At 36.0% G+C, this 138,959-nt stretch overlaps 1 protein-coding gene and 3 pseudogenes across 1 annotated transcript; 3 read left to right on the forward strand and 1 right to left on the reverse strand.

Annotated features, from left to right (window-relative positions):
- Nucleotides 1–13,347: 13,347 nt before the first annotated feature.
- LOC148939589 (small subunit ribosomal RNA) lies at nucleotides 13,348–15,155 on the forward strand (annotated as a pseudogene).
- A 1,113-nt stretch (nucleotides 15,156–16,268) lies between these two features.
- LOC148939590 (5.8S ribosomal RNA) lies at nucleotides 16,269–16,423 on the forward strand (annotated as a pseudogene).
- A 581-nt stretch (nucleotides 16,424–17,004) lies between these two features.
- LOC148939591 (large subunit ribosomal RNA) lies at nucleotides 17,005–24,998 on the forward strand (annotated as a pseudogene).
- Nucleotides 24,999–46,128: 21,130 nt separating this feature from the next.
- Nucleotides 46,129–118,901, reverse strand: LOC148939592 (uncharacterized). The gene is made up of 14 exons (XM_089107134.1): nucleotides 118,789–118,901; nucleotides 102,010–102,191; nucleotides 96,686–96,841; nucleotides 91,582–91,719; nucleotides 87,363–87,485; nucleotides 83,771–83,944; nucleotides 79,430–79,650; nucleotides 71,404–73,919; nucleotides 63,636–63,911; nucleotides 57,250–59,780; nucleotides 53,752–54,061; nucleotides 53,084–53,139; nucleotides 47,075–47,203; nucleotides 46,129–46,392 (listed from the first exon to the last, which is right to left on the reverse strand). Exons 1-14 carry the CDS (start codon nucleotides 118,847–118,849, stop codon nucleotides 46,285–46,287), a joined length of 6,981 nt encoding a protein of 2,326 aa, XP_088963260.1. The 5' UTR covers nucleotides 118,850–118,901; the 3' UTR covers nucleotides 46,129–46,284.
- Nucleotides 118,902–138,959: the final 20,058 nt, after the last annotated feature.

Below are 138,959 nucleotides of genomic sequence, written 5' to 3' on the forward strand. Positions count from 1 at the left end.
TTCTTTATCTACATCCGTTGTTGGATATGTCATTATGAAAAAATTGTAAATAAGAAAGTAAGCAAGTAACAAACTCTTTCTTGAATTCACCTCTCGGATACACAATACAGAGATTTAATTCAGGAAATTATGAAAAAAATGAATAAATTCCTTATTAACATTCATTATCGATTGAAGTCGCTTCCTTGACAGACAATACAGCAATTTCACAAAATCTAAGTATAAGAGTGATTAAATTCTATATCAACATCCATTTCTCGGATACATAGGAAAAGGTTGACAAAATCTACCCGTAATCTTACCCGTGCCCCAGCCATTTAAACATTTGCCTCTCAATTACTTGGACTATCTGACTTGGCTTTTCTTTGTCTACAATTACCCAGCCCAGTCTTGATGCAACCTATTGCCCAAAATACTTGATAACTTCAATTCAAAATCAACGGACTCGGTCGAGGCCTTCGGCCTCGACCGAATCCAAAAAAAATTATTTTATTGTCCCTTCTACCCCCTTTAAGCTGCCGTATAAGATTTTTCCGACGGGCAATTTTAGCAGATTTTGGATATGTTGTTCAGCAATTTTTTTCTGAATATTTTAGTGAAAAAAAAAAGCTTCCTAAATGTCAAAAAATGGAAAAACCTATTTTTCTGCTCCCTTCCACCCTCTTTAAGCAGCCCCAGAAGGTTTTCTCGGCGGGCCATTTTAGCGGATTTTGGATATGTTGTTCAGCGATTTTTTCAGAACACTTTGGTGTTCCTTAGATTATGCTGATGATTTAAATATCCTAGATGAAAGTTTGAGGAAATGAATGAATTTTTTGAGGTTTTTAGAGTTCAGAGTCCTAGAATGGGTTTGAAATTTAATGTTAAGAACAGTAAGTCACAAAAGCTAGGACTTAGTGAAGATTAAAAGCAGACATTGGGTAATGAAAAGATTGATCAGGTAGGCAGCTTCACTTACCCTGGTAGTATTATTAGTGAAGATGATGGGAGCAGTGAAGATGTTAAAAGTAGAGTAGCCAAGGCTCAGGGTGTTTTTTCACAGTTAAAAAAAGTTTGGACGAATAGGAAGATAAGTCTGACAACCAGGATTAGAATATTAGAAGCTTCAGATACCCGTTTTTTTTATAAAAAAAACGGATACCCAGTATTCACATTCTAAGCTTGATTATCATATCTAGAAGGGAAAAATATTTTTTTAAAGTTAGATTCTTTCTCACCAAGTATTTTTTAAAACAATAAAAACCTTTCGTGTAAAGAGCGAGACGTTGAGGAGGGGACAGCCCCTTTCATATATAGAATTTATGTCCGTTTGAAGTTTTAATGTCATTCCTTACTTTCAGTTAGAAAAAACTTTTTTATTGTTTTTTTATTTTATCAGTGTCAAAATCTAAATGAACTTGTGTAGTGTTCAACTTAAAAATAAAATTCTTGACTATGAATGGTGTTGGGAAACTGCATTCGAAATTCTTTAATCTCAATTCATAAAGACGATACTTGTGTCAAAATATGAAGAACCGTGCATTTTGCAATTGTATTGTGTGTGTTGTGGTTTTTATCCAAAGTAACGCAAGAGACGAAATTTAACAAACAACAGAGTAGTGAAGAATTATGGTGTGCAAAGTAATATTTGGTAGGGATAGTCACTAAAGATAAATCAGTAGGGGTAGCACACCGTGAATAGGTGATTTTCGGAGATTCAGGGAAACAGAGCTTTTTTCGGGGTGAAACCAAGATTTCGGGGAAATCCCCGAAAATTGGGAGACAGTGCAAGCCCTGCTTGATTTCCAATCAGGAATATCGAAACACTTAACCACACGAGAAAAGAAAAGCTCCAGCTTTGCGGGTGACGCAAAAAAATTTGCCGCAAAATTAATTCAAAGTCAGCCGAAAACCGTCTCCTCTGCCAGCGGTGGCGTTATTTGATCCAAGTGATCCAAGTGGGCAGTCCCCAAGCTTAACCCCCCCCCTTCACCACCACCCAAAGATCCTGGGGAAGATGCCCCGATTGCCCCCCCCCTTTGAACGGCCCAGGACCTATCCCCCATACTATCCCATGTTTCAGGAATCAAAAGATACCTTGTTTGTTCAGTTTCACAGTTCCGTCCGCCAGGTGCAACAAGTGCAATGATATCAACCACGCTCTCGTCCGTTTCCTCATAAACTATTCCATGAATGACATCTGCGCCTATTTGGGTTGCCACCAACACTCTTCATATCGAGAAAATTCTTCTTGTATCACATAGGAAGGAAATGCTGAAGAAAGGTTATCCTGCCTAATATCACCTGTCTGTTGATTTGAGTGCGTTAATCTGTACTCCGCTCCTGAAATTAAATAAGAATATTACTCAACCAAAATATTTTGTATACTTAAGACTCCAGGAGCACCAAATCATGTAAATGTAAAAGGGAGAGCATGGACTTTTTTAAGGATTAAAAAAGTTTTTTTCAAAATCAAGGTTGGACCATTTTGCTCTGTTCAATTTTTCAATTTAATTGAATACAAGAAGTTTTTTTTTTCCAAATCTGCCCCCACTCTTGCCACCCCGGTACCTCTGTTAAACAAAATTAATTAAATAGTATGGATTTAGCATTGAAAAAGGAAAATTTTTGATGCCAAAAGTTTATCAAATATTCATCAGTTTCATTAAAAAAAAAATCTTTAGATCAAAAATAAAACAAATCTCTGTTAGGCATTAAATGACCGCTTATATTTAAAAGAGTAAAATATTTACTTCAAAATATATCAGGATGGAATTTATCCATAAAAATTTCAAGGAAAAAAATAATTTAATAATAAAATTATATCAAAAAATTATTTTAATTCAGGTGTCTTACCTATTTGAACCCCCCCCCCTCCCTCAACGAGGACAGCTATGTTACCTATAATTTAGATTTTTGAACTAGCTGAGAATGATAGCTATGCTCTATTAATTAATTTAGAAAAAAAGGTTAGTGCCGCGGACTTCAAAATAAAATATTTTTGCCCTTTGGACCTATCTTTGGTCTTCTTCATACCTGAAAAATATGATTCTAAAATTCGTTTTTGGGTTGTTTCAAAAATTATGAAGTTTTTAAAGCACTGCCACAAATTCGTCAATGACACCATGTTATCAAACGTATACAACGTGTCTCAAAGCGTGTATATAGACGTAAAATCATATTAAATAAGTTTGAACAAGAGTCATATCAAACAGATAAAAAGGGTAGTTCCCTATCCTATATGTGGGCTTGATTTTACAAATTAATCGGTAGCCACTTAGATTTATTTTATACTCAAATATTTTTGACACTAAAACACAAAAAGAAGGGCATTTTTGCATTGCTGAAGTATAACACATTTCATTATGTGTGTAATATAGAAAATTATAACACAAAATACTAACAGAAAATTTAGAAAACACTCAACAAATCTAGCTCCTCAAACGTAAACTTTTAGACAACCTTTTGCACATTTTTGACAAAAAACCTATGATTCTTTATGTGATGCCCCCATCTCCTTGCCTCAGGTACATGAGCATATATTAATTTCGGGTAAAAGGACAATCAAAGGATAAAAATTTAAATAAACAAATCTTGAATGTCCTTGAGACTGTATTTTAAAGTTTCGTATGACAAAGTATGTGTGTTTTCTTGGAGAACCATGAAATAATTTTATTTCAGTACACGGTAGATTTTTTTGACAAATGTAGTATATTCTATCTAATTTGACGTGTTCTAAAAGATTGGTGTCTAAAAGGAGTGTGCTTTTGAGTCCTATCATTATCAGAAAGTGCAAAATATAAAAAAAAACATACTCAAATATCAATTTCAACCAGTTGGCAAGTTTAGTCTTCCAAAAGAGAACAGAAAACACAAAGAAAATGTCCAAAAAGAGCTGAAAGAGCCAGCCTGTTTGGAAGACGCATGGCCATTCCACGACAAATACGGATCACACTACCCTGCCCCTGACAGTATGTTTCATTATGTGGGAGAGGAAATAACTCACAATTCGTTCAGTAAAACTAAAGTGATGCATCATAAAATGAAACAAAAGATAAGGAGACTTCGTTCACCACAGAACTCGTCAACAAAATTTGTTTACTAGTCCTTTAAAAGGAAAATACATGTAAAAAAAAAGAAAAAACTGACAAAAAAGAAATTGAAGACTTAATCTCCAAAAACAAAGAAGTTGGTCAATATGACTGGATGGACTATCCCTCAGTAAATGCCATTTTGAAAATGGTAAGAAAAAATCCAGGCTAATAAAAAATTATTTTGCGAGGAGAAAAAACTGTCCAAGTTTGGAAATTGATAAATGAAGAATTTTCGACCGAGGATATCGATGAATCGTTGAAGAGAATAGAAAAGGGGGCCTCGGCTTTTTCATGACATTCCATCGAAAACCCCCCATAAACAAACTTTATTTCTTGTTACAAAAGGACAAGCCTCGAAAGTTTATTTAAATTCTGTGGGGTAAAAGAAATTCTAAAAATGTCCAAATTTTGTTTAATAATTAATTAAAAATTTGCATCCTGAACCCCTGCCGATAATCCAAAGACCTTATATGAGGGGCTGACTATATGAGAGGTTCAGTAATGAATCAGCTATCAGCCGAGTAACATCGTTTGGCTAGTGCTTTTAACCTAGGTTGATGTGAGATAAAATGAATTGAATTAGCAAAGTGGGCGGAGTTTTGTTCTGTGAATGCGAACAAGTTCTTTTTACGTAAGGAGTCTGCTAATTAATGATTACGCATAAATAGAAGTCAATTTATTAGCTGAGGGTTCCAATGCGAAAATTTGAGGATTTCCTGTTTGGCAATTTATGTGTTAGCCGTGCATTAACGGCTTAGCGAACTGCACGACGGTACTTACGTGGATAAATAAGAAGTACTTTTTCCGGTAAGAATATTCTAATTTTTTATTTACTGGTTTGTGATGACGAGGAATAAGCGTAAACGTAAATCAGAGGACCAATTTGGATCGGTTTGCATGACGAATCTGGGCATTCATCTTCAACGCATAAGTCAATAAATCGTGCTTCGATCCAGTCATTAGCGGACGATTTCTCAAAAATTCTTGAAATTGTAACGGAGTCTCAAAGTACATTAAAATCAATTGACACGAGATTGGCTAATCTAGAAAATCGAGTAATTTCTGTGGAAAATGCTCAAGCTATCTTACAATCCAATGTTGCTCAAGTTGGTAAAAATTGAGATGCAGTAAATGAAGAAGTAATTTCACTAAAAACGCAAATGAATATTGTATCCACTGAAGCAAAATATTACCGTGAAATTGCATCTTCGTTGTCGGCACGATTAATGGCAGTAGAACATTTATCTACAGAAAATAACATTATTGTGTGGAATACGGTTTGTGATGATGTAGCCACTGCTAAAAGTTTATTTCAAGAAATATGTACCAATGGTTTAGAATTAACAAAGGTTCCAGAATTTACAATTGTGACGAATAAAAAAGAGCAAAAGTTTTTCAAAGTTAATGTTAAATCACGCGAGGCGAAGTTAATGATTTTACGTAATGGGAAAAAACTTAAGAATAAGACTTTCGGTTCAAATACAGCTATGAATAATGTTTACGTCAGCGATGATGCTCCATTGTGTGTTCGTGAAGCGCGGAAGAGACTTTACGAGACTAAATCTAAATTGAGTAGAAAGAGTATTCCAGCCTGGGTATCTAATACTGTTCCTCCCTTCATTCAGATTGAGAGAGAAGGCGTTGGAAAAGTGAAATATATGTATAATGAGCCAATACCAGAGCTACTTGATTGTTGATTCTAGCATTTCATTTTGTTTTGTTTTGATGTTTAGAGTCATTTTTTGCTATTATAAGATGAATTTGTATTCGTGGTTAGCGGCACTAGCACAAGTGTGTGCCTGATGAAGAAAACCAAATATATATTTTCTCGATTACATTATCCTGTATTTTTTAATATGAGTGAGATTTTTCCCTTTTTATTTTCCATGATTTTTTTTTGTGTTATATTGTGTGGGCAGTGGGTGCAGCGGCGGGGATTTTCTTTTGTACGAGACGGTGGAGCGTGTTCTACTGTCTTGTATGGACGGTTCCATGTTGTTTTACTTATTGTTTATGATGAAATGGCAGGGTGGTTTTCGTCGCTATTTATGTTATGTTGTATCTTTTTATTTTGTATTTTATTTATGATAAATTTTATTTTTAATTTATTTTCTCTTTTTTTTCAGTTTTTTTTCTTTTGTTATTGGTTGCGGCCCTCCTGGATACTGGAGATCACTTGTGGTTGCTGTAAGTAGAGTTAATTTTTCTATGAGTTTCCTCGTTTGCCTCCTAAGCTTGTGTCTTGAAAAAATGAGTTGGATTATGACAATAATAGATTGAAAAAACTTCAGAGAAATTCATTGAGTTGGGATGTTCTGGGGAATAGGGTCTTAAATCAGGATTATGATGAGGGAACGAAGGAGGATTTTCCAGTGGTTAAATATAAATTTCCAGTTGATATTAGAAATAAATCTACTATGGGTCAGCAAAGTTTGAGCATTTTCCATTTGAATTGTCAAGGTCTTTCTAGTTCATTTAATTTTTTAACCGAACTATGTAAGTTTTCTGAGTTGGATGTGCTTGCATTGAATGAAACGTGGCTTCGTAATCATACAATTAGTCTACCTGAAATTGATAGTTATGACTGTGTGACGCAGAATAGGGAATCACGATTACATGGTGGATTGGCTTTATATTGCAGAAAGAATATTACAATGAAAATACGGAATGATCTACGTGTAAATAAATAGATGGTTTTTGAATCAATGGCGGTTGAACTTTTTAAGTCAGGAAAATTTTTCTTGGTGGTGGTTGTTTATTAAACTCCATCTGGAAATGTGCAGCAATTTGGTGATTTGCTGTAGCGGCAAATGGATACGTTGTCAGGTTTAAATCGCCCATGCTTTGTTTGTGGAGACTTTAATCTTGATCTATTTTCAGTAAATGTAAACCCGAGAGTTCGTGATTTTTTAAATGTTATGTTGGGTTACGGTTTAAGACCGACAGTTAATATATGTAGTCGAGTGACTTTGCGCTCAGAATCACTTTTGGATAATATATTTGTTAATGTGAAGTATGATTTTGCTGATGTTATTTTGAAGGATGTTTCTGATCATTTTGGTGTTCTCGTTGTTATTAGAGAGTTTGGTGTCCCTACAGCTATGAATATACCTCCACAAATTTCTGCATTGAAAATGGATGCTGAGTCTCTTAACATATTCAGAAAAAAATTAAAGAACACTCAATTTGACTTTTCAGAAAGTACTGATCTACAAGTGAATGAAAAGTTTTCAGTCTGGCATTCAGAATTAACTAAATTACTAAAAAAAAGTTGTACAATTATTAAAAAACAAACGTTTCTTGTTACCCCTAGAAAACCCTGGGTTACTAGAGGACCGATGACGGCCGTATCAACTTGAAGACTCCTATATAAATATTCTGTAGTGTCTCCTGAGGCGAAAGTGAGATACAAGAAATATAATTGTGAAATCAATAACCTATTACGAGAAGAGAGAATTAATTATTATCGAAATGAGATTAAAAAAAGTGCAGGTAATCCCAGACGAACGTGGAGAGTAATTCACTCTGTTCTCAGCCCTTCCAAAAGTTCAATTTTACCTGAAAATTTCAACACTGATGCTTCGATTGTAGATAATATGTGTTACCATTTTTCTATTGTTGGTAAACGGATAGCGAACTCCACGAGAAAATTTTCTGAGGATGGAACATACCACCAGTTTTTACCTGGGGAAAGTGATGTATCTGCATATCTGAAACCAGTAACTGCTAGTGAATTACGTACCACATTGTGGAACATGAGAAATAATGCTTCGGGTGCTGACTGCCTTTCATTGCGTGTACTTAAGTATGTTTTCTCGGAAATATGCGACCAGGTTTGTTTTCTATTTAATATGTGCCTAAAAGTTGGTGTTTTTCCCGATTTCATGAAAATTGCTAGAGTGGTTCCGCTTTTTAAGGGCGGGGAAAAAAATTTGCCGAATGATTATAGGCCTATTTCATTGCTGCCAGTTTTATCGAGAGTTTTTGAAAAATTGATTAGTGGCAGGATGGTTGATTTTCTTGAGAATAAAAAGTATTTTAGTAAAACTCAGTTTGGATTCCGTAAAGCAATGTCGACAGATCAAGCTCTTATTTTTCTCACGACTTTTGTGAACGATGCTCTGGATCAAGGGTGGAAAGTTGCATCTGTTTTTTTTGGACATTGTGAAAGCCTTCGATGCAGTGGACCATGGAATTCTTCTGGTGAAGCTGAGGAATTGTGGTTTTTAAGGTATGTTTTATCGTCTATTGGAATCTTTTCTCCAGGATAGAAAGCAGTTTGTCAGTGCTAGTGAAATTCAATCGCAAGTTAAAAGTGTTGAATTCGGTGTCCCTCAAGGGTCTGTTTTGGGGCCACTACTGTTTCTTATATATATTGATGACCTGCGAAATGCTATCAATGGACTTACTTTTGATTTAAAATGTCGTGATACTGGAGCATCAAAATCTATTTTGACTTATTTCGCTGATGACACGCATCTAACTGTTGCTGCAAAAACCGGGGAAATGCTTATACAGAATCTTCAGACTGGCATGTTAAACATTCAGAAATGGATGAGGGTTAACAGACTTCAGCTATACCATGCAAAATCCCATTTTGTAATGTATGGGAGAAGTAGCAATTACTACCCTTGGATTGAAAAAATACAGTTAGGTGAAAATATTCTGCCTCGGGAAGTTTCGACAAAGTATCTAGGGGTGATTGTTCATGAGTGCCTTAACTTCAAAGAGCACATTTCATGTGTTAGTGGCAAAGTCGCCAGAAATGTTGGGATGAGGAGGAAACTGAAGCACTTTTTTCCGAAAGACATTATGAGATTACTTTATTTTTCTTTTGTTCACCCATACCTTCTATATGGTTGTCTTGTGTGGTCAAGCACGTTTTTAATTCACCTTCGTCCCCTTAGAAGTTTACAAAATAATGCCCTACGTGTTTTAACTGGAGATAATCATAATATGTCTGTTAGACCTAGATATAATCAAGTAAATACATTACCGATGGCTGGATTATTCCGTTTTTACAATGCTCTTTTTATGTTTAAATATACTCACGCCTTATTACCTGAGTGTTTTAGGGAAATGTTTACAAGTGGTGTTAATTTTCATAATTACTCGACTAGAACATCAACACTAGTTCGGCGACCTCAGGTTATTACAAAGCGATCTGTTTTTTCCGTAAGACATGTTGGCCCTAGGGTATGGGAACCATTAACGCAGGTAATTTCAACAATTGATGAGCTAAATGAATTTCGCAGTAAATTAAAAGGACAGTGTTTGTCTACATATGAGTTTTAATCCTTGCTGGGCGAATTTTCTCTCAAGTGATTGTGACACTTTTTTTTGGGAGGGCGACGAGGAGGTAGAATAGAATGAATGATTTTTAGTTTTGTGTCTTCGGTCTCCAATTAGGTCGTGAAATTATTAGAAATTAATTTATTTCGTTTATTTTTATTTATTTATTTTCTTCTTATTATTTTTTGTCCCTTTTTTTTGGGGGGGGGGGTCTAAGGCTGGCGGGTAGTAATTGTGTATTGAGGGTTTTGTAAAAGGTGATGTGTACCCATACAAGTTTAATAAACTTCGGGTTTTGTTGTTAATGTGTTGTATTTTTTTTAATAAAACCTTTTTCTCTCAAAAAAAAAAAACTATGAAAAGAAAAATTAAGCGTGATTGATGGAAGCGGTGGACATGGGCTAGGCGAGATCCATGTCAAAATGAATCTATTTTTGGTATTAGTGTAGCAGGTGTTACCTGCATTTACCTGCAACAAAGAATTTAGAATTGATATAGGACCATAAATTTGCCTGAAATAACAGGCAAACAATCGTTTAAATTCATCTGTATCTTTCAAATAGTACCTATTCGTTGCCTAAGCTTAGGCCCATATTCTGAAAAAAAATTGAATTTTTCACACATTTTTGAAATTTTTGGGTCACTTGCCCGAGACTCTGGGCGGGTGGGCGCCCCCAAATATTGTCCCAAATTCCTCTCTCAATTTAGCACTTGTTCACGGATGCCCAGCGTCTCCAATCACTTTCCCAATAGTATCTCAGCTCAGTTCAGAATTCTGAGCCAATTTCCACTATTTCAAGTTTAGGGTCACTTGCCTGAGACTCTGGGCAGGTGAGGTGGGCACCTCCGAAAATTGTCCTAACTTCCACTCTCGCCTTAGAACTTATTCACGGATACCTAAAACCGTCAACGGTTAGACTGTTTCCCTAGCGGTAGCCATGCATGCGCTACACACATACCAACAATATTTTATTTTTTTTCACATGGGGTCCCAATCTAGCCCATGTCCATCGCTTAGCATTCAGCTTACACACATAACAACAATATTTTTTCCCATTTTCACATGGGGTCCCAATCTAGCGAATGTCCATCGCTTAGCATTCAGGCTTTGACAAATAAAGCCTAGATAGTCAGACCCCAACGCTCCAATCTGAACACTGAACGCAACAAAAAAAAATGTCCAAATTTTGTCTAATAATTAATTAAAAATTTGCATTCAGAACCCCTGCCGATAATCCACAGACCTTATATGAGGGGGTCACTATACATTGAAAATAGTGAAAAATTAAATTTGCTCAGAATGCTGGACTGAGATGAGGCAATGAATAGATACTATTTGGAAAGTGATTGGAGACGACGGGCACTCCCTCCCCGCCTATCTTGAAGAGAGAAGCTTGAATGTCAAGCGAGCGACATGGGCTATATTGGGATTCCATGTGAAAATGAAAAAATATTGTTGGTATGTGCTTACCGGATGTTTACCGCCTGAGCAACGGTCTAACCATTCACGGCATTAGACATCCGTGAACAAGTGCTAGAGTGAGAGAGAAATTTGGGACAAGGGATCCCCAACTCGCCCAGAGGCCCAGGCAAATGACCCAAAATTTGAAAAACTTAAATTTTCTCAGATTGCGGGGCTGAGCTGTGCCAATGAATAGGTACTATTTGGAAGATGATTGAAGAGAGACTAGGTTGAGAGAAGCATAGTATAAGGGTACAATTATAGAAACCAAGAAATTGGGCTTGTATGATGGAAGCGGTGGACATGGGAAAAATTGGGACCCCATGTGAAAATGAATATATTGTTGCTATGTGTGTTGCGAATGGTTAGCGCTTGAGCAACGGTCTAGTCATTCACTACCTAAAGCTTCCGTTAACCACTGCTAAGGTGAGAGAAGAATTTGGGACAATGTTTGGGGGCACCCAACCGGCCCAGAGTCTCGGACTCGGACAATTTGCTCAGATTGCGGGGCCGATCTTAGGCAATGCATAGGTACTATTTGGAAAATGATTGGAGAGAGACTAGGTGGAGAGAAGCATAGTATAAGGGTACAATTATAGAACACCCACAACAATGGGCTTGTATGATGGAAGCAGCGGACATGGGCGAGATTGGGACCCCATATTAAAATATTTTTTTTTGATATGTGTATAGTTGATATATCTCTCCGCTGGGTTTATGATATAATATGAGAGGGCTAGTGTATTTAGTCTCCTTTGCCTGTTGGTCTGTAATCAACATTATTACCAATTGTAATTCAACATGATAGTCTGCTTGACTGAGATCCTAATTCTGAGCAAAGTGGATTTCAACCATTCAGACTTTTGGGCTAAGACCCCAATTATGAGCAAGTGGATTTCAACCTTCCTGACTGGTGGACTGTCATCCCAATTATGAGCTAGTGGATTACAAAATTTTTTGATGGTGGACTGAGATCCCAATGCTGAAAATGTTTAAACTCCACTGTACAATTAATTAAAATTTACATCCTGAGTCTCTGCCAATAATCGACAGACCTTATATAAGGGGGTCACTAGATAAAAGAAAAATTGAACGGGATTGATGGAAGCGGTGGACATGGGCTATGCGAGATTCATGTCAAAATGAATCCATTGTTGGTATTGGTGTAGCCCATGGTAGCATAGCTTGAGCAACGGTCTTACTATTCACGGCCTCAAGCAACCGTCCACCTATGATAGCTCTACCCAGTTGATGTGTGTGGAATTTGATAACATTTAAAATAGGAAGTCGACTAGCATGCCAGTGAAGACCCAAGCAGAGAGAGAGAGAGAGAGAGAGAGAGAGAGAGAGAGAGAGAGAGAGAGAGAGAGAGAGAGCCAGTGTGCCTTTCATTTCTACTAGGGCTTGTAGGGTATGTTTTGGTCTATTTGTTGTTACGGCAAGGCTCGCATTAGTTCGACCAATTTGTCAGTCAGACTTTGACAGATCAAATCTGTCGCTTCTATCTTGTATTTAGAAGTCAAGTGAAAGTTTGACTCCAATATATGTCTTAAATTGGCCTCGAATCCACATGAAGATGAGATGGCTTGTTGGTTTCAACCATTCAGGCTGCTTGAGTGTGACCCCAATTCTGAAAATGTCCAAATTTTGTTTAATAATTAATTAAAAATTTGCATCCTGAACCCCTGCAAATAATCCACGAACATTATATGAGGGGGTCACTATAGAAAAGAAAACTTGAGCGTGATTGATGGAAGCGGTGGACATGGGCTAGGCGAGATCCATGTCAAAATGAATCTATTGTTGGTATTGGTGTAGTACATGGTAGCTTCGCTTGAGCAACGGTCTTACCATTCACGGCCATAAGCATCTGGGCACCTTTGTAGCTTTATCTTGATGATTGATATTTAATTGTAATAGATAGGACTGTGTACTTTGATAGTATGCCAGGAGAGAACCCAAAGACAGAGAGCCAATGTGCCCATCATTTCCTGTTGGGCTTGTATGGTATATCTAGCTCAATTGTTGTCACGGCAAGGCTTGATCAGTTGCACCAAAAGGTGACTTGAATCACACGCCCAATAAAGGAAAATTCTCTTGTGGAAGTGTGTAAAGAACGAGCCTGTTTGAAATTGGCGAATGTTAGTTGGACCATCCAACTGCTACCCGCGAGAGGCCTTTTGCCAATTGTTAGTACAAGCATAGTGGTTTCGAATGCGCTAGGATTGCAAGAGGAATACTTCCCAATGGGTTAGCGTTTCAAAAACACTATAAACTGATGGTGGTTCAGAGTGATTTGGTTTTGAACCACAGGGAATCACTAAGATCCTAACATCTGTTGAGCTAGACGAATCTTGGATATTGTCAAATCCTTGATTCGGTAATGATTTTGGTATCGTTAGAGCATTTGACTGTGGGATTCAGGGATCTTGAAAGGACGATGGCAAGGTGGCCGTACTCCTACAGACACCTGAATGGTTCACTGTGTTTCTAATGTGCCTGATGGTAACGTGAATGTGTTACCTGGTTGATCCTGCCAGTCGCATATGCTTGTCTCAAAGATTAAGGAATGCATGTCTAAGTACAAGCCCCCAGTGGGCGAAACCGCGAATGGCTAAAGAACTGATTGATTTGTAAAGCGATATTCACCGACAATATGTGGTTATATGTTTAACTAAGATATACAAAACAGTAAAAATATAAACCAAGAAAATGAAGTTGCTTTGATCGATGAAAAATACACCTCTTGATGCGTATATTCTCTTGGTGAATCTGACTAACTAGATCAGCTCGCACGGTCTCGCACCGGCGACGTGTCTTTCAAATGTCTGCCTTATCAACTTTCGATGGTAGCCTATGCGCCTACCATGGTTGCAACGGTTCACGGGTCATCGGGGTTCGATTACGGAGAGGGAGCCTGAGAAACTGCTACCACATCCAAGGAAGACAGCAGGCGCGCATATTATCCACTCCAAGCACGGGGAGGTAGTGACGAAAAATAAAGATGCTGGACTCATCCCAGGCCCTGTGATTGGAATGAGTACACTTTAAATCCTTTAACGACGATCCATTGGAGGGCAAGTCTGGTGCCAGCAGCCACGGTAACTCCAGCTCCAACAGCGTATATTAAAGTTGCTGCGGTTAAAAAGCTCGTAGTTGGATATGGGTCTCGGTCGAGTGGTTCCACCTCACGGTGGCCACAGTCTCGATCGGACAATTCATTGGATCGTTCGGGGTGCTCTTAACCGAGTGTCCTGGGTGGCCGATACGTTTACTTTGAACATATTAGAGTGCTTAAAGCAGGTGCACCGCCCCTGAATATCACAGCATGGAATTATGGAATAGGATCTCAGTCTTATTATGCTGGTTTTCTGGACTTGAGGTAATGGTTAACAGAGACAGACGGGGGCATTCGTACTACGACGCTAGAGTTGAAATTCTTGGACCGTCACAAGACGAACAACTGCGATAGCATTTGCCAAGAATGTTTTCATTAATCAAGAATGAAAGTTAGAGGTTCGAAGGCGATCACATACCACCCTAGTTCTAACCATAAACGATGCCAACCAGCGATCCACGGACGTTACTTGAGTGACTCCGTGGGCAGCTTCCGGGAAACCAAAGTGTTTGGGTACCGGGGGAAGTATGGTTGCAAAGCTTAAACTTAAAGGAATTGACGGAAAGGCACCACCAGGAGTGGAGCCTGCGGCTTAATTTGACTCAAAACGGGAAACCTCACCAGGCCCGGACACTGGAAGGATTGACAGATTTAAAGCTCTTTCTTGATTCAGTGGGTGGTGGTGCATGACCGTTCTTAGATGGTGGAGCGATTTGTCTATTTAATTCCGATAACGAACGAGACTCTAGCCTGCTAAAAAGACGATGGATCCTAGTGGTGGATCGCTCTTCTTGGAGGGACAAGTGGCGTCTAGACATATGAGTGACTAATAACAGGTCTGTGATGCCCTTAGATGTCCTGGGCCGCTCGCTCTAGACCCGGTATGACGCATCTTTTAACCCCGGTCAGAGTTGACCTTTTAAGATCTGCCACACTTAATGTTTTTTTATGTTTTAATGAAAGTATAAACATTAACCCGGACTCAAGCAGCTTCACACGGCCGTCTCGAGATTCAAGTACTTACCTGCCCGGTGTACCAACCGCCCGTCGATACTACCGATTGAATGATTTAGTGAGAACTTCGGACGACTCGCCAGGGCAGCCTCCGGGCCGCTCGTGTTGGGGTTGAAAGTTGTTCAAACTTGATCCTTTCGAGGAAGTAAAAAGTCGTAACAAGGTTTCCTTAGGTGAACCTGCGGAAGGATCATTAGCGTTTGATAAGCGATAAGGAGACTCTTGGCCCCTGTGGTCAGTGGTTTTTCTAATGGTTGTTATTGATACACGTCCCCATGTTTGGTGTTTGAGGTGCACAAGTAGGTTTTCCGCGTGTGAGGAGTACCCTTGTAAAGCATAATTCATAAGGGCCATTCGTTGAACAAAAAAGTGCTCAACGGAATCTTGAGGAATGGGGGCTTAGAGGCAGTTATTGTGGGGATGATCGCCTCAATGTTTGGTTCGTTACTAATGGAGAAATGGTGAGACCATTGACTGTGAGGACTACCTAAACTGGCTCTATAGTGGGGGATCTCAGAAAAGTTGAGCATGCAAAGCTTGTTAAGATAGTAAGTTGATGGAAGATAGTAGGATAGATAGTGTTAAGATAGATAGTGAGATGGAATCACTATGACGTCATGTTGAGATGAACCAACACTGAGGTGATTGTTCCTGCCCCAGCAGCATATTTGTGTGGGGGGGCCACGAGATGACGACTAGGTATTGTCTCGAGGTCTTGGTATCTGTATCAATTAAAAGGATGAGTGGTTTGCTTTTGGCAGCAACAAGAGATTGGATCTTGCTCTTTAGTGGGGGCTCTCTGAGGAAATCAGCATGCAAAGCTTGTGTTGAATCTCGAGTTGTGTGTGGGCCAAATTCATGCCTCTTTGAAATAGTGGACATCAGATTACTAACACTGTGATAGTTGCTGCCCCAGCAACATTCTGGTGGGGCCCGGGATGCACTCTTTACCCTTCTTGAGGGCCCAAGTGGTGCGAGACGAAGGGATTGGCTTGGTTAAAAGAGAGGCGCGTGAGTCCTCAGGTGAACCAAAGTCTTGCACTGTGATTGCACTAATGTAGCATCGGTTTTGCAAGCAATAAGCCAACATGCTCTTGAACTCTCGATGTATATTTTCTACGTGTGAATTCGTAGTGAACAATAGTCATTTGGGGACTAGAGTGGCTCTGTGATTCCAGGATCATGGAAACCACTCCGCGAGATTAAAGGGAGTGAAGGTGAGCATGCCCAATATAGCTTGGCTTGAGGTGTGCAAGGGTGCAATTGCATTGGCCATGTTTGAGGGAGAATTTGAAACATTCATTAGAATGACCATGGAGGATGGATCACTTGGCTCACATTATGAAGACGAACGCAGTTAGACGCGTGATTCCATGCGAACTGCAGGACACATGAAACGACTATATTTTGAACGCAAATTGCAAGTCCAGCCTTTGAGCTTGGACTACGTCTGGCTGAGAGACGGATGTTATTATCCTACGGTATTGTTTACCATCACTTCGAGGCTCCTTGCTATTATTTTTTGTTGATTACAACCAATAGAGAATGTAAGCGATCTCGTCAAGTGTTGTGTCAACTGTTGATGTTGAGAGGATTTGATGAGAGGTATTGGTCTGGTTATACTGGTCTCATTTGCCTCTTTTGGCCGTGGGTTAGGAATTCATGGTACAAGGCGTGCAAGTGATCTCATCAAGTATACAAGGCCCAGGGCTATGCATCTTGTGGATCACCCTTTTACTTGTCACCCAACTGGGTAATGGTAACTGAGCTCCTTATAGGCGGAACGAGAGGAGTGTTATCATTATGGGTTGTGCACAGTAGAAGACACAATGAAAATGAATCCAAATTCTTCTCAACTAAAACACTTTGACTGACAGCCTTCAACACAGGAATAAACTATGACTTTGGTAGTAGGAAATTGGTTTATTTGATGTTGAACTGTTGACTCCAAGGGGCATGCTGGCACTACAAGGTTAATGGTGACCAGATGACTTTGGATGATTGGTTTGAACACAAATGACCTTGTCAGTTTATATAAAACCTCCCGGCTTCAGCTCAGGCGAAACGACCCGCTTGACTTAAGCATATGAGTCAGCGGAGGAAAAGAAACTAACAAGGATTCCGCTAGTAGCGGCGAGCGAAGGGGAATAAGCCCAGCACTAAGAGTCAATTGAATCCTTCGGGAGGCAATTTCGACCGATGCAGTGTTTGGGAGCCTCGTAAGACTGTCGTTTGTCCAGTCTAAAGTCCTCATGAATGTGGCCCGATATCCCGGAGAGGGTGTCAGGCCCGTGAGACGGATAAACGCTCGGCATTCCGAGGTCTCTCTAGAGTCGTGTTGCTTGAGAATGCAGCTCTAATCATGTGGTAAACTCCATCTAAAGCTAAATACGAGTGTGAGACCAATGCAAGACAAGTACCGCAAGGGAAAGTTGAAAAGAACTCTGAAGAGAGTTAAACATTTCGGGAAATCCACCAGGGGTTTAATACGGAAGGACTTTCGAAGTTCGAGCCATCTTCGGGATCATCGATGCGGGTAGCGAGTGCTGATGTGATCGCTTAGGGCAGCCTCGGCTGTTCTCTGGTCATGTTGGTCATCTAAGTTGCTCACGGCGTGCATTCCAGAGTGGATTCGTAATCCGCACGCGGCTGGAACGGTGTCAAAGGACCCAGTGCTTTTGTCGCTTCGGCTTCAAGACGCTGGATTCCCGGCAACGATTCGGCCCAGTTTCTGTTGCTGGGAGCCTCTTTGTGGGTCTCCTGGGTGAGCGGAGAGCCGGCAAGTTCCTTCCGACCGGTCTTGAAAAACGGACCAAGGAGTCTAACTTGTGCGCGAGTCGTAGGTCGATGAGAAGGCTGATGGCGGAATGAAAGTTAAGGCATTGCTTGCGATGCTGATGGGAGATCCTTCTCCTCTGGAGAGAACGCATCCCAGGGGCGTCGTAATCCCGTTGCGGATGCGACGCACCTAGAACACACATGATGGGACCCGAAAGATGGTCACCTATGTCTAGCCAGGTCGGAGTCAGGGGAAACCCTGATGAAGGACCGAAGCGATTCTGACGTGCAAATCGATCGTCGGAGCTTGGTATAGGGGCGAAAGACTAATCGAACCATCTAGTCGCTTGGTCCTCCCGACTTGTCCCTCAGCAGCGCTGGCGCTCAATCAAAGGAGACGGGAGTCTAATCCGGTAAAGCGACTGAGTAGAGGCCTTGGGGCCTTAACGGCCTCAACCTCGTCTCTAACTTTCACTGGGTGAGATGCCTTGCCGACCGTGGTGTTGTTGGCGGCAAGGATTTGGGATCCGAGTTCCCAGTGGGCCACTTTTGGTAAGCAGGACTGGCGCTGTGGGATGAACCAACTGTCTGGTTAAAGTGCCCAAACAAATGCATATTCCCGATCCCACGGAAAGGAGTTGGTTGCTCCAGACAGCAGGACGCTGGCCATGGAGGTCGGAAAAGGCTTAGGAGTGTGTAACAATTAACCTGCCGAAGAAACTAGCCCTTAAAATGGGAGTCGCTTTAGCATTGTGCTGACACCGGACCGCCAGTCGCAGAGCTCGTCGATCCTTGGTGATCGTCGCTGACGCGCCGGTGAGTAGGGAGGTCGCACTGGTTGCGTTGAAGGGTTTGGGCGTGAGCCTGCCTGGAACGGCCAGTGGTGCAGATCTTGGTTGTAGTAGCAAATACTCGAGAGAGATCCTTGAGGCCTGACGTGGGGGAGGGTTCCATGTGAACAGTGGTTGGACATGGGTCAGTCGGTCCTAAGCCCAACCTGAGCATTGTACTTGAGCAACGTCCGTCCATTCCTGTCGGTCCTTGAAAACCATGGTGAGGGCCACGTCTACTCCTCCCACCAGACCATTCCGATAACCGCTTCAGGTCCCCAGAGTGAACAGCCTCTGGGCGATAGATGAATGTAGGTAAGGGAAATTGGCAAATTGGATCCTTAACTTCGGGATACGGATTGGCTCTGAAGGTTGAGGGTGTCGGGCTTGGAGCAAGATGCGACTGGCTACCGAGTTAGGCTTGGGTGCTCGCAAGGGTGCTCGATCCCTTCTCAAGCTGTTCGTGGACGGCCCAAGCAGTGCTTTTAGTGCCTTGCTTCGGCTTGGTGCGGAGCCTCGGCGCCCAATGAACGACCAACTCAGAACTGGCACGATCCAGGGGAATCCGACTGTCTAATTAAAACAAAGCATTGCGAAGGCGCCATCGCGTGTTGACACAATCTGATTTCTGCCCAGTGCTCTGAATGTCGAAGTGAAGAAATTCAACGAAGCGCGGGTATACGGCGGGAGTAACTATGACTCTCTTAAGGGGGGCAAGTGGTCTCTCCAGACAACCGGATACTGTTACAATACGCAGTTCGGACCTTCACGATGATCTTCGCGGGAGTCCCTAACTCTCACCGATATATGTGAGGGAGTATGGCAGTCCTTTAGGTAGGAAGGGAACGGCCGCATATATCAGAGGGAGGGCTTAGCGTTGTCAGTCAAAGGCAACAACTACTAAAGGTGTTCTGTTGGTACGATGGCAGCTAGGGTCCAGTGGTACCTCTCTCGTAGGAAACCACCCAGGTGTACCAGGTAAGGGAGGTGCACCCGTTATATATCACCTGACAGAAATGGAAAGCACTAATAAAGATCAAATCACTGTCCGTATAGCCTCGGAGACAGACAGACGGGGTGAGAGCAATGTAGGTGAGCATGTTCGTCGGCCACATCGCGAAAACCAGGCTCCTTGTTCTTCAATATCCGGTGACGTATCCGGATCCGGAATCCTGGACTACGAAAGCATGACTTGTCGTTTATGTGGATACAAGTCCCGAGCGCATAAGCTCTTGGCGGAGCATATGACTCAGAAACACCAAGTGAGAAGTGTGACTTGCCGGTGCCCGAAGCGTTCACAAACCTACGACAAGTTGTCGTCGGTGAGTGAGCACTTCCTGCACTGCAAAGGTTCTGGCCCGCGAGGTGTAGCTGAGTCATCCATGGCTCAAACATCATTTGTGAGGTTTTGGTAGAAGATAGGAGTGTTTTAGCCTGTTTAGATGGTGGCAGGCGAAGTGATGTTGTTAGAAGTGATGTTGTTATGGGTAGTTTCGATGAGGTAGGCATCGAAGATGTTGTGAGTGTTTTAGAAGACCAGGGAGACGTTGGTATCGTTGGGACGCTGGGTTCTTCGGAACCCACTACCCAAGCCAACGTCAGTGTGGCTGAGGGCCCCATGTTAAAGTGCATTGTTGCTGGCTGTGGCAGGGGTTTTATGTCTGTGTCGGCTTTGGGACAGCATATGCGACACCACCACCGAGTCAAACACAATGAGCGTTTTGCGGGAATTAAAAGGGCTAGGTGGTGTCACAACGAACTGAATCAGGTCGCAGACATCGAATATAAACACGGAAAACTAATAAACATCAATCAGTTTATTGCTTCAGAGTTGCCTGGCAGGACAGTGAAGACGATACAGAAGGCCCGTAAGCGACCCGAGTCCCTTGGGATATTTGAATACCTTGTACGTCGGCGTGCTGACCGCAAGGCCAGACTGATATCCCCACAGAAGAAAAGGTACAAAATCAGGGAGTCAACCACCGAACCCAGCGACGAAACAGAGCTCTATGGAGAGCTAGATGCGGGTGTGATAGAAGAGGATCTTGTTGTTGGAGAGGTGGCAACGGCGGACGGCCCCCCCCTCGAGGTCTTCATTCCAGTGTTTGAAGGGATGACCCTCGGAGCAAGAAGCTTTAGGGATACAGGCCTTCTTGTGCTGGAAGAAAAGTTATCTGCTGATAAACTCTTTAGGAAGATCTCGGACAGATACCTCAAAAGCGCTGGGATGGAGAAACGGATGACGGGAGGGAGTAGAAGAGGTGGGAGACGGTCTGGCAGTATGTTAGGCCTCAACAGACAAAAACCTGCCCAGGACACTACTTCTAAACGAAGAGTTTGAAAGGATAGACCCCAGGGAAGGAAGTTTCGAATTTGTCAGGAGCTATTCAGACGCCGTGAGAAGGACTGCTTAGACGCAGTCCTAAGTGTGAATGGGATTGAAGGAGAGGAAAAAATACTCACCTCTAGGGAGCAGGCTGCGCTTCTCGCAGAGAAGCTTCTCAGAGATGAGGAAGGATTCGTACCCTCAGTAGCAAAGCTGGGGGACGAGATGACATCTCAAACTTCCCCTGAAGAAGTGAGTAGAACCCTCAACTCCTTCAATGACAAGTCAGCCCCCGGGGCTGATTTGCTCAAGTGTCCAGTCCTGAAAAAGGTGGACCCCCATGTCTTGGCTATTCTGTTAAATGTCTTTTGTGTGGGAGCCAAAGAGGTTTTGTATGTAGATCTGGTTGTTTCAAGAATATATGTACTGTCAGAACTGTGATCAAGGAGGCGCGCCCTCAGGGAAGAACCATCTGCCTCGTTACAGTTGATCTGTCCAAAGCGTTTGATACGGTGCAGCACTCAAGTGTGCTCCGGGCATGGAATTGTTTCTCTGCGAGCGACAAACTGTGGCCTGAGTGATTAACGGAATATATTCAGATGTGTCTAAACAGCTGAAGATGGGGAGGGAAAAACTAGGTCACGTTCAGATGAGAGTTGGAGTTGAACAAGGGGACCCTCTGAGTCCGACGCTGTTTAAAATGGTTATAAACGAGTTCCTTGCCGCCGTGAATCGAAGTGCAACCGTTGCTAATGCACCAGGATTCCGCTATGGTGGAGTGAAAGTTGCAACGATTAGGTACGCTGATGATATATTGCAAATTTCGGAGTCCCGCCATGGGGCTCAAACGTTAATGGAGGGATTATACGATTTTTGCAGGCGCCAGAACCTGCGGATCAAACCCGGTAAGTGTCAATCGTTGTGCCTAGAATGGCAGATTAAAGCTAAGAGCCACAAGGTCTTGGGAGATGTCATTCTTTTCAAGCGTACAAAGGAGGAGGCTCTTGTTGAGGAAGGCCCCGTAGGTATGCCGGCCATTAGCGTGACTGGGTCTCTAAGTTATCTTGGAGTCCAGATACGGACAGATGGAAGTTGTTTAACCAATGATGCCGACGTCACGTCCTAGCTAGCAAAGCTAGAAAGGGCCCCCCTTAAGGGGGCGCAGAAGATTAAATTGGCGAAACTTCTGGTTGATCGTCATTTCTATACAATCTCTTCGGCTGACCCCACCATCTGTCGCCTAGGGCGGTGCGATAGAACACTACGTTCTTTTGCCAAGAGGGTGTTACACCTTCCTAAGTCGACCGCTACCAGCTTCCTATATACCAAGACCAGGGACAGAGGTCTTGACCTCTCCTGGATTCTCGAAAAGGTGATGACGTTTCTGGGGGGTCAGTTGCGTAAGCTTCGGACCTCCTCAGACTTTTGGATCATTTCACTCAGTAGTACCCAGTTGGTACAACGATTGCAAAGCCGTTGCGATAAGTTTAAAGTTCGAAATTGGCAATATGATTTCTCCCAGACCTGGCAGGTTCATGGGGCAAACTTACTCAAGGCATACCAAATCACCAACTTCTGGCTTCCAGGCCAGACCCCCTTCTTTAAGAGGCGACTCTATAACCATGCGATTCAGTTGCAGAATCAGTTATACCCAACCACAAGGACCCAGTACAACTCCTACCCTTTGACGAATATGTGCAGGCACGGATGTCCTTCGCAGGAAACTATTCAACATGTCCTACAATCCTGTGTGTGCGTCCACGGGGCCCAGGTCAAGTGGCATGACTCCGTGGTCAATTCTCTGATAGAGCATGTTAAAGGAAGCAACTTTAGGTATATACACGAAAAATATTTGACTTATGGCACAAAAAGGCTCAAACCTGATCTCGTAATTGTTAAGCTAGGTGTGGCCTACATTGCAGATGTTACGGTGGCTTACGATCACCCGATGGTATTTAATAGAGAAGCTGAAGAAAAGATACGAAAGTATGGCGTACTCACCCCCGGGGGTATGCCCTCTGACTTAGGCGAAATTTCCAAGCTTGAGGTTGTCCCAGTTGTGCTTGGGGCTCGGGGAGGTTGGAGAAGTGCCAACTCGAAAATTAACATCATCAGGGTAATTAAAGCAAGCTTATTGATGTTGAGGCTACATGGTAGCTTTCAGAGCTCACGAAACGGCAACGGTAACAATGCATTAACCCTCAAAGGTAGAACTACTTAACGTCGTAGGAACAGTATAGTATCTCCTCGGAGGTCATGGAAGGATGCCTATGGCAGATAAGGGACTGCTCTGTCGGGGACAGATCGTTTTTTTTTAGAAGAGGTGGGGGGCGGTCTGGGAGTAGGTTCGGCCTCCTTAGACTTACCCAGGACACTGTTGAGAGACGAGATGGACCACAGGCAGGGTACCTATGGCCAAGCCCGATACTAGGACGGGTCTGTAGGTGGATGACGGGTGATGGAAGGTTATAGCTGGAACCTGGCTTCCGGAGAGTGGAGTTACCAGGGCAGGTCTAATTTTCAGGCCTCGTCAGTGGCATCTCACCTAACCGGCGGCTTTGTAAGGCTTCTTCTCAATAGACTTTTGAATTTTCCTTTCTTATCTCTGTTCTTTTCTAATTTAAACGTTAGTATGTTACAGTCTACTCCCCTTATGGGATTGGGCTGATCAGGACCGTTTGGGGCCTCTAGGTTGACAAAGGGCCATGAAATCCCGTTGTCAACCCAGATCTGCCGGTATTTTAACCCTCAGAGGGCTCAGTTGAGAACCTGCGCAGGTGAGCTCACTCCTTAGTTAGAAGGAGTGAGTCTAGAGATTGGAGCCTTCGGGCTGTATTGATGAGTATCAGGTGCGCGGGTACTCTCTCCTCCTAGTTGTAGTCTTGGGTTCTAGGACCAAGGTGGCGGCCAGGAGACAAATGTTCAAGCAAAAAAAGCCAAATGCCTCGTCATCTAATTAGTGACCAGCACGAATGGATTAACAAGATTTCCACTGCCCCTATCTTCTGTCTAGCGAACCCACTGCCAGAGGAAGGGGCCTGGTAACGTATGCGGGGAAAGAAGAACCTGTTGAGCTTGACTCTAGTTTGGCATTGTGGAGTGACATGAGAGGTGTAGCATAAGTGGGAGATGGTAACATCGGCAATAAAATACCACTACTTTCTTGGTCGCTTCACTTACTCAGTGAAGCGGAAGCATGGCCCTTTGGGGACTTGTTTGGGGTGTCAAGGGAGTCCACCTGCGGGTGGCGCTTTCGATCTGTGCTGAGGACAGTGCCGGATGGGGAGTTTGACTGGGACGGTACATCTGTCAAATGACAACGCAGGTGTCCTAAGGTCAGCTCAGGGAGGACAGAAACCTCCCGTAGAGCAAAAGGGCAAATGCTGGCTTGATCCCGACTTTCAGTACGAGTACAGAATGCGAAAGCACGGCCTATCGATCCTTTTGGCGTTAAGAGTTTTAAGCAAGAAGTGTCAGAAAAGTTTCCACGGGGATAAGTGGCTTGTGACGGCCAAGCGTTCATATCGATGTCGCTTTTTGATCCTTCGATGTCGGCTCTTCCTATCATTGCGAAGCAGTATTCGCCAAGAGTAGGATTGTTCACCCGCCTACAGGGAGCGTGAGCTGGGTTTAGACCGTCGTGAGACTGGTTAGTTTTACCCTACAGACGTTCAAAGCCGTTGCTTTAGTAATCCTGCAAAGTACAAGAGAAACCGCAGGTTCGGACATTTGGTTTTGCACTTGGTCGAACGGCCAATGGTGCGAGGCTACGTCCGTGTGAGTAGACCTGACAGCCTCTGAAGGTAGAATATGTGCTTTAGTTCAAAACTGTACAGTGCATTCGGATTCACTGGTGGCTCAAAGTAACCTGTTCATTTGGCTTTTAGAACTGGATGCTAGAGATTCGGAGACCAGTTTCGGTGGTTGCTTGCGCTCGAGAGACGGCAACAGGGCAGCTTCACCGTCGAATAAATAAAATATTCCATGAGGTCGAATGCCAAAGTCACTTCTAGACGACTTGGGTACCGGCCAGGGTGTTGTAAACGGTAGAGCAGTAATTTAAACTGCGATTTGCTGAGACTAAGCCTACGACCGGGAGATTTGCCTTGGCAGCGGGCAAGTCCCCCAAATTCGCTTAAATGATTTTCAAACGTCGGTCGTAAGTAATCGTGTATCGAGAGTTAGGGTCATTCTAAACCCATTCTATGGGTAGCGGAAACTAGGATGACTCGGCGAGAGTGTCAAGACTCGGGGAATATCTTGACACGAGCAGTGAATGGGAATAAAAAGTATTCCTTTCTCTGTCTATGTGTTTTCGAAGCTCACACAGTGATTTTGGTCTTTTTTGCGACCTATGGGCACCCGCACTTTAAATTGAATCAGGCAAAATGTATTAAGTGAAGTCTTTGGTTTTAGAGTCCAAGCGTGTTTTCCTTTTTAAACCATTTAACCATAATATCTTTTTTTTGTTTTTTTGTTTTTTTTTGTCTGTTCATTTGTCTTTTTTCAGTATACATCCAGATCTTTTCAAGCTAGTGCTTCACGCACACAGGGAGAGTTTTGTTTCAAACCAAGTCCTTTGATTTTGAATTGTAGTTATCAAGTATTTTGCAGTAGGTTGCATAGGTTACATCAAGACATGGCTAATTGTAGACAGAGAAAGCCAAGACAGATAGTCCAAATAATTGACAGGCAAATGTTTAAATGGCTGGGGCATGGGTAAATTGCAGGAGTAGGAGCTGAAGGCCTTGACTGAGTCTGTTGATTTTGAATTGGAGTTATCAAGTATTTTGCAGTAGGTTGCATAGGTTGCATCAAGATATGGCTAATTGTAGACAGAGAAAAGCCAAGTTATATAGTCCAAGTAGTTGAGAGGCAAATGTTGAAATGGCTGGGGCACGGGTAAATGGCAGGAGTATGCATGACTCTCTTATTGGACACATACTTGTTTGTTAGTTTTTGGAAACGCATGCCTGCCTACAGTCTCAGGCATGCTGACCAAGAATTAAAAATTGACATAAAACCGTTAGATTGCCTGTAATGAGTGGCAAACAAGGCACGCCCGCCTATGGTCTTAAGAAGGTTGACCAAGAATTTAGAATTCATATAGGACCATAAATTTGCCTGAAATAACAGGCAAACAATCGTTTAAAGCCATCTTTATCTTTCAAATAGTACCTATTCGTTGCCTAAGCTTAGCCCCATATTCTGAAAAAAATTTGAATTTTTCACAAATTTTTGAAAATTTTGGGTCACTTGCCAGAGACTCTGGGCGGGTGGGCGCCCCCAAATATTGTCCTAAATTCCTCTCTCAATTTAGCACTTGTTCAAGGATGCCCAGCGTCTCCAACCACTTTCCCAATAATATCTCAGCTCAGTTCAGCAATATGAGCCAATTTCCCCTTTTTCAAGTTTAGGGTCACTGGCCTGAGACTCTGGGCAGGTGAGGTGGGCACCTCCAAAAATTGTCCTAACTTCCACTCTCGCCTTAGAACTTATTCATGGATACCTAGAACCGTCACCGGTTAGACTGTTTCCCGAGCGGTAACCATACATGCGCTACACACATACCAACAATATTTTTTTTCATTTTCACATGGGGTCCCAATCTAGCCCATGTCCATCGCTTAGCATTCATCTTACACACATAACAACAATATTTTTTCCATTTTCACATGGGGTCCCAATCTAGCCCATGTCCATCGCTTAGCATTTAGGCTTTGACAAATAAAGCCCCGATAGTCAGACCCCAACGCTCCAATCTGAACACTGAACACTAAAAAATGTCCAAATATTGTCTAATAATTAATTAAAAATTTGCATTCTGAACCCCTGCCGATAATCCAAAGACCTTAAATGAGGGGGGTCACTATGCATTGAAAATAGTGAAAAATGAAATTTGCACAGAATGCTGGACCAAGATGAGGCAATTTATAGATACTATTTGGAAAGTGATTGGAGACGCCGGGCACGCCCTTCCTGCCTATCCTGAAGAGAGAAGCTTGAATGTTAAGCGAGCGACATGGGCTAAATTGGGATTCCATGTGAAAATGAAAAAATATTGTTGGTATATATTTACCAAAGGGTCACCACCTGAGCAACGGTCTAATTATTCACGGCATTAGACATCCGTGAACAGGTGCTAGAGTGAGAACTATCTGTCTTGGCTTTGCTCTGTCTACAATTAGCCATGTCTTGATGCAACCTATGAAACCTACTGCAAAATAATTGATAACTTCAATTCACATTTGCCTCTAAATTACTTGGACTATCTGTCTTGGCTTTTCTCTGTCTACAATTAGCCATGATTTGATGCAAACTATGCAACCTACTGCAAAACACTTGATAACTTCAATTCATAATAGAAGAGGCCTTGATTTTAAGGCGTGAATGTCCCCGGAAGAGCTGTCAAAAATGTGGAACAGTGAGGCACGAGACATACTGTGAACAAGCTTTGAAAAAATAGTATGTGTGCGTGTGTTAGCAAATTTAGTTTAGTTTTACCCATACGAGTCTTAGAAAATTTGACTTTTTCTTGAAAATGATTGTAAGGCACCTAACCATACTGATTACGTTATTATAATTTAAACATTGCGCTATAGGCTGATCTCCACTGGTATGAAGTCATACACAAAAAATTTGACATCACAATTATACTTTACGTCATTGGCGCTAAATATGGATGCTGACGTCATCGACTATAGTCATTAATTAGTTTTTGCAGGTTCAAATCAGTTTCAAGGAATAAAGCAATGACAGCATGTCTGACGAAAATGACTACGTATCAATCATTGGTAACTGTGATTCTAACGCTGTAAACTCTACTACTAAGAACATAAATGATCCAAATTCCAGCAAACTCAAGAAAAAGGTGAAATATGAAGACATAAAGGCCATTTCCTGAGGACTGGCCTTCTGCAGGCTCCACCTAAATGAGTAGAAAGAAGGAGAAATAAAAATAGAAAAATTTGTGCATGGCTCCAATTCATGGTTTGAATTTTATGCAGATATCAAACTGAGCCCAAGTCATTTCGCACCCTACGTCATGTCACAAGAACTAATATTTATACTATTATAAAACAGTATGTGTGTGTGTGTATTTTAGCAAGTTTCAAACCCAACATCTAATGAATTTAGATAAAATTCAAAGCAACTATTCAATGTTCAAAATAGACAGTCATAATAGTATACTGTGAAAGGGAATGGTTCCAAAACAGTAGAAACTGTTTAATTTGGCAGGGAAAGAGACAGTTTTCTGGAATATCCATTGAATCTAATAAGATCTAGTGACCTTATCAAAATAGGAAACCATTCCAAAAACAAATATGGTATCATTACTTGGAAAAAGGAAAGCAACAGCTGGGAAAAATAGGCATAATTGGACCAAAAAAACATTTTTTTTTCAGCAAGGCAATATGCCACCTCAATCCTCTATGGTTTTAATATTAGGTCATAAGTAAGCATGGGCACTATTTCTGTTTTCTGTTTATGTTCTGTTTTTAAAGTACCTGTTTCTGTTCTGTTCATGCAAAAATACAGAAACAGAACAGAAACATATGACCTGTTTTTTATTTACCTGTTCTGTTCTGTTTCTGTTTTTATAATAGCTATTTCGTCCTGTTTCTGTTTTTTTTCAACCTGTTTTTCTTCTGTTTTGATTCTATTTATGTGATTCGAGAATGAGATATTTGAGTATTTCGAACTTACAAAATGGTTTTTTAAATCATAAATTGAAATTATGAAGAAGCGTGACTACACCTTATCCGATTTTTAGAATTGGAACGTCAGTAAAATGATGGAAATTAGTCCGTCAAACATATCAAATAGTGCTGTTATTGTTTCAGCTAGGCAGAATTAGGGACTGGGGATCAGATGATAGTAGATATTTACTTAAATGTTAGCGGTGGAATATCTAGAGGTAACCCGCTCCACCCTCCAAGACTTTCTCTGGCGCCCTCATTCCTTTTTTCATTCTTTTTTTCGAATAAATTTGTCAACCTGGTCAATTATTGGCACCTTTTTTACATTGGGTCCCCCCAAGATTTTGCACATTGTCGCCCTTGTCACATTAGGCCTTCCCAGAGACTTCGCTTTAGATCTGTCCCTGAATGTTGGTACGGTAAAGGTGCAGTTTAATTCCACTAAAACAGCGTTTATTTTACTTTACGTTATTCCGTCAATTGAGCAGGAAAGTTGCACAGGCACTGTCCAGGAGAAGCAGGATACAAACAAATCACGTATTACTGTATATGTTTCCCTACGTTTCTGGGATTATAGGGAACTAGCACTTTACTGAAAACACAAAATAATTTAGGAATTTTGGTACAGTAAAAGCAAAACCAATTAAGGACATTTTTTACGGAATAAAAATGAAGTATTTTAGGATTGTTGCTTTATTTTTTTTTTTCGTTTAATTTGGTATCACTTCTGCACAATGGCTCAGTTCAATGACTGGCTCTCGTTTCGGTTCTGAAAAGAACATGTCGTAATTAATTTGTAGACAACTTCGAAGTAAAGCCATCTTGATAGCATTATGACTAAAGACTAGCTTTAGAATTTGTACCATTACTTGAAATTCACTCTTGCGTAGAGACAAATAACTGGATTTCAGAGTTCATATGATATCTTATTTCATCTTCATTTCAAGTAGTACTTAGATCTATTTCTTAAAGTTTAAGATTGTATATTACTCATTATTTGTATTATAGCTGGCGAGACCAAAATGCTACCTGATAAACAATCCAATATTTCTGTATACTGATAGTTACTGATGTCACAACTGATGTAAGACTATAAAAAACTTTAAAGATTAGTTGTTGTTGTCAGGCTACATACTCACTTTTGACTCCCAAATTTATATTCATGTTTTTTATACTTGACTTTTGTGTTTTCAGTAAAGTGCTAGTTTTCTATAATCCTAGAAACCTAGGGAAACATAATTCGTTGGTTTATCTGTATTATTTTTATTGATATTTATTAGATAGGCTGCAAAGTAACAATTTTTGTCCGTTTTAAGTTTCAACTTTACTCTTTACTTCCCTCGGAAAACTATTTTTTCAAAATTAATATTTGATAAGCCAGATACGAAACAGCTTATTTAAAATACAACTGGGGGCTTGAAAGCACTAACCTGGGGAAGCATCCATCATCACATAAATGTTGATGCCAGAACAAAAAAAGTTAAAAAGAAGGCCGGTGAAAATAATTCAGAAGGCCTTTTCTTTTCCTTTTTCTGAAATTTCCGGAAGTGAAGATACTTTTGCTGAAGAATCTGATCAAACTGAGGCAGTATCTATGGAAGAGGGTGGTGAAACTGAAGGAGAAGAACAATGGGGAGCTGGGAGTCTGTCAGAAAACGAAGTTGCAGCCCAGGCTATCCAATGAACTGTTAAACTTACTCAAACATTATTAAAATCTCGAAAACTACATAGAAAACTAAAAGTTTCCACTGGCCAGCATGGTAACATTAAAAGATGTTGCAAAGAGAGTGACCTTTATTATCATATCCCTCTTGAAGTAAAAGTTCGATGAAATAGCACATTGGAAATGATTGAATCTACAATCAAACTTAGGGAGCCTGGAAAAAGTTTTTACATTTGACAAATGCAACAATTCTATTAGTAGTCTCTGGCTTTTGTCTAATGGTTGGACTATACTAGAAGCTGATATTACCATACACAATACCACTGTAATGGTAAGTGCTTCTTCATATCCAACTGGCAGTCGAGCACAGTTAGTCTTAGAAGGGCTTGAGCTCTGTTGTAATACTAGAGCCGGTAATAGTCCAATTTTGCACCCCTTAAAGAAGTCATAATCGTGGATCCAGAAAAGGATTGTATTACAAGCCTTCATTTTGAAATTCATCTTTCCCAAAAGGCAGCTTACCTAGATCCTTCAACATTTGAAAGGTCTTCACTTGGGGACTGTTCTCTGGTTTCTCAACCTTTGACACCATTATTGTAGGAAACATTAAGTAATGGGGCAGAGACTGCAAGAAAGGCTACTCCAACATGCCTGTGCACTGCTGATGTCCTTGAGGTTATGGTAGAGTCCGATAAGGAAAGCTGATTCCAGTTGTTTCGGATACAATAGGTTTCAAAATTGTTAGAAACCTATGTCCAAAATGTCCTGTAGTGTTAGCAACTCTGCCGTAAATGCCTTAGAATCTTTTGAGGAGAAACTGCTAGTCTATCTTTTAGAGTGTTGTGGAGCTTTCCCGTGAGAAATTTCTTCTTCATTAATTCACCTAAATACAGCAATGTGAATCTATATAAATCAGGGTGGGGGAGTAAATTTTTCTTATATTACACCTTTGCAATATTGGTAGATCCAGATTTTGTAATGGGGAGGGGGGTGGGCACGGCTACAAAATAAATTTAGTATTCTTGGATTGTGTAATTATAGTTAGTTATAACTAAGGGTGTCACCAAGGCCGTACCCAGGATTTTTTCAGAGAGGGGGGGGGGCGGTTACCCAAAAAAAAACTCAGAAAACGCATAAAAAATTTGTTTATATCCATTTTTGTTACGTTTTTACGAGTCAGACAAACATTTCTGGGGAGGGGTTCAAACCCCCCTACCCCCCCCCCCCTACTGGGTACAGCCTTGGGTGTCGCTACCCCTTCTCCATTGGGAATGGACCATGAAAACGTGCCTACATAATCAAAAGCATGTCCGCTCGTATTCTTAAAACCAAAGTTTAAAATAGTATTAATTTCTATGATAGAGCAAGTGCATGCATTGGAGAAAGTATTTTCTGCCAAAAAGCAACGAAAATTTCAAAATAAGTTGTCAAAAATTACAATTTTACTATATTTGCATCCCTTTGAAAACATATTTAAGAGAAGAGAATACTTAAAAAAAACGTATTATGTAGCAAAGAGTCTAAATTTCTTTGAAATTCAGAATTTGAGAAATGTCATATTACTTATTTACTTAAGAACGAAGTTGGTTGAGGGCCTAGAAAAATATTTTCTAGCGCAAAGCACCGTAAAATATGCGAAGTACCCTTAAACCATTAGTTTTTCTTTTGAAAAACTTTCACACAAATTGGCTAGGAAATAATTAATCTTAAAAGGCTGTTTTAAGCCCCGAGGTAACGAAAAATTTATAATTGGCAGTAAGAAATGTCATTATTCCCGTGCATTTTTCTTCTTTCATATTTTTGTTTAAGATGGCTTCCAAACATCAGGATGGGGAGAGGGGAAAGCATGATTTTGAGGAGGAAATTACCACCTCACAAATTAACTAAATTCTCTGCTTAAATACTAATGACTTTGAGCTGATTGCGTTATTTCAGGCTGAAAATTAATTTCTTTTCGAAATGTCTCAAGTAACTAGTATACATTTCCGGAAAATTTGAGTAGATGCTGTATAAACATAAAAGTGTATTTTTGGAACGGGAAAATGGAAGAAAATAACCATAAAAAAATAATGGCACTATTTGTGTGCACAGATAGTTTTTCGTCACTTTATTAGAAAACCTGCTCTTTTTTGTGGAAAAAATTCTGCAATAGTACTAGGTTTTTTCAAGTGTTACCACCGGGGAAAAGCGCTACCTGTGTCAAGTGTCATTCCTGAGAAAAATTCTAAAATAGGGAGAGACTAAAAGGTTAATGTTTCCATATTGGAGGCCCATTCATTTTATGGACTCAAACCAAGAGATCTTTCCGGAGGTGCCAAAAATCGCTCTAAAGCCTCTAGTGTACCACTACTAGTGTATCAAGCAAACATGCATTTTTTATTATTGTGCAGATTATTGCAGATTATTTCGTGCCGAAGCAGTATGCCCAGACACTGTCTAAATAAGGGTAAAGCACAAATTTTAAACAATAAGCTTTAAGGCTTTAAAAACTGATGTTATAATTAGCTTAGAGATAATTAGCCGAAAACTTATCATTTAGAATTTTTCTTTCTTTAATGTTTAGGTATTCGAAAAACAGCTGTTTAAACAGCTTTTTTTAACAAAAACAGCTGTTTTGTGTTTTACCAAAAAGCAGAACAGAAACAGAAACAGGTTTTCTGTTTTTTTGGTGACCTGTTCTGTTTCATTCAAGCCCTGTTTATTTTGTTTCTGTTTCTTCAGAAAAACAGAACAGTGCCCATGCTTAGTCATAAGCACTTACCTTTTCAATTGACTTTATATAGTTAATTTAATGACACTTTTTAGTGTCCCTTTTAATTTTATATGTATTTTTATTTAGTTCTTTTTTGTGTTTATTCACTTATTACTCCCCCCCCCTCTTTCTTAATGTCCCTTTTTATTATCTTTCTTAACTTGTGTTTGTGGTATTTTTTTTTTAAGTTTAGTTTAACCCTTTCCGGCACGAATTATGAAATCGTCAGAAAATTTTGCTTTTTTTATATTTCCTGTGCCCCTGGGCTTAGAAACCGACAAATATTGAACTAAAAAAAATTTATTCCAACTATGAAATGAAATATAAGGTGGTGTCTGGTAGAGACCACCTTGAAACATATGCAGAAAAAATCTCACTTCTGGCGAAAAGGACTAAAGCAGTTCTTTGTGTAATTCATGCCAAATAGAACGTTACAGACTGAACATTACTATTTTGTGTAATGGGGCTTAATATTTCTACTACATTGAGCACAACTTTTTGAAGTAGCTTGAACAGGTAAGTGTTTTTTATTGATCCAATCTCTTTTATGGAGGAACGTAAAGCTTGAATTTGGGGAAAACTTTCAATTTTCTGGATGCCCAACCTCTCTCACCCTTGCACAAATAACTTCCAACCAAACCAGTAACAATGCAACATCTAAAGTCTTTCAACGTCATCTTGTTAGCACCTGGTATAGTGGACAACTTGAACAAGACAAAGGCATTGATTGTTGTAATGTCTATGAAGTGCCACAGTAGGCAGTGCCACCACTTTCTGCTTTTCTGTCAATCCCATTGAGACCTCAACATATCAGCTTTGTTAATGCATGCCAAAAACTTGTTGTACTCGACTACCACGTTTGGGCATGTAACTTGGGCAATAGATCCAACTTTCTCCTTCCTACCAATCTGTGTCACTTCTCTTCCTTTATGAATCGTCGAAAGAAGTTGTACACATCATTTGTCCTTCCAGTATACACAAAAGATTCCATCTGAACTCGCAGCATAGTCCAAATCACCTTATCTCAGCTCTAATTTGGCTTTGAGTTTGGGTAGACCTTTACGGTTTGCCTGACCTGCACCACAGCAGTAGAGCTTTTTGTTCTTCCTTTTTTCCAAGTTTCCTTTTTTTAAGTTAAAAATCGCTCTAAAGCCTCTAGTGTACCACTACTAGTGTATCAAGCAAACATGCATTTTTTATTATTGTGCAGATTAATGCAGATTATTTCGTGCGGAAGCAGTATGCCCAGACACTGTTCGAACAAGAGTAAAGCACAATTTTTAAATGATAAGGTTAAAGGCTTTAACAACTGATGTTATAGTTAGCTTTGAAATAATTAGCCAAAACTTATCATTTAGAATTTTTCTTTCTTTAATGTTTAGGTGTTCGAAAAACAAATGTTTTTTTTTAAACAGCTGTTTTGTGTTTTTACCAAAAACAGAAAAGAAACAGAAAAAAGTTTTCTGTTTTTTTGGTGACCTGTTATGTTTCATTCCAGCCCGGTTTTTTGTTCTGTTTATTCGGAAAAACAGAACAGTGCCCATGCTTAGTCATAAGCACTTACCTTTTCAATTGACTTTATATAGTTAATTTATTAAAACTTTTTAGTGTCCCTTTTAATTTTAAATGTATTTTTATTTAGTTCTTTTTTGTGTTTATTCACTTATTACTCCCCCCCCCCCCTCTTTCTTAATGTCCCTTTTTATTATCTTTTTTAACTTGTGTTTGTGGTATTTTTTTAAGTTTAGTTTAACCAGTTTTTATTTTTTCAACCTTTTATTTGACTTTTTACAATAAAATTATTAACTCACAAATCATTGTCCATTTTCATTTTTTTTTTTTTTGCCTTTTTGCCAGTTATTGCCAGGTATTGTGACTCCAAAGTCCGAATTCGGCCTTTGTGGGCTTATGGTAGTAATTTTTAAAATAAATATCTTACCAACCTTTTAGAGATCATAAATAAATCTAACTCAATAGTGGAGGTTCTAGAGCTTAATGAAAAATTTTAATGAATGAACTTGAAACTGCATTATGAATGAAAAATGTTTAATTCCATTTTTCTTTACTTATTTGTGTTTTCTTTACTTTTGCTTATGGTCACCTTCAAAAGTTGAGAACCATGTTTGTTTTTATAAAACAAATGTTTGTTACCATGTCTGATGCCTTGGCATTCATTGACGCTAGTGATGTCAAAGACCCTTCTGCAGGTGAAAGTGATGATGACCTCTTTGAGCCTCACAATATAGAACCTGAAGATAGAAGTGAAGATGAAGATCCTAACATCGCCTTCCTTGCAGGCAATGAAAGCATCATCAATGATGAAGTATCTGAACTTTTGTCTGATTTTGAAGATGATATGCCTCTAGCCAAGCAGGCTCAAATATTGCAGCAACCAATAAAACAACCAGAATGGAGGGAAAGCACAAGGTTTGAGGTTCATATCAGTAAGAGATAGAGCTATCTTTACTGACCAATCTGTTTGGAAACCAGAAGTTTTTCACACAGTACTTCCCCCAGTCTTTTTCGATGAGATGGCATATTCCACAAACTACACCAATAAAAAAAATCCCAAAAGAGCCTGAAAGTCAATAGTGACAAACTCAAGACATTTTTTGAAGTTGTAATATTGATGGATAATCCCAAATATCTTCAATTCAAAAGATACTGGAAGGCACAGTACTGTACAAACCAGATATCAGAAAATATTGGAAAAACCATTTCTTCACTCTAAGGAGCTATCTAAAATTTGTTGTATATGAGGAAATCTCTGACAACATTAAGAAAAACAATTGGTTGTGGAGAGTTCAGTCAATTATCAGAGTTCAGTTTTTGTATTGTTTGCCTTTCTTTTCCAAGGAACAAAATTGTTCAATTGGTGAGCAGATGATTGCATTTTATGGAAAAACTTCATTAAGGCAGTACGTACCCAATAAGCCAAATCCCATTGGCCTCAAAAACTTTGTTTTGGCTAATCCAAAGGGCCTCATACTTGACTGAGATTTATCAGGGTGCCACTATGGTTCCTGAAAGTATGCAATGCCATGCCCTTGCAGCTGGAATCAAACTAAGGCTATCTCAATCTCTCCCACCCAGATCTAGCCTCTACTTTGATTGATTTTTCTACTCAACAAAAGGAATCAACCTTCAGTGCAAAATATTGATAAATGGAACTGGCACAATCATGCAAATTAGATTTGGAAAAGAGACCATACCTCTGAAGCCAGAGAAAGAAATAAAGAAGAAAGGGCGAGGGCAAAGCATTACATTTGTGCAAGCAGATTGGAAACTAGCCATCATTGAATGGTTTGATTTAAGAATTGTGACACTAGGCTCAAATTGCAAAGCAGTAGATGAATAGACAACAGTGGAAAGATGGGACAAAAAGCAGGGGAGGAAGATCACAATCTCTTGCCCAAGGTCAATAGCTGACTACAACAAGCACATGGGCAGAGTGGAAATGGCTGACTGTGTGATTAGTTATTCTCAATTCCAGAATTACAAAATGACCCATAAGATTCCTTCACCATTTTAATGATGCTGCATACTCATATTCTTTTTATCAATATGCAGGCTCAAGAAGAAAATAGCAGGCCAAAATTGAACAAATTAATCTTAAATCATTTTTATGTTGCAGAGTACCTTCTCTGTCAGCCAAAACTGGAGCAGTATGTTGATAAAAATAAATGTGTTATATAGTCGACATGTTTATTTACTTGGTTAGGAACCAATGTCCATGGGAGTGGACAGTGGATTTTGGAGAGGGGGGAGTGAAAAATTTTTTGAAGTCATTTCTGAAATCAGTAATTTTTTAACACTAGTTAAGTAAAAAGCATGCGTCTTCAATGCCTATATCTATGCTGGTAGTCAGGAGGTATATTATAGTATTATTTAGCTTTGTAGGCTAAGCCAGTTGTTTAGGTAGGTGTTAAACCAGTAAATTGAAAACTGTGATAAAATCAATAACCATAAATGCATGGGAAATGTATAATTTGGCCTATATATTTGTACATGAGGGGGAGGGGTGTTGGTAAACTATAGTGGAGCTGTAGTTGTAATGCATTAACTATGATGGAAAAATTCTACTTTTGGCTATCATGGAGAGGGGTTAGGTTAGGAAAATGAAACTTTCAGGGATGGGTCTACAGGCTAAAGTATGTCCCGGGAAGGTATTTTGAAGTACTTATCTCCACTCCTTCTCCCTCTAAAGGGTCCTGATCTTTGATGACCTCTAAAAAAATGTTTGTTACAAAAGTTAAAAGTAGATCTTCTTCTTAAATGAAGTACAACAAAATTATTTTTAGTTTCACAACTTTTCAATCCCAATTTATAACATTTTAAATATATGCAAATACATCTCCTAAATTTTGAAAAAAAACATTGATATGGCTTAAAACTCTACTCAAATAGCAGGAATTGTATTTACAGAACTAAAGGCACAGAAAAAGAAACTGATAACTGAAAATTAAGGTAAAATCTTGTTTTGTCAAAATTTCAATAGGTATAGACATGTCATGTAGGCAACTTTCAGGACCCTCAAGAGGGAGAAGGAGTGGAGGCAGGTACTTCAAAATACCTTCCCAAGACATACTTTAGCCTGTAGCTCCATCCCTGAAAATTTCATAATCCATAACTAACCGCTTTCCAAGAAAGCCAAAAGTAGCTAAAGTAGAATTTTAAACATTTTAACATTTATATTTTTCAAATTCAAATATAATTCTTCAGTGGCATCGTTTGGGGGTGGTAAGTGGGCAGTTCCCCCCCCCCCCAAAAAAAAAAAAATTGGAAAAAGCTTTTATATAGCCCATGCCCCTTGACTCTCAGGATGTGGAACTTTTTTGTCCCCTCAAAAAATGCTGGAGCTATGCTCCTGTAATTCTCCATACTGTAAATGACTTATATACAGAACTTAGAAACTTTATTGGTAAATATTTACCAAATCATATTATTAACTTACAAACAAAGTAAACATACTACTTGATGCCTTTTTTTCTTCTCTTTCCAAATATAATAATCATTTTTGTTGGAAATGAATTTTATCCCCACCCCCATATATACAAATTCAGGGTATATATTTGCACATAAGGGGGTAGGGGTACATTTTAATTCTGATGTAAATGGGAGGTAAGTTTAAACTTGACACCCACCCCCCTAATGTGCAAATATATACCCTGAATTGGTATATATAGGGGTGGGGTAGAATTCATTTCAGTAAAAATTTAGGATTGTGGCCCCTGATAAGGAGACATGTTAAGAAAACAATTCTTACTTTAAAATATGTATGATGATCCTAGTTCTTATATTATCCAATGGGAGAACCTATATCATCAAGTCTTTCCACTAAAAATCCTTCTTTTTCCAGCTTAAGAGAAAAAGCTCCCTAAAATCACCACGTTGAGATTCAATGCTTAAGTCTTTTGAAATTGCTGCTATAAATTGCTGCCAAATAAGTTGTTTTATAGATACTGTTCAGCATGTGTGACACAGCGCGTGTTTAAAGAAAAAGCAGTGGTATATTGAAATTATAGAAATTGTGAATTCTGCTTGAAATCATGCCATTAACAAAAAATTTATGTGTCTTATGTGACAATAAAATTATGTCTTTTAGACTATACCATCAAGGTCAAGGTGATGGACAGCAATTATTAATGAATCATAACATTGTGCCAACTAAACTGTTTTGCCCTCATTGTCATATTGAATACTATTTTGATGAATCACAAAATGGATTCCAATATAGAAAAACAAGAACAGAGCAATGTGGGCATAAACTTATTAAAAAAAAGTGCACTTTTAGTCAAAGTATTAATACAGGGACTTGGTGCAAAAATGCAAACATATTGTATCAACAAATAGCAGAGATTATGCTGATTTTTTGCAGTTTAGACAGAGGAGCTCATATTCAGCAATTTATGGTTGATGAGATTGGCATATCATCAGCAACTGCTGTTGATTGGCAAAGTTTTTGTTGCAAAATATGCCTTGACTTTATTGACAAACACAGTTGTAAATTGGGTAGTCCTGGAAAAATAGTCGAAATAGATGAAGCAAAGATAGGGAAAAGAAAATACAATAGGGGATGCTATATTGAAGCACAGTGGGTGTTTGGAGGTATTGAGAGAGACACTGCAAATTTTTTTATTGTTCCCATTCCTGACCAAACTGCCAACACTCTACTAGAAATTATAACAGAGTGGATACATCCAGGAACAACTATAATTTCTGATTGATGGAGCTCATACAATAGATTAGGCATGCAAGGTTTTCAACACCTAACTGTCAACCATTCTTTGAATTTTGTGGACCCTGTGACTGGGGCCCACACACAAAATATTGAATGTCTATGGCATTCAATGCGTGCAGTGATTCCCAAGTACGGGAGATCAGACAAAAATATGGCTGGATATCTTGCCGAGTTTTATTGGAAAACCTTTTTTCCCAATAAAGGGGCCAGACTGCATCATCTATTGCTACAGGCTGCTGAACTATACAAACCAGATACTTATCATCCAGATCAAAGTTTACCTGGCACCAGTCAATAAACACATGCTATGTCACACGTGCTAAATGCTATCTATAAAACAACTTATTTGGTGGCAATTTCAAAAGACTTAGGCATTGAATCTCAGTGTGGTGGTTTTAGGAAACTTTTTTTTAAGCTGGAAAAAGGATTTTTAGAGGAAAGACTTAATGATGAAGGTTCTCCCCTTTGATAATATGAGAACTAGGATCAGTATACATATTTGAAAGTAAGAATTGTTTTCTTAACATGTCTCCTTAACAGGGGCCACAATTCTAAATATTTATCTTCATTTCCAACAAAAATGATTATTATAATTGAAAAGAGCATAAAAAAAGGCATCAAGTGGTATATTTACTTTATTTGTAAGTCAATAATATGATTTGGTAAATATTTACCACTTTATTTGATTCTAAATCTATTTCTGAAGCCATTAATTTTATAGACAGCCACTAAGTTTCTCCAGGGTCTTCAAAGGCCAGAGTCACTCAAAGGAGGATTTGTAGATTCTTAAGAGGTTATTTTAAAACAAAATTTAGGCTCTTGCCCTATTCTTGAAAGTTGCATATGAATAAACAAACTCAACTAGGCCTACTCTACTTTACAAGATTTCAGTCTCTCATATAGCCTAGAACTTTGCTAAGAATAGAGTTCCATCAGCAATATTACAGATAAACCAATCTGAACAGAAAAAACGGGCAATTATACCTACTGTTTGATATAAATAGCAGTCCGAAGAAATCACTGGCTAGCCTATAGGGTATCAAAAACCAAGCCTTAAATCTTCCTTTCTCTTCAAAACATAAGGATATCATATTGTAGGTAGCACTGCAAGTCTAACAAAACTTACGAAATTGTCTATAGGGCCGTTTTTTCACCCATCAATGTGCTAAGGTCTTACACCTTTTGTCAGAAAAAGCTTAAAAGTGAAATCTTTGAACAAAGATCTTACATCTTTGGTCGTTTTTGTGCAAATGTCTTTCATCATTCTGCTCTGATCAGCGGTCTGAGAACAATGATGAGTAGATCATCAAAGTTCTCTCATCATTGTTCTATATGGCAGAACAGTAGCGGTCTTCACACTTTTTGCTAACATTAGTCAGCTGTAAGATCTTAGAACAAAGATGAGTTAAAAAACGATAATCTTTGCAGGAAGATGTAAGATCTTAGATGTAAGATCTTAGTGCTAAAAAACGGGCCTTATGTGTCCGAAAGCTCCGCGTTCTTGTTTTATCTTGGATAAGTGTTGGATTTTCGTTGGATTTTCATTCGGACTAAGATAATTGGTAGGATAATCTGACAAATTTAGCTAACCAAAAACTAGTGAAAGTGTAAGATTTTGTGCCAGATTTTTCAACGATAAGAAGTTATTGGATAAATTTGTGACTTGAAGTTTATTTTCTGATTTGAAAATCCTCAATTGCATCGTTCCCCGAATTGTAATTGACACTTTAATACAAAATTCTTAAGATTTAAAAACTAAACTATTTTTTAATGAAATAATCAAATACAAGAAAGTACCAAATATTACAATTTGGCAAAGGAAATAACAGTTTTGTATTCCTCAACTCATTCACAGTCTTCTTAATACCCTCTTCTAAAATAAACGCTTAAAAACACAGTTTTTACTTCTTGAAATACAAAAAAGTTGTGTTCATTTTATTATCAGAGTAGCTTACAGGCTATCTAGTTTTCAGACCCTCCCCACCTCTTATGTCTCTGGGCTATATAGCCCTATCCCAGCCCTAGCCCTATATAGCTCTATAAACAAAAGTTCAGTAATTTCAGGTACAGTATTTTGTGTCTGTTTCTCAATAATAGTTGGTACATAATGGCAAATAATACCAAAATTAACTCTGAGGAAGAACTGTAACCCATTAAAATAGGTAGATTTACAATTTAGCTTCAGTTTCGCTTGGCCAAACTTGAACACGCCGCTTAAAATACGTTTTAACACTCAGTTCAAATATGTTAATCGATATAGTTGCAATTTGATGCAGAATAAGCAGCATATTCTGCAAAATAGCTTTCGGACAACAACGTTGGATATCTCTGTGGATTTTACATTGGATTTTTGCTTACAGCATCTCTCAGACACGCCCTATATGGCGGTTTTGCTATTATTTGCAATGTAATTTTTTATTGAATAAAAGAAAAATAAAAGAACTATTTAGGATAAAGACAATAAAAAAAACGACAAATAAAGACAAATTCCAAAATAAGAAACAATAAAAAAAAACACAAAAATAAAGAAAAAACAGGCACTTGTAACAAAAGTAAGGAATAAGATATGACAGCATAGTAAGTGTAGAAGGGGCGGTTTACAAACTTGTTTTGGAAGCTTCTGACCGTATTTTTCGATAAGTTTACCAACATCTATAATGGGTTTTCCGCCTTTAATTTTTTTTGCTAACAGTGTTATCTAACAGGTATTTGTTTGGAGGATGGAAACAGAATTGTATTTTGCGTTAAATTCTCCAAAAGTTTTCTTCAGCAAGTATTTGTTAAAGATATTCCCTAACGATGTTAGCAAAAAGTTTTAAGTTGAACGGCGGAAATTCTATTATCGGGAAATAATTTAGTAGAATATGCCATATGAATTCTATCGATGAGCTTTGAACAGCATACCCAAATGGGATAAAACTTTATATGAAGACTATTGATGAGCTTTAAACAGTGTGCCCTAATGGGATATCTTAGTAGGTGTCATGCAAAACGAAAGAAAGTGAAGTTGGTTTTCAATTGTTCAGCGTCCTTAAGAATATTTCAAAAGGGTACATTGTTAAGGGTCTGGGAATAAATTAAAAACCAATTCAGATAATTGTTCAGAAACCATTTTGGTGTTGAGAAACGTTCAATCAATTGCGAGGATTGCAGTTAAAATATATAATGGTTACTTTAAATAATATGTCACTCTTGCAATTGGAATTTTTGTTCAGTAGATCTTCATTTTCTAACAAGCAAGAAAAAGTTTACACTATTTACTCAAATTGACACATAGGGGGTGTTAGTTCCCTAAAATATGGGGGGGGATGTTTTATCAAAATGTAGGGTGGTCAATTTTTTTCTATTTTTTAAGCGAAAACGTTAAATAAGTTTTTGTTTTTTAATATCAATACCTGAAAAAGTATTTTGAAACATATGCCTGAACTAAATGGATACTCCTACTGCATTAGATTATGAGAAATATTCCCCTTCCTCCCTTCCATTTATACATTAAGGCCCCTGATCTCCCTGGCTATTTTAAACTAAAGATCGACTCTAAAGGAAACAAAGTGCAGGATTGAAAGATGGTTTAAAATGACCATCACATCTTCAGTACAATCTTAACGAAGTGTTTCAAAGAAACACAAAAAGTGCTTTAGAGCAATTATATTTTTAAAATTTGTTTCTGATCTTTTCTATGCTTCAACATCTCTCTTACATTCTTCGTCTCATCAAATTTTAATTGCTTTTATAAGAAGGAGATATGATTTCGTTTGACTCTTGTGGAATTACGAATATTGTTGTTACTTTAGGATACATGAAACCTTTGTTATTAATGATTCCAAAATTTCACCTTTTTGTCAGCTCGTTACAATTTACTGCTCCTAGTTTTATTTAAGTTGATTCCAGCTCACCTTCCTCGATTTAAACTTGTTATAGGTCAGCTGATTGATGACATATTTTGGGTAGCCTATTTGAACCGAAAGCATGCTATGGTATATATGCAGCTATAAAATACTCAAAATTTCAACATTTAATTTGATAAAATTTTGGCTAATTTGATTTGTTTAAGCATAGTACACAAATCCAAACAAAAAACGCACGAACACTTTATTGAGAATAAATTTAGTATTGTTATACTATTTCTGAAGAGAGATTCAAGTATATATTTCTGTAAAAAGCAAAACACGTTTTTGATTTCTTTTGTGTGACTTTTTTAATTTTGGCCTACTGCTCATTAATTTTCAAGGATCATCCTAGGTCGTTAGTTCGATTTTGCAACCTAAGAGAATTCAACCGAGTCAAAAGTAGATTATGCAGACCACCATATGATATTTTTGTCTTTTCCAAATAAAACCACGGTAAAATCGTCACGCAAAGTGTAATTGTACATCCAAGTATAGAAGCATCAGGTTGTAAAATGTTGACTAGATCCATATTTGTGTTTGTCCTCAGGTCTGATAACAAGGCAATTCGCCCATAAGAACCATTACAGCATTGCTATGATTAAAAAACCCAATTTCCTTTTGTCTTTAAATTGTCTGCCTCCTATGTACTCAAAAAACTGCCTTCAGATTTCTGATGATCTAAAGAATAAAAAGCTATACCCTTTTTACCTCTTTCGGAAAAAAAAAATCCAGACAAATCATAAATTAAGTGATTAATTTTTGCTGACTCATTCGTTGTTTTATATTTTTATGATTGTTTTTTTTTACCTAGCGGTAACCCTGTTGCTCACTCAATATCCTGTGCAATGGAAAGGTTGTGTTATGAAAATGTGGAAATAGACGTCTGTTGTTTACTTGTGTCTATGCTATTGCTAATCACGTTTATCACTCTATCACTGTCTATAAAGTGATCACGTTTTTGTTTTCTCAGATAAATATCATCGCTTTTCCAAAAAGCTAATGCTTTCATCGTCTGAAGAAACTCCTTCCCAATCTGGACTATTTTACTTGTTATTAATTTTTTCATAAATGAAACAAAACATTTTAAATACTTGGCTTAATTTTTGTTTGGCTCGTAGATCAATTCGTCTAAACAAGACTGACCTTGTAAGAAACTAAATTAAAAAGTAAGTTTTCTCAACTGAAAGTAAGGAGCACCATGAAAAGCCAAAACAAACGGAAATTATTCATAAATGAAGGGGATTGCCTCCTCCTCAACATCTCATTCTTTACGATACATCTTTTAGTACTTAAAAAAAACAACTTCTTATCCTTCTAGTTAAATGACCCTTGTGTTTCAGGAGTCGTTCTTAAAGAATTTGGACAAAATTCAAACTTTAGCATAAAGAGCGAGGTGTTGGGGAGTAGACAATTCCCCCCCCCCTCATATACGTAATAATTTCTGTTTGTTTTCTATTTTAATGTTGCTTCTTACTTTCAGTTGAAAAAATTATATTTTCTATTTAATTTCACATCGTTGTCAAAAAATTCCCGAAAATCTGGCCCCACATCCACGGAGAAATATACTCCCCATGGAAATTTCCTCTAGACAATTCAATCCCGGTGAAAATTTATATTAATCTTAGCAACTCCATTTTTAATATTACCGTTATAAAATCCTCGCTATATATATATATATATATATATATATATATATATATATATATATATATATATATATATATATATATATATATATATATATATATATATATATATATATATATATATATATATATATATATATATATATAGCGAGGATTTTATAACGGTAATATTAAAAAAAAAAACAATTTAAATCTCCTTTAAATCTAATACAACCGAAACAAACTCTAAATTTACTAAATACTGCATATTTGAGATCCGATAAATTAATTGAGAATCTCAGTTACTGTCGATGAAAAAGGTCTTTTTTTCTATTTCATTATAACATGAAGAATCTTAAAGTAGAATCCTCGCTTTTCTTTTAGTTTGTTATCTCTTAGTGAGATTTCCTTAGGTGTTCCTAAGATAAGGAAGGCGCCACTGACTCGAATCTCACCAAATCAAGCAAGGTTTATCTCAAAAAGAAGATCTACTTAAATCGATTAGATGGGGCTAAAAAAAAAATTGTCACTAGAGATTGATAGAGTCAATGATGCATTAGAATTCTATCGATGCTTCCAGTTTACTGAAAAGCCTCCTTAACACCTATTGAAAATCAGAGCACATCTCATGGGTCGGCACTTTGCCATTACAAACTGATAGATTTGATATAATTTCAATCGAAATCGAATAGCAATAATGTGTTTTTATTTGAATGTCAGCCATTATAAATTATTGAAAAAAGAAAAATTTAAAACCCTTTTTGTATGATCGTGGGTGAACTGGATTAGAGTAACTATAGGCTCTGGGACGAAAATTTAAAAGTTGCGGCAATTTAGTAACCAATTTTGGGGATTTTAGTTGATCAGCTAAGCAACTACCCAGAATTGCGAAAATTCCAATTTTATTGGGCAACTAGGTGAATTTCTTTACAATTTCTGTAAACGACTGCAACAACTATGGAAGAAACAAGAACTGAGAGTGATTATTATAAAGGTATGAAAGGTCTGATTACTGGGTTTCAGTGAGTATATATATATATATATATATATATATATATATATATATATATATATATATATATATATATTATTATTATTATTTGTATTATTATTAGTAAACTATTATTAAATAAATGGTGGTAACCTAGTAGTAAACTATTTAATTTATTTGGTACGTACGCAGACAAACATCATTTGATGTATAATTCAGAAATCTTGACTCATTTTTTATTGTTATTTTATCCCCCCCCCTCCCTTCCTACAAAAATTATCCTTTCAGTATCCCTATTTTGGATATATTCTAGAGTTTAGATACCCATCGTTTAGCACAGGAAGATAATACCAAAACTAAGACAGAAACAAAATAAGACAAAAAGAAATTTAATTTATGGACAAATTACAATTTCATATGAAAAAAAAAACGATGATCTCAACTTAAACTCTAGATAGAAAAAAAGACAGACGAAAAAACAATAAAATAATGAGCTGCTGGGACACCAAACTATACACCTAACTATTTTCTACGAGTTGTTAGTCTTCTTCCGTTCGTGGATTATCTTCTTCACGTAACCAGTTACCAGCGCCTCTACCTTAGAAGGGTTTATTGATGATGCCTTTGACTGAAGAATCTGAAACAAAGTACAACAGTAAGTAATGGGCAAACGCTAACAGTCACGGGCACTCATACCCTGAATTGATGCAAGGGTTTCCAAAATTCTTTGGTTGGAGACATACAAAAAAAAAGAAAAAAAGGAAAAAAAAGGTTTTCAAAATCTAGAAAAGATGTGCAGTTTTATTATTTTTCAACGGAAACACAAAAAAAGTGGAGGGGGAGGCAATATCCCTCTCCCGTGGCTCCATGGTAGCTATTGCAAGACGAACAGCTAAACAAAACAGAAAAATTGATTGAAACCTTAATGGGTATCCCCTTTTCACTTTTTTTGTTTTTTTTCTGAGGCATATGCTTTGAGTTTTTTATGCTCCGTCTATTTTCTTGCTTTTTTTTTGTTAAATTACAATAAATAATTTCTGAGGCAACACTGGCTAGGCATGACGTGACGGGAAAAAACATGAAAACAATAAAAAAGGATATTTACAGCCGGTACAAATGAAAATACAGTGCAAAATTTCCAAGCCTTGCTTTGGAAGGGTATTGATTTTATTTTAGTGGTGGTTTTATTTCGGTCCAATTTTATTTTTACGCCGAAATATTTGCATTACATTTTCATTTTCGCTGGCTGCCTTTTTTCTTCTATTCAAGTTCATGCTTGAAAAAAAAAAATGTAAAATAAAATAAATAATGAGTCTTACTTTCCCAACAGCCCTTTTCATAATATCCTTGTATTCTTCCTTATTAATCTTCTTCTTCCTGTAATGCTGCTTCAAAACAGTTTTCACCTGTTCAGCTATTTGTTCTTGACGAGTCAACTTTATCAGAGCCTGCAAAGTAAAACGGGTAGATTATATTTATACGATACCTAAATGCTGTAAGCAGGGGTGATAGCCCTGATACCATTTTTGGGAGGAGGGGGCAACCATTAAATGCAGTTGTATATTATGAACAAGATATCCGCAGCCCTAATAGTTTTTTCCTGGGGGGGGGGGGGGGCAATTCTGAAATGTAGGTGGATTACATGAACAGGGCATCAGCAACCCTATTGTTTTTCACTGAGGGGTGAGACGGTGATAATTGTATTACAAGCGTACTTAATGTTTATTATACGAGTACATCACGTGAGGACATAATGTGGATTGATCCACAGTTGGCAGTGGACGTACCTATTGGAGAGTGGATTTTTCGTAGTTACACGCATTTTTCTCGCAGTTAAAAAAAACTGGAAGAAAAAGAAGTAAATCTTCGAACTAACATCAGGATATTGGAAGCCGAGGCAAACAATATGGCCGCTTAAAAACGCCAAGAAAGATTTGCAGAATGTTATCAAAAAAATTGTCTAAGGAGTCTTTTTTTACTATCAGTTCAAAGGATAGGAATTTTTATTTCTAAGGATAATCTTAGGAATTCATTTGACAGACCATATAACAAAGAATAAAATGATTGAAGAATATGATTTGACCCCTTTTTTTGGCTAAAATAAAAAAATTGGCGCAAAAATATATAGGCGTATAAATAGGGCTATAATTACAGAGTGGCGTCTCAAAGAACCGCGAAAGATGTTGAGGAGAAGGATAGTTTAATCTCAGAGGAATTCCCGAAAGATAGTTTTGGGTGAGCATTGAACAGATTGTATATCAAACAAGTAGCTGTACAATAAATGTGGCTATCTTCAACTTTCTACCGCTGTAACGAAGAAATATTATGATGGCTAGGCCACATTTTCCAAAGGAAAGATTTATTTCTAGAAAAAATATGTTTGTGCCATCCGTCACGGGTCAAATGAAAAGCAAGGCCTTCTTAATAAGAGAGGCTTGAATTCCGAGGGGGGAGGAAAAAGCGGAACGAAAAGTATGGGTATCTTATAAGATTGGAGACTAGAGCTAGTATCAAATCACCAGCGTCATCTAGCTTTTGGCGTTTCTTGCGATTTATTGGTGCAACAATAAGGCAAAATTGGTGTAATTAGCAAAAATAGTTTGGTTAATAAATGTGGGATCTAAGTTTCTAACAAAAAAAAAAAAACAACCGAGAAATTTGAAGAGAATGCCAAGAAGTACCAAATGATAGATGGTGCTGATGATTTTTTCCCACTCAAGCGCCAGTTCCCACTTTTATAAGTTGCACATATTCTTAAGGAGGGAGTGAAGTTTTAGACATATTAAAGCGAAGGAGCATGTACAACTTTGTTGACCTCGGAGTGGTGCACTTACTTGGTAATCCCCTTTTTGTTGTATGAATCTGAATCACCATTCAGCTTCATAAAAGCCGATTTGCAACATTTAATAATCACTTTTTATGCTATTTTACTTTACAAAATTATTTACCTTTACAAAAGCTGAATTGTAAAAATTCCACCCTACTTTACTGTACTGTTAAGGCTTCGAGCTTCCTATATTTTGAGGTAAAATATGTGCTTAAATTCGATTGATTTTTGAGACTGATCCTCCTGAGTTTCTCAGCGAAATCTTGAACGAGTAAAAAGAACGCAAGGTTATTGAGGTAAGCCAATCACATTATTCCTCAAGCGTGTGACGCAAAGATAAGCCCAATGACCCCGCCTTTCTAAAACCTGGTTGGTTTATGAGTGAAATTTAAAGCCAATAGAAGGATCGAAAAGCGAAGTTCCACTTGATTGGGCCTCTTACAGTAACGAACGAAAGATTCCAGAATATTTTTTTTACAACATGCTCCTCTGTTTCTATGTGGTTATACCTTAGCTTTTAGGTGCTAAGATTGCAAGGTTCTTTGGGCTCAAGACCAAATGGCTAACGCCCCCCCCTCCAAAAAAAAAAATCTAGATTTGTATGATGGTGCTTATATTTCCTACATAGTTCACCTATTTTTGCGTGTTTCTTCGATTTCTTTCTGAACAACATCTTCCATTATTATCAAATATTTTTAGACTCTTTAATCAACTGTATACGCAAGTTTTTTTCGGGGGGGGGGAGGAAAAGAATAAAGAAACCAATAAGAAAACATTAAGAATGACCTTAGGACCCGTACCCTCTCTTGTGTTTATCTTCACTAACAGTAGTATCATTTCTAAAATGTTCTAAAATCCTAGGTTGGTAATAGACCAAGGCCGTATCCCGGGGGAATAGGGGGATTGACCCCCCTCCCCCCATATAATCAATTTTTGATACGTTTTTTAAGTTATTTTGTACCCCCCTCCCCCGAAAAAAAAATCCTGAATACGGCCCTGTAATAGACATAGTAATTAGAGCAGGAATTATGATTTTAAGATTAAACACGGCGTTTGTTAAAAAAAAAAAAAAAAAAAAAAAAAAAAAAAAAAAAAACGCTTAACCCATTAAACTTTCGCGCGTCTGGACAAGAGAACAGCTTGTCCAGATGAACTTAACGATTTAGATTTAGAAATTAAAAGTTGGTTTCAGAGGCGTTTTGAAAAGTTTCTGCCAAAATACGTGCTCCAAGGTAATATACACTGGACCGCTGAGATGGCAGATTAAATGGGATGAGCTGTTTGTACGCGCCGATAATGTAGTAGCAAAAATTACAGTTTGATTATTCTGTATAAATTTATATAGTGTTCATCCCCAACAGTGTTTATCAGTTTTAGCAAGGTAGTTTCATATCTTTTTCACAATTAGTTATGCAATAGATATGTCAAGATATATCTACTATTTTCGCACTTTTTCAACCTAAAAAAAAACAAAAAAAAAAACTTCAAGACTATAATATGGCGTTTACACAGAATCATGTCTATGCAATAAAATGACAGCAAAATAGTCCTCTTACATTGGAACATTACAGCCGCGGGACAACAGAAAAATATATTATACGGCTTTTACAAAGTAACACCTGAACTACCAAGGACAGTGAAATGAAACATTATATCTGATACGGTTAAGCGGAAACCTATGCAACTATATATATATTTGAAAAAATAGAATAAAAAATCAGAAATTCGGTTATTAATTGAAAAAAAAATCCATTTGCAGTTTTCGGTTGTAGGGATATCAAATTTTTTAGAAAAAGTAACTGGCGAAAAATCAGCAAAAAATAGGCTAAAAGCATGTGACACAAAAAATAGTTTAAGAAAGTGTTGCCTTTCCGTTGAAGGCCTAGTTATCTTTTGGAGTCAAAATATATTTAATGTTTTATATTTTTACAGACAAAAAGCGATGTCAATTTAAATAATTAGTTATAATAATTTAGTTATAATTAGAAATAATAATTAGTTTTCTTATTTGTTCCCACCGTTCAACGTAGCAGCCCAGGCTAATATGTAATACTACCCTAAAAAATTGATGATTCTGAAATAACTAAAAGAAAAATCTTTTATGTATGAATAGACGTGAGATGGGCCCAAAGGGTAATAAATATTTTTATTTTGGTATCCTCGGTGATTCAAAAATGGTTCGAAGCACCACGAATCACAATGAATCAGCCCTCATCGAAGCTACAGTGATGACAGTGGTTAAGTATCGCTTCGAAACGTTGGCGCTTCAGAAGACGAATAGTTAGATATTTCCTGGAGGAATTGTCTACGGATACTTGTAGATATCCGTTTTACTGACCGTATTTCAAACAGTAAGCTGTAGGAAAAAGGTGGTACTACCCCAATTTCTAGGGGTATAGTGAGAATAGGGCTAAAATGGCTAGGATACGTTTTCCAGATTAAAGATGACAGATTGCCAAAGATGGCCCTTTGGGACACCCATCTAGGGCCAAATAAAAAGCAGATTATCCCTGAATCGAGTAGAAGAGGTCGTAGGATGGGATTTAAAAGGAATTGGAACTTTCTAAGAGGGAGTAATAAGGGCAGTTTTGAATAGCTTGGGGTGGTGGGGAAACGAGCACAATTTTGTTGGCATCGGGTGGCATGGTGCTTCATTGATTTTTTAGTAATAGCAGTAGTTGAAACATAAATATTGTAGTACCAAAAAAAAAAAAAAAAAAAAAAAAAAAAAAAAAATTAGAGTACCAAAAACTTGCACTGGTAACATAGACATTAATTGAGACAAACAGGTAACATAGATTTTAATATATTCCCCAACCATATTTTGGGATCTTTAAAAAAGAGAAGGAAGAAACAAGGACAAACAATCTGTGGCCGATTTTTACCAATTTTTATCGCCTTATTTTTTTTACCGCCAGATTTTTACAATCATACCCAATTCCCAATCACATACGTAATAATTTCTGTTCGATTTGAATTTTGATGTTGTTCCTTACTTTCAGTTGAAAAAATTATTTTTTTTTATTATTAAATTTCTGATCGTTTTTTTAAATAATGCTGGGAAGTCTGGCGCCCCCTTCATAGCAATGTCCCTTCCCCAATGATAAATTCCCCTATGGAAAGATCCTCTCACGGAACCGACAGATTACCGCTAGATTTTTACAATTTACTGCTTTATTGACATTATCTGATTGTATTTCGGTAAAAAGTAAAAACATGAAGAAAGTAAAACAAAGGGATAAGGGAAACAAAAAAGCCAGGGTAACTCTAGATTGTGTTGGCTTTTTTTCTCAGGGACACCATTGAATTCCCTCTTTTATTAGTTTCTTAACTGAACTGGACAGAAGCGGTTGTTTGCCCTCTAAATCTGGACATTATTAGGAACCAAAAACTACTGACTGCGCAGTGTTACCCAGCGTAACTAAAAATTTCAGAGACAGCATTCTCAAGTCATTATAAAAAACAGAAGAATGAAAACAGACGAAAAAACAGAAATCAGAAACAGGAAAAAAACAGAAGAAAAGAAAAAACAGATAATAAAAAACATTGAGAGAGAGAGATATATTTATTCTAAACAAACAATTTAACATCAGTTTAGCGGCCACCCCAAGAAGTAAAAACTTGTCCAAAGGGGTGGCAAAAATACACTAACATAACAAAACAATAAAAAAAAAACAAAAAAAAACCTATCTATATCATAGTCCCCAAACGGCGCCACAAACTTTACACCTTAACATTTTAATTAAATTTACTATCATATTCATAATCATAATGATCACCCACATGAGCCATAAATATTTACCAATATCTTAAAAAAAAACACCAAAATTAATAGGCGGGGTGGGGGGGGGCTGTCCCCCCTAGAACTTTAAATTTACACTAGATATGGCTGAAAAAGCAGATGGTTGAAAAAGACGAAGGCTGAAAAGCAGTTGAAAAAAGGTATATTACTAAAAAAAGCAGTTGATAAAAGGTAGATGGTTAAAAAAGCTGGAAATAAAGAGCTTGAATGACAGAATAACACTCAAACAAGAAGCAATTATCCATAATGTCTTGGACAAATTTATCTCTAATCCAAGAGGAATAATGCTGAAGCTTATTGGTGATTTCTGGTTTTTAGTGATTATTTATTATTAAAGATTTCATAGGTATAATAGAACTTGCTTTTAATGTAAATTTTTTGTGAACTGCCAATACAACTTCAGCCCCCCCCTCCTTCATCACAGAATCGGCTGCTCCCCCCCCCACCCCGCAGACAAGAAGCTGCGTAGGCCCATGCGATGTAGTCCCTTTTATGCCTTCAAATAAAATAGACTGACAGTTCTTGCACGAGCGCACTTAGCGATTATTCCTAAATCGTTAATAATGGATGGCATTATTAAAAGATCAGATAAAAAGATTAATCTATTGTGAATTAACAAAAACATTCAGGGAAGTGGATAAGGCAGAAAGAAGGAACGGAAAAAAGATGGCAGAAAGAGCAATGGATAAATTGACTTACTTGAAGTTCCATTGCAGAATTGGGCACATCATCAACTTGCATTGGAGCTGCAGGCTCTGCAAAATAATCACCTTGTTTAACAACACAAGCGTAAAACTGACAATCATATTAGACAGATAGATATACAGAGAGATAGAGATATAGATTTATATATATATATTGAGAGAGAGAGAGATAGAAATAGATTCATGTATTGTGATTAATTGAGAGTGAGAGAGTGGGGGTTAGCGGAAGAGAGAGAGTGTGTGAGTGAGTGAGAGTGAGTGTGAGAGGTAGGTATAGTTTTATATAGAGATAGATAGATATATATAGAGAGAGAGAGATATAGAGCTATATATATATAGTGAGCGAGATAGAGAGATATAGAGAGAGAGAAAACAAGAAAGAGAAATAGAAAAAACAGAGACAAAGTAAGTGACAGAAAGAGAGAGAAAGAGCGACTGAAAAGAGAAATAAAAAGAGACGGAGACAAAGAGAGCAAGAGAGAAAGCGGAATGAAAAGAGACAGAGACAAAGAGGGCAATGGAGAGAGAGTCACAGTGAGGGAGAGAGGAAGGGAGGTTAGAGAGGGATAAACAAAAACAGCTATTTTTTAGGCTACGATTTTTCAGCTCCCCCATTAAGAAAGGAGAAGGGTCTAATTAGATGGCTGGGAATAAAAAACTTACTTTTCTTAAGTGGATGCGTCTTTTTGGATGAAGAGGGAAGAGGGGGAGATTTTGGCCCCCGTTTAGGCTTCTTCACGTCTGCAGGTGGCTCAAACAAATCACTAAGATCTGAACTGTCGGGAGATCTTGGCGAATTTCCAATCACTGCCATCTCTTGAGACGGGACAGCTAAGGGTTGCTGCAGTGCTGGAGGAGGTCCAAAGAAACCTCCTTCTGGCCTTTGTAGTGATGGTAAATTGAATAACAGATGGGGGGGCACATGCTGGCCGGGTAGTAATAAACCAGGGGGTCGCTGCATTGGAACTTGAACCTGGAGAGAGGTAACAAATTTTCAATCAATTGAATAAACATGAAAACCAGGCTAGCAGACACACGTGTGAAGACAAATCAATTACTTTGCCTTTTCTTAACAATCGATGTCAATTAATTATGCATAAAAATTAAATATAAATACAGTTAAATGTGGGACTTAGACCAACAATAAAAACTAAATATAAACATAATATTATCTCAAATAACATCATAATTCCCACTGTCTACTAATCTTATTCCTATAGTATCGCTAGTATGGATAACAAGAAGTGCAATCTACATGGCATCTACATCCAACTGAAAAGGGAGTCGTAAATAGGGGATGAAAACGGAATTCGGAAATCCTATTAACCAAGTTCAGTATTATACATCTTTCGTTCCAAAAACTCATCAAGATTTACTACTCCACGATTTTCTCAAAAACTCGAAAAATAAGGTTTGATATGAAAATCATACCATGAAAATGATGGTATGGTTTTATACGATGGGTAACAGTTTCACAGAGTCAGTTGGTTTTCAGATACGTAAAAGAGACCACATGCCCTTTTCTTCTTTTCTATGCCAAAAACCTAAAGGGAAGCGAGTGGAAAAACTTCTTAGATGAAATTTAGAACAACGAGAAAAAAAGTCCCCCCCCCCCAGCAGTAGCTTGTCACATTGGATTATGGCTCAACTTGTGTAATTCTGTATGGTTAATCGTGTAATATTCATGACGGCATAAGGCCATTATAAATTAGTTTCTTTTTTTCAAAATCCCTCTTCCCTTTAGTGATGTTTTAGAATTTTGAATTGTGTTTTTGAATTTTTGAATTTTGAATTTTTAGAATTGTTTTATACAATGGATAAAGGTGCCATAGATTAAAAGCGGATACATTTCACCTTTTATGGTTTTTGAATCTATAACTTCTAAGGCAGATTCTATATCCACTCTTAAATATTTATACTTTAGCTGTAGTTTACTTAGTTCCGGTAACTGAGAAGGTTTTTTTTAGTTACAAAGGGGTACTGTGTCTATATATTTGAGAACAGCTGCAGTAGAGTATGGGATTCAAGAGATTCAAAGAGGGTATGGGATTAAAGAGATTCAAAGAGTATAGGTAACTTGAAAGAGTGGAAACTGGCGCTGGTGTCGACAAAAACTATTAACGCCATCCAGCGTCTGGCGACAGTTATTTTTTTTTCAAGCTTCATTATCATTTTTCTGCGAGAAACTTGAGATCAGACACTTATTACCACCCTGGAAAAATGCTAAGTGTCACCAAATACTGGATGACGGTGGCAGTTTTATTTTTGTCGACAATAGCACCAGTTCCCAGTCTTATAAGTTACTCTTTGCCTTGATCATGATCATAGAACCGAATACTAGATCAAGCTGACAACTAAATAGGGTTTTTTCCTCAGCGGATACCTGCAAAACTCAGTAATTTTACAGCCTGAGAAACTGGTACTTGAACCTCAAGTTAGCCCAAAAGAATATTCACGGCATCCAACATAACCCAACAAAATGCTACGGATGTCACTATTTTTTTTTTCTTCATTATCGATCTTTTCTATTTTTTATATAATTATAATTTATATTTTTCATTATATGGAAGATTTCGAGATTGCAATTCTTGTTCCATGAGAATAATAAGCATTAGGATAAATTGCGTTAGTTCGAGATATTAAAAGCATTATGAAAAAACAAATTAATCCACGTTTCACCAAAACATAAGATTTATACGAAAACTACACTAAAATATAATGAAAATCATTAGGTTTTGGTGTGGATGGACCCCAAGTGAGCCCTTTCCAGCATTTGCCTCTTCTGTATTAATCATTCTTCCTCTAACATATAATTTGCCTGTGTCTCAGTTTTGATAAATTAAACCCAATAAGAATTACTTAAAAATTTTCATTTTTAACGTATCAAGAATAAAAACTTGAAACCATTTTTGGGTAAAGGTCTAGACTTGGGCCTCTTCAGAAGGAGACATGCTAGAACAAAAAGAGACTCATTTTTCGTTTGCTATTTTTAAACTCCTTTCATGGTTCAGTTCGCGTTTTGACAATTCCCCCCCCAGCCCCCTCTAACGGCCTTATATAGCCTTAGGCTATGTAGAAAAAAGCAACACAACAATTAATAAAAACTGATTGAAAAACAGATAAAAACGAGAAAATATGATTCGATGATGCTTGCTGCATATTTTAAAGAGATTTTTTTTTTTTTTTTTTTTTTGTTAAATTCTTTATATAGCACATGGCTATATAAGACCATTAGAGGTCAGGGATGAATCGTCAAATACGCAAAGCAAAACGTGAAAACAGCCTAGAATTAGCAAACGAAAACCGGACCTCTTTTGTTCTAGCTTGCGTCATACTGAAGAGGCCCAATTCTAGATCTTTGCTCATTTTTGGTCCCTGGATCCATCTTTGATCCAATTAATCCTGAAAAAAAAAATACCTGAAAATGCATCAAGAATTTGTTTATATGCATTTGTTATATGCACTGTAAGAGTTGGACAAAAATTCGGGTCCCTCCCCCTGGATAAGCCCTGATCTGAATTTTTGTGTTTTAATGGGATTCTTCTTAGAAAATTCACCTATCTAAAAAAGTGGGCAATTTGTTTTAGATACTTGTCGAAGGAAGAGTAAATTTGAAAGACCTAACCGAAAGAAAACAGACGTAAATATGAAGAATTTCCCCGACACAGCTAGCTGACCTCGCGTCGAACCTATTCCGTAAAACGCGAGACGATTTGAGTTCATATGACCCACTTCAGAACTTATTAGTTACACGTAATGTTCGCTGTCCATCGTGTTTTTTCGTGGTCATTTTCTATTTTCTTTGTGTCATGTCAATGTTCTTTTCTCCTTTTTATACTGTACTCGGCATTTTTTTTGGCTGTTTTATTTCCGGGTAAAAAATAAATTCATTAAATTCTTTTGTATATGAAATGATTGAATTTCTTGATGAAAAAATGAATTTTTCGACGATACGAAACAAGCAAACTAAAAAGTCGCTCATGTGACTTGCAAATTAGGTAATGTTTATTTTCTAGGAGACATGAAATTCAATACCCGAAAATAGTGAAATCTGGTAGCACATGTGACGTGATAATCGGGCAATGTTTATTTTCCAGGCGACATGAAATTGGCAACCGAAAACCTAGCTTTATCAATGAAAAGAAGAAATGATTTACAAACCTGTTGCTGTGCTTGCGCCATCACTGCTGCAGCTAACAGCTGATGCGGCACGAATGACCTTGGAACCATCGAGCCAATCACAGGAGGAAGCATTGATGTTTGTTGAATATTGGGCGGAGGCTGCGTCAAATCAGGTTTTGGGTGCTGTATGATCCCTTGAACAGATTTTGCTGGTGGTAGAGGCGTTACAACGGCAGTAGCTTTCAAACTTTCAGGTGATTTTACCCTTGTTTCAGTTATTTGCTTCTTTGGGCTGACTGGCAAAATCTCTTTAACAGCATTGTCGATTGCTGGAATTATTGGAGTTGTCTCACGATGTATAGGAGATATCAAATGTGGAGAAGGTTCAAAATTTTCTGGTGACTCTGTCGGTTGACTTGGATCATACTCTGGTGGTGTTACTGGCCCTTTACTAGGGACAGCTTCTTCGTCATAGAACATGTCATCATTTACTGCTGGATCGTCTGCAGATTTTTCGTCAGCTCCCTGTTGCAAGGGTGATGGTTCTACCTGCATGGACTCAGTGGGAGTCTCAGAAAATGATGGTGGAGAAGTTATTGGACTCCCATTGAGAGCGTCTTTGGCAGGTGATGAAGCTTCACGAACAGGGTCTCTTTTCTCGCTATCTGAATCCACAATTACAACCTCGGGTGGAGCAGTATCTATTGTTATCTCAGTGTCCTCAATTAAATCAATCAGGACTGTTGGTTTTTTAGGCTTTGGCTTATTAACTAGGGACTTTCGTTTACCTTTCATAGGATTAAGTTTAAGTGCTGGTGGACGAATCGTTTGTGCTTTCTGGCTCTGAGGAAAATTTACAGAAACGCGGATATTGTCACCGCTTGCAACGACTTCTTTAACCGGCAAACTTTCACCAGATTTCTTCTTTTTCTTAGATTTCTTTTTGTCATCCTTCTTCTTTTTACGCTTTTCCTTCTTTTCAGAAGAAGGTGAAGAGCTTTCACCTCCCTCAGAAATGCTACGCTTGCGCCTCTTATCTCTACTTCGTCGACGCTTACGACTTCGTGACGCTCTTCTTTTCTTTGGCGTTCTTGACTGAGATTTTGCAGCAAATTCCTCCCGATGAGCGGGTGAAAGCAGCGATACCGATCTTGAACGACGTCTTGTAGGCGATTTCGACTTTCGACGCTTCCGCTCAACCGATCTGCCTCGTTTTACAGCAGATAATGATCTCCGCCTTTTGGGAGATCTACCGAAGGAAATAGATCGAGATTTCCTACGAATCGGCGATATACTCGAAGCTCTTTTGGATGAGCGGTTTTGCTTCCTTGAGCGACTTCTTCTACGCTCTTTCGACCTTTTCCTTCCTCGTGATTCACTCCTCCTTCGGTCTTCGGATCTTTTCCTTCCCCGTGATTCACTTCTTCTCCGCTCTTCTGACCTTTTCCTTCCGCGTGATTCGCTCCTTCTCTTTTCGTCAACCGACCATTTACGCACACGCGACGAGCTTCTATCTCGTCTTTCTTTAAAAGCCTCTCTGTCACGTGGAGGACTTCGCCTTTTTTTGAAGTCATGACGAATTTTGTCATCACGTGAACGACTTCGACGATAAATAAATCTATCACTACTAACTCTACGATTTGTTCTGTCAACTTCAGTATTTCCTCGTGATGCATTCAGAGATTCATGTGACCTACTCCGCAACCGCTGTTGAGCAGGAGACTTTCTAACCAACAAATTTTCATCTTCTTCTTTGTCAGAACCAACATATGCCTCACGATAGGATTTGCTCTTTTTATTAAACTTTCTCCATTCAATATTGGTTACATCACCCTCGGGTAGTACTTTTTCAACAAAATGAAATTCAGGAGATTTTTTTGCGCCTGTATCCAGCACTAATGTGGCAGCAAAACTCTTTTCAGGCCTTTCAGCTGTAGTTTTAGACACTGTTCTATTTATTGGTGATTCATCAGAAATTTCACCCTCCTCATAGTCCCCCTCCGTCTTCTCCTTGAGATTTTTTCTAGCAATAGAATCACTAGCCTCCCCGTTTCGAGGTTTTTGTAAAGGAGGTTGTGCTGTAATTTCACCCTCTTCCTCATCGGAAATAACATTTAAAGAGCTATCTGAAATGTTTTCCACGCTACCACGGCTGTTAGGACGTGGAAATTCTACTGAAGAGACTGGACTAGGTTGAATCTTTGACAACTCGGGCTCACTCAAACTAATATCACTATCAATTTTTTTCTCTTTTCTCCTATGCCTTTCTCTTCTCTTTTCTTTACTTCTCTTTTTATGCTTTTCTCGCTTTGTTGGAGAAGCACTTCGTCCTTTTTTACTTCTTCTTCCATCTCTTTTGTCTTTTCTACTACGGCTTTTGTCCTTTCTTCGTCTCTCAGATTTTTCTATCCACGAAGCATCACTAATTGGGCTGGTGCGATCAGCTCTGTGAGTACCTCTAGTTTCCGCGTCTAAAGATGATTCCTCAATTACAGCTGAAGCTTCATCATTTTTTGGAAAAGTTGGCTCACTTGTCACTAATTTGTCTTCCGCTGATGGCGAGGCAACCCCTTCAAGAAAAATAAAATTCAGAATGAAAAACAAATACTTTAATCCAGTTTTATTTTAATGCTGTTATTTTCAATGCCAAATTCATTTTTCATCAGTTATACAGATTCAACGGTTTTCCTAATCATACTCGAAGCAAGGTTGCCACCCCTTGTGATTTATCAATATTTCTAGTAATTTTTTTTTATATTGCCTAAACAAAAAAAAAATTGCTAAATCAGTAAATAAATCACTATGTTATTAAAGAAAATCACTAAATCAACCAAAAAATTACTAAATATAGTGATTTGTTTTCTCACTGAGTGGCAATCCTGGTCGGAGCCCCAACAGTTGTTATTGAAAACAATTGAATTTTTAAGCCCAATACGTGTACATTCCTGAAATGTGTAAACTCTTAGACGCAAAATGTTTACCTCACAAATTTAAGTTAATTACATATTCTCATGATTAAACTTTCTTAGCTATCAAAATTTGATTCCTATTATTCCTCAAGTGTATGTCAGACAGAAAAGCCAAATAACCCCTCCTTTTCAAATCCTGATTGGTTCGTGAGTGGAATTATAGGCCAATAGAAGGAGAGAATAGATAAGTTCAACCTAATTAATTGTTTTTTTTTGTTTTTTTTGTGAAATTTTAATTCAGAAAAAAGAACAAAAAGTTTACGAGTCCCAAGAGTTTTACAAGTAGTCTTTCTGTGTCTCTGTAACTTAATGTATACTAATTTATTTAATACTTAAACCTGTGTTAAAACATAAAAATTCGTGTTACTGCATCATAACTTATTGGAAGCACTTACGTTGCAACCTGACCTACCTAACCAACCCAGTAAGTGCTGCCATCTAGTCAATAATTACGGTTGTTTCCCTTCTGTCAGAAAAATGGAGAAAAGCATTACCACAAAGGTTACCAGGGTATTGCAAAAGCTTTAGGCTGCCCTCTAAACAAAACTCAGGTTTGAGTCATCTCCCTTAATGTGGACGCAACGAATCTATTGACAAAATCAGAACTTTTCTATCTAATATAGCTTCTGAAATACGATCAAGTATCTGAAGGGATAGATACAGATCATTAGTTTGCCAGAGCCGAAACGTAGTATGGACAACAAGAAATACAAAATATAATGTCTACATCCATCAGAAAACAGAGTGGTAAAAATGGGAAGAAAACAGAATTCAGAAAACCTATTAATGATGTTCAGTATGTTCATCTACATCTTTCATTCAAAAAATTCAACTAGAGTCACTACTTCGTGATTTTCTCAAAAACTAAAACATAGAGATACTCTGTTTCGGCTGAGGAAAGCCGAGCAAATCACCAGCCACTAATTTGCGCTACAGGAGCTACAGGCGCTACGGGAGCCTTGAACAGTTTGAACAGTTGAAAGTATTGGAACATTTTGAAGGGATTTAAACTGTTTGAAGTTGGAAAACAATGCTTACTTCATAATATACAAAATAATCGAACCTAACACATTTTGCATGCAGACCCTCTATACTTTATCCCCCCCCCCGCTAATTTGCAAATAAATAGCCCGAATTTGTTTCTCAAGCATTATATTTTCATCATATTTTGTGATGTTGCATTAGGATTGAGCGTCAAAGCAACATGTTCTAATTAAATGAAGCACCTGAGTTACGTTAAGAGCGAAAAACTTTAAAATTTCAATAATTAATTTTTTTACGATGTTTTGACACTAAAAAAGACAGACAAGCTTTCAGTTAAACTTTGTAATCATCCTTATAAAATAGTGTATTTCCCTTTAATTAGTCATGACCAAGGTAATATAATTTTTCGGTTCAATATTTTAAATATAAATTATAATATTTTGAATTAATACAATTTTTTCGCCATTTGATATGTAAACACGATATCTCGAATCATATGCGCGCTGCTATTCTTATTTTTCTTCCTCTTTTTCTCTTTTTTTAATTTACTCCACAATAATGCATTTTTTGTTTTGTATTTAAAAACCCCCCCCCCCCCCCCAGATATTTCAAAACGAGTAATTATATCATTAAAATATCTTTAGGCCCTCATTATCATTTTTCTGCTGTTCACAAGGCGGGGGGCTAAAAACGGAAGAGGGAGAGATTGGTAATTACCAGTGAAAAAAGTAGAGCAGTAAAAGACTATTTTTATAAGACGAACTTAGAAAAAAAATTAAGGAGAGTTAATAAATTGTTATCCATATTCAGGACAGAAAAGGAATTTAATCTAAAATCGAGCCTGGAATTTTTTGGCCTCAGAATACTACAAAAATTTAATATTTAAAAAATCTTATTTTAGAAGCCTATATGTATATAAAACTTAAAGAAGTTTTTGTATATGGTTGTGTAAGTTTCCACTTAATTAATATCAACAATCATATTTCACTGTCCCTCAGCAATTTAAATATCTTTTGTTTTTCAGTTTTGCTGGTCAAATTGCCTAAACTTCCTTAATTAGATTACAGTCGCAAAGATTTGAATTGCTCCTACAAAATTACCCTTACAATATTTTGAAGAAAAATAAATGAAAGTAATCGTTTTTTGTTTCTTTGTTTAGTCGCCTTTCAACGGATTCCCGTTTTTTAATGCTGAAGACTGAACTAAAAATGTTGCTATTGTTTAATTCAAGGGTTCTAAACCGGTAGCATGAGCGTAGCTAATGAGAAGGCAGCTTTGGCAGACCCCTCTAGAAAATTCATCTTCCTCCAGAGTAAACTTTCAAAATTGAGCGTAAGGCCCAATTTGGATAAAAGGCAGTAATAAATGCAGCATAAAAAAAAAGATACATCCTTCGGATGTAAAAATAAAAAAACCTGATTAAGCTGAAAACTACAGGACTGGCATCTAGCGCTATAGAGAATACCCCTTTAAAGGAAGCCGAACATTAAAATAAATACCCCTTTAGTACCCTAAATACCTCAAAGTACCCCTTTAGCCTATCTTAGGTCTATTCATATCTGAAAACTACAATTTATTTTTTAATGTTTTTCTTTTACTAATTCTAAATCTATTTCGTCAGTTTTTCCACGTTTAACCGTTAAAACAAATAAGGAAAACTAATTTATTACGTTTGAAAATAATTTTATTCCACAAAATTCAAATACAAAAAAAAATCTGTCGACTCAAAAAGACAACTGCACCCTCAACAAAATCTGAACCTCCTTAAGCCATTTCGTGCCATATTTTTTTCTTAGCTTACTATTTACTAATTTTATACCCACTTTTCTTCTTTTTAATTGGAAAGCGCTACTACCAAAAAAAAGCAAAACTGCATATGCAAAACTTGCAAAAAAAAAGCAAAACTGTAAAACTTGGTATTTCAAACACAAATTTCTTTTTCGAAAATACGTCTAATTTTCTCAGGCTAGTAGATTTTTTCGATGGATAACATTAAACTTGATGAATTTGTACATATTCAGAATCAGCACATTTGATTTAATAAATGTTATCAAAATTCCCTTATTTGGAGTTCCGGTTGCGGTTGGGCCGAGTCACTTCTTACTTGCAGTTCATCACCACAAACTGTTAATTATGGCCCTTGAAAGTGGGGTCGAACCATGTTTTTCGCAAAGCTTATTTTTTGACATTTGATAAGTCAAACGAGTAGCTAAACTATCATTTGACACTAACTACGGGCCATAGCCAGGATCTTTGGTGGTGGGGGTGGTTTGGGGGGGGGGGGTTGCTGGGGTTTTGTTAGGTTTTTACGAGTCAGACAACAATTTCGCGGAAGGGGTGGGGATTTCACTCACTGAATTGAAATATAAATCAGTAATGAATCTTTTTTTTTATTTTTTATTTTTTTTACCCTTGTTCAAATAAAAAGACTAACAAAATACATAAAAAGACTAAGGAATGAACAAAACTAACCTTTTTCTTTATTTTGCTTGTCCTTTTTCTTTTTCCTTTTTTCTACATCTTCCTCAATTGATGGAGACTCAACTTTTTTTGTTTCCATCTCCGCAAGAACTGATAAATTTTCTTTTACTCTTCTTCTTCTCGATTCCTCTTCTGTTTCTGTTTGTTGTGATATATCCGTTTCATTTTCTTCTTTTTCTTCTGTTACTTTTTGCTGTTCTACAGCAGGTTCTTCAACTACTGTTCCTTCTTCCACTACCTTTTCAATAATGACATCATCATTATCATCTAAAAAATAATGGATAAGCACTTTATAAACAGAAGGATATTAATCAAATTATTAATTTATTTAACTAAAAGCATTAAATAAGCATTTGTTGTACCTCTTAATTAAATTAGATCATTAACTGTATTATATTATTAATTCCATCTAAAAAGCAGATTATTAATCTGCTTTGCTTCAGGTTTATCTCTTTACTCAGGGTTCGGACAAGTCGGTTCGTTTCAAATTATAGGCTCTGTCCTATTTTTATAGAATTTCCCGGGCCCAAATATGGGCCAAATATAGGATTCGGAAGTCCTCAGGATCAGATCTGTAGTAGATGTCGTGGGATGCCTGGTCACATAAATTCGTCATTTCACGAGTTTCTACATTTTTTTTTTTTTTAAATACAAACTGTACATATAGTAAAAAAAAAAGTAAAAAATCATATACACATACTATGCCAATGATTGACTGATACAGGTAAAATACTTGAAACCACTCTTGCTGCTTCTTGGGTATCAATTTCGATATGAGGCAAGTTTTTCTCTTTGCAAGAGACTGCTCCATTCTCGCAGATTATCTGCTCTCTTTCACTTGTTCTGGACTTAACGCAACTTCCTCTTGTTGTCCTCTTCGAAAGCTGCTTTCTCCTTCTCGGATGGCTCTTCTTTTTTCTTTTCATCCAGATATTGTTGATACCAAGGCCGTGCGAAACGTGCAAGATTCAACAGCTCTTATGTAATAACAAACAGTTCTGGTTTTCCAGAAGCTTGGTAAGTTCCGGGTACCTTCTGTCCCGCGCTCATTCACCAGACCAAAGTAATGGCTCCAGAAATGATCAACCCGAGTAATGTCCGCACGGGGGCCAGTTTCCGTTCACAAAAGCAGCCACTCAGCCTGGGCGACGTCTGAGCTTTTTCCAATCGCAGTCTCGCGTACCACAACCGCTGTGTCTGCAATGCTTCTTTAATCCTTCATGTTGATCGGACTCAAATAGCGTAACGCCTCTAAAAATCATCCTTATCTAGAGGACATTTGTTCAAAACATGGCGAAAACCCGCAATAAAATATTTTCGCACATTGACATAGAAAATGGACTTGTCTTTCACTGTTGCTTTCTCACCAAAAGCTCGTTCCACATTTTCTGAAACAATGGGCTTTTCTGAAAAATTTTCAGCCAGGTTCAACATTTCTGGTGAGAAATTTTCAGTCTCGGTCACGAAATGTGGAGTAAAGACCCGTCCGCAAAGTGTCACAACTAGTCTTTTGATCTTTGAGTGCAGAACATGAATGAGAGGTTCTTCCTTCTGGAACAGTTGGGTGAAACCACAATTTATATAATTATCCAGTATGATCATTCCCTATCTCACCCATTATAATAATCCGGACCGGGGTGCGAGTACTCCAGAGAACGTAGAAACATAGGCGGCATCAGATCTTTTCACGAGTAGACAAGTCAGACGCGAAACAATCGGAAACAAGTGGAAACCCGCTATTACGAATAATGCACTTTGTAGCCATTTCTCATTGATAGACGCAAACACACTGATCCATAACTGCATGAAGAAGTGGGAGGAGCTTTTTGTTCGCACCGAGAACGAAGACCAGAAATGATCTGCGATAAGCTTACTGGATAATTATATAAACTGTGGGTGAAACCCATGACCAGTTCTGCTGAGGCTAGAACAAACTCGAGTTGGGCCTTCATCGTCGTAATTTTGATATAAGCCACAATCTTCAGAAATTTGGGAGTGGACAGAAGATTCTTCGGTTTTTTCTCTCTTGGCATGAAGTTCAGGAAGTACTCTAAGATTGCCGGCCACTGCTGCATAGTTCTAGCTAGGCATACCCAATCTTCAGCCAGCGGCTTGGGACATGCTTCATGAAAGCATTCTCTGGCACTCCCCCCCCCCTTTCTTTTGGCACTTTCGATAGTCTTCACAACGTGCAGGACAGCCGTCAAAAAATGAATGCACAAGAATACAAAGTTGGAACTTTCTTCTCCGAACACATGAAGATCGTTCAAGAAAGCGTTATGGATTATATGGATGTTGCAAGTACCAATCTTCAAAATTCCCTTTCCCGTCACTTTCTTTTTTTCGGCATTGAACCTGTTCCAAACGCTTTTGTTGCCGTTTGGTCCGTCACCTCCAAGCGTGATCAGTTTTTTAAGTGGCAGCTGATTCTGCTCAATGGCTGACATAATCTTCCTATACAGTTCATCACTTGTTGCGTGGCCCATAAAACTTGTGCATAAATGTCTGCTCTGGATTTCGTTTCCGTATGAGGACCAATATTGAACACGTATCTATAACTCTTTCATACCAGCGTAGTTGGTTGTCTCGTCATGTTTTAGTACAAAATATGACTGAATGTCCTTCCCAAGCATTTGCATACAGTACGGATGCAGCGCATAGGTGATCAGATACGTGAATTTCTTCGCACATAGGGACATTCTATCGGGGATCTTACCGGGGAACATCGCATGGAAGGTTTCGACAATATGGTCTGAAGAGTTAGCAGACATAGAACTCTATACCGTCTGAAGTGTCCATATTAACTCAGCTTTATAAGCGGCATCACGCTCACAAAACATGTTTGTACCAGCTAATGGTTTATCCTTGGTTGTTTCAACAACTCGAGATTGTCCCATCAGGTGAAGCTGTAGTGAATGTAGTTGAGCAGTAACTGCGGCTTCGTGTTCTGCAGACGCGCATGTGTTGGTTTAGCTGAGCAACCACAGATGTGCAACCAAGATTTTTCAAGCAGAGTTTACAAAAGAACGAGTACTGGTCGTTCCCAGTCTTACACCATTCGCCAATCTTTCTACCGCTGCAATCCGTCTTAGCAAGCCAAGAACTATTGAACTTGGTAGGCCCCATACTTAATTACCAAGCATCACCTGCAAAATAGCATCCCGCGATTAAAAGGCCATAAAAAGGAAGATGTGGATATTTCCGAAACTAGGCCGCATTCGCATCAGCCTTTTATAGCGTTCGTTCAGCCAGGAAACGCATAAGTCGGAAGAAAGAACTCTAGTATCATTAAGCACAGACTACTAGCCTATTTACTGATCTTCACTCATTTCGGACAGGCCCAACAAGACAAACAACAAAACATAGGCTACAAAGTCAACACAACAGCATAGCCTAGGCAGAAGCAGCTTACTAAGCCCAACACAAAGCAGTAGTTAAGTTCAAACAGCTCAACAGTTGTAATTGATTATCGATCTACACCGAAAGACAGCACAGTTTACAAGCAGAGTCAAAAGCAAAGGAAAGCACATCTTGACTTACTTAACGAGCATTCAAAATTGCAAATCATGAGCAATGTTCTTAGTGCTCTCCAGCCAAAAATATAGCAATAATAGGATTTTAGGCAAAATATAGGCATTTTATAGGAGTGCATTAAAATATAGGAATTTATTGGAATTTATAGGCGAGTCCGAACCCTGCTTTACTGTATGCTTCTTATTTCAATTATGGAAAGACATGCACTCAATTGAATGAACAATAATTGCACCAAATCAATAGCCATTAATTATTAATGTTTATTCTTACTCCGAAAACAGCGCCATTCAATTATATTTTTTGGTACATTTTAAAATGAACAATTAATTGTAAGTTATTTCATGTATTTTATTTCGTTTTTTTTTTTTTTACAAGACATACATCAGCATTCACTCCTCCAAATTCACAGGCTTGAATTGTAATCTTATTTTACTTCAAAAAAAAGAAGAAAAAGAAAGTCATTTCTATTGAATGTAAAAACATTGGCGAGGACACTAAGAAAAACTCAATGAATTCCATCACTTGATCAAACAGCTTCATCAATAGCTCAAAGAAGATTATACAGTTGTTAGGACGAAAAAAAAAGATTTGTTAGGATGAATATATACATATGAATATATATATATATATATATATATATATATATATATATATATATATATATATATATATATATATATATATATATATATATAAAAAAGAACATCTCTAATTGTATGTTATTCTACCGCTTTATAATTTAGAAGATAAAATAAGGATGTCCTCCAGAGATGTTAATGGTACATGGGGTACCAGGTCATTTCGCCTGCGAGGTCTTTTTTCAGGGACAGGTAGCAAGCATGAAACACGTCCTCACAGTAGCTGAGATAGAACTCCGCGCCACAAATTACCAAGCAGAGGCCAACCCATAACAGGTCTGCTCTGTAACTAGTCTTTTTTTTTTTTCGTCGCTTTGGAATTCGGTATTCATTGAAATAAGCACTATGTAGCACGTATGTATGTAGCACTCAATACGTAGTTGTTTTTTATACATGCAGCCAACTTATTCATTTAGGAATGATTTAAGAATGTGTCTTTATAATTAATGCCATCAAGAATACCGAATTTTTGGGTAAAAACCGAAGGTTTGGAATATTGTTTAGGTTACCTAACTGACTGCCGGTATCTCAAACAGTAAGCTGTACGAAAAATGTGGTTCAATCCTACAATCTAGGGCTATAGTGAGTGAAAGGATGAGATGTCTAGGACACGTTTCTGCACATGAAGGATGACAGATTGCCAAACATTGTCCTTGTCGGCCAGCCGTCTAGGGCTAAAAGAAAAGCAGGTTGTCCCCAAATAGGGTGGGAGGATGTGGTAAAGAAAGATTTAAGACAAATAGTAGCTTCTTGGATAGTGTAAAGAGGGAGGTATTGAATACAGAGGGATGGAGGAGTGTGTGTAGCTGTTTTGGCCTCAGGGGGTTTGGCGTTGCGGTCAGTCGTTAGTAGTAGAATTAGTTGACATCCCCTGACTTTTTTGAGTAGTTACTAGTAGTGAGTTGTTAGTAGTAGTAGAATATCAAGATTACTTATCCGGCCAGACCAGTTAACCACAGCGTTTAACAAGACATAAATTACGCTGGATTGATACTAGAAAACCTTGAAAAGCACACTTTTTCGTAGTGCAGTATCTGCAACAAAGACTCGAAAGGTTCCATTGTCTTTCAGTCTGAAAAGTCCAATGATAAGACATGCAAGGTGTAACGTTGCTATTTTAAAAACATGTTTTAACGTCATTTGTAACGTACGCTATATTAAGGTAACCAAACTCCAATAGCTTAACTCTTCACCACCTCCCACGGGGTTCCTACTTCCTATATCATCTCTCACCCCCCCCCCATTCGGGAAAAATCTGCTTTTTGTTTGGCTTCAGATGAATGGCCAAACAGCACAGTCTTTGGCAATCAAAACCAATTTTGCCAAAAGGGCTCAATGTATATATCGGGTGCTTTTGCACAAATAGCCTCTTTTGCCAAAATTACACAGTCGATGTATTTGAGTAATTCAGCCAATGTAATGCATACTAAATTACCTTATTTTGTAATCAATTTTTAACTAATACATAGCATAATAATTTTAATTTTTATCTAGAAATTTGATTATTCATTATAAAATTTTATTAAATTACATATCACAATCTAAAATAAATAAATTTTACGATTATATAATTTAATATATATTATAATTGATACTTATAAACTAATTTAGAATCAAGTCAGAGGACTTCAGGTTGGATCCAAATGAGCACAGGACTTTCACTGAAATTCAAATCTTTACAGACTAGAATTCTATCAAGATATTTTTTTTTATAGAGATAAAAAGTATAAAAGTAAAATAAAAAGATAGAATAAAAAGTATAGAAGTATAAAAAGTATAAAGTAAGAGATAAAAAGTATAGAGACCAGATAAAAAAACATATAGGGCAGATTTTCGATAGTTTTTGCTGTTTATTCAATTCTTCATTCTACATACATAACCTACTGCCGGGTTAACGACACACACAAAATTCCACAAAATCTGGCCTCTGTTCTTTTCTTTTAATCTTCATCATAGCAATACACTGTCAGTGACGCTAGTGCATTAGTGCATTAGATGTGAATTTATGTTATCTCTCAGTTCTGTTTTATTTATCTACATTGTAACATTGCACTATCAGTCACAAACAGTCATTAACTCCTTCTAAACTTAAGTTAGAGCAGCAAAGCTAGACCTTTAAAACCTGGAAAATGATGATACTAAAAAAAAAAATTATATTTCAGATCAGACCCCCCCCCCCCAACCCTTCCCTTAGAAACAGTGTAAGGGGTTCATTTTTTCGAGGATGATGATCATTCAGGGATGATCAGAGTATCTTTTTACAAATAATAAACTTTACCCCTAGTGATTTATCATTATTTCTAGCGATTTTTATATTGCCTAAACAAAAGAAATCACTAAATCAGCGCATAATCACAAAACATCGACTAAAAAATCATTAAAATTTAGAGTCATTTTTTCACCTGGCGGCAACCCTGGTTTGCAGCATCCCTAACATTTAAGAGAACTCTTGAGTAAACAGTTGGCTGTACAAACCGTAATTAAAAAACAAACCTGGCAATAGAAACCAAAACCCTAAGAGCGAAATTTGAATACAAATATTTGCTTCAACCGAATCTACTATTTACTGTGTGCTTCTTATTTCAATTATGGAAATTTTAAATTTGAACATTAAAAGCTATCAAAGTATGGAAATTATATTATTGTAGAAAAGGGGGCTAGACTCCCAAACATGTAGGCAATCGTGACAAAAATTTTACAACGATATTCAAAATCTACAAGAGCCCTCATATTCTTCATTCTAAATATATTGCATGCTCATTGGTTCAAGATAAAATTTGACCACAAAATTCCGCAGAATCTCGCCTCTATCCTTTTTTTATTTCTAACATAACACTGCACTGTCAGTGTCATTATTTCTTTTTAAAATAGGTTGTCTGGCCTCTATTCTTTTTTTTCTCTATCGACCCTGCGCTGCCGGTGTCACTGGCAGCCATTATTTTCTTTTTAAACTTAAGCTCGTTTTCAGTTTGACTCGGTTATTTACTGTTATTTCTGTTTGTTTTTGGTTTTACTTATTTATTGATGCTGATCTGTGGCAGTTTCACGGTTGGTAGGTTATTTCACTTTATTTTGGCCCATTTTTGGTTAAGCTGAACTGTTTAATTTTTTCAGAGAAACTTATTTTGTGGAAAACGATTTTTTAATTAATGAAATAAAAGGACAAACTTTTCTTTCAAATACAAAAGTACAACAGCTTTGAATAAAATGGAATACAGACTAAAAACCAGTTGGCGACATACTGGCACTCGCTTTTATACACTTGAAAAGAAGGAAGCGACAATTTTAATATTATATTTCCCGTCTAACCTTCCATAGAAAAGTTAGCCCTCTAATAAGTTTAATCTAAAAGCACTAACTTCTAACGTCTAATAGCACTACGCTGCCAGTGCCGCTATCAGTTATTATTTCCCTTTAAAATTAAGTTAAAGTACAGTTAGCACTCTAATAAGTTTAATCTAACAGCACTAACTTCTAACGTCTAATAGCACTACGCTGCCAGTGCCGCTATCAGTCACTATTTCCCTTTAAAATTAAGTTAAAGTACAGTTAGCATTCTAATAAGTTTTCATTCTCTTAATTCTTACCTATAATAGGGGTTCCGGCGTCACTTTTTTCGCTGTCAAACATATCAATTACTTCCACTTCTTTTTCTTCCCCGCTATGATCAGATTCTTTGTTTTTCATTTCTGCAACTATTGTATCAAGCGAGGCCTTGGCTAGTTTACTAATTGCGTTGACAAACTCTTCTTGTTTAGCTTGTTGAGATTTAATATTAATTTGTATAGTCCCGGTTCGTCGTGTCGTTGCTGACAGCGCAGAGGCAACAGCGTTCAAAGAGCTCCTTCTTTCCGTATCTAAACTTGGGGTTTTCTCTGGCAGTGGTATGGGTGAGCCTCCTAAGGTCTCTTCGGCAGGTAAAGGAATAAATTCCTGTTCTGATATAGTTGTATCAACACTGGGTAAAGGAATTTCGCTAGTATCATTGTCGGGAACAGGAATATCAGTTATGTCATCATCAAAAGCCTCCGACGGGTCATAATAGTCCTTTTCTGGCTCATCAACAGACGGCATTGCTGCAGCAGAGGGAAATAAAGGTGGGGCTGATTGATTTGAACTAAAAAAAGGAGGGAGCTGAGGTATCAAATCTGGCTGAGAGGAAGCTTCATTACGATGTGGCAATGCAGGCAAAGGAAGGCCAAATGGGGACTGTGAAGCTGGCCTTCTCACACCAGTAGGAAAATTAAAAAAAGTTGGAGGTTGACCAAAACTCTGATGAATATAATTACTAGCCTCATTTTCTGGTCGTCCATCAGGTTCACTATCAGAAGGCTGCCTCCTATTTTCTTCTTCTGCACTAGCAATACGGGCTTGAACAAGATCAGGAGGTCGTTCAAAAAACGGAGGCCGACTTAAGAAAGTTGGTCTTTCGTTGACAACATCAGGAGGTTTAGTAGGATCTAGAAATCGTGGGAACTCACTATCCCCACTTGAGACAGAATTTCTGTTTGGCGGCTGGTCCATGACAAGATCCATAAGTCCAGGAAGTCTATTCGGTTGTTGGACTCTAGGGTGACTTCGAGAAAGGTGTGATATTGGTTCTAATATCCGTCCCGGTCCATCAGTTGGTGGACATCGAGTCTGCAAACTACTTCTTGGACTAGGAAGCGCGTCTTGTCTTTTTGGCAGGAGAAACCCGGAATCATTATTCAGTTCCATCCTACTTGTACCTTCTCCCAGTATTGCTTCGAAAGGTGGTCTTAAGCTTCCAGATGGACTGGGAAAGGCATTCCTGACGGGTCCAGATTCTTCATCAAATCTTGAAGTTCTAGAGTCAAAATCGGACTTTCTTCTGTCAGGCGACTCTGCAGTGTCTGAGTCCCTATCAGCAAATCGTTCCTCATAGTCAGATCCATTTAGACGATGCATTCCTCCAGTTGGCCTACCAAACGATGACCTTTGATCAAGAAAATCATTCAAATGTACACTAGATAGTGGCCTAGGTACTTCTGGACGTATCAGGGGCCTTGGCCCTTCTGGACGTAGAAGTGGCCTCAGTCCTTCAGAACGCGGTAGTGGCCGTGGTCCTTCTGGGTCCAGTAGCAGCCGTGGTCCTTCTGGACCCATTAGTGGCCGCGGTCCTTCTGGACGCAGTAGTGGCCGCAGTCCTTCTGGGCAAAGTAGTGGTCGCATTGATAACCTAGCAGGCGACTCGCTTAACATTTCAAATGGTGGCCTTTGCGGCCTTTCAGGACGAAAAAGCCGTCCTTCTAAAAAGTCTGGCCTAATAGATCTATTTGACAATGAAGACTCATTTTGAAGAAATTCTGAACGTGGTGGCCCTTCTTCTCTTCTACTCCAGATTGGCTCGTTTTGTCTCTCGGGAAAAACACCCTCACGGCCTGGAATACGCAATAATCGATCATCAATATCGCCATCAGTTGCATTAAACTTTCTCTGCCTTTCTTCGTTTTGGTTTCTACCCCGTCCAAAAGGGATCCGTGGAAGATCCATTTCTAGTGAACCTCTCATAAACATTCCTGGTGGCCTTTCACCTCCTAATCCGAAGCCATGGTTTTGTTGACCCCTAGAAAAACTGCTCCTTTCTCTAACCATAGTAAGATTTTGCTGAGGTGAACTATTTCTAACAGGAGGAGGGCCACGAGGTGCATTTCCACCACGACTGCCGTTACCTCCGCCATGAGATTCTTTTACTGGAGCACTTTCCGAACTCAGATCGACTCTTTCGTTATTTTTTTGAACTGTTTGATCAAATTTTGTAGTACTGACAGTGTTGTCAATCTGCAAACGCGGTTTTTCTCGGTGACGTTGGATACAACCACTTTCCATTTTCACGGCTTTACGGATCAAAGTACCATCAGGCTTTATTTCAACAGCTTTACTCAGATCTTTTGAAAGCAAGAGAGCTTGAGAATCAAGTATTGACCCAAGCAAATCTGTGGGTGCGTTATTGTTAGGCTCGATGCGTGGCAGTACTGGAGCTGCTGCACGTTTCCGTCTAATTAATGCGGCAATGGCACTGCGCTCTAATCTAGGACGCCTCGAGACTAAACCAAGTTCTCCACCTGCTTCATCGTCAGATCTAAAATAAAAAACGTGATATGATTATAAGTTTAACTTTAAATTATCTACAGCGAGAGCAACGATGAAAGTAAAATAACGCCAAAGGTTTGTCAAAGAGTAATCTTAGGTTCGGAGACACGCACACACAGTTACACACAAAAAAACAAAAAACAGTATGTATGGGATTTATTCAACTTTAAAGGCAATTTGCTTAATATTAGGTTATGTGGTTCGTATAGCCAAACTTTTGCCTAAAAAATGGTGTAAATAGAGGGATATAAAAAAAAAGAAGAAATAATACAACCATTTTAAAAACCTATAGGTATTTTTTTTCGACCTACTCTTCGCTTAACGATTTGTATACGTTCTATATTTTAGAAACGACTCAACACTAATTTTTGTTAGTTTCAATAACAAATTAATTAATTAATGAGCATTTAAATTAACTAATTATGTTAATTAATTAGATGATTGCAATATATTTATTAGCTTAACGGCTCAAACAGTTCAGTTCGATTTATTATATATATATATATATATATATCATTCATTCATTCATATATATATATATATATATATATATATATATATATATATATATATATATATATATATATATATATATATATATAAATATACGATATTTATATATATAAATATATATATAAATATATATATTTATAAAAAATTGCGACACAATCAAATTAACAAAAATAAAGAAAAATCCAATTAATGACAGTTTTTTCTGTCTCTAGTAGCAATTTCGTCAGGAAACAAAAATTAAAATAAAATGCAACACTCTATGTGGTCCTCCTCATTCTTACACGTAGAAGGAGGCATTAATATTTGGCACTTATAAGGCATTAATATTTAGATAGCACATAATTTGAATTAACAATTTTAAAATGATTATCAAATGACTCAATAACATTAATAATTAACTTAGTTAACGACTAGCTTGATTAGCAGACGGCAGAATTTCAATGATAAGCTTAGATCATACTCTTTCTATCCATCGATTACGAACGTATAGCTAGTAACCTATTGTTACGCATTATTAAACCTAGAAAATAAATTCAAGAAAATTATATTTAAGTAGTTTTGTTAAGAGTACTGTACAAAAAAAACAACAACAAAAAAAACTGCTCAATAAAATAAACTCAAAGAATTAAATAAAATCAATATCTCAAATAAACAAATAGCAAAGCGCAATAAACAAAATAAAATAGTAATACCAGCTGGGTATAAGAAAGAGGTCCCTAATCTGACCTAGCATGTCACAACAAGGTATATCAGGCAACATGCTTAATTTAAAACAAACTGCAGCAAACACCACTGCAGTATCCAAAGCCATCGTTCTAAAAGAAGTTTTTCGGGAGGTAAGTGGAACTATACCTCGTTAACCAATGCCAAAAGAATTGACACCAGTCTGTGGGGTGGAGGGTGGAATGGGAGGGAGGGGGGGGGGGTGGCACCAAAACCATACTTATTTACGATGATTTTTTTGTTTTAAGTTTAATTTCTTTACTTATTCTAATTTTTCTCCTTTAAGGTTTGAAGATTTACATATTTTAATTTGTGCTCTTTTATATTTTATCCCTCTTCTAAAATGAAGCTATGGTTTAGTACCGCACTTCAATTCTTACAAGCTTTTGTCGTTGACGTGCAACAGCCTGTAGGCCAACTCAAAAGTCAATACTGCTACTACCAACAGCTCACTACAGCACCAAGCCTTCTGAGGCCAACATAGCTGCACAAGCTCATCCTCAATCCTAATTGTGTCGCTTACTAGGCAATAATTCCCTCAAGGAGCACCACTCCTCAAGATCACCCTTCTGGGCCGTTTCCAGTCACGGTTCTCGTTAGAGAAGCTCGCAAAAAGCTCACCCTGACGTCACTATGAGGCCACGTAAACAGGATTTGATTAGTCAAAGTATGATTAACAAAAGTCAAAAAGGTAAAGATTACGACATTGGACTTTACAGTCCCTACCGGCGGTGCTGATCTTCGTTTCTTTGAAGAAGAAACGGTGCTGATCTTCGTTTCTTCAGCCAGAAAGTGCAATGGGGGGTTGGGGGCTAACCATCCTGAGCTTTCGCACACCCTTCCTGTTTACCTTTCAAAGATTTCTCCAGGTACACATTTAGAGCTGGGTGCACTCTGGCTGAGCTTACAGAGTCACGCCAATGACCCCGTCCCAAACCACATAATTGGATAGACTAGGTTTCGAACCCTCACCCTCTCGGACAAAGAATCCTATATCCAACGCACCAATCCACTCGGCTAGGACGGACGGCTGTCACTAACAAAAGTTAATGACATCAATAAAACAAATAATGGAGAAGTGTGTTCGAGACATTTTTTCACAAAAAATCACAGATTTTTGAAACTTTTGTAATTCATTTGAATATATTTTTCTAGATTTCAAAACCCCCTTTTTAATTTTTTATAACCATTCAAATTTTTTTCGTCACATCTAACAGTTCGATCTTTGACCTGAAGCAATTTTCCCTTTATAACATTTTTTTGGCAAAAACTAATATGCGCGTTTAGCATCAGGGCAGTGTAGAATTGAATAGAATTGACTGGTCTTGCTTTGCAGTGCTTTCACCCGTGTATTTACATACAAATAAGCAAAAAGAAAGCAAAAAAGAAACTAAATAAAGTGAAGCCGAAATGAATAACTTGTCAAAAGAAAAAATTGGTGTTCAGAAATTTTTGCTCCATTTGATCATTATTTGAGTTGAATTTCGAATATTTTTTGGGTATATTCTGAGCATCTTGGACATTGTTTGAATATTTGCAGGATTGAACTGATCATCAAGATTAGGGTATTACATGCCGCACGAAATGATACTAAAGAAATGAAATGAAAAAATGAAATAAACAACTTCTCAAATGCATGAATTCGTATTTAGAATTTATGAACTTGATTATTATTATTTTTATTGAACGTGTTGCAGTCCGATTTTGAAGCCAATTAATATTATGAAACACACAACAAAGTTACTCACAAATTTACTCACTCAGTCCGATTAATCAAACAAACTTTAACGAACCGATAATATCGCAAATTAGATTGAGTGTGCCATTCTCTTAAACCTAAAAAAGAACCAGAGTGTCGTTCTTTTCAGCTTTACAACTTTACAAAACGCATCAGCTTTCAACTTTTTCAGCTTTTCAACTTTACAAAACGCATCAAAAATTCGTTTACACGTATTTTTTTTTATTTTTAACGAAGACAATTTATGTTTTTTTTTTGGGGGGGGGGGGAATTCAAACCTGGTTACAAAATTATTGCCTAGTAAGCGACACAATTAGGATGGAGGAGGAGCTTGTGCAGCTATGTTAGCCTCAGGTGGCTTGGTGCTGCAGTGAGCTGTTGGTAGTAGCAGTATTGACTTTTGGGTTGGCCTACAGGTTGTTGCACGTTCAAATTTACTCACACTCTCACAGTCCGATTTTGAAGCCAATTACTATTATGAATCACACCACAAAGTTACTCACAAAGTTACTGTCAAAAGCCAAACTCGCATCCAATAACAAAGTAAAGAGTTAAATGCTGAAAAGAACAGGTCTATGACTAGTAAGAAGAAAAAGAAGAACAATCAAACGAATATAAAAAACAAAGCATCCTTAGAGTTGACAAGGAAAAGGATTCTACATATATTTCTCCAACTTTTTTGCTTTCATCCAATTTTGATTCTAGATTCTTTCCTTGTTTTTTCGGTTTAACTTCTTTCCCTTTGTCTTCGCTGACAAAGGCTTTGTTTACGCTTTCCCTTTTTCAACTTTTGGCTATGTTTATTCCACGGGTTAGAAGGCCTTGGGACAGGCAGATTTCAACTACAGTCCCAGAGTGTATAGGTGCACCTTTATCCGCTGTACAATCCGAGGGCATGAGGCTAATCGGCCACAAGCCAATGCATACAGCTTTTTGCAAACCCATAGGTGGTTAATAAGCGGATTGTGGTAATACAAGGCCGTTTTATAGGGTTGGGGTAGGGAGTTTGACTTCCCCTAATGTTTGTCCGATTCGTAAAAACGTTATAAAAATGCACAAAGCAAGTTTTTTTGTGCCCTCCTCCTCACCCGAACAAAAATCACGGATAGAGCCTTGGAACAATAGTAGACCACACAAATTGTATCATTAATTGTTATTTTTTCCAATTCCAAAATTCAAAAAATCCATAATTCCAAAGTTCGTGATCTATCTAGATTGTTTTTTCACACCAAAAAATGTTAGTACACCAATTTCCAAAAAAAAATAAATTAATATGCTGTTTTAAGAAAGAAAAATAAACATACAGCAATTCCTCGTTTAAAGACATAAGATATCTCAGTGAAAAAAAAAGGCTAGATTTTTCTTTTTTTTAGGGAGGGTATGCAAGATAAAAAATGTTTTAGGAACTCGTTAGCAACACATTTGTTACATAAAAGGCTTCAAGAGGGAACTTACGACAGTACCAATTATTATATCAGGAAAGGGCGTTGGACGGCGAACCGAATGGTCTATTAATCTTTCAGCTACAAACATGTCCAAGTTCTCAAATGCTTACAAGTATTTTGCCGTCTTGAAAAGTGGTTGAGTAAGGTTAATTAAACTTTTAGTAGTAACCCCTGGTCTAGTTCTATTTTTTTTTTAAAGCTTTATTAACATTGTGACTTTTATTCTTTTAGGGAAGCGAAAACGACACTCTGGTTCTTTTTAAGGTTTTAGAGAATGGCACACCCAATTTAATTTGCGATATTATCGGTTCGTTAAAGTTTCCAGGAATTGAATTGATATCTAAGCTAATTCCAGTTAGAATCGTTCACCTGCTATATTAGTTTCTTTTAAATAAAGAAACAAGTTTGTCTGAGAATCCGAGGGGGGGGAGGGGGCTGATAATATTTTTTTTTTTTGTTCTGACTTAAATATTTTAATATACTACTTTTTTTGCTGTTAGCACCACTTTTTGGACAAGTTTTCCTGATGGTATATAGTTGATGAATGAGCCTTACGGTGTATAAAAAATACAAAATGATTAAAGCAGGAATTAAAAGAGAAACTTGAATTTTTTATCAGCACCTACATTAAGTTTGCGGTACTAATATTTCAGTTGCACATTTCAGTTGCACAATTATAGTGTCAGTTGCACATTTTTTAAATTTCAATTCAAAAAAACTATAGCCAATGTAGGAATCTATTTTTATATAAAACTGTGATTCTGTTTCTCTTGTTGAATTTAAGGCCTCTTTTATTTCATTTTCAAAGGACAATGAAAGCGATCGTAAGAACACTGAGTCTCAGATATAGATCATAGCTCTACAGAACCAAACTTCATACCTGGGGGTGAAGAGGTCCTGCTATGATTCACCCGAGAAAATCTTTTCACAAAATTAAATTTGTTGAAACTGCACCCTTCCCTCTTTACTTTTAAGCAAAAAAGCAATATTCAGATCTCACTACCGTCTTATGGTTGGAACCGTAGGCACCATGTGTGTTTTTTTTTGCATCAAATTAGAAGGAAAAAAGAGAAAGCTTACCCTGAAGGATAGTAATCAAGAGCATCCCTCTGTCCAACAATGCTAAGGGATGGTATTCCAGCATAGGCTCTTCTTTGAGAAAGAGATACCTCCACTCCTTTGGTGAGAGTCTGAGGCGGTGCAATCAGAGTACTTGGGTCACTTCGACGGGGTAATATAATTCCTAATTGTTTACAAAGCCGATCCTTGACCGATTTTACATGATCACGACGAAGCATAACCTAAAAAAAACAGCAAATAAACTTTTAGCAAACATCACAACTTAAAAGTAAGGTAACCGGCGCTACCGTCAAAAGCATGAGCAAAAAAACGCCATCTAGCATTTGGCGTTTTCTAGTATTTTTTCGCGCAATAATAAGTGGCTGATTTCTTTTCTGAATGAAAAACAGTCACAAAGCATGAAAAAATGCCAAGAGACACCAAACGTTAGATGGCGCTGTGATTTTTTCGACACTAGCACCAGTTCCCACCTTTTTAGGTCTGAGGTTTTTTTTTCAAAAAGAGCGCAAGTCCACTCTTCCAAATTTTACGGGAGAGCAAAAACAATAAAAAAATTTCTCAAAAATCAAATTTGAGAAATTTGAAGCCTTCAAGATAGATTCTTGGTTCACTTTTAGAGCCAAATTTGCTGGGAATATTTGAATTGCTGAAAATATTGTTACTAAAAAGATAGGGGACTTACGCTCTTTTAGCAAAACGACAATTAAAATTTTTTATTTTTTTTCAATTTAACGATAATTTTCCGACTTCAGTCCTTTTAATTTTTAATTTTCACTTACAAATCGTCAATTCAATACATAAAATGAACCAACACCAATCAAATAACGATCATTCTTCATCATTTCTTTGAAAATCTCAGCTTTGTCTGCAATGAACCCGAGAAGCTCCCTATCATACGGAAGGCTTCTGTAAAGCCGGTAAAGATCCTCTGGAATGAAGAGAAGAAGAGAGATAAGGTAATCGTACTGGCTTTGCTGATAGCATGGCTGTTCTGACAGTTCTGGAGAAGAACCGGGATGGTAGCAACTTGGCGTCATTCTCGTAAACTAATGGTTCGAAATGGCTCGTTTTCCTAGTGGGAAATTTTGCACTGCATTATTCCTAAATCCTTCGTGTGCCGAAACAAGCAAATTTCAGTCCACTTGAACTCTTATTTGTCAACGTCTATATTTCTTATGACAAAGATTTTCTTGAAGAATTGAGTAAAATCAAATGTTCCTTTTCATCTGAGGAACATTCATAGCTATCTTGCCTCTGACAGTCCTGATTATATTTGCCCAGTCAGCAGGCATGTTGACTTGAATGTTGTTTTTTTTGGCTTTCTCTTTCCTTGCATGGTCCCAAATCACACTCTAGATGATGTGACCAGGTTCCAGAAACATCTGGTCAGTTAATTCTAGTTCTTCGGCAGCAACTTTCGATGAAAAGTAAGACAGCATTCCGGCAACAATAGAAAATCCTGTTCTGACCCATGCATGCATCACTACAACCTGCTTCAGATTTGACCAAATTTGGCTAAGCAACAAATATAAAGCAGAGGCAACCTCAATAGCTCAAATTAAAGTTATTGAAAATAAAATTCAGCATTCAGATAAAGTTATTTAAACTAAATTATTATGAAAATTATTCTTTGGGTCCATTAAATTACTTTAATCACTAAATTCACAAAAAAAGCGGATCAGAAGCATCACTTAGGTCCATTCTGATCTTACTAGCATGACGAGAAGAATTCTGTGTCATATAAATTGAAAAAGCGAAACTGAAACTATAGTTAACTAACTATATAAAGAAGGCCCGAAGAAAAAAGTTTTCCATGCCAATTACATGCAATACACAAATGAACAATCATGAATTAGACTTTGTCTTTAACCGAACAACCAGTTGAATTTAGCCCCCAACAAATGTCTGTTCTAATCTCATTTATATGGACAAAAGACAATGCAAGCGATGTTCATTCAATTAGCTGAGCTACAGCTAAATTTAGCCACCCATAATTTTTAAAACAAAGACAGATTCTAAGTAATGGTACAAAGCTCTACAGCTCAATTAAATACGAGATAGATATGAAGAACAATCAACCATACTTTTTCAGTAATAAGCAGAACCGAGTCCTAGCCGAGTAGATAGCGAGCTAAAATTCGAATCCTTTGTCCGAAGGGAGGGGGTTCGATTCCTGGTGTCACCGGTTACTGGGTTTGGGACGATGGTTAGCGGTGTGACTCTGTAAGCTTAGCCAGAGTCTACCCAACTCTAAAATGGGTACCTGGAGAAATCTGGGGAAAGTAAGTAGGAAGGGTGTGCGTAAGCGCAAGATGTGCAGCCTCAGCCTGCCATTGCACTTCCTGGCTGAAGGGCCATGAAACGGAGATCAAATAATTCAGATAGCAGAACAGTAGCTATAAACATAAAAAAGAGGTAGAGTTCTTTAGATTAATTAAATTGGAGGAAACAAATTTCTGGTAAACTTGAGTTTTTCTCTGAGAGAACCAGTTAACATACACCGTTTCATTTGTGCCATAAAAATGAAAGTTTCCAAAAATCGACTGATAAATCAATACTTTGAATGTTATAAACTCCCGTGGTCTTTATTAAAAGAATTATGATCCCGTTTATAATATTTCAAGATACTGCATATTTTAACGTGAGCAGCAATTGAGCACAGAGTAAATACATAATCCAAAAATTTCATTAACTGTTTTACATGACGTTTTATCTTAATAACACTTTGGAGATTTCACTTTATAAACCTCCCTAGTTTTGAAATTTTCTGCTTTTAGGAGACATAAGACTTTGTCTAACATATTATGTAACCTTGTCTTTTTCAAATCTCTTGTGACTGTCTCTAGCTTTCTGTTATTTTCCCATTGCATTTTGGCCGAACAGCCTACATAATCCAGGAAACGGTGATAGACTTGAGAAAAACCACAGACACTCTTCCCGATATTTGAACTATGAAAACTATGAACACTGTACTCCTCTTCACTGTGTCATACGGACTGCCCTTTAATTCTCTTTCTCCTCTTCACTGTGGCATACGGACTACCCTTTTATTCTCTTTCTCCTCTTCACTGTGGCATACGGACTACCCTTTAATTCTCTTACTCCTCTTCACTGTGTCATACGGACTACCCTTTAATTCTCTTTCTCCTCTTCACTGTGTCATACGGACTACCCTTTTATTCTCTTTCTCCTCTTCACTGTGGCATACGGACTACCCTTTAATTCTCTTACTCCTCTTCACTGTGTCATACGGACTACCCTTTAATTCTCTTTCTCCTCTTCACTGTGTCATATGGACTACCCTTTTATTCTCTTTCTCCTCTTCATTGTGGCATACGGACTGCCCTTTAATTCTCTTTGATAACAGTCTAAATCAGTATAAAAACTTCCATCGGAATCTTTCAGAATAGCAATAACTTATGCCATACCTTTGGCATAGAACAATATAATCAGATTCCGAAACGTTTAAGAATCACCTCGTGTTTGGGACCTATGAAATATTTACCAAAAGGGCACGAACGTTGATTTTGATATTCCCGTTTTGCCAGAAGGGCTCAATCATCTAGAAAAAACTGGGCCTTTTCGCGTAATGTTTTTTCATGAATTTGGCCCGACGCCCTTCTGGCAAAATTTTTAACTCAGTCAGGATTAAAGATACACCCATTTTGAATAGAAAAATTGACAGGTCTCTTCGAGCTGTTTCAAACCTTGTGCTTAACTCATTTCGGAAAAGTGGACTTGTGCCCTTTTTGCACAGCGCCACAGAAGTTACCCTCACTTTTTGGAAAGACTTACCATAGCTACGCATAAAAGTTGTCACCACTTAAATTAAACCTACGGATCGTATGACAAGAAAGACTTATGTGGCTTCAGGGTTCAGATATCCCTGTAGAGCTAAGCACAATTTTCTCATACATGAAGATTAGTGAATGGCTGAGACTTACTGAAACTACCAGTTATACAAGGTGCGACAGTTTTTCCAATCTACCCGTTACAAAGGGTAAAATCTGCAGTGCCGTTGCAACGTTATAATTACCAGTTATCAGTGTCGGGGAAATAGTTTAGTTTCAATGAATCCAAAAATGCAGGAGGGTCCCCTTTTAAAACCTGCATTTAACAAACAATTATACTCATACACAAGCGTGAGAGGAGGGAGGGAACGTGAAAGGAGAGGGGGAGGGAAAGGTGGAGGGAGAGGGAAATGTGAAGGAAGAGGGGGAAAGTAGAGGCTTCGTATATATCTATCTTTGTGTTTTTTTTTAATTTATTTTAGGGAGTCGACTAAGGAGGGGGGTGGGATGAGCTTTCTGTGTACCTTCTGGTGTATAATATGTCACTTACTTGAATTATTCTTTTAATACACCATTTCTTAGATTTCCTCTTCTTAATTTTTCCGTTTATGCCTTTTCTATCTTTATCTTTGGCTTTTGTTATTTGACATTGATGTTTAACTCTTCTTTTCTTCTTTGTTGTTCGACGAGTAGTTGCTGTAGATCGCGTACGCGATGTAGCCGCCTAAGAAGTATTTAAACAATAAACAATAATAATATATAAACAATACATACAATGAAATTCTCATCCCACATTCATTACCTCAGCTTTCATTTAGTTCCAAAACTTGTTGCATGCTAGTAGCCAATTAGCTCTATTCCAATTCTATTTAACCAAAATAGCTCTATTCAAATTTGATTTTAGAGCCACCTTGGTGCCGAGCATCGTCATTATTTTTGTCTTCGTCTATTCCACCTTTGCTTTTATTTAAAGATCCAATCTTTACATGTGAATTGAAATAGCAACAATCATTTCTATAAATAAATTTGAATCTTGATAAGCGTTAAACCACGAAACATTAACTTAAAGAATTAGCAATTTTGGTAAAAAAAAACTATATTACTACTAGCTATTTTTGTTAATAATGTTTAAATCGTTATTCACCGGAGTGCTTTGGGAAATTTTTTAGGTCCTACCTTGCTTTTTATCATTGTAGTGACACTAAGAATTCTTTGGGGATAGTGTCTGAGGCTCGGAGTACTCAACAAGGATCTTTGTTTCCACGTTTTGCAGGACCACAGCTGTGAAATTCTCTCCCGGAGGGGGGTAAAGCCTCTCCAACGAGTCAGACAAAAAAAAAATGGCTGTTTCAAACGATCTCCAAAAAATTGCCTGGAAGGTACTTTCAACACAATTTTCTTTTGGAAATTGACAATAGTTTTATACAAAAAGTGATAAAACTGCTCTAGCTCTGGCCCTTCCACAAAATTATATGATTTGCTTATAATATTCATATATGTTCGTAAAGTACCTAACGACAAGGGGATGTGTGTAACGACTAAAAGCTGGTACGTGTGATTAAAAACAAAATTCTTTGAAGTCTTCCAGAAAATTTTACTTTCCAAAAAAAATAGGTATTTTATATTGGATACACATCCTAAATAAAAAAAAAGGATATTTTTTTGTGCCCCCCTCGTTAAAGAAAGCTTTTATTAATCGTAAATTCCATTTTCTGGCAAAAGAAACACATTTTTCTACTTTGATATGAAATAAATAAGTTGCCCATATTAGTTATTTCCTCAATTGGGTTCAATATGATGGTCGGGTCGATCATCCCGTTAGATGGTAGAAAAAAGGATTTTGGTTGCAGCTTTCCACGTGGACTAACGAGACTAATATCAAGCCCATGAATATCCTAAATAGCATAAGAAAGGTTAGAGTGGTTCTCAGCTACTCTAACTATGAACGGACAACAGGCTCTAATGGGCAAAAGACCTCATTCCCTTCGAATAAAGCTCCTAGTTTCAGATCTGCTGTGATGTTAGACTTTTTGGATATAAAAAAGGTTTTTGGTTGCAACTCTCAATGTGGACTAACGAGACAAATATCAAGCCTATGATCATCCTAGATAGTATGAGAAAGGGCAGGGTGGTTCTGAGCCACTCTAACTACGGACAGATAAGACTCTAGTGGGTAAGAGACCTCATTCTTTGGAATAAAAATCCTAGTTAGAGATGTTTTGTGATGTTGAACTTTTTGAGAGGTGATGTGCAAGCAGAAAAAGATTCGACACTTGGTGCAGCATGTAGCTTTTGAGATTATAGTCTGCATGAAAACTAGCTTTAAAACAGAATAGAAATAAAAGGAATAAGTAAAATAAGTTCTAATAGAAATATAGAAATTCTCATAGAAATAAAAGGAAATTCTACCAAGAAGTTCTAGTGCTTTCTTCGCCTATACAATTTTCAATAGCAAACAAAAATTGAGCAGGGCATTATGAAAATTTAAATATATATTTTTTTTTCTGTCTTAGGGATTTAAATAAAAATTATAAAATCCACTGCCAAGAGTATAAGAAATTCACACCAGAGATGACTTCACAGGTAAATATTGAATCGCAGTAAAATCTGTACATTCAAAAAAAGAGCGAAAAAGCATTTCCTTTTTTAAAGAGTGAAAGTTCGAAAACAGAAATAAAAATAAAAAGTTCGAAAAAGCGGAAAACAGCATTTACTTTCTTACAGGATAAAAAAAAAGCAGAAATTCGAAAATAAAAATAATAAATTTTGAAAAAAGACGAAGAAAGGATTTAGTTTTTAAAGGGTTTTAGTTCGAAAATAAAGGGTAAAGAAGAGTAAAAGTTTGAAAATAAAAATAAAAATTAAAAAAAAAAAAAAAAAAAACAAGAAGAGTTTACTTTTTAAATGGTAAAAGAGGGTAAAATTTCAAAAATGAAAATAAAAAAATCGAAAAAAGAGGAAAAAAAAAGGTTTGCATTTTTAAAAGGTAAAAGTTTGACAAAAAAAAAAGTTCGAGAAAAAAGAAGTAAAAAGGCATTACTCCGTTTTGATTTCAATAGCAAAGAAACATATTACCAAAATGTTGCATTAAAGTTTATACGTCTTGTATAATTTTTTGGTTAGATATTTTGCTGCCGACCTACAGTTTTAATTATTCCACGCAAAGCAGATTTTGCCTTCGTTGAGTAGATGAGATTCAGCTTTATCTACCAAATTACACCTTTGAAATTCAAAAACATTGTATTTTGTATCGGAAAATGTGCCGAAAATCACTGAAAAGGGAAACTATTCTCTACGTCAGTTTAGATTAGTCAATAAGAAAAGCCCTTTGTAATGTTACACAACTGACTCGATCAACGGATTTTTTAAGGTTCAATTATTTTTCAATCATAAATACAGAAGATACTAAATATACAAATAACCGCCAGAGAGATAAGCTTGTTTTGTACGGATAGATCTGATAGTAGTAAATTCAACTTTATCAAATTAATAAATCAATTAATAAGTAATTTAACAAATCAAAAAATTTAACATAAACACATCCACTCCAAGGCCACAGTACGATATGACGGCGTAATAATCAAACTAAAAAAAAAAAAAGGCTCGGAAGGGGTTTTAAAACCAAAACATAACTACAAAATCATGTACCCTGCTACTAATAACTATTAACTGCTACTATTAATCAACTCCTTCCTTAACACACATCAATCGAAATTAAATACTAATTTTAATGATTTCATGCCATTTTTTCTATCAAATATGTACCCTATTAAATTAATCATTAAAATCATACTTAGTAAACAATTCATTCTTCATCAGCTTTTTAAATTCCTTCAAATTCCTAATTTTAATATTCTTCTCCTGAGGCTAACATAGCTGCGCACGCTCCTCCTCTATCCAAATCTTTTCAAAGGCTCTCTCTGTACACCCTTTAAGGAAGTTCCGACTTCCCTTAAATCTTTCCTTACAACATTCTCCTACCCCAACCGGGGACGACCTGCTTTTCGCTTAACCCTAGACGGTTGGCCGAAAAGGCCAATCTTAGGCAATCTGTCATCCTTCATCCGCAGAACTTGCCCTAGCCGTCTTTATTACATGAAATTATTCTATTATTAATTATATGAAATTAGAGATGCACTTACCGCAGATGTGCTTGGACGTTCCACACGTCGTCGTTGTATGCGGCCAACAACTCGCTCCGTTTCTCTTGTCCTTGGAATAAGGCGCGGTGAAACATCACCTCTCGGGGAAAGGGGTAGAATTCCCTAAATTAAAATAAATTATAGGGAATTGTGTCTATAGCCCTCCCCTCTCCATTTTGAATGTAGTTATGGCTGGCATAATCAATAAAAACGTAAAAACAGTTTTATTTGTCGCGCATTTCTATTCAACGTTTTTAGTTTTCGCACTAAAAGGAAATTCTACCAAGAAGCTCAAGTGATTTCTTCGTCTACACTATTTTCAATAGCAAACGAAAATTGAGCAGGGCATTATGAAAATTTACATATATATATATATATATATATATATATATATATATATATATATATATATATATATATATATATATATATTGTTTTTGTCTTAGGGATTTAAATGAAAATTATAAAATCCACTGCGAAGAGTATAGGAAATTCATACAAGAGATAAAACGGAAATTTGCTCAAGAGAAAAAAACCAACACCACCTATCTTTTTTCTAACAGAGCCATAAAGCTAGTTGAAAGTATTGAAACAAAAATTATCCATATTTATTATTTTTTTTTTTACTTTGATTTTAGATTCGACTAAAGATAAAAAGAATCACTGCCAAAATCGCATAATATCCATTTTTGAGTACATTTTTATAACTAGAATCTACATTATTTTTGTTCTGCATACTAGCTATTTGTTCTAGCATAAGGTTCTGTATACTACCCTCTACCAAATTCCCTTTGATTCTGTGGAAGAGATCAATCAACAAGGAATCTGCCTATCATAACACTTAACTATGTATTACAACAAATTTACAACGTTCAGTCAAGAACGTATCCAGAATTTTTCCGGGGATGGAGGGGGGGGGGTAAGAAAAACTTTAAACAACGCACGGACAAGCCGGAGAAACATTCGGGGCGGGGGAGGGGGGGGGGGGGATCAAATCCCATAACCCCTAACCTTGGATACGGCCTTGCGTTCAGTTAAAATTCAAGTTCACGTAAAATGTTTGTTTCACATTTTTGTGGCTATACTGGGCAACGCTGCCACAAGTAGTTTCAAACTCACCGGCACTCATGTTAATGGTCAAGCGATTGGTGTTCATTTACTTTCTTCTATCAACTTGTTTAAAATTGTTAAAACATAACGTGGCATTGTCTCCACTTTTACGCCGTTACTATAGTTTTTTTTCGATTTTGTCCCCTGAATTGAATACAGAATTTTTTAAAACTATCTTTAGCCTATCTTTTTAGCCTATTTTTTTTTATTTTTTTAGCCTAATTTAATATAATTTTTTTAGCCTATGTTCTGCATAGTAGCCTCTACTATTGTATAACAAAAAAGGTAAAAAGAACAAAAAAGAATTTATTTAATTTCATAGAATGTGAGGACGTAAAAAAACCTACACAATGAGCTAAAATTTGAGCATATACAAATTAAAATTAAACTCAATTTCAACTTGTTATGCATTTTTCTGGGTATTGGATCGCGCAAAACAGTTGCCTGGATTATCAAAAAAAAAAAAAAAATCTTTGGCAAAAATTTCAAGCGGACCTTGAACCATGGGGAGGCTTCCAGAGGCATAGTCTGGGACTGGCTGAAGATTACTGCAGAAGCTGCAGCCGACAGTTCAAAATGACCGTCGGAAGTAATTCCAATATCTATTGGTTCCGGACTGGACAGTTCTATATCACCCGACAAAGTTCCTGCTTTGACAGAGTTCTTTGACCTTGTCCCGCCGAAGTAAAGTAAATAAGTTGCCTAGTAGATAATAGCCACACGAAAAATCATGGCAAAATATGCAGCATTGGAAATAATCGCGAATCGCTGCATCGCCACACTTGGAATAAAAGGCGTATATGCGTATCAATTTTTATTAAATATGTACATTATGTACATTTTTATTAAATATGTACATTGTGAATTTACATTAAATATGTAAGAAAAGAAAACAAATGCATCTAAAGGCAAATTCTAACATGAGAAATTTGAGAAGTAGTGTAATTATATACCTTTCCCTTAGTTTCGATATTGTTCAACCCCCCCCCCTCAGTAGCAAGAATCCCCTAACGAAATCAAAGAAAATATAAAACAGATAGAGACGAATCTTAGGGTCTTGACACGAGTGCAACAGGAATAAAAAATAAAGTATAGATTTGTAAAATACAGACAAAAAATACATATATAATTATATATAAAAAATATAAAGAATATATACTTGCCACATCGAAAATCATGGCAGAATATGTGGTATTGGAAAGAATCCCGAAACACTACGTTACCACACTTAGCGTAAATGGCATATCTGCGTATCTTTCAGTTTTTTTTTGTATTTACACAAGGTTACTAAATCCATAATCATTAAATATATCATAAAAGGAAAAAAAAAACACTTTTTGGTTCAAATTACTAACATAAGAAATTGAGAAATAGTGTAATTATGTAAATTGTAAAAAATTAAAACTTTCTCAGGACGGTAAATTTTACACCATATGGAATAGATATGACTCTTTTTTTTAGCAAGAAAATGACATAAAATCCGTGAAACGAGCTTTAACCATTTTTATCGTGGTAACAAACTAAGTAAATTGAAAACCGTTCCAATAGTAACTAAAAATCTAGAAAAATAATTTCCATAACTTTGTATTCACAAACAGAACACCCTTGTTACGATAATTCCAAATATGTAAAATTTACTGTGTTTAAAAATTATTAATAAAAAAAAATTGCATAAAAATTACAAAAACCTAATAAAAAAAAAATTAATTAAAAACAAAAAATTTCATGGTCTTCGAAAGGGGAAAAATATTCGGGATTAGGAGAGTTACAGATCTTATCTAAGGACTTCAAATCAGTCCACGCCAATAAAAAAACAGAATTTCGGATTTTCCTGAGAAGAAAAATACAAAATGAGATTCACGATGTAAATCGTAATCGTAACTACGATTTGCCATTTGGGACCGAGTGTTTGGAATGTGCTTCCGGCGAGTATTAAGAAGGCTGAACATCCACAGCAATTTAAAAAAAAGATTAAAGAAGTATTTAATCGGAGTGGAGGATGAAGAACCGTAATTTGTTATGGGTTTCATGGACATCCATGGATTATGGATGTGATAGGTTTTTGATATTCATTTTACTTGTTATTATATATATGTATATATACATATGAGTAATTTAGTTGAATTTATGGATATTGATTGTTGTAGTTGTTCGTCCTCGAAGCTTTGTTTCTTCTTGGACGGGTTAAATGATCATATTGTCTTTTTTTTAAATAATAATGATTAATTAATAATTTTTTTGATTAAAGTTTAATTCAATTCAATTTCCCGAGAAGGAAGGTCACGGGTACTTATTTTTTTTTCTATGGCAATTAAGCCTCAAAGTATCAAAAGGCAATAAACAGATTTTTAGAAGATTATGCAATGTTCCATAATTGCCCATCAGCTACTGGAAGACAGGAAGGAGCTAAGTAGACCTTTTTGTCTCGGACATATTGCTTGAAGCCTCAAAAAGTATTTTTTTTCAGACTAATGGTAAGAGGTTATTCAGACGAATATGTACTGATGACTTACCTCCTAAAATCTCTTCGTTTGGAAGAATAAATTTAGTCCAGGCATACAAAATGAATATTGAAGGGGTGATAGTTCCCCTCTTATTGCAAAAACATGTTTAACGTGAAATAAAGGATCACACTCTCATTTGTTTACCCTCACAAAGGCGGAAGGGAAAAAGGGCACCCTCAAGAATTATTTGTCCAACGACCTCCCTTCCTTTTAGAATGCAGACAGCATAATCTTAATTATATTTTCGCAATTCCAATCCCCTTCCTTTAAAAAGTTTAAATGAGGAAACACCTTTTCAGGGGTTATTTTACATCCAACGCTGCCATTCAAAACCTAAACTTTAGGGTAAAGGGCAAGGAGTTGAGTGGGACGGCGTATTTTCTTCTATTTAATATTACCCTGAATATGCTATTCAGAACAAGCGTAAAAATAAATTATATACACGATACATAGAATAATTTCTCTTTATTTGAAGCTTTAATGAAGATATTCGCTTTTACTTTAAAAAAGAACCTCTTTTTCCGTAATAGTTTCAAAGAATTATTGTGCACTATTTAAAAAACTTAGCAATCCAAATTGTCCCTTGAAAGAACCTTGGTACTTACATCAGGGTCACAAGCAGGACAAAACCAATTTTCTATAGGGACAGTCTCCAGGGGCGGATTCATGCAGTCCATATGATAGCCTCTATCGCAGCCATCGCAAAGAAGCATACGATCCTCACGATCTGGTCTGCCACATATCTAAAAATGAATTTATTTTTAAACGGTTCAAATTTTTTGGATTTTTTTTTTTTTTTTTTGCCAGAAAACAGAGTAATATCACAAGAGTGGAGACTTGAAAAGGTTTCATTGCACGCAACGCAAAATAATCTATTTAGTGTAGAGTGCGACGTTCTTTTCCTAGTTCTATAGATAAGGAGAAAATTAAAGAAATCATGCAATCGAATACCTTCTACTACATCCACCAAAAAGAAGGCTACAACCACCATGATGTGGTCTACCGCTCATTTAAAACAAAAAATATTGTTTTTGCAGAAATATGTTCCCGTCCATACCGTCCATATAGTTTATTTAGCTGCCCTAAGGTTTTACTCCTACTACTTACAACCAAGGGCATATTCAATACTATTGTTCGGAGGGAGGGGGGGGGGGCAAAAAACTTTACCAAGTGCATCAAAAAGTTGTTTATATACATTTTGTTACTTTTTACGAGTCGGACATAAATCTAGGGGAGGGGGTTGAAAACCAGCAGCTCCCCTGGAACGGCATTGCTTAAAACTCATAGCAAAAAGCCACCGAGTCCATAATGGCTTTAATTGCCTCCCTCAATAAGAAGAGTAGAAACACTGCAATTTTGCATGGGATTTTTGTAACCTTTGAGATTTTGACATAATTAAAATTAGCTCGGTAACTTTCTTTTTTGTGGGAGTGATAACACCTAATTTCCACAATTTGAGGACTAAACAGTAGAGGTAATTTCAGTAAAATTAAGGACAAAGGTTTTGAAATATTATCCGTGAAGGCCTACAGAATGGACAAGTTAGCAACTGACGTGCAAGAGGTTGTTTCTTATTTTTTGTCTCCATGTCTAAAAGGAAGATAAGGGGAAGTTGAGGTACGTTAAATAACAAAGGGCGTCTAGAGCGAGGGAAGGGAGGCTTGTGTCATGCAGGAAGGCTCTGTGCTATACAGGAAGGGCCTGTGCTCAAGGCCGTACGCAGGATTTTTTTTGGAGGGGGTTTTACACAAAAAAACCTCAAAAAACGCTAACAGAATTTGTTTGTATCCATTTTTACAAGTCAGACAAACATTTCAGAGGGGGCTCAAACCCCCCTAATCCCCCCCGCTGGGTACGGCCTTGTCTGTGCTATAGAAAGGAGGACTTTGTTCAGATAATCAGCTGAAATTAAGGGCTCTGCCTCGAAAAAATCAATTTTACTTGGGTTTTCCCACACTTTGGGTTTACTTTGGGTTTTCCCACAAAGATTTTATATTCTATTGCACTATTGTTTTATCTTACCAGAAGACAAATCCTTGGCTTTATATGACGAATCATGCGAGAATGACGAGTCAGAAGTAGAAAACTAGTTGAACTTCGTAATTTTTATGTATCAAAATATTTTTTTCTCATAAGTCCGTTTTTTAAATAAAACATTTTCGTAAATCCAAATCAAATATATATATGGTAGTGTAACTTTTCACTTAACTAACTCAAGCCATTAAATAAAAACATGATCGCTTGTATTTTTGTAAAATTCTTCCAAATGTGGGAACCTAAACCCTTAGCTTGCCATGGATACAACTTTTCATCGACCGGTTTTCAGATTTCAATTTACCATTGACCGATTTCATCAACCGGTTTCATTTTGATTGTCTTTGTTTTTTTTAAAAGAAATTGCTAACTTTAGAATACAAGACGAATAAATAAGCGAATCTTATACATTTTATTTGTGATTACAACCATATATTTCATTATGTATATTGTATTATATATTGTGTTATGTAGAATTCTAGTTGAATGACCATTCTGAGCTATATATGCAATAAAATAAAAAAAAAATACATAAAATAAAAAAATCGTAATAGGAATACCATGTGCTTTATGATTAACCAAAATTTAAATCATTGGTACATTCACGCATGCGAAATAAGCCTTCTAAGAATTATAGACTTCAGACACCGAACTTATTTAAGGGGCTTTGGCATTAATTTAAGATTTCGTTTGATTTTTCATGCTAAGACAGGAACGGCGGATCGAGAATTATAGAATTATAGACTTCAGATATCGAACTTATTTAAGGGGCTTTATTTGCTTACATTTGAAAAAAAGTTTTTTTTTTGCAATTTTCAATTATTCGTCTAAATTTGAGTTTACAGTCCAAACGGTGTTCAATAGAGCAATTTTTTTTACATTTGCTTACATATTTGGGTGGGGAGCAGGAACCGCCGTTCCTGTTTTAGCATGAAAAATAAAACGAAAAAAAAATTATTATTCGTGTAAAATTGAGTTTACAGTCCAAACGGTGTTCAATAGAGCAATTGTTTTACATTTGCTTACATATTTGGGTGGGGAGGGGGTATGTCCACTCGTCCCACCGTTCCTGTCTTACGATGAAAAATAAAACGAAAAAATAAACCCCCCCCCCTGGATGAACGATGCTGCTTTAGTTTTATATTTTTGTTCTGAGATTTCTATGATGTAGCATTAAAAGTGCCAATTAGACCAGGTTTGTCCCCCCCCCCTGGAATTCAGCTTATGGACGCCCATGTTAAGTGTTCTAACTTTCCCTCAATCTGTACGCCTATCTTGCTCTTATTATACCAAAATTGAATCTTTTTTCACTAGTAAAAAAAAAACTGCAAAAAAATTTCATAATTTTGAATCAGTACTTCCATTGCTATTCCACATTCGTATATACAAATTCAAAAATTTCAATATTTAATTTTTAATTGCAAAGACCCATATACAGACTCAGACACGACCTCAGGAAAGCCTTCTTACTCTTTTCAAGTTTAGAATTTTCGCTAACGTGAAAAAAATTATTTTTAAAGCCCAATCTAATTCCAAAATATTACCTTGCCAAAAAGCCGTAGCCTATTGAAAAGCCCAAGTCTCATAGCAAAAAGGTCTAAGTACTAGTTAGTTTTAGCTTTCATAATAGGTATAGGCGACTGAAATTGAAACTTATAGAAAATCAATGAAATACAAGGCAGCATCAACATTTGCTGATTCCAAATCTAATTCCCAAATATTACCTTACCAAAAAGCCGTAGCCTATTGAAAAGCCCAAGTCTCATAGCAAAAAGGTCTAACTACTAGTTAGTTTTAGCTTTCATAATAGGTATAGGCGACTGAAACTGAAACTTATAGAAAATCAATGAAATACAAGGTAGCATCAACATTTGCTATTAAACTTCTAATTTGAGTTGTTGTATTTTGTCTTTGTGAATAAACACTCTTTGTATCAACAAAGCAATCCTGGGCAAGTTACTAATCTTCAATGAAATTAAGTTTGTATTGAAAGTATTTCAAACTTCCGAGACAAATATAGTATTAACATTTCACTGGTATTTTTTTAGGTGCCTGAAATGATGGGTTATACCTCAAAGTCTATTATTTTAAAAATTACAAAAAATCGCTGAGTATGCCTTCTTCTCTCTAACGAAAATCCTTTTTTGTTTTAGACGAAACAGCCAGTTTCAACCAAAACCGAAATCAACTGTTTTAAACGAAACAGCTGGTGAAAAAAAAAACAACGCAGATTACAATGCAAACATTCCACTCAAGACCTCCGCTTCACCGTCCTCAGTGCAGAATGAAAAAAAAATCGATAAAACTCCAAAGATAACTTAAAAAAAAAACAACAACTAAAATAGGGAGACCCTCTCGAAGCAACGGTGGAAGGCTAACTTAATAAAAATACAATACTGGATGGCAATTCAAAGGTCTAAAGGTCTCATGCAAGTTTTCAGGGAGGTAGTTGAAATAAAAAAGCACATTAACCAAAGGGTAACCCTCAATAGAAACACTGGGGAAACCAACATAAGCCCCATTTATAATGAACTTTATCACTATTTTCACTAATGATAAAGTGCTAAGATTACTATTATCACTAAATTCGAGGAGCATGTGTACATTTGGACCAGATGTACTACTAGATAGGATACCTGGTTTTCACTCTTTGATATTCGCATTAATTATTTCTATATAATTCGCCTATTTTGCCACTTTCATTTGTAATTGGGAGGGAAGAGAGTGAAAACCACGAAAAAACTGTATTATTCTTATGGTAATTGTATGATATACCCCTATCTAATATTCTTCTAATATGTTTCTCTGATGCTCAATCTTAATGAAATATACCGAAGTAAGATGAAAAATTAATACTTTAGAAACAAATTTGGGCTATATATTTGCACATTACGGGGGGGGGGGGGGGGTAAAGTATAGCGGATCTGCATGTCTAATGTGTTAGGTACAAATATTCTACATAGTATGTAGTAAGAATTGTTTTCTGACTTCACACAGTCCAAATACTTTGCTCCCCCCCCCCAATATGCAAATACATAGCCCAAATTATACATTTTGCATTTGTTCTGTCACTTCTCTTTGTCTTGTCTCACGCTAAGTTGAAAAGACCTAACAAAAAAACGGTTCTGCAATGCATAAATGAATGAACAATTTGAACAGTAGGGGGTATTTCACAAAAGTACCATTATTTCTATATAATTCACGTATTTTGCCACTTTCATTTGAAATTGGGGGGAGGGTTGAAAAAACCATTAAAAACTGTTATATTCTGATTTTCTCTTCAATAAAGCTTTTTAATTCCGACCTTGTAAAAGAAGTATCGATTGGGAGGTAGGGGGAGCACAATTCCCCCCCCCCCTAGATTCTAAAAATTATCCTTTTTAGTATTTTTATTTAAATAAAAAAAATAATCCTTCAAAAAACGGAAGCCTGGGTTGGAAGCCTCATAGGATGTACTTTAAGGTCCAAAATTTGCACTTGTTCATTTAAGATTAACGATATCATTGTGAACGGCCATTCAAACTATAAAATCCATTGATTTATTGCCCCATTTTTCAATTCGAGAAACAATTTCAAATAATTCTGGAAAAAAAAAATTCAAAATAGGGTTTAAAACTGCAAAGTTTTGAAGTGTGAGTTGAATTTGCCAGGTGGTAAATGTAAAAAAGGACTCACCTCACATGAAGTTTCATCCAACTGATCTAGCAATTCATTTAATTCTTGAATTGTGTTTGAAACAGGTATTGTTTTGATTATTTTATCTGATCCTCTGCCTTCTCTAATAAATATTTTTTCAAACACCTTTCTGTCCATGGGACATGATGTTACATTCTAAAAGAAAAGGATAATTATTAAAAACAGAAAAGACTCTGCCGAAGAAAACGAAGGTTGAGACCATAGTCTACTTACACACCTATACCTCACCAGCTAAACTTAAAAATACTGGCCTAGAAATACAAATTTCACTCCCCCACCCCCATAGAAAACAACAATAACCACGGAACATAGTAACTGAAGAAAATCCCAAATTGGTAATGGGTTCGTAAAATGAAATTAGGTTGACAGCATAAAAACGAGAATATACCTCCTAAAAAAAAAAAGAAAAAAAGATGGCCTAAAAACGAAACACCTTCCCCATACTATTAAGATTAGACATGAATTTTACCTTCTGTGAAAAATAGTGACCAAAAAATGCCCCCCCCCAAGCAAATCACAGCCCATTATAACTGAAATAAAAAATAACCAGTTAACAAAAAGTTCAAAGAAGCTTTTTCATTTAACACTAAATCGAGAGTGATATTCATTATCCAGATTCAACTGGACAAGAATCTGCAATTACAATATTTTCCCCAAGAATACTGAAAAAGAACCAGGAACGCGGAACACTGGAACATGACGTCAAATCAAAATAAGAAACACATCATTGAAATCACCATAGTCATGCAGATAACAGTTCAACAGGGACAAATCCTTGTCGTTGACAGTGACCGAAATACCTAGAGATTCTTTTGTTGTTCCACTGTCAAAATTTTCCCTATTGAACTGTTATTTAATAATGATAATAATAGTTTATTTTTACCCTCTTTACAAAACATTAGAAATGCGGATAGAGGAGTATAAAGGAAAAAAAGAAAAAAAACACAAAAATACAACATAAGAAGTAAAAAACATCGAAGAATGAGTCTACATATCAATCAAACAAAACTACAATACAGGAAATTAACAAACGAGACACCTCTGATGAATACCAATACAATTTAAACACGGATGCAATTCAGAGGAAAATCCACAACACGTTCTCTTCGCTTTTGGGATCTTAACGAAATTTCTTCCATTTTCACAGTTATATCAGCAACTATTTCTTACTGATATAAGTATTCCTGATCCATAACGGATGGCCAAGAAAAAACTTGCAATGTACGAAGAACTATCTACGGATTAAAAGGTGTTCAGTCTTGCTAAGAAACTTCCGAACCGGTGAAATAAAAAATACACGGGACACAAACAGAGCATTGTAGAGCCTAACTAGGCAATTCTTATCAAACTGCCCTTTTATTTTGGCGATCCTACCATAGGTTTTACGAAGTTTTTCCTTGATAGCTTGAATAATAAGAGCTCGGGTATACTTCATAGACGTACCGAAAGGTAGCCCCAGTAAGTCGTGGAAAGGCAGTATAGTCTTCGAAAAGGTCTGAATAGTTATGAACCTAAAAACTGAAGGTTAACAGTTCCCCATCTTGATAAACAGAGGAACATCCCCTGTTTGCAAGTGTATCACTAGCTATTTTCTTCATCTATTCTATCAAGTTTCCCTTATTTTTATCGACTGCTAAAAGGCTACTGGAAAATTGTGGAGATGCTTAAATACTTGTTCAAAAACGAATTCCTGAATATAAATTCGTCTTGAAACGCCCAAAACACTTACACCACCTTAGATCAAATGGAAAGTCAGTGGCCTGTAACCCATTTTTTTTTCATATTTTTCAGCCTCCCCACCCATTCCTACAGATTATACTGAGCCACCTTTTGTATAATGGTACGTCATTGGTTACCATATGCTGACACTCCCAAAACTCACTTGAAACATTATCCAGATAAGCCAGAATAAGATCAATAGAGAAGATTGTATTACAATGAAACACCAACCGCTACTTTCTGAGCTATCTTTGTTTTATTTGACATTGATGGATCCAAAAATTACACCTACTCACAGCCTCTTGAGGCGAAATAGTAAACCTATACTGAAAAATATACCCATGCTCAGATCACACAATCCCTTGGCATCACTCCATGGGATCCAAACTAGGACCATGTGACCACCTTCCATAAGGGTAAACTTTCGTATCGCATGAACAACTGCCTCAAGAAAATCTATTCACTTTCTTCTAAGGAGACCTCTTTGGGCCCTTGTTTGATAAGGTGACAAGATAAATATATAGACACGCATCTGGTTTTAATTACCTAAAGGGGGAATTACCAAGAAAATAGCACGTGAAAGACACTAATTACCTAAAGGTTTTAATTACCTAAAGGGGGAATTACCAAGAAAATAGCACGTGAAAGACACTAATTACCTAAAGGTTTTAATTACCTAAAGGGGGAATTAGCAAGAAAATAGCACGTGAAAGACACTAATTACCTAAAGGTTTTAATTACCTAAAGGGGGAATTACCAAGAAAATAGCACGCGAAAGACTGCTCTGTTTTGACACTCCAGATACCAGCCACCCATTGGGGATTATTTCAAGATTATTTCAAAGGATTAGAGCAATCTTTCAACTCCTTCAAGCAAAAGGATAAAAGCGGCACAAAGCCTAGTCATGAAGTTAACAAATAACAGTGGAAGAAGTAGAATAAGATATTCCAAACAAAATTTCTTAATAGTCAACAAAAATGGTACTTGTATGATATAGCCCCTACCTAATATTCTTCTAATTTGTTTCTCCGACGTTCAGTCCTTATGAAATATACCAAAGTAAGATAAAAATATAATACTTTAGAAACAAATTTGGGCTATGTATTTGTACATTAGGGAGGAGGGGAATAAAGTATAGCGGATCTGCATACCCAATGTGTTAGGTACAATTATTCTGCATATTATGTAGTAAGACTTGTTTTCTAACTTCACATTGTCCAATTACTTTGCCCCCCCCCCCAATGTGCAATTTTATAGCGCAAATTATACATTTTCCATCTATTCTGTCACTTCTCTTTGTCTTGTCTCACGCTAAGTTGAAAGAAAAAAACCAAAAAAAAACGGTTCTAATGCGTCAATGAATGAACAACTTGAGTGGTAGGGGGTTTATCATACAAGAACCAATAAAATATTTATATAAATCTTTTTAAAACCAAAATTTTACATAATTCATTACCAGAAGAGTAAAAGACAAAACCATAGTTATTGAATACAATAATTATAAAAAAGAAAATTTTCAGTTACTATTTTTTATCTAAAAGCCAAAGTGTTCTTTTTTTGCACTTAAAAAAAAAAAAAAAGTCATACCCAGTAAGAGCATAATGTCCTTCATATCCCTTTGCATGGAACTCCCCAAGACTATTTTTCCTTAGTAAAGTGTCTTTTCTCCTGATTTGGGTTTATTTACAAAATTTCAAGTTAATAAGACCAAACACATTAGTTCACAAATCAGTAACTAAAATTATAGACGAAGTGATTGACTCATAATCAAAAAGTAGTAGAACCAAAATAATGCTTACACAAGCAACAGAGACGGTTTTAGGGGAGAGACAGAGGGGGGCACTTGCCTTGGGTGCAAAATTTCATATAAATAGCCTAACAGATATAATCATTTCGTAATTTTTGAAATTTAATTTTCATTAAAGTAAGGTAGAGGGCGCAGTTAATAAATGAAAATAATTAATAAATTATTAAATAAAATAAAAATAAATAATAGTAATCAAACTGATTAATGACAATCAAGTTATTAATTAACAAATTGAAAATAATCTCGTTAATAAATGAAAATTTTGTTAAAATTTAGCCTGACAATTTTGTGGAAGACAGGAGGGGGGCGGAACTAATCAAAATTTTGCACCGGGCACAAGAGATGCCAGAACCGCCACAGACAAGGAAGAGGGGGAGGGGCATTGGAAGTGCTCATAGTGTCCTCTTCTAAATAAAAAAAGCCAAGTAATTACAATTACACTACAGGAGAAAAATTTGGAGCCCTCCCACTCCTCTTATAGGTTGAACCTCTGTATACCTATGAAAAGAAAATTACCCATTAAAAATACCCATTAAGAGAGAATTGGTAACTAAAGGCAAATTAAAGTTTGTTTAAAGGTAAAGTTTAATAAACAAAAAAATTAAATACATACATTAAATAAGTAGATTGATTAAATAGTACAGCTAACTAAAAAATAAAATGAATTAAATAAAGCTTAATTCTTTAATTTACTCGGTATGGGAATATTGACATAAAACCAATAGGCATTTATAGTTTTAAACTGTCTCATTCTATGAAAAAGGCAAAAGATTAACTCGATATGAGGAGAGGCCAGAGCTATGATTTAGGATTCTTTGTCCAAGAGGGCAAGGGTTCGAATCCTAGTGTAACTAATTATTCGGTTTGGGATGGGGGTCAGTGGCGTGACTCTGTAAACTCAACCAAAATCAACCCAGCTCTAAATGGGTACCTGGAGAAATCTGGGGAAGGTAAACAGGACAGGTGTGCGAAAGCACAGGATGGCTGGCCCCCAGCCCCCCACTACACCCCCTGCATGAAGGACCTTGAGGCAGAGATCAGCAATAGCAGTTTGGACCTTAAGGGTCTAGTGCTGCATCCTTTTCTTTTTCTACATTCTATGGGAGCCTGGAACTTCCAACAATTATTCCTTTTACAGATGGAAGATTGGAAGACATTCACACAAAAAAGAGGCTTTTCCTAGCTAATCCCATAAAAAGGCCATCAAATTTCCATGTCAGGAAATTAGTTTTGTACACCTAGGATGGGTAATCCAGAAGTCATAATCAAAGGGAATAATTTATAATGGCCATAAGAAAATGTCCAAATACCTGTATATTTTTACCAGAAAATGGACATGTTGATACCCTTTTTAGAGCAAAATCTGATTCATCTGTTCAAGCTGAAAGTCTGATTTTTGGAAAAAGTACATTCTGTAAAAATACATTCAGTGTTTTACATTCTTGCATTGTTCCCTAAACGATTCAAGAAAATTATGATAGGGTACATCTATTGGGCAGGGGATGGTTACCTTTTTCGGCAATGCTCATAAGAGGGTTGGTCTGGGCCCTCAAAGATATTAACATATTTATGGTTTTGCCCATCATGTCCTTTACTTATCACTTTACTTTTTTATTCTTTTCATGCGTGCCATCTGACTGGCTTTTAGGTTAGCTTTCACTATGATTATTTTTTAATTCTCCACGCCCTATCCTCCAAGAGAGAGCTATTCTCTCTAGGTAGCTGTCCCTTCTATCACTATGTTTCAGCATTTAAGTTCTATAAACATCAATTTTACCTTTGACCATTCTAAGATACATTCCAGACAGAATGTGTGGTCACATGAATCTGGTGTTGCGATCTCTTGATTTTGGAGTCTTAGCAAACATATTGGACATCGTTCAGAAGTTCCATCGCTATCCTCCGATCCACTATCAACATGTTTTTTCGGAGTTTCCTCATCATCATCTGTTGATGAATCTAGAACAAAAATAATTAAAGTAACAAGGAAGCTTGCACACAGAAAAACCAAAAAAGCAGTACAAGATTGAATTCCCGCCTAATATTAAGGATCCTGTCCACATTCAGGGATCCTGTTAGCATAAAAATAGTTTTAAAGAAGGTGTGTTGAGGAAGGAGTTAAGTGTCGAATGTTAAGTTAGTGGTAGCAGAATACATGACGTTGATGGGTTTTTTTAACCCCTTCTGAGGTTAATGTTATTTTTTTTTGTGGATTTGTTTGGTTATCCCTCCTTCATATCATATTGTGGCATTTGGAAGGGATGTGTTTATGGTATGTTATTTTGTTAATAATTGATATTAAAATAAGTAATCAGTTACTAAGAGCAAAAGAAGAATTTCTGGGAAGGTTTATTCATATGTGGTGTACTTTTAAGCCCAACCTGTGTATATACTTTAATGTGTTTTCAGAAAACTCACGGGCTTGTGTATGGCCTGAACCATATTCACATCAATTGATGAAATTATATTTGTAGTTACAGATGTTATGATTTTCTTGTCTCATGGAGAAAATTATAAATATTAATTTTAGTTCAGTTTCCACTTATATTTGCACCTGTATATTGTGCTAAGTAATTTTACAAATCTATGTAGATAAAAAAAAAACTCCAATTATATGTATATATATATATATATATATATATATATATATATATATATATATATATATATATATATATATGTCCTTTTTTTTCAAACTACTTTAACTTAATTAGCATATCCATGAAATGTGCGTTTTTTTCTTAATTAAATAAAAAAAAACAAGTTTGTTTCAACTGAAAGTAAGGAGCAAAATTAAAACTAAAAACAAACAGAAATTATACTCTACATGAAGGGGTTACCCCCATTCTCAATACCTTAATCTTCATGCTACAGTTTTTAGCACTTTTAAAAAACCTTCTTATGGGGAAACTCCTTCATATACAGAATAATTTCGGTTTGTTTTAAGTTTTAATATTGCTCCTTACTTTCAGTTGAACAAACTTGTTTTTTTTAAATAAGTATACAATTCCAATAAAATGGACAGATAGTACAATACTCATTTTAGATAGGTATTCAAGTGAGTTCCAAAACACATTGACAATGCACACTGTGATGTGTTCATATTCTACCTAGGCCTATTGTTTTTAGATACCAAAAAGGTCCTTGGCCAGAACTTTACTAGGTTTAGGATAAATATGGACAAACTTCAAGTGATTGATCACTTCTAAAGAGAACATGTTCATACAGTAAAGGCAGTGCCATTGGATTCTTTACTAAGTCCTCCTTCCAATTATCCCATTAAATTGCATGTCCAGCAAGATAAGGTGATGTCGAACCTCCTCTAGAAAATCTTGCTTGTTGTATTTTGAGATTATGATCTGATCCCAGCTGAGCCTTCATTCAGCATTGAGCCATTTTTGATTCTTGAAGGCTTCTAGGAATTGAGATTGGATGGTGACTTCAGACAAGCTGTCCCAGAGTAGGATGGAACAGACCAACTGTTGACACACCTGGTGCAATGGAGGACCTGCAGTTGCTTCCACAGTTGTCTTTGAATCAAGGTTATTTTGGGCAAATATATACATGACTGACATAGGAGCAAGGGGAATGTCGTTTTTATATTCTTTTCAAATGTAATAATCATTTCACTTGCAAATTTCCCACCTCCCCCCCTTATGCTCCAATATACAGTCTGAAGAAACAGGTTTGTAGACAAAAAAAAAATGTAAATAACAAAACATTAACTTTATAATCTTTGTTGAGAAAACAGTGGGACAATAAATCTTTCTTTTTAAGTTTTATTAAATACATATAATTTTTTTAAAGCAATACATAGAAATTGAATTTATATAGGTGAAAAGGAGGAAGTTTTTAGAACTGAGTGATAGGAACAATGCAGGGGGACCATCAAGGCCAACCCCTCATCACCAAATCATATTTTGTGTTTAACTTCTATTGGTGGGTGGACTATATGTAGTTCAGAACATTACCAAAATCAGCCTGTGCAAATATTTCATGACCCAACAAAGGGATTTAATCATTTTCAATTCTGTGAATCCCCCCAATTAGTAACATCAAACAATCATAACTTCTCGTCAAAATCAAGATGTGAACAACTATAATCAGACAGTTGTAAACCAATGGGTAAATACAATAAAAAATAAGCAGACAGAACAAGTGCAAAATAAAAGAAATTTAATCAAGGAACATATCCAGCTGCCAGTGCAAAATAGATATGGAATTCTAAGTGATGAAACAAGGAATGAAAGTGACAATGGGAGCTATATAGGTGAAGCAATGCCCTGTGTATAGACAGGCGGTTTATTGAACATTAACAATAACATAAATAGCAGAAGGGATAGAAAAGAAAATATTAGAATCTTGTCCCCAGCAGTGCCAAACACATTTTGAATCCCTAAGAGACATGAAAATGTAAACCCTGAAAATAAAGCAAAAAAAGCAAAAAAAAATCCAATGACTATAGCCATCAATACAATCAAGGAATATCAGTGTAGTGTAAACATGACCACTAGAGAACACAACAAGCAATTCCCTAACCACAGCACAATTATCAAAAGCTTGAAGAACATACTAAATGGAAACAAGTTTAAATATGACTTGATAAACAACAATGAACATGCTCAAATGAAAACTCCACGGAATTATTAGAAAAACTACAAAATTAGGAAACTGAAGTAAAGATTGAAATAAGACAAAAAATTAGTTTGAGGTCTTATAAAAGGTGTGAACTTAAAATGACTGAAGCTGATATAATGGAATGTTGGACACTGAACTGAGAATTCACCAGATAAGAGATTATAACTTTTTAGCAAGGAAACAAGAAAAGCAGAAGATAGCAATGCTGTGCTAATTTCTTTTGTAAGTGATGCTTTGCCTACCCATATCTGGTTTACAGGAAGGTCTAAAGATGTTGTTCAATATAATAGATCAATCATACAGTGCCATAACTGTCAAAAATTTTCCCATATTAAAACAAAATGCAGGTCCCCAAAACCATCTTGCCTTAGATGTTAAAAATCTTGTCAATCTAAAGACTACTACTACTACTGCTAACAACTCACCGCAGCACCAAGTCGCCTGAGGCCAACACAGCTACGCACGCTCCTCCTCCACCCCAATCTATTCAAAGCCTCCCTTTTTACACCCGCCCACGAAGTTCCCATTTCCTTTAAATCTTTCTTTATGGCGTTCTCCCACTCCAGACGGGGACGACCTGCTTTCCGTTTAGCCCTAGATGCTTGGCCAAAAAGAACAATCTTCGGCAATCTGTCATCCTTCATCCGCACAACGTGCCGTAACCACCTCAACCTTTCTTTCATTATAGCCTTAGAAAGCGGTATTAAACCACATTTTTCGTATAGCCTATTGTTTGAAATACGGTCAGTCAGCCAGGTACCAATTTGTTAACGTACCAGTACAATATTTTACTATTATGCCGTCTAGCTGCATCTCCCAGATCCTCGGCAATTTTATCTATGGCCTCAACTTCACAACTTCTTAGTTTATATTGCAATCCTTTCTCCGTTCTCTGGACACTCTTTTTTTTTTCGTACGATATATCAGTCAGATAATTCATGTAAAAGTTCTTTCTCCTTTCTGTTAACAATACAGCTTTTCCATTAGTATTCTTAGCTGCATTTCTAGATTTTTTCCCTAATACACTTACCGCAACTTCTAAAGACAATCTAAAGACTGCCCATTAAAAAAATAAGCCAATGGAAACAAGAATTACAAAACACTATTATGTAAAGAAGACAAAACAAGATTGTCATAAAACTGCCAAAACCCAAAACATAGGTGTAAAAAAGATCTGTGTCAGCATCTGTTTTAGCACAAGCTGCAAACAAACAACTGCCAAAAACCTAGCGATTTTATCTAAATAAACAAGAATTCCCTCCAATAGCAAGAGACCAAGAATTAGAAAATCATAGAGTTCTGAAAACAGTGGTAAAAAAGACAATTAAAGAAATAGTAAAACCAAGAATATTTGATGTTAGCTCACTTCCTACCAAAGAAAAAATCAATGGTCTAAGGTTATAGAACAAATCAAAGTCACAACTGAAAGCACACTTGTCCAATCAATATAATAGTTGTCTCATGGAACTCACAATCACTAACAAGCACAAAAACTGAAATGTAAAAAAATTTGTAGTTGACTATAGAATAGATGTAATCCACCTACAGAAAACATGGCTAGCCCCATATAAAAGATTTAAACTCACTTGTTTTAATATCATAAGACAGGATAGAATAGAAGGCTGTGGAAGAGATACTCTAATAGCTATTGGTAAAAAGTACCATTTTAAGCATGCAAATATAGATATTACACAAGATAAAAATCATCAAATGATTGAAGCAATACAATTATATATCTAAAAATAACGAAAAAATCAACACCATCAATATTTACAACCCAAAAGGTGAGAATAAGAAAATTGGCAAGTTTATAGAAGAAATTGTTGAAACACTCCCAACCTGTGGATATTACCTAATTCTTGGAGATATTAACTAATATCTCTAATTCTTGGTGGATATTACCTAATACCTAATTTTTTCTATAGAATAACTTAGAAGCATGTTAAGTCACACTAAAAAATAAAAAACATGTCATTGCAAAAGAATAAATACATGCACTACAATAGATTTATCAATCAGAACAGCTGCTCTAGCTCCAAAATGGTCTATCTGGTCAATCAATTTTCTAAGTCCAATGTGAGCTACAGGAAACAAATAAATATTAAATCAGTAAAGTATGACCAATACCAGGAGAAATTAGGCTTGCAAGATTTAGAAAATACCTCTAAAAATACAAATCATAGCAAAGAAACTATTGAGGCCTTCCAAAACCACTTGATTCAAGCAACAGAGTCAACGAAAAAAGATTAAACCAGTTTGATAAAAGATATTTTTCTTCAAGTTAGAATTTTCTTGTAAGTATTGGTGATTGTTTGGATTTCATTGAAAATTTTTGAATATACCAAAAAAAAAAAAAAAAAAAAAAAAAAAAAAAAAAAAAAAAAAAAAAAGACATTTGTGATTCAGCTACCTGACTAGGTTTTACCTGGTCCCACCCAAAATTTCACCCCCCCCCCGCCCCTACACTCAACCTCTAATTGGTATCCTCCCCAACGGACAAAGTGTAACAATTTTTACTCCAGCTGATATTCAAAGGAGCTCAACTGAAACACATGTAACTACAAGTCTTGTCCCTAGCTCTGTCCCTTATAGCTATGTTATACCTCCCACTCATCCTAACTACACCATCCCAACAACAAACAAGTATTCTGTGCTCAATGAAGAGAGCTATCCAGCTTTGCCCTCTAATGATAGTGATGAAGAGCTCAGAACAGCTGGAAATCCAATGGAAATAGAAGGTATTGATGTGCATGAAAATAGATTAGTATTACCAAGAATAGGACGGAATCCCAGCATTGGCACAAAAAGGAGAGACTTGACCCCAGACAGTGAAACAGGTCCAGCTGGAAAGTGTAAGCAAAGGAAATCTGCAACACCTCAAGCAAATTACAACAACAAAGACACACAGTGCATCATCCCAGAACATGAACATTATAAAGTGTTATTAGAAATTATTATAGAGGAAAGTGGAAAAAACTTCCCTCCTGATAATGAAATTGCAAAATCAATCCAAACAATATTGAAGAATTCCAAATTTGAGCTTGAAGTTAAGAAAGAAAGAAGGAACATGCTTTTATATCTACAAGGTGAAGATGAGGCTGGAAAGATTTTATCCACCAGCACAATCTGCAACATCACCATAAAGACAAAAAGAATACAACCTATAGTAAGAGGAATAATTAAAGGTATCCCTCTTAACTTATCCATAGAGAAAATCAAGGAGAGCTTACAAACCCCAACAACTGTGAAAAATGCTGTAAGACAGAAAAGATACAATAAGGAATCTAAAAAACTTGAAGATAGCCTTGCAGCATTAATTATTTTTGAGGGTAGGACCCTACCACCAAATATCTGGTACTTTGGAAGAAAAAAAGAGGTATACCATTACTATTGCAGAGTCCTTCAGTATCACAAGTACCAGAAATATGGACACACTCAAAAAGAATGTACAGCTAAAAAAGTCAATATGTTTGAGGTGCTCATAGAAACACCAGTCAAACCAGTGCCCACTAAAAACAATAGACCCTGAAATTAGACCAAAATCATAAATTTGTGCCAATTGTGATGGAAGTCACTCATCAAGATCCAATTGGTGCCCAGTAAGGCAGCAAAACCAAGGAATCCTCTAAGTAGCTGAAAAATATCAAATTGGGTTCCGTATGGCACAGGTAGCTTATAAAAGCTATGCTGATGTGCTAAATAAGAGCTACATCACAATCAGTTCAATCAGGCCTCACAAAGCCAGATCACTGACAGACTTGTAAACTCATCCAAAACAGAAGCAGCTGAAAAGTTAGTAATCGGCCTATTTTTGCTGCCAGATCTTATGAATTTATCAAGACTAAGCCTACCAGTTCGTATTGAAAAGCTCTGTAAGTTGGTAGATGAATTAAATTTAGGCTATCTTAATCAACAAAAAATTTCAAGTGTTTGTCTGCTTAATAATGCTTCATTAGATATGCATCATGGTCCTTAAAATAATGTCTTGGAATGCTCAATCTTTAAGAAAAGGAAAAAAGGATATTATTCTTGACCACTGCCAGGAAAACACTGTAGATATAATCTGTATCCAGGAAACATGGCTACAACCACATATAAGAATGAATTTTAGAAACTATAACATTATCAGGAGAGATAGAACTAATGGAACCAAAGGAGGAGTTATGACTCCTCTACAGGAGGAGTTATGACACTATAGATATAATCTGTATCCAGGAAACTTGGCTACAACCACATATAAGAATGAATTTTAGAAACTATAACATTATCAGGAGAGATAGAACTAATGGAACTAAAGGAGGAGTTATGACTCCTCTAAAGGATGAGTTATGACACTATAGATATAATCTGTATCCAGAAAACTTGGCTACAACCACACATAAGAATGAATTTTAGAAACTATAACATTATCAGGAGAGATAGAACTAATGGAACTAAAGGAGGAGTTATGACTCCTCTACAGGAGGAGTTATGACACTACAGATATAATCTGTATCCAGGAAACTTGGCTACAACCACATATAAGAATGAATTTTAGAAACTATAACATTATCAGGAGAGATAGAACTAATGGAACTAAAGGAGGAGTTATGACTCCTCTACAGGAGGAGTTATGACACTACAGATATAATCTGTATCCAGGAAACTTGGCTACAACCACATATAAGAATGAATTTTAGAAACTATAACATTATCAGGAGAGATAGAACTAATGGAACTAAAGGAGGAGTTATGACTCCTCTACAGGAGGAGTTATGACACTACAGATATAATCTGTATCCAGGAAACTTGGCTACAACCACATATAAGAATGAATTTTAGAAACTATAACATTATCAGGAGAGATAGAACTAAGGGAACTAAAGGAGGAGTTATGACTCCTCTAAAGGAGGAGTTATGACACCAAAGATATAATCTGTATCCAGGAAACTTGGCTACAACCACATATAAGAATGAATTTTAGAAACTATAACATTATCAGGAGAGATAGAACTAATGGAACTAAAGGAGGAGTTATGACTCCTCTAAAGGAGGAGTTATGACACCATAGATATAATCTGTATCCAGGAAACTCGGCTACAACCACATGTAAGAATGAATTTTAGAAACTGTAACATTATCAGGAGAGATAGAACTAATGGAATTAAAGGAGGAGTTATGATTTGCTTAAAAAATAACATTTACTTTACTAGCATTGAGGTTGATATAGAAGAAAACTGTCAATGGAGCATGACACTTGTTGGTTGTAAAATAACACTAGATAATGGCAGGTTTTTTAATTTATTTGATGTCTACAATTCCAGTGGGAACAATCCCATTGTTGGTTATATAATACAAAAGCTATACAATCTAGTACCAAGCAATGAGGATCTGATTATATTGGGTGATTTTAATGTCCATAGTAAAGTATGGTGCAAGTGTGACTTAGTTAATCCATCTTGAAGAAGCTTGAAAAAGTTGCTGCTGGAAAACAACATCTGCCTCATAACACCCAAAGGGCTTCCCAACAGACGTAATCCCCTATCCCAAGTTGAAACTACAATTAACCTGATTATAGCCAGCCCAAGTATGGCGAATATAATATCCATTTGTATCCCATCTCAAACATTACTGTTTAGCAATCATTCTCCTATCCATTTAGCAATAGAGTCAAATAGACAAACTGATTGCAGATAATCTTCAAAAGTCATGGTAATTGATACAGGTTTCAGATAATAAGGGCCAACTGGTCAGTTTTTAAAGAAAATTTGAATCAAGTTCCCATTAAAAACATTTTGACCACATATATCTCTATTGGTGATAAAATTCTCCTATTTCAGGAAAATTATTAGACACTGCAAAGATGTCTGTGCCTTTTACTGAAAGGGTTGATAAGAAGGTGAAAAGCAGCACTTGGTACAATAGAGAATGTGAAGAGTCAAAAAAGAATTATAAGAAAAAAGCCAGAATATATAGTGCTGCAACTACCTTACCCAATCTGATTGAAATGAAAAAATCATATGTAAAATTTAAAAAATCAGTTTCAGCAACGAAAAAACAAAAGTATAAGAGAATTTATGGAGCATCTTGATTTCAAGACTCCAGCAAACAAAGTTTATTCATTCCTTAGACACATGATGAACAAACCCTATCCAAAAACCAATAACCCACCTATGATATATAATAGCAATCCTCTTCTCACTGAAGCAGAAAAGGCTAAGGCAAGTTTAGAGCTGCTAAACAGAACAGTGGGTAAAACTGATCATGATATAACTGCTGTTATTTGCCAAACCTCTAACATCAACAGACATAGAAACTTTTCCTTTAGAGCAGGGCACTTTGTATAGAAGAAGTTGTCATAGAAACTTTGAAAAGGACTCATTCAATTGGAAATTGGAGTGGCATGTACCCTTTTAAATAGTTGAAAGTGATTGGAAGGCAACTAACACCCCTTCCATGCCCACCATATCCCAAAACACATCCAATCAAAATTTTAAGATAGCCATTTTGTTCAGTGAAGTTGATTTCCGGATAGAAATTATGTTTTTGAGGAGGACAGTCCCCCACAGCCCTAAGGGCAAGGGTTTTAAGTTATGCCCTGGGGGCATATCAGGTCTTTTATAGAAGGCGTTGTCGTAGAAACTTCAAAAAAAGCTTAATCGATTGGAAGTTCAAAGGGCTAGTGTCCTTTTTAATAGTCAAAAGTGATTTGAGGGCAACTAGCCTGCCTACCATGCCCACCTTTTCCCCAAACACATCAAATCTAAACTTTGAAATAGCCATTTTATTCAACATAATTTTAAGTTCTGGAAATTGAGAACATAAGGTTGTCATCCTCTTTGAGGATGACAACCCCCCCCCCACACCCCTCAGGGCAAGGGTTGTTAATTATGCCCAAGGGGCATATAAGGTTTTTATATAACGCGTTGTTGTAGAAACTTCAAAAAGGGCTAATTTGATTGGAAATCAAAAGGCCTAGTGCCCTTTTTAATAGTCAAAATTGATTGGAATGCTTGATATTTTTATAGTAAAGTTCAATGTGGGTATAATTTATTATTTTTTTTTTTTTTTTTTTGTTTAGACCAGGGCACTTTTTATCAAAGGAGTTGTAGTGAGAACTTTGAAAAGGGCTCATTTGATTGAAATAGAAAGGGCTGATGCCCTTTTTAAAAGTTGAAAGTGATTGGAGGGCAACTAATCCCCTTCCACTCCCACTGTTCCATTTGCCCATTATGTTTAAAAACTAAACGTTGCCTTAAGATTAAATAAAAATGTACTGTGATAATGCTAATTCCCAATAAGGCATCTCAGCAGTATCCCAAGAATGACCGAGGGTATCATGTTCAAACTTTTGGGACTACTTCTGCTCTTAAAATTCAACTAAATCAAAATAGCATAAGTGTATCCAAGCTATCAAAGAAAGTAAACAGATTTTTTTGCAAATGGTATCAAGTTTTCCTTTTCAAGTCAACTAGAGGAAGTATGAAACTAAATTAAACAGTACTTTATTTGTCCAGATTTTTAAAAAGGTGTATGTTGTTAAAAATTGCTGAAAATTTTTCTCCAGCATACAAATAGCAGGCCAAACTATAAAGTCTTAAAAAACAAAAAGATTGGAAGTATTATTTTCTTTTTCCTTGAAAAGACTATGTCAATATAAAACAAACTAAGACACTAAGAAATTAATGAAAAAATTTTTTTCCACAAAAAAAAATTTTCAAAGAAAAGTAAAAAACTACATTAAACAAAAAATGAGCAAAAATAAAATCAAATAATCTACCAAGCGTGAAACTACCACAAATAAGCATCAATAAATAAATGAAACCCAAAACAAACATAAATTACAATAAATAATCAAGTCAAACTCAAAACTAGCAGAAATTAACATAAGTTGGGTGCAAAACCCCTATGCCTTCCCAAGGCCAGAACAAAATTTGCACTTTACTGAAAAAATACAAATGAATGTGCATTGTCAGTTTCATACAGATATACGGATATTTAGTAATCAAAATATTAATATTATTTGATTTATTGAAGTTATAAAAGTAAAAACATTTACATTTTTTTCAGTAAAGTGCAAATTTTGTTCTGGCCTTGGGAAGGCATAGGGGTTTTGTGTCCAACTTATGTTAATTTCTGCTTGTTTTGAGTTTCACTCAGTTATTTATTATAATTTCTGCTTGTTTTGGGTTTGATTTAATTATTGTTGCTGATGTGGTAGTTTCATGATTGGTAGATTATTTGATTTTATTTTTGCTCATTTTTTGTTTTATGGAGTTCTTTACTTTTCTTTGAAAAACTTATTTTGTGGAAAAAGTGTTTTTAACTAATATTAATAAAAGCAGAATAAACTGGATTTTGGAAATCAATCAATTTCTACCACCATTTCAATGTGGATTTTGCAAAGGTTTAAGTACCATTGATAATCTTGCATTTTGAAACACAAAATCATAATAGTAGTCTCCACAGATGTGAAATCAGCATTTGATGTAGTATAACATAGACATCATTTGGATGGATTGATTAGCTGGGAATAGAGGGTCCTCTAATATTGCTCTGCCATGATTAGCTAAGTGAAAAAACTGTTCAAATAAAATCAGGAAATTGCCTGTTACATATACATGTAAATCAACAAGAGGTGTCCCAGAAGGCTGTGGGGCATAAATACAGGATTTGCACTTGAGTTTTATTGCATATACATTAAAGCAAAGATTGACTATGCCTCACTTTCTACAAAATCACTTCAAAAGCACATTAAATAAACTGGAAATCATTTAAAATAGTGTACCAAGGATAGCCTTTCAAGTAAGATGTACAACATCTATCTCCTTATTAACTGAAAGTGGAATAGTTGATTTGCAAACCTGACAAGAACAACAGCAGTGGAAAAAAAGACATGGCTAGCCAGATCATCCCATTCATGCAGAGCCCTAATAATTAAGAGGGCTTACCTAGACATTTAAAAAAAAATGAAAACCAAATAAAGAATGGATGATAGAAAAAGCAAAGAGTATCTTGAATTCAGGATATAAATTTCAATTCTAGTGATATGTTGCACTTGTAAGATCTACCACTAGTACCTCCATGGACAAGTAAAAATATAACATACTTGAAAAACGAATTTGAAAAAGAAGATGCATTTAACTACATCAAATTCAATCATTTAATGGTGATAGAGTATCAATAACACTTAAAAGGTCTACACAGATGGGTTCATATGACAACACATATGCTCAAAACTATTTAGTTCCAGTATGGCCTGCCTTCTGTTCCTATCTCCAACTTGAAAAATCTACCCCCCCCCCCCAAGCTCCCTTTTGTCAGTGAATCAATTCAAAGACCTCATCCACTACTTTTCTCTGTGTTTACAGTCCTGATCAAAAATGGCATCATCAAAAAGTCATCCCAGTAAAAGTTGGAAATCCATTTCTACAGCAATATGTTGAGAGCAAACAAAAATTCAAATGGGGATAACTCTAGATATTTCAATCGCATATAAAGCAACAAGGCATTACTACTGACAATGATTGCTGTATATGTGATTGAAATATCTAGACTTTTGGACCTGTTTTCACTGACTTATCCCCATTTGAATGTTAATATGTTCATTATAGTTTTGTTTTCCTAACCTAACCCTTTTCCAAGACAGCAGAAATTAGCTAAACTAGATTTTGCCCACTCCACTAACAGATTTCAATACTGCTGATAGATGATCAAAAGATAAAGTGGTAGAATTGGGCCAAAAAGAGGCACATTTTATACTTATTTTCATGGTTTGGTTTATGCTTTTGACATTTCATCCCTAGATTTCATTACCTTGTTTGGATAAAGTCAAGTGGCTTGGTATATTGTTTTGCCCGTCCATTTACGAAACTTGCTCTGAGTTGGTTACTAATGCATTAAAAAATATTTGTGTGTCATATGGTAAGATATCTCCAAATAGAGGGCATTATAATCATAAGGGCCTAGCCCGGCTTTATAATAGTTTTTGCTCTCCAGGTGTAAATTTTCTATCTGGATTCCACCCCTTACTGAGGAAAAAAGATTTACGGAGACTTAGAAATGGTTACTTTAGATATTGTAAATATCTGATATATTTACCCAGCCGTTTTAAAAATAGAAATATTGTATCCCATTATGGTGTCATTGATGCTTGCGCACGACTGGCCAGTATGTCTTCTAATATGATTATGAATACTAGTAATGGTGTTTCTGTCACTGACCCCTTAGTTTGTCTTTTTCATTGTGATATCAGTTAATTTGTATTTTTTTGTTGTTGTTTGATTTTGTAAAGATGTTGTTATTTTTTCTTTTATATTTTCCATTACTCTGCAGTGTCATTTATAATGTTCATATGTGGGTCATAAATAAATTATTATTATTAATCCTGGATTCCCAATGATGTGATTTCACAGAAAAATGGCTGTTTTCCATGTTCTGTCAATTTACTCTGTTTTTTTGCTGTGTTTCTGCATAAAAATGGTTCAATGGCTGCATTGGAATGTTTCTACTGAGCTGTTGAAAATTGAATCCATTCATTATTTTGAATTGAAAGCTTTGTAGGGCCATAAATTGCAAGTAACTGAGAAACTAAACACATTTATCAAAAGTTGTCCATTAATATTTGACAAACACCATAAGGGTCCTGGGGGACATTTCCAGGGAAATGACACAGAGAGACAAAACTTATATTTTTTATAAGGCATAGCTAGCCTAGGCTAATACAGGTTTGTATTTTGAAGGTTTTTCGGCTTGTAAAACTTGATTTAGCTTATTACTAAGCATATGCTTTTTAAATGTCTCATAATATTTTTGCACTTCAACAGCTGTAGTGAACCATTTCTGTTTAAACACTTTTGTGATTTTCTGCATCTGTTACGCCTGAGCCATTTTGCATTAAAAAATTAACCAGTGGGAACCAAAGGTAATGGTCTCACACAGCATTATGCTATGTAGAAAAATGTAATTGATAAAAATTGATCTACAGGGAAATACAATCCAGGTTCATCAATACTTGCTGCATATTACCAAGTAAGAATCATATCATTTTTTGGCTAGTTTTTCATATACCATATGGATTGGTGCTATATGAGACCTTTAGAAGAGAACTGGGAATTAACTGTCAAAACATGAACCAAACCATGCAAAGAAACATAAAATAAACTATCCAAACATGAACCAAACCATGCAAAGAAACATATAATAAACTATCCAAACATGTGGCTCTTTTTGTTTGAGCATGTCTCCTTCTAAAATAGCCCATTTCTAGACCATAACTGATAAAAATATTGGATAATTTTAAAATCTGGATAACAATAGTAGGAAACATGACAATCTGATTAATAGAAACATGTTATATACTATAGTGAGAATTTCATTGTTATAATGTTTTCTATTAGCTTTTAATAGGCTATATATCTGAGACCATCAGGTGAGTAAGATACATCCTCAGAAAAATAACTAGGCCTATGATACTTGGAAAGAGCATAAAATAAAGTATGCAATGCAAGCCTACTAGGGTACAAAACCTCTTTTTGGGAAAGACCACTTTTCTTTGGTATTCCAGAAAAATAGAGATAAGTTTTTGGACTGCCCCTATTTTACTACAGCATGACATAATGCAGGTGTAGACCTAATCACCTCTTGTTAGAGCTACCCTAGTGGGAGTAATTTGTCATGGTAGAATTCTACTTTAGCTACTTTTGGCTTTCTTGGAAAGGGGCTAGGAGAGAAAAATAAAACTTTCAGTGATGGGTCTATAGGCTAAAGTATGTCCTGGGAAGGTATTTTGAAGTACCTACCTCCACTCCTCTCTCTAGAGGGTCCTGACCTTTAAAAATCTAAGTTTTATAAAAGTGAAACCTTGCAAAATTGTTTTCAGCTTTAAAACTTCACTCAATCCTAATTTATAAGGTTTTTAAAGCTATACAAATAAAATCCCTAAATTTTGAAAAAAAAAAACATTGATATGGCTTAAAATTCTACTCAAATAACAGGAATTCTATTTTCAGAACTAAAGCCAGAGAAAAAAAAACATAACTGAAAATAAAGGTAAAATGTTGTTTGGTCAAATTTTCAATAGGTATACAGACCTGCCATGTGGGCAAATTTCAGGACCCTCTAGAGGGAGATGGAGTGTATGTAGGTTTTTCAAAATACCTTCCTGTGATATACTTTAGCAAGTAGGCCAGGTAAATTTTTCATTATTCATATTATTGACTTGTGAATAAAGTAAACATACCACTTGATGCCTTTTTATGCTTTTTCCAAATATAATAATCATTTTTGTCAGACATCAATTTTACCCCCCACCCCTGTATATACCAATTAGACATCCACCACATGGCTAATATGGGAGTAAAGTTCATTTGTTATGCAAATTGATGTTTTATTTAGATTGAGTATGATATTCTAGGTTTATATATGCACCTTAGGGGGGGTGGGGGTATATAGTCTTTGAATATATAGGTCCAAATAACTTCGTGGATTTCTTACGAAAATAGTAAAAACAAGCAAAGAAGTGAAGATTAAGGCTATCCCCCTGCAAAAAGTGTTAATTAGGATTATTCTACATATTATAGAGTAAGAAATTGTTTTCTTAATATGCTTCTTTTTGTCCAGCTGGACTCCTAGGCTTAAAATACTGGTTGGCTAATTTAAAGATTTGTATATACATACACTGTCAAATTAGCCATCTGGTGGTATCCCATACCAATTCAGGGTATATATCTGCACATTAGGAGGGTGGAGGTTAAGTTTAAACTTACCTCTCATTTATATCAGAAATCAAATTTATACCTCCCCCACCCCCTAACGTGTAAATATTTACCATGAATTGGTATATAGGCTAGGGGTGGGGGTACAATACATTTTTGAAAAAAGTGATTATTATATGTGGAAAGAGCAAAAAAAGGGAATCGAATGGTATATTCACTTTATTCAGAAGTCAATAGCATAATATAAAATAAAAAAATTACCACAGGCCTATCCCTAAAACTGTCTTGTTCCTAATCTAACCCCTTTCCAAGATAGCCAAAAGTAGCTAAAGTAGAATTGTAGGCTACCAGCTTTAGTTCTGAAAATTTAATTCCTGTTATCTCAGTAGAATTTTAAGCCATGTTTTTTTTTCAAAATTTTTGCAAAATGTTTTTTTTTTCAAAATTCTAGGAAGTATATTTGCATAGGCCTATCTTTAAAACCTTGTAAACTGGGTTTAAGCAAAGTTGTGAAGCTGAAAACAATTTTGTTGAACTTCATTTAAACAGATGAATTATTTTGCAAGGTTTCACTTTTATAACATACATATTCTTTAAAGGTCATCAAAGGTAAGGACTCTCTAGAGGGAGAAGGGGTGGAGATAGGTACTTCAAAATACCTTAGCACAACAAACTTTAGCCTGTAGATCCATCCCTGTAAATTTCATTTTTCTAACCTAACTCCTTTCCAAGATAGCCAAAAGTAGTTAAAGTAGAATATTTCCTAAAATACTGGTTGGTTGGCTAATTCAAAGATTTGTATAGGCCTATATATACACTGTCAAATTAGCCATCTGGTGGTATCCTTAGACCCATCCCTGAAAGTTTAATTTTCCTAGCCTAACCCCTTTCTAAGATAGTCAAAACAAGCTGAGGCAGACTAGAATTTTACCCAATAAAATGTTAGGCTACTTATGGTGGACCTAGTATGGAGGGGGGCTGGGATGCAATAAAATGGGGGCAACAAAATGGTGCAAGCTTTTACCATTTGCATTGTTTCATTTTTGTCCTATAAGTAATCTTAAGTTGAGATTTTAGGAGTCTCAAAAAGCTCCAAATACAAGCATAGCTTGGAGGCCATAATCCATCCCAGAAAGTTTCAATTGCCTAGCCTAGGCCCTAGACTTTCCCAAGTTCACAGAAGACTTCTATAATGTGATTTTACGCCAAAATATGAAATTTACCCTCAGACTCTGATCCAGAAAGCTCGTGATTTTCTTGTAAATCTTCCTTATCTGAAGACATTCTTTAAATTTCCTCTACCCTAATTTGTTTTCAAGTTTTTATGAAGCATTCTTCCTTTCATATCCAAAATAGCGGCGATTAGTTAGAGCTGAATATTACTGCCATCTATAGACAGAACTGAACACTTTACAGAGTTACTGGAGGCCATATTTAGTAATATGGATTGGTTAAACATGGCGGGAAGGGGTGAGGGACTTTCATTTTAAATGATTTGTCTTGACGGAATCCCCGAAGCTTTCAAATATTTTTAAAATACTTAGGAATACAGACTTCAGAATTTTAGTAGTTTTTCTTTGTTTTTGTAGGCTAATCTTACAAGTCTTTTCACCCGAGACTCAGCTGTAGTCAGCTAGGGGCAGGCATCACTGTTGATTGCTAAATGAACACTGAAGAAGTGGTGTGTTCTAAAGCAGTCATAGCAGAAATTCTCATTGCAAAAACCCTCATGATAGTCTTGGTGAATGTAGTCAACGTATGTGTGGTTGTAGTAGTAGTTGTACATGTAACACGTTCTACAAAGACAACATTTTACATGCATAGGTTAGATATTATTAGTAAATTTAAGTTTCTTCAAATTTCAAATCGTACATTGTTTCAGTAGTGTAATCCATTTTAATGGTAAAAATTCAGTTAGCTGGGCATATTCCCAAGATAATGCCAGAATGATTAGAAGTTCACAGATGCTCAATGTGTCTGTACGTACAAAATATAAGGACGGTGGCAGAGCTTTAAATTCCCAATCGGGTGAACTCCATCTCCGTTTTATACAACCATACCTTCCATAAGAGGTGGTTACAAGGACAAATAAAATATTTTGGAGTCACACGGCTGCGTACAAACGTAGCTTTGGTGCGTTTCTTACGATTGTTGTTAGTTTTGGAGGTTACTCGTTCGCAAAGATTGCTGATTACACTGCTTCTATTTAATAGATTTATTTGAAAATAACGGTGCAGAAAAGTGAGCTATTTAAAGCAAATGAAACTACAGAAGGTCTTTGATCCAGAAGCACTGACTAGAGTTTATTCTTTCAACTACCAAGCATTGCCTTTTTGTTACCTATGTTATGCATATATCTTGAGAGAAAAATATATACTCAAATAAAATCGAGCATCCAATTCGTTGCAACAACTGTCTAAATAGTTTTTCGATAAATCCCAAAAAGTTACCCAAACCAAAAACTATGCTAAAATATCTTCTTTTTTTAAATCACATTTATTTTGGAATCCTGCTGTTTTACTTTAGAGTATAAAAGAGCTTACATACACTTTGTTCTAATTTGGGTTCATACAACAAAATACTGGACAGTTTCCCCTTAAAATCCATCTCTAAACGCATCAAAAATCACTTGCCACCTTTAATTAACAAAATATTCGAGGTTTTTAAGTCACAATTATGCTGATTTGACTCTCTATTTTTGATCAGATCAATTATCAGTTGGATTTGCCGTTCATTTTGGGCCAAATAAAGTGAGCACGACAGAAAAGATAAAGATTTGTGAGCTACAAAACATAAATCTACGAAAGGTCGGGAAAGATTTTTGTATCAGCTTGGAAAATGTTCAATATAAAATATTAATCCTCCAGGGCATTTGATCATATCTAGAAATATCAGCTAGTGTAATCAAACGGCCCCAATCAAAACTTATAAACCTAAAACTACGTGTCCAGGAAGCCTTGAAACACTAATGAAATAGCTGAAGGGCCTGTTTTAAGAATTAGACTCTACGGAGAGCATTATGCAAACTAAATATCATAAAACTAATTTTGAGGAGTTTAAAATAGCTCAGAAACATCTTAACTCAAAAAGAAGAGAAGAAAAAAAAAGAATAATTTGCCCTAAGACTGAGACAAAATAAAGGTCACGCAAAAAAGACTTGGTAAGTAATTAATGAGCTCATGGGGAAACTTTATCAACTAATAGCAAGAATGTGAGTGACAAAACTTTAATCACGAACCACTCTGGTAAAAATTTCGCTAAAATCGGAAATGATGTCTAAGCTGAAGGGCTGTCAAACTCAAATGCTAATTTTTTGATCAGAAATTTCGTGTTAGTCGTGGAAGGGTCTGTAAGATGAAATTTGAACCATGCAACAACAAAGAATTTTAAAAAGGCTGACATCAATCAAGGCTAACTTGACGGGCACTGATGGTAGCATCCTAAGCACTTTAGAAGCAGTCATGTGTCAATTACTGTCTTTTCTTGAACAAGCTGTCAATTTATCATTTCAGATGGGGCTTTTCCCTGATTTGCTGAAAATAGTCAAAGTAAGTCCTTTACATAAACGAGTTCCCATGTCTGATATTAGGAATTACTGACCCAAATCTATTCTTTCTCTTTTATATTTTTTCTCTTTTTCTTTTTGATATTATATGAGATGATTGTTCATAAGACATTCTATGATCATCATACTAATGTGGGACTACACAACGAAAGGTAATTTGGCTTTAAGCAGGGCTATGTAACGTCATATGCAGTACATAACATTTGTAATACTGTGAATATGGGATTTCTATGTGGTGAAATTGCTCTTATTGTATTTATTGATTTTCGAAAGGCCTTTGTTGGCTTTAGGCAGGGCTACGTAACGTCATATGCAGTACATCACTTTTGTAAAACCATGAATATGTGCTTTCTACGTGGTGAAATTGCTCTTATTGTTTTTATTGATTTTCGAAAGTAGATTTAAGAATACAGTTGGTTTTATGACTTTAATCAAGAGATTAAAATGTCTTGGTGCAGCTTTTAAAAATTGGTTTGATAGTTTTTTTTTGTGCGGTAGATCTATGTTTTTATTAGGGTTTTAAAATTTCCTTTTCCAATTAGTTTTGGGGTTCCTCAAGGATCAGTTTCAGACCCCCTATTATATCTAATTTATGCTGCTACAATGCAATATTATTTACCTGACCTTTTCCTTACATCTTCTACAAATGGCTCTACCATCACCGTTCCTAGTCAAAGACTGGAGGATTTGCCGGTGAAAGTCAGCAGAGTTTTGAAGTCACTTCATTTCTTGGTAAGTTTAAGCCTTTCGTCAAATAGTATTAAGAAAACGATTTCTATTGTGTATAGTACAGTTGAAAGTCCAGCAGATGCTGATAGACAGATGTTTTAATACGGTCGAGTTTTCTTACAGGTAAATGAAGTACGGTACCCAGGTTTCTTCCTTGATTGCAATTTATCTTGGAAGCATCACAGGGTTCTAGTTGCAGAATGTCTGGGGGTTATACGGAGGTTGAAGAAGATTGTACCTCTATCTGCTCTCAAACATTATGTCCTACAATAGTTAGCCTCTAAATTCTTATGGTTGAATTCTGTGGTCGAGTTATTTTTGTGCAAGTTTTAGAAGGGTACTTATGCATTAGCTGGTAACCACGCGATATATTATTCTAAAGGAAACTAATCAAACCGGTATCTGTATATAGAGAATTGGATGGCAAACCGTGGTTTGTCATTGCGTTTAGAATAATTAAACTATTGGTTTTTGGGGCTTAGGGGGAAAAAAAGTACTTAAGTTAGGTTACGTATTTAATATATGGTATAATTTACCCCCCCCCCCCCCCCAATGTGCAAATATATAGCCCAAATTTGTTCCTAAACCATTATATTTCATATATATATATATATATATATATATATATATATATATATATATATATATATATATATATATATATATATATATATATATATATATATATATATATATATATATATATATATATTATTATTATTATTATTATTATTATTATTATTTATTTGTAACCCATCATACAGACAACAAAAAGACGGAGTACAGCAAAGACAAAAGAAAGAAAAATGCAATTGAATAAAGATAAATGCACCAACTACATAACAACAATAACTTCTACTATTGACAGTGCGTAGCATGAACTATTGCTGGAGAATCGCATGCCAATGGTGACTAATAATTTTCCTGTTAAACTGTTGTATTTGTTTTTCTATTGTAAGTGTGGGATCAGCTATTTTGTATTTTCTGATCAGGTAAGTGTTGCGTGTCCAGGGTGGAAACCTTAGTAGGTATTTTGCGTATTTAAAGAATATCGACCGTAATTTGTGCTTCGTAGTTTGCCGGAAAGTTCGCCAGAAGGGGCTAAGGTACAAAAAGTGAGGGAGTACCAATGCGTTGTAGAGCCGTGCTAGGATCATTCGGTTAAAGCTGTATTTCTTTGCTACCAATTTGCTGTATGCAAAGCTCGTTCGTATCTCGAGATACTTAATGAGTAGTGCTCTTGTGTGCTTTAGTGTCTGGCGTGATGGATTCGGGCTTCAGCGTTTCAGGCCAGTTGAACAATATCACTTTCGACATCAAAGTGTTGAATTCAAGACCAATAGCTGCATACTCTCTTTCAAAAATTTTAAAATTTTCTTCAATTCTTCTAAGTTCACGGGCAATGTTTAATAAGTCATCAGCAAAGCAAACTAGGGAAAGATCTGTACTTTTAGAAATGCAAAATTTTAGATAGTTTTCTTGTGCAGGAATCACGCTATTATTGAAATCTGGAGCAGAAGTAGGTGCGCCTTGACGAGCGCCCTTCTTTACTGGGATTCTAACATAATCTGTTTGCTTCTCATACTTGCTCTTGATTTCAGCCTCGAGGTTTTCATATATATATCTCTCAGGGGTAGGAGTGTGTCATATTGGACGCCGCGCTTTGCCATTTCAAGTACAATCTGTTCGTGCATTAATGAGTCAAAAGCTCGTCGTATATCATGTATGCCAAGAGCGACAGATTCGCCAGAATTTTCGGCATCCAATAGTACTGAAACTACCGCACTTAAAGCATGTCCAAAACCAAGCCCAGGCTGGAAACGAACTGGAAAGGCGGTGTGTAACATTTCGTATTAATTTCCTCTATAATCAGAAGTTCGGATATCTTGCAAAAAGTGGTAGATACTGTTATAGGTCGAAATGATGTGCATTCCTCAGGAGGCTTTCCCTTTTTTGGTACCGGTGTAAGACTTCTGACGCAGAACGTACTAGGAACAATACCTTGTGCAAAAATCATCAGTAATAAGAGGGTTAAATGTTCAATAAGCAGAAACGACGGGTTTTGTAGGTGGACTTCAGAGATTTTGTCAATGCCTTGCGATATCTTTTTTTTTAAGATGACGGAGGGCGTTCCAAATGTAAGAAACTGATACAACACGGTCGGTGTGACTTGCATGTTATAGTTGGTTATTGAGATATTTGAATTTTTTTCTTTTTTCTGGGCACGGGGGTGAAAACTCTTGTTCATAGTGTGCTTTCCATGACTCTATGGGGATTGACGATGCATCAGTGGCTGGTTTTTTATCTTGCATGGACCTCCAAATATTATTGCAGTTTCGCAGAACAGTTTCCGATGACTTACAAATATTTTCTGCGCGATGGTTAGCTAACTCTTTGGCAAATTTACGTTTGGTGCGAAGCCGGATTTCATTCACTATTCCGGTTCTTGGACATCCGCAATCTTTCCATATAGAGAGCCAGAATTTAGCCTTATCACACACATCAACTAAAGCCGCATTTTCTGGCCAACCCTTTACTTGTGTTCCTGTTTTGATTTTTCGTTTTGGCACTGCTGCTTCCTCAGCTAAACGAAGCGCATGTGACAACTGAGCAGTGTACGTGTTAAGCTGAATTCGTGCTTCCTTTTCGCGGCTAGGAGTGGATTGTATTAGCAGATTGAATGGAACTTTTATTTTAGATGTGATGCTATCAAATACGTAATTGTAAAGGAAGGGATCCTTTTTATTCCAATCCGTAAGCTCTACCCATTTCTGCGATCTTACTTTTTGAATAATTTGGTAAGTGCTTGAAGAGGGAGGTGCTACATTCAATTCTATTTGGAAGTTGTCCGAAGAAAAGGGAGTATCAAAGACGCGCACTTGAGAGGGGGAAAGCTGTTTTGAACAAATCACAGGGTTAAGATCAGATGTGGAACCTGAGCCATGTATGTATGTGTATTTTTGTGTTTTGCCTGCCACGATAAACGAGTCATCAAGTAAACCGTAAATCATATTTTCCCGAACACTAGAATCAATACTATCAATCTCGTTGACATTAGCACTCAATGAGCAATTAAAATCACCTAAAATAGCTGTAGGGAATTTCCTACGCTTAGCTAGGAGAAGGCACTCTGATAGTTTAGTGATACTTCTGGCAAAAAGCCAATCTGAATGGTCATCCCGGTAATCTGTCGGCAGATACACGCTAACTACTACTAAATTACCACCAACTTGCACTGCAAGGATATTTTGCGTTAAGAATAAAATCTTTGACTCAATATCTCTCCAAACATAAGTTACAAGTCCACCAGAGGGTCCACCAAGGGCCTGCTTACGCTCAGCAGGAATAGCATACATCAAATGAGACTGAAAAGTGTCTATCACAGACAATGGAAGGGCAAAGTGCTCTTGAACACTTACAATATGGCTGGTTTTCAGCATTTCAGCTATTATTAAAGATCGGTCAGCAAAGTTGCCGTTTATGTTCCAAGACACAAGGTTCTTGAAATTCGAGAAACACCGGATTTCACATCAGACTTTGTTGACTTATAAGTAGGACAGCGTAGGCTATAGAATATGTGTGCACTTGAGTTGTAGCTCGTGTAGAATGCTCGCTAATTGCACTTGCTTAGGTGATCGGAAGTGTGATCAGTTGATCCACATTTCGAACAATTTGGTTGATTTGTGTGTTCGGCGGCAAGATGACCAACTAAGTGACACTTATAACACCGTTTCGGCAAAAATACAAAAGGTTGTGCTGGTAGTTTCTCGTAGTGTATTTTCACAGAGTTACGAAGAAAAATTATATATATATATATATATATATATATATATATATCTATATATAGCTATTCGATTGCTCTTACACATTGGCTATCTTAGAATTTTGACCTGACAGTATTTCGGACCTAGTCAAGCCCTTATTTGTCGTTTGCAGCATAAAATGGTAGAAATAAAGACTTTCCTATGATATTATTGAAAACTAGTGGGCTAGGTACAAGGCCATTTTCAGAGGGAATCACAGGGTTTGGACACCCCATCCACCCCGAAATTATTTCGGACTTGTAAAAACGTAACAAAAATGCATATAAAAAACTTTTGACATATTTTAAAGTTTTTTTTTGGAAACCCCCTATCCCCGAACAAAAATTATCCTCCCAGAAAAAAAATTCTGGATACGCCCTTGTCTAGTTATATAACTTTGATAGTCCCGAAGTGATTTTGTGTCTAAAAATTCTCTTCTAAGCACCAAATGGAAGAGATCCGCTATTATTGAGGAGGTATATTCTTTACTACCTCAGAGAGAATTAGAAATTTGAATCCCCGTTAAAACAAATCCCTTCCTAACATTATACGAACATTGGTTCGTTAAAAGCAGCCCCGAGAAAAAAAAAATCAAATAAAAAAATTACGAATCTAAGATGAAAATGAAAAATTTCTTATTTTTGCATATAGAAACCTAAGAAACAAAGTTCTCAGACCTGCTGAATTTGACAATATAGTTTTGGCAAAATTACTGCATATTCTGTGAGTTTTCTCTCCTATTTTTCTAGTGCAAGCATTCTTATGCTTAAAGCTTTTGAAGGATAACATGATACTTAAATAATTTTAAAATATTTGGAATAAAACTAATTTCCTGTTTTTATAGTTCCAGTATCCATTGATATGCAACGCCTTTTCTTTACAGTTTTTTTGTTTTTTTTACCACAAACAGTTTGTTTATTCAGACTTTTACTTCAGGATTCTAGAGAATTGCTTCATTTCTCATTTGGAAGCTGGTATGAAGGCTGAAATATTTCCATTAAGAGGACTGCGCATATTTGGAAAACCCACCCAGAAAGAATTACTTCGAAAAAAACTAGTGCATACGTAAGTTTCCAATTAGAAACATAAGCATAAACGTGAAAACTGTTTACAAATGTTTTTTATTGATGTATTTAATTTGAAATTGGGTTTTAAATAATGCCGGGAAATCCAGCTCCACCTCCATGGAAAAATTCCTCCCCCTCACAAAAAAAATCCTCAAGAAATTCAATCCCGGGTAAAATTTATTCCGGACAATTACCCTTAACATCTCCAGACGTAAAACTGAGCCAGCAAAGAGAAAGTAAGACAAATAAATAGAATTTTGTATAGGAATTCTGTCAAATTCCCCCAGTGTACAATTTCTCCTGAAATCTCACCCCCGGGAAAACTTTCCTCTCCATGAAAAATTCTCCCCATGGAAAATTTCCAGAAAAAAATTTACCACCCCCACCCGAAAAATGTATGCACATTTCGCAATATCTAACACTTATGCGTACACAATGGTCAATTTTTATAACTTAAAGACCTTCCCCCAGGGGCATTGAGGGTCATGTTGTCTCCAAAGGCATGATTATTGGATCTTTTAACTATGCTGAACAAAATGGCTATCCAAAAACTTTTATCACATGACTTTGGGAAAAAAGGGCATAAGAGAGGGGCTAGTTGCCCTCCAATACTTTTGGTTTCTTAAAAAGGGCACTAGAGCTTTACATTTTCGTTCGAACGAACACTTTTCCTATATTCTAGGACCACTGGGTCGATACGATCACCCATGGGAAAAAACAAACAAACAAAAATACACGTACCAGTGATCTTTTTTCTGGCAAAAAATACAAAAGTCCAAATTTTTGCAGATAGGAGCTTGAAATCTCTAGTACAGGGTTCTATAATACACGGAATCTGATGGTGTGATTTTCATTAAGATGTTTTGACTTTTAGGGGATGTTTTTCCCTTTTTCAAAAATCAGGCAAATTTTTTCATGCTCGTAGCCTTTAATAGCTAGCATTAAAGGCTTCATGAATCTTATATATTTGGAATCAGCATAATAAGCTAATAAGCTTTTGATATACCTATTAATATCAAAATTCCGTTTTTTGAGTTTCGGTTACTATTGAGCCCTTTCGCTCCTTACTTACAGTTCGTTACCACGAACTGTTTTATAAGACCGGTTATTAATGTCTGGTTCTCTGTTACCATTATTTATTAATTGCCTAGTGCCTGTATACCTGGTAGTTCGTATATTGCAATACCTTTTGTACATTACCCGCTATTTATTTTGGAAATTAATCTATGGCATTACTTCACACGTAACTTATTTAGGTAAAAATTCAATGTAATTATGGTCTGGCAAATGTTATATTTGACTGCTACACTGTCTTGTATAATTAGGGCATTGGCCCTTAACTAGAGTGGTCGTAATCAAAAAGTTTGTGGTAACGAACTGTAAGTAAGGAACGACCCGGCTCAATAGTAACCGAAACTCTAAAAAACAGAATTTTGATACCAATAGATACATCTAAAGAATAAAATTTGTATGCTGATTTCAAATATATAAGTTTCATCAAGTTTAGTCTTACCCATCAAAAGCTACGAGCCTGAGAAAATTTGCTTTATTTTCAAAAAAAGGGGGAAACACCCCCTAAAAGTCATAGAACATTAATGAAGATCACACAATCAGATTTAGCGTATCCCTATTTTACAGGTTTTAAGCTCCTATCTTCAAAAATGTGGAATTTTGTATTTTTTGCAAGAAGAAAGATCACGGATTCGTGTTTATTATTATTTTTTTTTCCAGGAGTGTTCGAATCGACCAAGTGGTCCTAGAATATCGCGGAAAGCTCATTCGAATGGAAAATAAAAGTTCTAGTGTCCTTTTTAAGTGACCTAAAAAAGGGAGGGCAACTAGGCCTCCTCCCCCGCTAATTTTTTCCCAAAGTCGCCCGATCAAAATTCTGAGATAGCCATTTTATTCAGCATGGTCAGAAAAAATAATAACTATATCTTTGAGGATGATTTAATCCCCCACAGTCCCTGGGGGAAGGGCTGAAAGTTATGAACTTTGCCCAATGTTTACATATAGTATTGGTTATTGGGAAGTATACAGACGTTTTAGGGGGGATTTTTTCTAGTATTGGGAGAGGGTCGGGGGTTACGTGGGAGGATCTTTCCATGGAGGAAGTTTTCATGGGGGAAGGGACACTGTTATGAAGGGGACGCCGGATTTCTCAGTATTATTTAAGAAAACGATCAGAAATTAAATTAAAAAAAAACAAGCATTCAACTGAAAAAATTTTCAACTGAAAATTTTTCAACATCATAACTTAAAACGTACAGAAACTATTACGTGTATGATTGGGTTCGCCCCCTTTTAAATATCTCGCTCTTTACGCTAGAGTTTTTTTTTTACTAGTTTCATAACAGCTATTTATTAGTAGAAAGCTATCTTATAGTCCGAACGGGGGACCAAATATGGGCATAGAGTCCCTAGGGAGATGGTTTTCTCACTGAGAATGAAAAAAACAGAATTTTTCTCACTTGAAAAAACAGGAATTTTCTCACTTTTATGGATGTTTCTTGGAGGGTTATGAGTGTTGATCAATTTATTTGATGTTTTTCATGGATGTCAACATTAATTTATGTCTGTTTTATGGTTTTTGTCTGTGAGAATGGAAAAAACATAATTTTTCTCACTTGAAAAAACAGGATTTTTCTCACTTTTATGGATGTTTCTTGGACGGTTATGAGTGTTGATCAATTTATTTTATGTTTTTCATTGATGTCAACATCAATTTATTTCTGTTTTATTGTTTTTGTCAGTGAGAATGGAAAAACAGTATTTTGCTCACTTTGATGGATGTTTTCTGGTTTTTGTCAGTGAGAATGGAAAAACAGGATTTTTCTCACTTTGATGGATGTTTCTTGGATGTTCTCACTTTGATGGATGTTTTATGGTTTTTGTCAGTGAGAATGGAAAAACATGATTTTTCTCACTTTGATGGATGTTTTTTGGATGGTTATGAGTAACACATGACACATGACACGTGCCACATGACACGTGACACATGAAACGTGGCATGTGACACATAACGCGAAACTCGACACATGACAAATGACAAATTACACGTGACATATGACACATGACACGTGACACATGACACATGACACAACACATGAGACATGACACGTGACACATGACACATGACACGAAAAATGACACATGACACATGACGAATGACACATGACACATGACACATGACATATGACATAAGAATGACGTAATCAACTAGGACAAATGGATTTTCTGAGAAATTGATTACATAATCGGTAGAACCCTATCAGGAGGTCATGACAGGGGTCCATATATGGACATAGAATGACGTAATCGACTAGGACAAATGGATTTCTGAGAAATTTATTACATAATCAGTAGAACCCTATCAGGAAGTCGTGACGGGGGTCCATATATGGATGTAGAATGACGTAATCGACTAGGACAAATGGATTTCTGAGAAATTGGTTACTTAATTGGTAGAAACCAATCAGAAGGTCATGAATAGACTCCAAGCAATACTTTTCAAAAGGCATTTCAGAACAAGTTCTTTTCTTAGTGACCCTCCTAAACCCATTTTTCAACTTGAAATACTTATTTTTTTCATCCACAACTATACTTTACAGCTTTTTTGATACCTCAACACCAAGAAATACTTTTCAAAGACCGTTTCAGAGCAATTTCCTTTTTTAATGTCCATCATAAACCTTTTTTCCAACATGAAGTACTTATCTTTTTCACCCACAACTATACTTTACAGCTTTTTGGATACCTAAACACCAAGAAATAATGTTCAAAGACCATTTCAGAGCAAGTTACTTTCTTAATGTCCCTTCTAAACCTATTTATTACAAGTTGAAGAACTTATCTTTTTCACCTCAACTATGCTTTAAAGCTTTTTGTATAACTAAAAACCAAGAAATACTTTTCTAAGACCATTTCAGAGCAAGTTACTTTCTTAATGTCCCTACTAAACCCATTTTCCAACTTGAAGTACTTATCTTTGTCACCCAAAACAATAATTTACAGCTTGTTGGTTACCTCAACACCAAGAAATACTTTTAAAAGACCATTTCAGAGCAAGTTACTATCTTAATGTCAATCTTAAACCCATTTTCCAACTTGAAGTACTTATCTTTTTCACCCACAACTATACTTTACAGCTTTTTGGATACCTCAACACCAAGAAATAATTTTCAAAGACCATTTCAGAGCAAGTTACTTTCTTAATGCCCCTCCTAAACCCATTTTCCAACATTAAGTACTTATCTTTTTCATTCACAACCTTACTTTACAGCTTTTTTGATACATCAACACCAAGGAATACTTTTCAAAGACCATTTCAGAGCGTTACTTTCTTAATGTCCCTTCTAAACCAATTTTACAACTTGAAGTACTTACCTTTTTCAACCACAACTATACTGTACATCTTTTTGGATACCTCAACACCAAGAAATACATTTCAAAGACCATTTCAGACCAAGTTACTTTCGTAATGTCCCTCCTAAACCCATTTTACAACTTGAAGTACTTATCTTTTTCAGCCAAAACTATACTGTACAGCTTTTTGGATACCTCAACACCAAGAAATACTTTTCAAAGACCATTCCAGAGAACGTTACTTACTTAATGTCCCTCCTAAACCCATTTTCCAAGTTGAAGTACTTATCTTGTTCACCCTCAACTATACTTTACAGCTTTTTGGTTACCTCAACACCAAGAAATACTTTCCAAAGACCATTTCAGAGCAAGTTACTTTCTTAACTTCCCTCTTAAACCCTTTTTTTAACTTGAAGTACTTATCTTTTTCACCACAACTATAATTTACAGATTTTAGGATACTTCAACACCAAGAAATACTTGTCAAAGAACATTTCAGAAAAAGTTACTTTCTTAATTTCCCTTCTAAACTGATTGTCACTATTGAAGTACCTATATACTTTACACCCAACAATAATGGTAAGCTTTTTGAATGACTCAAAAAATATATATAAATTTGAAACTCCTTTTCTGATTAAGTTCATTTCTTAATGAAAAATAGAAACACATGGTACAACTTGAATTCCTAAACTTTTTCACCAACAAATATAATTTAAACCTTTTTTGTTACCTCAACAACAATAAATACTTTTAAAAACACATTTCAGAGCAAGTCAGGTTATTAATATCACTCTTAAACCAATTTTCAACGTGAACTACGTATATTCTTCACCCAGAACTACACTTTACAGCTTTTTGGATGCATCAAAACCAGGTAATATTTTTCAATTAGCATTTCAGAACACTCTCCTTTCTTATTTTCCCTCCTAAACCCATGTTCAATCTTGAAGTACTTATCTAATTAAGCAATCAATCGAATATCCAGCTTTTAGAATAAATCAGAAACAATAAATACTTTTCAAAACATATTTCAGAATAAGTACCTTTCTTAATGTCCCTCCTAAATCTATGTTTTAACATGAAGTACATACGTCGATTCCCCACCACTATCCTTTAAAGCTTTTTGGTTACCTCAACACCAAGAAATACTTTTCAAAGACCATATTAAGAGCAAGTTACTTTTCTAATGTCGCTTTTAAACTCATTTTCCAACATGAAGTACATATCTTTTTCACCCACAACTATACATTACAGTTTTTTTTTAAGATCTACAACAATTCATTTATGTAAAAGTCCTTTTCAGATCAAGATTATGCCCGAATCACTAGCATACACTCTTTTTCCAGAATTAATTACTTATATTTTTAACACACAAATATATTTTACAGCTTTTTGGTCACCTCTACACACATAAATGATATACAAATCCCATTTCAGAGCAAGTTACTTTCTTAATCTCCCTCCTAAACCCATTTTACAAGTTGAAGAACTTATCTTCTTCACCCACGACTATACTTTATATCTTTGTGGAATCCTAAACACCAATATAGAATTTTCGTAGACAGCGTCAGAGAATGTTCCATTATCATTGCTCCTCTTTAGCATATTTTTTAGATTTAATCAAATAACTTTTTCTCCCAAAACTATAAATCACAGATATTATGTTGGATCAACACAAGGAAATACTTTTAACGGAAGAACAAAAGGCCCAAGACATAAAAAATTTAAAGTTCACTTCTAAATTTTTCCGTAGAAGATAGGAAAAGTTATACCATGATTGTGATTATTTTCTATGAAGATAAAAAGTTTCACTTTAATTCTAAATTCTCTTAAATTCACTTCCAACCTTTCTCAAAGAAATGAAAAAATTTAAGGTTCTGTTCCAAATATTTCCCCGGAAGAAAAAAAGTTCAACTTTGATTCTGAATTTTCTCAATGAAAATGAAATAAGTTATTGATCAATTCTCTTTTCTCAAAATATTATAAAATTTTCCACTTCAATTCAGATTTTTCTCAAAGAGATGAAAAAATTTAAAATATTGTTCCAAATTTTTTCTTAGAAGATAGAAAAGTTCAAGTTCTAATCTGAATTTTACCAAAGAACATAATTCAATTCTAATTTCTCCAGAAAAAATAAAAAGCTTCCACTTCAGTTTTAAGTTCACCAAGACATAAAAAAATTTAAAGTTCAGTTCTAAATTCTCACATAGAAGATAGGAAAAGTTATACTATGACTATGATTATTTACCATGAAGATAAAAAGTTTTACTTTAATTCTCAATTTTCTTATATTCAGTTCCAACTTTTAACATAGCGATGAAAAGATTTAAAATTCTGTTCCAAATTTTTCTTAGAAGATAGAAAAGCTCAAGTTCTCTTCTGAATTTTACCAAAGAACACAATTCAATTCTAATTTCACCAGAGAAAATAAAAAGCTTCCACTTCAGTTTTAAGTTCACCAAGACATAAAAAATTTAAAGTTCAGTTCTAATTTTTTCCGTAGAAGATAGGAAAAGGTTATACCATGATTGTGATTATTTTCTATGAAGATAAAAAGTTTCACCCTAATTCTAAATTTTCTTAAATTCAGTTCCGACCTTTCTCAAAGAGATGAAAAAATTTAAAGTTTTGTTCCAAATATTTCCCCGGAAGAAGAAAAGTTCAACCTCGATTCTGAATTTTCTCAATGAAAATGAAATAAGTTATTGATCAATTCTATTTTCTCAAAATATTATAAAATTTTCCACTTCAATTCAGATTTTTCTCAAAGAGATGAAAAATTTTTAAATATTGTTCCAAATTTTTCTTAGAAGATAGAAAAGTTCAAGTTCTAATATGAATTTTACCAAAGAACATAATTCAATTCTAATTTATCCAGAGAAAATAAAAACCTTCCACTTCAGTTTTAAGTTCACCAAGACATAAAAAATTTAAAGTTCAGTTCTAAATTTTTACATAGAAGATAGGAAAAGTTATACTATGATTATGATTATTTTCCATGAAGATAAAAAGTTTCACTTTAATTCTAAATTTTCTGAAATTCAGTTCCAACTTTAAAAATAGCGATAAAAAGTTTTAAAGTTAAATATCAAATTTTTAATTTAATATGTAAAATTTCAAGTTTTATTCTTAGTTTTACTAAAAAAAAATATTAAATTCTAATCTTATCTAAGGAAATATAAACTTTCCACTTCAGCTTTATTTTAACGAATGCGCAAATAATTTAAAGTTCAGTCTTAAATTTTTCCGTAGAAGATAGGAAAAGTTATACCATGATTTTGATTATTTTCTATGAAGATAAAAATTTTCACTTTAATTCTAAATTTTCTTAAATTCAAGTCCGGCTTTTCTCAAAGAGATGAAAAAATTTAAAGTTCTGTTCCAAATAAATTCCCTGAAGAAGAAAAGTTCAACTTCGATTCTGAATTTTCTTAATGAAAATGAAATAAGTTATTGATCAACTCTATTTTCCCAAAATAATATAAAAATTTTAACTTCAGTTCAGATTTTTCTCAAAGAGATGAAAAATTTAAAATACTTCCAAATTTTGCATAGAAGATAGAAAAGTTCAAGTTCTCTTCTGAATTTTACCAACGAACACAATTCAACTCTAATTTCTCCTGAGAAAATAAAAAGCTTCCACTTCAGTTTTAAGTTCACCAAGACATAAAAAATTTAAAGTTCTGTTCTAAATTTTTCCGTAGAAGATAGGAAAAGTTATACTATGATTGTGATTATTTTCCATGAACATAAAAAGTTTCACTTTAATTCAAATTTTCTTAAATTCAGTTCCGACTTTTCACATGAAAAAAATTTAAAAGTTCTGTTCCAAATTTTTCTTGGAAGATTGGAAAAGTTATACTTTGATCGTGAATATTCAAGTTCTCTTCATAATTTTACCAAAGAACAAAATTCAATTCTAATTTCTCCAGAGAAAATAAAAAGCTTCCACTTCAGTTTTAAGTTCACCATGACATAAAAAATTTAAAGTTCACTGGTAAATTTTTGCTTAGAAGATAGGAAAAGTTAAACTATGATTTTGATTATTTCCTTTGAAGATTAAAAGTTTCACTTCAATTTTTAATTTTTCTCAAAGAAGTGAAGAAATGTTCAACTTCGATTCTGAATTTTCTCAATGAAAATGAAATAAGTTATTGATCATTTCTATTTTCCCAAAATAATATAAAAATTTTCCACTTCAGTTCAGATTTTTCTCAAACAGATGAAAAAATTTAAAATGCTGTTACAAATTTTCCATAGAAGATAGAAAAGTTCAAGTTCTCTTCTGAATTTTACCAAAGAACATAATTCAATTCTAATTTCTCCAGAGAAAATAAAAAGCTTCCACATCAGTTTTAAGTTCACCAAGACTTAAAAAATTTAAAGTTCAGTTCTAAATTTTTCCATAGAAGATAGGAAAAGTTATGCTATGATTGTGATTATTTTCCACGAAGATAAAAAGTTTCATTTTAATTCTAAATTTTCTTAAATTCAATTCCGACCTTTCTCAAAAAGATGAAAAAATTTAAAGTTCTGTTCCAAATATTTTCCCGGAAAAGAAAAGTTCAACTTCGATTCTGAATTTTCTCAATGAAAATGAAATAAGGTATTGATCAATTCTATTTTCATAAGATATAATAAAATTCTCAACATCAACTCAGATGTTTCTGAAAGATATGACAAAATTTAAAATATTATTTTAAATTTTTCATAGAAGATAGAAAAAGTTATGCTTTTATTGTGATTATTCGTCATGGAAATGTGGAGCTCAACTTTTATTCTAAGTTTTCTCGATGAAGTGCAAAATGTACAAGTTCTCTTCTGAATTTTCTTAGAGAGGAGAAAAAAGTTAGCTCAATTCTGAAATTTACCAATGAAAATGAAAAAGCTTCCATTTCACTTCATAATTTCTCAAAGACATTAAAATTTAAAGTTCAATTCTAAATTTTTCCATAGAAGATAGGAATGGCTATACTATGATTGTGATTATTTACCATGAAGCTAAAAAGTTTCACTCTATTTCTAATTTTTCTTAAATTCAGTTCATTCATCTAACCACCAAAAACAATAGATTAGGTTAGGTATAAATAAATATTAATAAATAATTAGAAACATTTCTCCATGTTTAAGTTAGGTTAGGTTTGGTTAACTTATCATGAGCGCTCAGGATAAGCTAAGTTAACCTAACTTAAACATGGTAAAAAGATTAAATTAGGTTAGGTTAGGTTAGATTTAGTTAGGTTAGGTTAAGTTAGGTTAGGTTAGCCTACGTACGCGCGCGTACGTAGGCTAACATTCAGAAGAGAACTTGAACTTTTCTATCTTCTATGAAAAATTTGGAACAATATTTTAAATTTTGTCATCTCTTTGAGAAAAATCTGAATTGAAGTGGAAAATTTTATATTATTTTATGAAAATAGAATTGATCAACAACTTATTTCATTTTCATTGAGAAAATTCAGAATCGAAGTTGAACTTTTCTTTTCGGGAAAATATTTGGAACAGAACTTTAAAATTTTTCATCTCTTTGAGAAAGGTCGGAATTGAATTTAAGAAAATTTAGAATTAAAATGAAACTTTTTATCTTAATGGAAAATAATCACAATCATAGTATAACTTTTCCTATCTCCTATGGAAAAATTTAGAACTGAACTTTAAATTTTTTATGTCTTGGTGAACTTAAAACTGAAGTGGAAGCTTTTTATTTTCTCTGGAGAAATTAGAATTGAATTATGTTCTTTGGTAAAATTCAGAAGAGAAATTGAACTTTTCTATCTTCTATGGAAAATTTGGAACAGTATTTTAAATTTTTTCATCTGTTTGAGAAAAATCTGAACTGAAGCGGAAAATTTTTATATTATTTTGGGAAAATAGCAATGATCAATAACTTATTTCATTTTCATTGAGAAAATTCAGAATCGAAGTTGAACTTTTCTTCACTTCTTTGAGAAAAATTAATAATTGAAATGAAACTTTTAATCTTCATAGGAAATAATCAAAATCATAGTATAACTTTTCCTATCTTCTATCTAAAAATTTAGAACTGAACTTTAAATTTTTTATGTTGAGGAGGGGGAAGCCCCTTTCATATACGGAATAATTTCTGTTCGTTTTAAGCATTAATGTCGCTCCTTACTTTCAGTTTGAAAAACTTCTTTTTTTTTATTTAGTCACATAGATAGGTTTGTAGACGGCCAGAACAAATCAAGCAGACAAGACTTTTATTTATTAGCCACTAGATTTCAGTTAAATTTAAAAAAAATGCAATGACTAAGGCTTAGAAATGAATATTTTTTTTGGTGGGGGAAGGGGGTACAACCCTAAAAAGGGTTAAGAAACAGTGAAATAATGGACTCACATAGCATATTTGCTCAAATTATTTATATAACATGAAAAAAAACATTTTAACAGATGCAGTTGGAAGTTATTATGCTGCATGTAGTTTGATGGATATTGAAGATATTTTTAGTTCATTTTAATGGTCCTTTATTTTTTTGTTCAAGTTCTGTCAAAGTTCCTAAAAGAATTCTTCCAAAAAATTTGCTCTTACTTGGAGAAAACTTTGTCTCTTCTATTGGGCCTTGGGCTATCCGGTATTTACGTGTTATAGCGACACACTTTGTTCTTGATCTGTAATGAAACCGGTTTATTGTGTCCACTCGGAGATAATCAGCTTAGCCTGAGCGAGATAAACAGTATCTATGCAGGTATGTTTTAATTAAATATTTATTATATAGAGTTGTCTAGGTATTTAATATAATGCGTTCTGGGCGACCTGCTTTCCATAATTCTCTGTTGTAGTTTCCATAATCTTGTTATTTAAGTATTTTATTTTCATCATGTTTTGGTATATTTCATTGTGATTAACCTAACTACACTTCTTTGGTGTGGTCGCTATAACACGTAAGTTTCGGCTATCCCTGTCTCATACAATATTTTTGGTACTTATGCATTTTATCTTACACACCGCTATATGCTGTATCGGGAAACACTAAAGGAAAACAGTCACAGGGTTTGGACACCCCCTCCCCCCGAAATTATTTCGGACTCGTAAAAACGTAACAATAATGCATGTAAAAAAAACTTTTGACATATTTTAAAGTTTTTTTTTGGAAACCCCGCATCCCCGAACAAAAATTATCCTCCCAGAAAAAAAAATCCTGGATACGCCCTTGGCTAGTTATATAACTTTTTGATAGTCCCGAAGTAATTTTGTGTCTAAAAATTCTCTTGCTATGAGTTTTCTCCTCTATTTTTCTAGTGCTAGCATTCTTATGCTTAAAGCTTTTGAAGGATAACATGAAACTTAAATAATTTTAAAATATTTGGAATAAAACTAATTTCCTGTTTTTATAGTTCCAGTATCCATTGATATGCAACGCCTTTTCTTTACAGTTTTTTTTTTTTTTTTTACCACAAACTGTTTGTTTATTCAGACTTTTACTTCAGGATTCTAGAGAATTGCTTCATTTCTCATTTGGAAGCTGGTATGAAGGCTGAAATATTTCCATTAAGAGGACTGCGCATATTTGGAAAACTCACCCAGAAAGAATTACTTCGAAAAAAACTAGTGCATTCGTAAGTTTCCAATTAGAAACATAAGCATGAACGAAAAACTGTTTACAAATGTCCAAATATATTCCAATCACTTTTGACTCATAAAAAATGAATTACAACTTTCAATTTCCAATCAAATGAGCCCTCTAGGAATTTTATACGAGCATCCCTTCCGTAACAACCATATATGCCCCCAGGGCATAACTCACAACGCCTTACCCCCGGACCCTGGGGGGCTGTGTCGACACCGGAGTTTTTTGCTATCAGAATTTTGAACTGTTTTTAACAAAATGTCAGTCTCAAGAATT

This window comes from Artemia sp. Qi Xiang Cuo, chromosome 21 (genome assembly GCF_049724085.1).
Source record: "Artemia sp. Qi Xiang Cuo chromosome 21, ASM4972408v1, whole genome shotgun sequence".
NCBI classification, from domain to species: Eukaryota; Metazoa; Arthropoda; class Branchiopoda; order Anostraca; family Artemiidae; genus Artemia; species Artemia sp. Qi Xiang Cuo.

What these genes read in the sequence shown, in the direction of transcription:
- LOC148939592 (XM_089107134.1), bottom strand. Translation starts at nt 118,849, where the DNA reads ATGTCTTCAGATAAGGAAGATTTACAAGAAAATCACGAGCTTTCTGGA. An exon ending in GTATCTTAGAATGGTCAAAG is followed by an intron (nt 96,842 to 102,009) that starts GTAAAATTGATG and finishes CTTTTCTTTTAG; the next exon opens with AATGTAACATCATGTCCCAT. An exon ending in CTTGATTACTATCCTTCAGG is followed by an intron (nt 73,920 to 79,429) that starts GTAAGCTTTCTC and finishes TTTTTATTTTAG; the next exon opens with ATCTGACGATGAAGCAGGTG.